This window comes from Neoarius graeffei, chromosome 27, assembly GCF_027579695.1.
Source record: "Neoarius graeffei isolate fNeoGra1 chromosome 27, fNeoGra1.pri, whole genome shotgun sequence".
Lineage (NCBI taxonomy): Eukaryota > Metazoa > Chordata > Actinopteri > Siluriformes > Ariidae > Neoarius > Neoarius graeffei.
The window spans coordinates 20072976-20217154 of record NC_083595.1 but is presented as its reverse complement, the minus strand read 5'-3'; positions in this window follow the sequence as shown (position 1 = coordinate 20217154).

Sequence of the window (144179 nt, the reverse complement as noted above, 5' to 3'; positions counted from 1 at the left end):
CCTGAGGAGCGCTGCTGGGTTCCTGCTCGGGATGTCCTTGATAAAGAACTATGTCGGGACTTCCATTCGGCCCATCCGGATCGCCCTGGGAACGTCAGGAGACGCTCCTAGAGGGGGGGGGTCCTGTTAGGACTAGGACTGTTTTGGCCTCTAGAGGCTGCTGTTATTTCCTTTTCATGTCGTGTTTATTTTGGCCTCTAGAGGCCGCCACTGTTCCTGTGTTTTGTGTTTGTGTTAATTGCCTAATTATCTTCACCTGTGTCCTTAATTAGTTTGTCTATTTATACCCCTGAGTTCAGTCCTCTTGTCACGGAGTCTTTGTGCTGTTATGTTTATCTCCAGTTTCCTTTGTACTGTGTTTTTTGATCTTCTTAGCTTTTGAATTTTTGCACTTTGCTTTTCTTTTGGATTATACTCTTTGGTTTTTTTTTGTCTTTTGTTTCGCCCTGTATATAGTGTATATAGTTTAAATAAACCTTTTGATTCTTTTTCTACTTCCGCCTCACGCCTCTGCATTTCAGTCATCCCCCTGGTGGCCTAGTGGGGGTTTGCTGGATTATCACACCAACGAACCAGGTTCGAATCCCAGCAAAACCCTAACACAAGCAATGTCTCTTAAATACCTTATAGCTCCTTATATCGAAATGTCCGTCTTTGTCATTTGTTGTTCTTATTCATATGTAACTTATTATACGATGCAGCAACAATCTCCATACCATGTGGACCAGCTCAACTGGAGACCGCTGGTGATGTCTCAGGCATGCTTTCCCTTTCACTGTCTGAACCCTGCACTTCGTCTTGTTTCTTGCTTTCTCTCTCCTTCCACCTGGACTACTTCTTTTCTCTCTCCTTCCACCTGGTCTTCTCCATCTACCTTGCTCAGTTGATTTTCTATTTCTCTTGCCTTTCTCTTTGGTGAGAAAAAACTATGTATGTTTCCTTTCCTCTTCATTTCTGTAGGATTCAAAGTAACTTTACAATGTTTTCCTTGACAGACGTTGAATCAATATTAACTTTTGTGGCCGACTTTACACAAAACTAATGTCAGACCTAGCTAACATTTACATGTATAGTTAACTAAATAACGTTCTCCAACCTGATTTTTATCCTCTCAAAATCAGCATCGCAACTATGCTAGCACTGTTCATTCATTATAATTTCATTTCTTGATAGATACAGTGGTGCTTGAAAGTTTGTGAACCCTTTAGAATGTTCCATATTTCTGCATAAATATGACCTAAAACATCATCAGATTTTCACACAAGTCCTAAAAGTAGATAAAGAGAACCCAGTTAAACAAATGAGACAAAAATATTATACTTGGTCATTTATTTATTGAGGAAAATGATCCAATATTACATATCTGTGAGTGGCAAAAGTATGTGAACCTTTGCTTTCAGTATCTGGTGTGACCCCCTTGTGCAGCAATAACTGCAACTAAACGTTTGCGGTAACTGTTGATCAGTCCTGCACACCAGCTTGGAGGAATTTTAGCCCATTCCTCCGTACAGAACAGCTTCAACTCTGGGATGTTGGTGGGTTTCCTCACATGAACTGCTCGCTTCAGGTCCTTCCACAACATTTCGATTGGATTAAGGTCAGGACTTTGAATTGGCCATTCCAAAACATGAACTTTATTCTTCTTTAACCATTCTTTGGTAGAACGACTTGTGTGCTTAGGGTCGTTGTCTTGCTGCATGACCCACCTTCTCTTGAGATTCAGTTCATGGACAGATGTCCTGACCATTTTCCTTTAGAATTCGCTGGTATAATTCAGAATTCATTGTTCCATCAATGATGGCAAGCTGTCCTGGCCCAGATGCAGCAAAACAAGCCCAAACCATGATGCTACCACCACCATGTTTCACAGATGGGATAAGGTTCTTATGCTGGAATGCTGTGTTTTCCTTTCCCCAAACATAACGCTTCTCATTTAAACCAAAAAGTTCTATTTTGGTCTCATCCGTCCACAAAACATTTTTCCAATAGCCTTCTGGCTTGTCCACGTGATCTTTAGCAAACTGCAGATGAGCAGCAATGTTCTTTTTAGAGAGCAGTGGCTTTCTCCTTCCAACCCTGCCATGCACACCATTGTTGTTCAGTGTTCTCCTGATGGTGGACTCATGAACATTAACATTAGCCAATGTGAGAGAGGCCTTCAGTTGCTTAGAAGTTACCCTGGGGTCCTTTGTGACCTCGCCGACTATTACATGCCTTGCTCTCGGAGTGATCTTTGTTGGTCAACCACTCCTGGGAGGGTAACAGTGGTCTTGAATTTCGTCCATTTGTACACAATCTGTCTGACTGTGGATTGGTGGAGTCCAAACTCTTTAGAGATGGTTTTGTAACCTTTTCCAGCCTGATGAGCATCAACAACACTTTTTCTGAGGTCCTCAGAAATCTCCTTTGTTCGTGCCATGATACACTTCCACAAACATGTGTTGTGAAGATCAGACTTTGATAGATCCTTGTTCTTTAAATAAAACAGGGTGCCCACTCACACCTGGTTGTCATCCCATAGATTGAAAACACCTGACTCTAATTTCGCCTTCAAATTAACTGCTAATCCTAGAGGTTCACATACTTTTGCCACTCACAGATAGGTAATATTGGATCATTTTCATCAATAAATAAATGACCAAGTATAATGTTTTTGGCTCATTTGTTTAACTGGGTTCTCTTTATCTACTTTTAGGACTTGTGTGAAAATCTGATGATGTTTTAGGTCATATTTATGCAGAAATATAGAAAATTCTAAAGGGTTCACAAACTTTCAAGCACCACTGTAGTTAATCAGCTTTTACCTCTTTCCTCCCGTGTCTCCTTTCCTCATGACTCCTGGCTTCCTCGCGACTCCTGGCTCCCTCACTTTGTGCCTCTCAATTTTCCAAAACAACCAATCTCTGGTGTTATCTCATGCTGCATTTGCCGCGGTCAGACATTGGAAATTCGTGCACGTAAATGTCAAATTGGCTGTAATTTTTCTTTGAATTCGTCGCTGCCAACTGGGGTGGCAGCAGGGGTGGCAAGGCTTTCTTTTAGGGTGGCATTTTCCACCCTATGCCACCCCGGTAGATCCGCCCATGAGTGGAAACTAATACAATGTTTATGCATAATATCACCCAGAGGTAAGATACATAAAGAAAACAGCAGTGGACCCAAGACAGAACCTTGTGGAACACCAAACTTTACCTCAGTATGTCTAGAAAAATCACCATTTACATTTACTGATCGCGATCAGTTAAAAAAGAGCTGAGCCAGGAGAGAGCCATTCCTTTAACTCCCACAACATTTTCTAGTCGATCCAGAAGAATGTGATGATCAATGGTATCAAATGCTGCACTAAGGTCAAGCAACACAAGCAGCAAGACACAGCCCTGATCAGATGCCAACAGTAGGTCTTTTACTACTTTAACCGAAGCTGTCTCTGTGCTATGATAAGGTCTAAATCCTGACTGATACATTTCATGGATGTTAATCCTATGTAAATATGAGCATAACTGCTGTGTTACACCCTTTATCTTGGAGATAAAGCATAGGTTTGATATTGGCCGATAATTGGACACCTGACAGGGATCAACGTCAGGTTTTTTTAATCAGGGGTTTGATAACTGCTAGTTTAAAGGATTTGGGTACATAGCCAATCCTAAGAGAATAATTTATTAATTTTAGAAGTGGTTCAATTACTTCAGGTATTATTTTTTGAATAGATGTGTGGGTAAGGGATCTAGTACACAAGTTGAGGCTTTTGATGCAGAGATTAATGAAAGTAATTCAATTTCTCTAAGGGGAGTAAAGCATTCTAATTGCTGATCTGATACAGTTATATTGTTAACTACAGGGTCACTTGCATTGTCTGACCTTAAATTCGTAGTTTGAATTTTTGGCGGATATTTTCAATTTTGTCATTTAAAAAATTCATGAAGTCGTTGCTACTACATACTGCAGGTGTGCATGTGTCTATAGTGGACTTATTCCTGGTTAATTTGGCTACAGTATTAAATAGGAATCTAGGATTATTTTTGTTATCTTCTGTTAGGGAGGAGAGATATGTTGATCTAGCAGCACTAAGAGCTTTTCTATACTTCAGGAAGCTCTCCTTCCTAGCTAATTTGAATGCTACCAATTTTGTTTGACGCCATTTATGTTCCAATTTTCAAGTGGTCTGTTTGAAAGTGTGAGTGTCATCATTATACCAGGGTGCTAATTTTTTTCTCTCTGATCATTTTCCTTTTAAGAGGAGCTACATTATCTAAAGTATGGCGGAACGTGGACTCTACACATTCAGTTGCCTGATCAAGTTCTGCAGGGGCTGACAGTGACCCAATCAAAGCTGATAACTCTGGGAAATCATTTATAAAGCTCTGTGCAGTAGTAGACATGAATGTACATTTAATACAGTAGCATGGTGAGGTGCATATAATTGTTGTATTATTAATCAGACATATTTTGAATAAGATGAGATCATGACCTAAGATAACTCCAGACTGTGGAAATGTGACTATATTTTCTACGTTTAACCCGAATGTTAGTATTAGATCAAGGGTGTGTCCATTCTGGGTCAGTCCTATGACATTCTGATTAACCCCTACTGAATCTAAAATGGACACAAACGCTGTTTTCAAAAGGTCTTCTGGGTTATCGAAGTGCATATTAAAATCTTCAACAATTAAAGCTTTGTCTCAGGAAATAACCAGGTTTGAGACAAAAATCTGCAAATTCAGAAAGAAACTCAGTATATGTCACCGGGGGCCTGTAAATAATAAGTAACGGAATTAACTGGGTAGACTTATTTTTTGAGTCAACATACATCATATTAGTATGAAGAACTTCAAATGTATTAAATTTAGAACCAGATTTGTGTGTTACACCTAGATAATCATTATAAATAACCGTGACGCCTCCTCCTCTGCCAGTTAGACAAGGCTGGTGTATGTAACTGTATCCAGGAGGACTAGCTTCATTTAATGCTGTATATTCATTTGGCTTAATCCATGTTTCAGTTAAACAAAGTACATTAAACTCATGATCAGTCATAAGTTCATTAACCATAAGCGCTTTAGATGTAAGAGATCTAATATTTAATAGCCCCACCTTTAGATCAAAGGTGCTGACAGCGGCTGTACAGTTAGTATGACCTAATTTTATATTGATGAGGTTACTAAAACAAACACTCTGAGTATTTCTACTTTTTTGTTTAGCATGGGGAACAGACACAGTCTCGATGTAGTAGACCCTGAGTGGTGACTCTGTGCAGCTAGCAGACTGTCGGTTTAGCTTGTTTGTCTGCTCCCTGACCTTGGCTCTGGATTGTCAGAAGTTAACTAGACCTGTTCTGAGACTATGACCTATGCTGCAAGAAATGAGAACAGCACCTTCCCGAGTGGGATGGACACCGTCCTGCCCAAACAGGCCAGCAATGCCCTCAAAATTAGCCCAATTATCTATAAAGCCCACACTGTTTTCAGAGCACCACCTGGATAACCAGTAGTTCAGCAACCATAACCTGCTGTGAGCTATATCACCACGCTGCATCGGGATGGGGCCAGAGCATACTACAGCATCGGACATCGCCTTCGCTAATTTAAACACCTCTACAAAGTTACTCTTAGTAACCTCAGACTAACGAAGGCGTACGTCATTAGCTCCTGCATGGATAACTATCTTTGAGAACCTGTGCTTGCCTAGGACCCTAAGATTACCTGCTATGTCCGGCGCCCTGGCTCCCACTTATACACCTGACTAAAGCTGCTGGTGCTCCTAAAGGCCTAGCTAATTTCACGTGCCATATGATAGAGTCCCCTATAACCAGAGCTCTTTCAGGTTTCTTGGTGAGTGCATCACTAAAGAGAGCAAACCTGTTTGACATGTGAAGCGGGGAGGAGTGGTACTCCCTTGGGCGAGCCTCAGCGGTAGCTTTGGCTCTATGCTTATGCCGCCGAATCATAACCCATTCGCTCTGCTGTAAGGGCTCTAATGCCGGAGTTGGGGGATTGCTAACTCCACCTAGGGCATCCAAACTTTCCCCTGCAGAAACTACACTGTTCTCATTCTCACTCGCCTTCTCTAAAGCCTGGATATGCACTTCTAAAACTGCAGTCTTCTCTGTCAGAGAGCTAACTAATCTGCATTTATCACAAATAATGCTGTCACTAGTGATGGAGGAAGAATGACTAAACATCCTGCACTCAGCACACTGAACAAGCTGAAGGTGTGCCATGATGAAAAGATTCACGTACCTTAACCGAAGAGCTCTTGATATTCAAGCAGATCCGATGTGGATGGCCTCCGCTTGTGGTCTTTACACAGGAGGAGAAAAAAGAGGATTGTTTGCTACAGCTGGAGACATTGTAACTGCACAGAGAGCTTGTCTCTCAAGTGAGAATATTGAAATGTTTGTGTTCTTAGCAAAAAAACATGAAAATACCTGATGTAGTCTGAGTGGTGATATTCTGCATTTCTTTTGGCCACCCCTGCACTGTAATGTGGCATCTGTACGGTTTTAAAATCTAGACCAAAGCAAGGGAGACTTCTCATGATGCGTTAATGTTGTTACCAAAATTGACTTTTGTCTACTCTTGTAAATGTCTTATTTGACATATTGTTATGTGATGTATTTGTTTGTCTCATCTCATCTCATTATCTCTAGCTGCTTTATCCTGTTCTACAGGGTCGCAGGCAAGCTGGAGCCTATCCCAGCTGACTACGGGCGAAAGGCGGGGCACACCCTGGACAAGTCGCCAGGTCATCACAGGGTTGACACATAGACACAGACAACCATTCACACTCACATTCACACCTATGGTCAATTTAGAGTCACCAGTTAACCTAACCTGCATGTCTTTGGACTGTGGGGGAAACTGGAGCACCCGGAGGAAACCCACGCGGACATGGGGAGAACATGCAAACTCCGCACAGAAAGGCCCTCGCCGGCCACGGGGCTCGAACCCAGACCTTCTTGCTGTGAGGCGACAGTGCTAACCACTACACCACCGTGCCGCTCGTATTTGTTTGTGATTGATTTAATTAATTATTATTAATTATGTTTTAAGTTTGTTATGAATAAAATAAAATGCAAAACCCGGATCTGCTTGTAACGGATCGAAATTAATCGAACTGAGGTGTCAGTATCGTGATACACTTAAACTTCGGTTTGATACGTATCGTTGCAGTCGTGCATAACACACTGCTAGGATTTTGGAAGTCAGCATGCCTCTGCACACTGCTATAGCCGTGTATGCATTGCAATGCAAATGTACTTCAAGAAGGACGTATAAACCAGCCTTTACTTTGCATGTTTGAGTCTCGATCTGTATTTGTGTGTGGATCTCTCTGTGTGTGTGTGTGTGTCTGTGTGTGTCTGGGGGTACGGAACACTGAAGCACAGGACAGGTGGGTTTTGTTAGCTGGGTTTATTATTGTGGCAGTTCGGAGCAGGTGGGTGGAGCACAGAGGATGGCAGGACAGAGATCAGGTTCAAATTTAGCATTTATTGGCACACTTTTCAGTATAACAGTCACTCAGACACACACACACACACACACACACACACACACGACGGGTGTCTGTTCAGGGAAGAGCTACTCTGCTCTCTGCTCTCCCTCCTTATATAGGGCGCGGTCACTGGGAAGACACACAAACACAGGTTAATTGCTCTCAGGTGTAGTGATTCTGCCACTCACCTTCCCTAACTCCGCCCTCCTGTCACAGACCGGCACTTGACCACGCCCCCGCTGCCACATACCCCCACTGCCCGACTCAGGCCGGACGGCTGTCCGGCCTGCAGCCGACTCCCCCCCCCTTGACGGGAGAGGAAGTCCACCACGACCGTCTGCGCCCCCGGCCTGTGGACCACTTTGAAATTAAAGGGTTGGAGTGCCAGATACCAACGGGTGATCCGCGCGTTGGCATCTTTCATGCGGTGGAGCCACTGGAGGGGTGCATGGTCCCAACAGAGGGTGAAAGGGCGCCCCAGCAGGTAGTACCGGAGGGCGAGGACCACCCACTTGATGGCCAGACACTCTTTCTCTATGGTGCTGTAGCGCCTCTCACACACCGACAGCTTCCTGCTGATATGCAGGACGGGGCGGTCCTCCCCCTCCACCTCCTGGGACAAAACCACCCCCAGCCCTTTGTCCGATGCATCAGTCTGCAACATAAAGGGGAGAGAAAACTCAGGGGAGCGTAGAAGTGGCCCCCCACACAGTGCAGCCTTTACCTCCGAAAAAGTCCGCTGGCATTGCTCCGTCCACTGGACCGGATCTGGTGCCCCCTTTTTAGTGAGATCAGTCAGCGGGCTGGTGACATCCGAATAATTAGGTAGAAACCTACGATAATAGCCAGCCAGCCCCAGGAACTGTCTCACCCCCTTTTTGGTCTTGGGCCTCGGGCAGGCCGCAATTGCTGCGGTCTTATTAATTTGGGGATGCACCTGCCCGTTGCCCAAGTGGAAGCCCAGATACTGTACTTCCACCCACTCAGTCGCACACTTCTTTGGGTTGGCTGTGAGACCCGCTCGCCTCAGTGACCTAAGGACGGCCCTTAGGTGTTCCAAGTGCCTCAGCCAGTCATTACTATATATGATGATGTCATCAAGATAGGCGGCCGCATAGGTGGCGTGGGGGCGGAGGACCTGGTCCATCAGCCTCTGAAATGTAGCGGGCACCCCAAACAGCCCAAATGGAAGTGTGACGAATTGGTATAACCCAAACGGTGTGGAAAAGGCCGTTTTTTCTCGGGATAGTGGAGTCAAGGGGATCTGCCAATATCCCTTCGTAAAATCCAGTGTCGAATAAATGCGAGCCGTGCCTAGTCGATCGAGCAGCTCGTCAATACGAGGCATTGGGTACGCATCGAATTTAGACACCGCGTTGACTTTTCTATAGTCCACACAGAACCGGACCGACCCGTCGGCCTTGGGTACCAAGACCACCAGGCTGCTCCAGTCACTGTGGGACTCCTCGACGATGCCCATTTCGAGCATGGTCTGAAGTTCTTCCTGAACCACCTTTTTTTTGTGTTCGGGTAGCCTGTAAGGGCGGCTACGCACTACCACCCCCGGGGGCGTCTCTATGTGGTGCTCTATGAGGTTAGTGCAACCGGGCAGGGGCGAGAACACATCCGAAAACTCGGTCTGCAACTGGGCGACCTCCGTGAGTTGGGGCGGGGAGAGGTGGTCTCCACAGGGGACCGGAGAGGTACGTGATGCCAATGTCCCTTTTTGAACCTCCGGCCCCAGCTCCGCCTTCTCCGGAACCACCGACACCAACGCCACGGGGACCTCCTCGTTCCAGAGTTTAAGCAGATTGAGGTGGTAAATCTGTAGCACCCCACCCCTGTCTGTTCGCCTCACCTCATAGTCGATGTCCCCGACTCGCCATGTGACCTCAAAGGGTCCTTGCCACTTGGTGATCAATTTGGAGCTCGACGTGGGCAACAGTACGAGTACCTTATCTCCCGGAGTGAACTCTCTAAGGCGCGCAACCTTGTTGTACAGGCGGGCTTGCCGTTCCTGGGCCTGCCGCAAATTCTCCTGAGTTAGGTGGGTGAGCGTGTGGAGTTTTGCGTGCAGGTCCATAACGTACTGAATTTCGTTTTTGCTTTGTGAAGGTCCCTCCTCCCAATTTTCCCGCAGCACATCTAGGATGCCACGCGGCTTACGCCCATATAATAATTCGAATGGGGAGAACCCCGTGGAGGCTTGGGGGACTTCTCGCACTGAAAACAGCAAGGGCTCGAGCCACTTATCCCAATTACATGCGTCCTCACTTACGAATTTTTTAATAATATTTTTGAGGGTGCGGTTGAACCATTCTACTAAACTGTCCGTTTGTGGGTGATACACGCTGGTGCGGATCAGCTTAATCCCCAATAACCCATACAGTTCGCACAGTGTCCGTGACATAAATGTAGTGCCTTGATCAGTCAGAATCTCTTTCGGGATTCCAACTCGGGAGATGACGTGGAAGAGCGCCTCTGCAATACTGCATGCTGAGATATTGCGCAGAGGCACTGCTTCCGGGTATCGCGTTGCATAGTCCACCAGAACTAATATAAAGCGGTACCCTCGTGCTGACTGATCGAATGGCCCGACGAGATCCATCCCAATTCTCTCAAATGGGGTCTCGATTAATGGAAGAGGGCGCAAAGGCGCTTTTGGGATGGCCGCTGGATTTACTAACTGGCATTCACGGCATGCCGTACACCACCTACGAACATCGCCGCGAATCCCCGGCCAATAGAATCGGGCCATTATTCGGCCTAGTGTTTTATCCTGCCCTAAGTGTCCAGCCATGGTATTAAAGTGAGCCACCTGGAATACCAATTCCCGGCGGCTCTTCGGAATTAAAAGCTGCATGACTCGCTCTTTAGTTTGAGTGTCCTGCGTCACTCGGTATAATCTATCCTTCATAATTGTGAAGTAGGGGAAGGACGGGGTGGCGTTCGGCTGGAGCGTTTGACCATCGATTACTCTCACTTGGTCAAACGCATGTTGCAGAGTCTCGTCTCGCGATTGTTCTAATGGGACATCCACGAGGGATTCCCCAATAGAGAGAGGAGGAGCCGGCGGCTCCTCACTCTGACGCGGAGATGACGTAGACGGCTCTGTGACAGCTGCTCCCGCCAAAGCGACACCGGGACCTCCCCCTGTTAAATGGCAGGACCCACTCTTTATTAGGCGTGTCATTAAACCCCGAAATCCCGGCCAATCAGTCCCCAAAATTAAAGAGTGGGTAAGGCGGGGATTAACCGCCGCCTTCACTATAAATTTTTCCCCTCTGAAAATAATGTGGACTGACACCAAAGGGTAGCGGTGAACATCCCCGTGCACACACAACACCTTCACCCCCTGTGCTCCCCCCAATGCCTTGTTTTGCACCAGGCTTTGGTGAATTGAGGTCTGGTTACAACCAGAATCCACCAATGCCTGATATGTATCCCCTTGGATACTCACCAGTATGCGGTACACTCCGGCCCGATCGAGGGCGGCCTCTGGCGCATCGGGGATCCGAACCACTGCGCCCACTTCCATTGCCGTGCACTGCTGTTGAAGGTGGCCTGGCTCCCCGCAGTGCCAGCAAACCGTCCCGGGCTTTCCCTCTGCACCGGTGATCTGGGGCTCACTCACCTGAGGTGGGGGAGAGACAGACACAGAAGGGAGAAACGGGAGGGCACCATGGGTGCGGCGGGCCGGCTGGGGTGGTGCCGGCCCCTGCCTCCGCGGTGGGGGAATGGGGCGAGGACGGGACACAGGAGGAGGGAGAGAGAGAGAGAGAGAGAAGGGGAGAGAAGAGAAGATGCCATCTGCTGTCCTGCCGCCGGGACAGCCGCCAAATGGTCCTCCGCCAGCTCGACTGCCTGATCCAGCGACGCCGGGCGGTGGCACCGGACCCACTTCCTGCTGGCAAGCAAGCAACGAACTGTTCCAGCACCACCTGGTCGAGGATTCCTTCGGCGTTGCGGTTGTTGGCCCTCAGCCACCGCCAGCAGGCGTCCCGGAGCTGCTGGCCAAACACGAACGGCTGGCCGACTTCCTCCAAGCGCAGCGCGTGGAAGCGCTGGCGCTGCTGTTCTGGAGTGCGCCCCACGCTCTGGAGGACGGCCCAGCAGAGGTCCGCGTAGGCCAGCCGGCGGTCAGCGGGGAGCTGTAGCACGGCCAGCTGTGCTTCTCCCGTGAGCAGGGGGAGGAGGCGTGCCACACGCTGCTCCATCGGCCACCCCGAGGCTTCGGCGACTTGCTCAAAGACCGTGATGAACACCTCGGGGTCATCCTGTGGGCCCATCTTGGTGATGGTGAGGGGAGACGGGCCCGCGGTAGGAGCGCTGGTGGGCCCTGCCACCACTAGGAGGTGCCGGAACGCCTGGTGATCTTCTTGTTGGGCCAACACCAGGGCCTCGAACCGCTCTTCTTGCTCCTTTCGGAGGGTGAGTAGTGCCTGGTGCTGGCTTTGCTGGGCCGTGGCGAGGGCGTGGACCAGTTCAGTGAACGGGGAGGACTCCATGGAGCTGTGAGGCTGCTGTGTTCCAGATCCCGGGTTTCAGCACCACTGTGGCAGTTCGGAGCAGGTGGGTGGAGCACAGAGAGCAGGACAGAGATCAGGTTCAAATTTAGCATTTATTGTCACACTTTTCAGTATAACAGTCACTCAGACACACACACACACACAACGGGTGTCTGTTCAGGGAAGAGCTCCTCTGCTCTCTGCTCTCCCTCCTTATATAGGGCGTGGTCACTGGGAAGACACACAAATACAGGTTAATTGCTCTCAGGTGTCGTGATTCTGCCACTCACCTTCCCTGACTCCGCCCTCCTGTCACAGACCGGCGCTTGACCATGCCCCTGCTGCCACAATTATCTCATCTCATCTCATTATCTGTAGCCGCTTTATCCTGTTCTACTGGGTCGCAGGCAAGCTGGAGCCTATCCCAGCTGACTACGGGCGAAAGGCGAGGTACACCCTGGACAAGTCGCCAGGTCATCACAGGGCTGACACATAGACACAGACAACCATTCACACTCACATTCACACCTACGGTCAATTTAGAGTCACCAGTTAACCTAACCTGCATGTCTTTGGACTGTGGGGGAAACCGGAGCACCCGGAGGAAACCCACGCGGACATGGGGAGAACATGCCAACTCCACACAGAAAGGCCCTCGCTGGCCACGGGGCTCGAACCCGGATGTTCTTGCTGTGAGGCGACAGCACTAACCACTACACCACCGTGCCACCCTGCCACAATTATATTTATTATTATTATTTTAATTTTAATCACAGCGGCTTTTCAGCTGCTCAGAGGGTTACACACATGTAATATGTGCTCTTTTGCTGGGAGAACTCCCTCCTCTCGGCTCTCTCAGCTGTCGGCCATCACTGCAAGGCCCACTCATGCACACATGCACGCAGACACACGCTGACCTCTTCTGCTCCTCGGGCCTGCCTGATCCATCCTGATGCCCTATGTCTGGATAGAGTCTCATCACGTTGCTCCTGTGGAGGATGGCCCCATATGGACAGTTGAAAGTCACACTTGGAAGATGGCTCTGGACACTTACAGTAATACATTTATGTCTGAGGACTACAGTTGACTTGCTAACTTTCAGACTGCAGTTGTCATGAACAGTTTTGCACTCAAGTTTCCATCAATGAACAGTTTATAACTTCAAGAAAACAGACTTCGTGTTAAAACTATTATGATTTTATTGGTTTCACAGTTATACTTTGTGACTATATAGGACATAGTTATAGAAGCAAGTTATTTATAATTATGTTATCTGTTATCACCCAAATGATGATGGGTTCCTTTTTGAGTCTGGTTCCGCTTGAGGTTTCTTCCTCATGTCATCTGAGGGAGTTCTACCTTGCTACCATTGCCAGAGGCTTGCTTGTTGGGGATAAATTAGGGATAAAATTAGCTCATGTTTAAAACTTTTAGTTTTCTGTGAAGCTGCTTTGCGACAATGTCTATTGTTAAAGTCCATCCATTATCTGTAGCCGCTTATCCTGTCCTACAGGGTTGCATGCAAGCTGGAGCCTATCCCAGCTGACTGTGGGTGAGAGGCAGGGTACACCCTGGACAAGTCTCCAGGTTATCGCAGGGCGGACACATAGACACAGACAACCATTCACACCTATGGTCAATTTAGAGCCAATAATTAGCCAAACCTGCATGCCTTTGGGGGAAACCGGAGCACCTGGAGGAAACCCACATAAACATGGGGAGAACATGCAAACTCCACACAGAAAGGCCCTTGTCAGCTGCTGGGCTTGAACCCAGGACCTTCTTGCTGTGAGGCGACAGTGCTAACCACTACACCCCTGTGCTGCCCCTATTATTAAAGTCCTATACAAATAAACTTGACGGGGTCATTCAGATTATATTCATACACTATTTTCTTATTTGTTTCTTCCATTACACCAATTGAATATAATTTTTGTAGGGTAATGATACATTGCTTTATCAATTTTCAAGGGCATCATGAAAGACAGGCAGTGTGGCGTTAGTATTATTAAACAGATCTGTACAAATTGTGGCTCATTCTTTTCTCATAAAGCATAATTGTTTGGAAAAAATATAATAATAATGTGTGTATGTATATACCGGTGTGTGTGTGTGTATATATATATATATATATATATATATATATATATATATATATATACAGGGTGCGATTTGTCAAAAAACCAGAAGGGGGGATGGTTTTTGTTTTTTTTTAAATCATGAAACGTCACAAAATTAAGGTAACAATAGGCTAACAGCTCAATAACATCCGATGATATCAAATGAATAACACTAAATGAAAACGAACACTAAACCAGAGATCGTAAATTCATCTTCCTATCTCTCTGACTAAATACACGAACACTAACACACAACAAAGTTCGCATTGCTTGTCGCGTTGCTGTGATGTTTCTCTCCCTCCGGATTAAATGGACAGTGACTCGAAAATCACTAAAATACATGAATACTAAATGAACAGTTTGCTCTGATGGCGCAGTTCATATGGCCTTTTCTGCTTTCCCGTCGGTGCGCTATCCACTGCGTTTCGCCCTTCTTTAATCCACATTTCTGCGAATTTCTCAGCAGGGAAGGAATGCACGTCTGGCCCATTGACAGCGAGGAAAAGAAGGCTGTCAGTGTGGATACATTCATTCTGTTGCGCTCATCAATAAGGATGTGATTCATGGCGCTAAATCCATGTTCACACTCTGGATATTGTTATTATCTACAATGTATCTATTTGCTGGGGACGTTCGTGAACATCAAAGCTGCCACTTCGGGTCATTTTGAAAGTGAGTGCAATGTAGACCATAGAAAACTGTGTCACAACATGCCTGTCATGTCAACTTTTTTTTTGGTTTGTTTGTTTTATTGACGGGCTTGTCCCTGAGGATTTTTTTTCAGCAGAGATAAAAACCAGAGGGGGGGATGATCCCCACCATCCCCCCCAGCAAATCGCACCCAGTATATATATATATATATATATATATATATATATATATTAGGGCTGTCAAAGTTAATGCGATAATAACGCATTAACGCGATCTCAATTTATCGCGATTAAAAAAAATAGTGCCGTTAACGCAAATTCTAATTTGGCCCTGCGAGTCACCCATAGTTCATTTTGAGGCTTGTCGCGCGCTGCTTCAATCAGACCCTCCAGGATTTCGCGATGTTGCGATTTGCAAATTCAACCAATCCCCGCGAATTCAGGGCGGTGTTGCAATTATATCCAATCACCGCAACTTTCCCGCAAATTTGACCAATCGTTGGCGTCGTCTTGAGGTGATGTCGACAAACTACCTTCCGCCTTACTTCTGTGTATACGTTCAAGAGAAGCAGCATGTGCGCAGTGTTGCCAGATTGGGTGGTTTCAAGTGCATTTTGGCGGGTTTTGAACATATTTTGGGCTGGAAAATGTCAGCAGTATCTGGCAACACTGCATGTGTGAGTCAGTGTTTATCTAGGCTTAAATTCAGTTACTGAAAGTGTGTTATGTTTACAGTGAAGGACTGTGTGCACTTTACATTATTTTTTTACTTAATACAAGAAATTAATGGATGCCAACATTTTTGCCAAAATGGTATTTTATTTTCCATTGTTTAGGCAGCTTCAGCATCATACTGTGAGATTCTGTTCAAATTGTTTTTTTCTTCTATGAAGCCTGAGCCATTTATTTTATTAGTTTATAATTATTGTTTAATTTAGTCTTCAGGAGAGACTGCCTGCACACAGTATTAGTATTAATAGTTTTTTTTTCTTACATGAAAGCTAAGGCATTTATATTATATTTTAAGGTAACTTCATGTTGTGCTGTGAGGTTCTATGCACTTTAACTTTTGAACCAACAGGTGCATTTGGATAAGTAAAGCCTATTTTTCTGCATTTTTGTAGTCCTGGTAATCTTTTATATTGGTAAAGTTGTTTATAGGACCATTTCTCAGTGTCTTTGTTTTTTTTAATCAATAGTTTTTCAGTAATAACTTAATATTGAACATATCACTCAATTTTAATCACAAAAAGAGAAAATCGCAACAATTTCTCGCAACTTTCACTTCCTCCCGCAATGTAATCGCAGCAGAAACCTAAAAAACACCGCAACTTTCATCGCAATTTTTTGGAAAACCCCCCACAACATCAGACATTTTAGCCCGCAACAATCACAAAAAAGGCCCGCGGAATCCTGGGGGGACTGATCAGTAAGAGTAAGTGTGAGTGATAGAGAAAGGTCTGTTAAACGGGAAGTTTAATTTCAAAAGTAGAGTGTGATTGAGTTGGTTTTGGTATGCACTTTGCAGTTCTAAAATACTTTTGTAAAGTGAGATTTCAGTATGCTGTAGCACTGTGATATGACACTAAATGTCTTTATTGAAGTCCAACTGCAATTTATTTTTGTTTGCACAGCACTGTGAAGTCCTACAGGCTGTGACTGAATACAACTCCAGCACAATTGAAGTTTTATTTCATTTTTATTTTCTTTTGTCACACATGTCTGAACTGAGACACAGTAGTATGTGACTACATGTTTTATATTTGAGACTACAGCTCCCTAATCCATCACAAAATCCAATTTTGTGTTTTGTATGTTCAATACTGCCTAGTACATGAGTGAATAAACTCCCTTACCATTTTCTCTTGTCCCAGCAGTTTTTAACAAGTACTTTTAGCATAAAATGTGTTCACCATTTTAATTGTAACATTTCACTTTAAAAGCCTTATTCATTTACATAGATCTTAAAAAATGTGAGTAATCGCGATTAACTATATGAAATTCTGAGATTAATCGCGATTAAATTTAATCGTTTGACAGCCCTAATATAGATAGATAGATAGATAGATAGATAGATAGATAGATAGATAGATAGATAGATAGATACTATATTGCCAAAAGTATTTGCTCACCCATCCAAATTATTGGAATCAGGTGTTCCAATCACTTCCATGGCCACAGGTTTATAAAATCAAGCACCTAGGCATGCAGACTGTTTTTACAGTTTGGAGCTGGCCCCTTCCTCTTCCAACATGACTGTACACCAGTGCACAAAGCAAGGTCCATAAAGACATGGATGACAGAGTCTGGTGTGGATGAACTTGACTGGCCTGCACAGAGTCCTGACCTCAACCCGATAGAACACCTTTGGGATGAATTAGAGCAGAGACTGAGAGCCAGGCCTTCTCGTCCAACATCAGTGTGTGACCTCACAAATACGCTTCTGGAAGAATGGTCAAAAATTCCCATAAACACACTCCTAAACCTTGTGGACAGCCTTCCCAGAAGAGTTGAAACTGTTCTAGTTGCAAAGGGTGGACTGACGTCATATTGAACCCTATGGATTAGGAATGGGATGTCACTTAAGCTCATATGTGAGTCAAGGCAGGTGAGCAAATACTTTTGGCAATATAGTGTATATATGTGTGTGTATACACACACACATACACACACACATATATGTATGTATATATATATATATATATATATATATATATATATATATATATATACACCTGTATATTTTATATATATATACACACACACACACACACACACACACACACACATATATATATATATGTGTGTGTGTGTGTGTGTGTGTGTGTGTGTGTGTGTGTATGTGTGTGTGTATGTGTATATATATATAATATACAGGTGTGTATATATATATATATATATATATATATATATATATATATATATATATATATAGGTCTCTCTCATTTGGGACATTCTGGTCAAAAATAAATTTTAAAATTTTACTTTTTTTTTCATTTACTTAACACTCAGTGTTTCTTTTGTCATGTTTAATAAGAATAAAGACAGCATCTTGCTTTATCTGGCCTCCACTGTGGAAAATTTTAACGATGTTCTGAAGTTCACTCGCATAACATGGAAACATCCTACAATGTGATTTCCTGGATTCTTTCCCCCCATTCTGTCTCTCATAGTTGAAGTGTACCTATGATGAAAATTACAGGCCTCTCTCATCTTTTTAAGTGGGAGAACTTGCACAATTGGTGACTGACTAAATACTTTTTTGCCCCACTGTATGTGTATACACACACACACACATACACACACACATATATGTGTATGTAGCCCTATGAGAATTTGATATTCATTAATAATAAATAGTTGGTATAATAAATACTTTGAATAAATAGAGTTCATAATTAGAATAAATAAGGTCTAGTTAAAAGGTTAAAAAGGTTAAAAACATTTGAGAGCTTTGATAATGAGAGTTCATTACATTGAGTATGTGGTGACGTCATGTTTGAAACATGTAAGGTAATACAATATGCATGCAGGATTTCTGGACATGTATATTTTTGTTTGCTTAATTATTATTTTCTGGAGGATATGAATAGCGGAAACATTATTCTATTAATGTCAAGAAAGTTTCTGGAGAAGTATATATTTCGTTATGCTTTAATTTCTGTAACCAATCAGAAGCTTGAGAGTTGAGAGGTCGCAGGAAGTGAGTAGCAACTCGGGAGAAGACGAGGGAGAAAAACGCAAGACTGATGTGTGCGTGCAAAGTTGGAAATGGCGAAGATAAGTTAAAATAGAAATGTGTAACCCATGTATTTCTGATCTGTAAACATAGTAGTAACAGAAGTGAATGACTAGTGAACTTATTCCATTGCTACAATGACTTTGGGACTGTTTAAGAAGACCTACTGCTACTCGTGGTAAAAGTTCGGGCAGTCACCATTCATGTGTATGTAAACTTTCATTGTGAGGTAGCTATGTCGAGTGCTTCGGAAAACGGACAGTGTTCGCCGGTCAGGAGAACAGAACTGTCGTGGAGGGAGTCAGAGGACAATGTCTAGCTACAGCTGAAGTTTACTCCGCTGAAAACAACGTTAGCTGACCAAAGGAGCCGAGGTGCTGTGGAACACGCGTTGTTCACGCCTGCAGCTCATGGATGCTGTGCTTGCTGGAGCGGGGAACTTTTCCTCTCTCATACATCATCTCGTCTCGACTCGCTCATCGCCTACTTGGACTGCTACGCACTCAAGCACTTCTACTTCGTCAAAAGCGCTGACTTTTGGGGTATTTGAAAGTAGTTTGACAGCTTATAAGTTTCCTTTTCTATTTTTGAAAGAGTATTACTATGAAGGGATTATTTGAAAGTGAATTGAAAGCTATACCAGGGGTATAGGATATTTTTTGTTGATAACTGAAAGAGTGAACAATTAATAATTCATTTAAATTTATGTGTGTATGTCTTAAGTGTGTGAATTTAAAGTAAACTAACATTTTGTTTTAAAACTGCCCAACCTATTACTTATTACCAGCCCATCTAATAACTAATAGTTATAAAGAACCTAGGGTAGCTAAACCCCTATGTAATTCCCTGAAAGGAGCAAAGGGGCCCTACATAAAATTGGAGGCACTGCGCTGGGATTAGATTAGGTTGGGATTAGGTAAACCTATAGTTATTTTTGTGCATTTTAGTGTAATTTAAGCTGCATTAAAGGTGCACTAAGTAAAATACTTTATCGCTTAAAAAATTGCAGTTTGCCTTATTACTGCTTTCTAATTATTTTATTAATAAGTATTTATTATGGACACTCAGTTCAGTCAGAGCTGATTACAGAGCTCAGAGAGTGGTGTCAAGGTGAGTTTCTCAATGAAGACAATGCCTTGCTTGTGCTGGTGCCAAAAGGCTATGAAGTTGACGAGATAGAGAAGAATCTTGAAACTGTGAAAGCTTTTGGACGTGTACGAGTAAGAGGAAGAAGATTTAACACCAAATTGAACAGATTGAGTGTGCTTTGTGAAACAAAAGAGAAAATTGACCCCACTAAGGTTCCTTCTGAAGTGAAAAGCCTGACAGTGGAAGAATATTGGCCTGTCATCATCACAGGTGAGCGTTCTGTTCCTGATGCAGATAGCCAGACCCCATTGAAAGTTCTGCTTGATGCTTCAGCATCCAATGGCTCTGCAGAGTCCATTATTCGGGCTGTTGGGGAGGTGTTGTCGAAAATGGAGAAGCCTTCAGGTGAGAACAGCAGTTATCGTCGCCTAAGGATGTTTTCGGGCACACTACCCACACCGGTTGGAGAAGAGGCATTGGAACACTGGCTCAAGCAGGCGCGTTTAATGGTTGAAGAAAGTGACTGCTCAAGTAAAGAAAAGCGAAGACGCATTATGGAGTGTCTTAGAGGACCTGCATTTGCAGTAGTGAAAGCAGTGCGAACAGCTGAGGCTGACATCACGCCTGCTGAGTGCCTGGATGCTATTGAAAGCGCATTCGGTGCAGCTGAGTCAGGTGAAGACCTCTACTTTGAGTTTCGATTGTTGCAACAAGGAAAAGATGAGAAGCTGTCTGACTTCTTGAGGCAACTAGAGCAGTCTCTCACCAAAGTCGTTTCTAAAGGTGGTATTCCATCCAGCCATGTGGACATCGCCCGAGTAGAACAGCTGCTCCGGGGGGCCATACATTCGGACTTGATGCTGATCCAGCTTAAGATAAGGGAGAGAAGGCAAAACCCCCCAAAGTTCTTAGAGCTTCTAGCTGAGATCCGGGCTGAAGAGGAGTACGCTGCTGCTAGAGTCAAGCTTAGTACATCCGTCCACAAAGTTCATGCCAACAAGGAAGTGGACAGTCGTCAGACGGAAATACTGACCTTGAAAGCAGAGATGAAGGAGCTTAAGTCATTGTTTGCCACTATGAACACCAAGCTGTGCCAAGAAGTGACTGATGATGACAATGAGCTTGCTCCAGTACCAGTTTCTGTGGCTGAGAGCAGTGGAAATGCTGAGGTTGCAGCGTTGAAGAAGCAGGTGCGCAGGTTGCAGAATAAATTGACCAAAGGCGCTAAAGTCTCTGATTCGCCAGCTAATGCATTGAGGGTACAACCCTCAAAACCTGCTCAGTACAGTCAAAAGCCACAGAAAGTCAAAGTCCCTGATGATAGCATCTGCTATCATTGTGGCGAGCAGGGGCACTTCGCCAATAAGTGCCATAATGCAGAAAATCAGAGCAAAGTCATTTAAAAGCTCATAAAGTCTCTCAAGAAAGCAAAGACAGGGCAATCACCTAGCCAAGAAGGTAAAAGCCCAGAGACTGTCTGTCTCAGTAACAAAAGTGAAGTTACTGAAGTGGGAGGTACACACCTGCCCAAAGGCCTTATAGGTCCCCCCTCTGTTGTACACGTGCATGTAAATGGCCATCCATGTGAAGCTGTCCTAGACAGTGGATCACAAGTGACCATTATTTTCAAGAAATGGTACAAGCAGCACTTGACAGATGTACCAATCAACCCTGTCTCAGGCCTGGCCATATGGGGGTTAAGTGAGAACAGCTATCCCTATCTGGGCTATGTCGTTGTAGACATGGAGTTCCCTGAATGTATCAGTGGTTCCAAAGAATCCATCTCTGTCTTAGCACTGATATGTCCTGGCCCTAGAACACCTGACCAGATTCCAGTCATCCTGGGGACCAACGCCAGTCTCTTCAAGCGTCTGGCCAAGATCTGCAAAGAGACTGTCGGCATGGACATAGCCGAGACCCTGGGGATAAGAACTGAGGAAGCTGTCCAGTCCAGTCCAGTGACCAGTGAGGGAGAAGAAGACGTTGGATGCATCCAATGGATGGGTCCCGGGCCCCTGACCTTACCTACTGGCCGGGCGTGTCAAGCCATTTGCCAGGTGACTACAGAGAAGTCATTCAACCAAGAGGTGCTGATGGTGGACGCTTCACCCACAGTTCCACTTCCAGCTGGTGTGCTGCTGCAGCCAATGGTTGTACCCAGTTCAGAGGTGAACGTGAAACATTTCCGTGTGGTAGTATGCAACGAATCAGTATGCGATATAGTCCTCCTTGTTGGAACAGTGATGGGGAATTTGTGTCCTGCTGATCTGGTGGTGCCTGCTCTGCAGTCAAAGACGACGTCAAGCACTGAGGTGAAAGCAAAGTTTGACCCTAGCCTCATTGACTTTGGCGACTCACCCATCCCAGAGCGCTGGAAATCCAGACTCAGGAAAAAGCTGTCAGAACGAGCAAGCGCCTTCTCTTTGCACAAATGGGATGTGGGGCTGGCAAGAGGAGTAGAGCATCACATCAGGCTGTCTGATGCCCGACCTTTCCGAGAGAGGTCACAGCGTTTAGCGCCCGCAGACATTGAAGATGTACGCAGACATCTACAAGATCTTCTGAAAGCTGGCATGATCAAGGAGTCCCGTAGCCCATATGCTTCTCCGATAGTTGTCACTAGGAAGAAGAATGGTAGTGTCAGAATGTGCATCGACTACAGAACATTGAATACCAGAACTGTACCTGACCAGTACACCACTCCTCGCATTGACGATGCGCTGGACTGCCTCACAGGAAGTAGGTGGTTCTCAGTGTTAGATCTACGGTCAGGGTACTATCAGATTGCAATGGCAGAACTTGATAAAGAGAAAACGGCATTCATCTGTCTGTTAGGGTTCTATGAGTTCGAAAGGATGCCGCAGGGTATCACCGGAGCCCCTGCGACATTCCAACGATTAATGGAACGTGCAGTAGGTGATATGAACCTGCTACAGGTACTAGTGTACCTAGATGATTTAATCATGTTTGGGAAGTCCTTAGAGGAGCACGAAGAGCGGCTTCTCAAAGTGCTCGACCGACTCGAGGAAGTTGGACTTAAGCTTTCTCTTGACAAGTGCCAGTTTTGCCAACCCAAGGTGAAGTACGTTGGGCACATAATATCTGCAGGCGGCATTGCCACAGATCCTGATAAGGTGCAGGCAGTCACCAACTGGCCTCGGCCGACAGACCTGAAATCCTTGAGGTCATTCTTAGGATTCTGCGGATATTATAGGAGGTTTGTGGCCAACTATTCAGCAGTTGTCAGACCCCTCACTGAACTCACCAAAGGGTATGCACCAACTCAGAAAGGCAAGAGGCATGTCAAGGAGAAGGATAAGACCTACCTGAAAGAGTCAGAACCATTTGGAGATCGATGGGACCGAGCATGTAATGATGCGTTCCATCGCATCATCCAATGCCTCACTCATGCGCCAGTCCTTGCGTTTGCAGACGCCAACAAGCCATACATATTACACACCGACGCCAGCTTGAAAGGACTAGGTGCTGTGCTGTACCAAGAACACCCAGAAGGGCTCAGGCCAGTTGCCTTCGCAAGCAGAAGAGTGAGTGCTACTGAACAACGTTATCCCGTGCACCAACTTGAATTCTTAGCACTCAAGTGGGCGATTGTGGATAAATTCCATGATTACCTGTACGGAGCTAAATTCACAGTTTGAACAGATAATAACCCCTTAACCTATGTGCTGACGACAGCTAAGCTAAATGCAACAGGACATCGCTGGCTGGTGGCCTTAGCCACATATGACTTTGACATCAAGTATCGGCCCGGCAAGACCAACATTGATGCCGACCTGCTTTCCTGAAACATGGCTAGTGAGGCAGAGAGAGGAGAGTGGGCGGAGATACCCCAGAGTGGAGTGAAGTCCATCTGCCAAAGGGTTAGTGCGACCGAGGATGCTGGCTCACCACCCAGATATGTGGACCAGTTAGGTGCATCCCCTGAGTGTGTCCCTGAGGTGTTTGCGTTCCCCACTCACCTTAATCTGTGCTCATTGAAGCAGCTGTCCAAATCTGAACTGATGGAAGCTCAGCAGAAGGATGACATCATCCGCCGAGTGATGGAAGCCATGAGAGAAGGAAAATGGCCGAATGACAAGGAGAATGCTCCTGAAATGGCATTGTTCAAGAGAGAGAGAGACCGTCTTGTGCTGAAAGATGGGCTGCTACAGAGAACAAGCAAGCGACCTTCCGGAGAACTGGTGACACAGCTTGTGCTGCCTGTTGAGTTCCGAGGGGCTGTCCTGCGATCCCTACATGATGACATGGGACATCTGGGAGTGGAGCGGACAATTGACTTGTTACGTAGTAGGTTCTATTGGCCCAAGATGGCAGTGGATGCTGAACAGTACGTCAAGGACTGTGGAGAGTGTGTCTTACGAAAAACACCTTGCAAGAAGGCGGCACCCCTACACCAGATCGTGAGCAGTGGGCCGATGGACCTTGTTTGCATAGATTTCCTCTCCATGGAACCAGACTCGAAAGGGATCAGTAATGTGTTGGTCGTGACAGATCATTTCACGTGGTACGCCCAGGCATTTCCGACGAGGAACCAGAAAGCCCTCACTGTTGCCAAAATCCTGGTAGAGAAGTACTTCATGCATTATGGCCTGCCATGCTGAATACATTCTGACCAAGGCAGGGACTTTGAAAGTAGGTTGATACGAGAGCTCCTGATGATCCTTGGGGTGAGGAAATCCAGGACTACACCCTATCATCCTCAAGGGGATCCACAGCCCGAGAGGTTCAACCGAACTTTATTGTCTATGTTAGCGACCTTGGGGCATGAAAAGAAACGATCGTGGAGTCAGCACATTCCATGCGTCGTCCATGCAACAGTACGAAATGTGATTCGACTGGATTTTCACCGTATCTACTGATGTTCGGCCGAGAAGCTAGGTTGCCGGTAGATCTGTGTTTCGGTACTTCAGTTGATGGAGCTGGAGACAGACATCATTCCAGATACGTTGAGAAACTGAAGGAAGATCTACAGAAAGCCTACGAACTCGCGAGCAAGTCAGCTGACAAGACGCATCAAAGAAATAAAAGAGCGTATGATCAGAAAGTTCGTTTCCAGACTATTGACATTGGTGACAGAGTGCTTCTGAGAAACTTAGGGTTAAAAGGAAAACACAAACTCGAAAGCCGCTGGAACTCAGTGCCCTTTGTCGTGGTCGGGAGATTACCCAACTTACCTGTTTACAAAGTGAGGCCTGAAGATGGGAAAGGTGGCGTGAAGACCATGCACCGAGCTCATCTCTTGCCCATAAGTCAGTCTCTGAGGATGCCAGACGTCGGAGGACATGAACCGTTGCCTGCCAGACCCAAGACAAGGCTACAGAGGACAAGAACCAAAGGCAGATCCAAAAGAAACATGGAAAGAACACCGGACATGGATAATGATGACACAGATTCATCTTCAGACATGGAGTATGGACAGACTCGTAGATCCTACTGGAAAGGTCTGCGTGAGCTCTTACCAAGAGAGACCTACAGAGAGCCCAATGTAGCAGATACCGGAGGGGATGAGGAGCCGGAGGTCCAGGAATCCGTTGAAGAGGATGAAAGAGTCTCAAGTCACCATGAAGAGGAGATGTCAGTCAACGAAGAGCCAGAGGAAGTCTCTGAACATGATGAATCTCCTAGACATGATCCAGACCAAGATGAGGAGTCGTCTCAGGCAGAAGATGATGTCAGCGAACACACCTCTGACGCTGATCACTCTGACTCTGAGCCAGCTCAAGAAGTTAAATTACCTGTTAAAACTCCTAGAGGAAAATCTAGTACTCCATTTAAGATTGAGCATAATCTTAGGTCTAGCTCTAGATCTAAAAGACATGTGAAACCTGTAATTCGTTTGACTTACGATGAACCTGGAAAAGCTAGTGATAAGCCAATCACTATTGTCCATAAGGGCATTATTATTAAACTAGGTTGTTGAAGACAAAAGTAGTTAAATAATCTTTCCTTACTTTGTGTGTCTCATGAGGACATGCAGACAGTTAGAAGGGGGAGGATGTAGCCCTATGAGAATTTGATATTCATTAATAATAAATAGTTGGTATAATAAATACTTTGAATAAATAGAGTTCATAATTAGAATAAATAAGGTCTAGTTAAAAGGTTAAAAAGGTTAAAAACATTTGAGAGCTTTGATAATGAGAGTTCATTACATTGAGTATGTGGTGACGTCATGTTTGAAACGTGTAAGGTAATACAATTTGCATGCAGGATTTCTGGACATGTATATTTTTGTTTGCTTAATTATTATTTTCTGGAGGATATGAATAGTGGAAACATTATTCTATTAATGTCAAGAAAGTTTCTGGAGAAGTATATATTTCGTTATGCTTTAATTTCTGTAACCAATCAGAAGCTTGAGAGTTGAGAGGTCGCAGGAAGTGAGTAGCAACTCGGGAGAAGACGAGGGAGAAAAATGCGAGACTGATGTGTGCGTGCAAAGTTGGAAACGGCGAAGATAAGTTAAAATAGAAATGTGTAACCCATGTATTTCTGATCTGTAAACATAGTAGTAACACAAGTGAACGACTAGTGAACTTATTTCGTTGCTACAATGACTTTGGGACTGTTTAAGAAGACCTACTGCTACTCGTGGTAAAAGTTCGGGCAGTCGCCATTCATGTGTATGTAAACTTTCATTGTGAGGTAGCTATGTCGAGTGCTTCGGAAAACGGACAGTGTTCGCCGGTCAGGAGAACAAAAATGTCGCGGAGGGAGTCAGAGGACAATGTCTAGCTATGGCTGAAGTTTACTCCGCTGAAAACAACGTTAGCTGACCAAAGGAGCCGAGGTGCTGTGGAACACGCGTTGTTCACGCCTGCAGCTCGTGGATGCTGTGCTTGCTGGAGCGGGGAACTTTTCCTCTCTCATACATCATCTCGTCTCGACTCGCTCATCGCCTACTTGGACTGCTACGCACTCAAGCACTTCTACTTCGTCAAAAGCGCTGACTTTTGGGGTATTTGAAAGTAGTTTGCCGGCTTATAAGTTTCCTTTTCTATTTTGAAAGAGTATTACTATGAAGGGATTATTTGAATGTGAATTGAAAGCTATACCAGGGGTATAGGATATTTTTTGTTGATAACTGAAAGAGTGAACAATTAATAATTCATTTAAATTTATGTGTGTATGTCTTAAGTGTGTGAATTTAAAGTAAACTAACATTTTGTTTTAAAACTGCCCGACCTATTACTTATTACCAGCACATCTAATAACTAATAGTTATAAAGAACCTAGGGTAGCTAAACCCCTATGTAATTCCCTGAAAGGAGCAAAGGGGACCTACATGTATATAAATAAAATATGGGTCCGTCTCACAAACTGGTCTTTCATTTGGGACATTCTGGTCAAAAATAAATTTTCTAATTTTACTTTTTTTTTTGCATTTACTTAACACTCAGTGTTTCTTTTGTCATGTTTAATAAGAATAAAGACAGCATCTTGCTTTATCTGGCCTCCATTGTGGAAAATTTTAATGATGTTCTGAAGTTCACTCGCATAACATGGAAACATGTATGCATTTAAAAACCCTCTTTAATAACCAAGGAATATCTTTTTCTGTACATGTATTTGTTTCTTTAAATGCAATTATTGGACAGAAAAACAAAAACATATTTGTTATCTTTATTTTTAAATTTTACAGTACTCCTTAGTTTCGAATGTTCATCAGTTATCATACATTTTATTAAACTTTGTGGGTTTTTTATTCATAACAAACATAAAACATAATTAAATTAATCACAAACATAAATACATCACATAATGATATGTCAAATAAGACATTTACAAGAGTAGACAAAAGTCAACTTTGGTAACAACATTAATGCATCATGAGAAGTCTCCCTTGCTTTGGTCTAGATTTTAAAACAGTACAGATGCCACATTACAGTGCAGGGGTGGCCAGAAGAAATGCAGAATATCACTATTCACAAAACTACATCAGGTATTTTTATGTTTTTTGCTAAGAACACAAGCATTTCAACATTCTCACTTGAGAGACAAGCTCTCTGTGCACTTACAATGTCTCCAGCTGTAGAGAACACTCCTCTTTTTTTCTCCTCCTGTGTAAAGCCCACAAGCAGAGGCCATCCACATCGGATCTGCTTTAATATCAACAGATCTTTGGTTAAGGTACGTGAATTTTTTCATCATGGCACACCTTCAGCTTGTTCAGTGTGCTGAGTGCAGGATGTTTAGTCATTCTTCCTCCATCACTAGTGACAGCATTATTTGTGATAAGTTCAGATTAGTTAGCTCTCTGACAGAGAAGACTGCAGTTTTAGAAGAGCATATCCAGGCTTTAGAGAAGGCGAGTGAGAATGAGAACAGTGTAGTTTCTGCAGGGGAAAGTTTGGATGTCCTAGGTGGAGTTAGCAATCCCCCAACTCCGGATTTAGAGCCCTTACAGCAGGGCAAATAGGTTACGACTCGGCGGCATAAGCATAAAATCAAAGCTACCGCTGAGGCTCGCCCAAGGGAGTACCACTCCTCCCCACTTCACGTGTCGAACAGGTTTGCTCTCTTTAGTGATTCACCCACTGAGAAACCTGAAAGGGCTCTGGTTATAGGGGACTCTATCATATGGCACATGAAATTAGCTAGGCCTTTAGGGGCACCAGCAGCTTTAGTCAGGTGTATAAGTGGGAGCCAGGGCGCCGGACATAGCAGGTAATCTTAGGGTCCTAGGCAAGCACAGGTTCTCTTATTTGTTTCTTCCATTACACCAGCTGAATATAATTTTTGTAGGGTTATGATACATTGCTTTATCAATTTTCAAGGGCATCATCGGTGTGGCGTTAGTATTATTAAACAGATCTGTATGAATCGTGGCTCATTCTTTTCTCATAAAGCATAATTGTTTGGAAAAAAATACAACCCCGATTCCAAAAAAGTTGGGACAAAGTACAAGTTGTAAATAAAAACGGAATGCAATGATGTGGAAGTTTCAAAATTCCATATTTTATTCAGAATAGAACATAGATGACGTATATCAAATGTTTTTAACTGAGAAAATGTATCATTTAAAGAGAAAAATTAGGTGATTTTTAAATTTCATGACAACAACACATCTCAAAAAAGTTGGGACAAGGCCATGTTTACCACTGTGAGATATCCCCTTTTCTCTTTATAACAGTCTGTAAACATCTGGGGACTGAGGAGACAAGTTGCTCAAGTTTAGGGATAGGAATGTCTTTGTATTTTTGCTTTCTTTTGGACTTTGTGGATTTTGTTTTTGACTTTTTGGATCTTCTGAGCACTTGGATTTTTATCCCTTCTTTTCTGGTTATTGGCTTTTGTATTGACTTTGAACTTTTGGATTTTTTATTTTTTCCCTTATATCTTCTGAGCATTTTGGATTATACTTTTTGGATTTTTTGCATTGTAAATAAACTGTTTTTTGCTACTCTACTTTCGCCTCACGTCTCTGCACTTGAGTCATTCTTCTGGTGGCCTAGTGGGGGTTTGCTGGATCACTACACCAGCAACCCGGGTTCGATTTTCAGCAAAACCCTAACAGAAAGACTCCGTCATGACCGACTCAGCAGAGGCTTCGTCAACTGTCTACCCAGCCAACCTTCAGGGAATTATGGCTGCTTTAACGCGCTTCGAAGCTACCATGGGCAGTCATGGACGTACACTTGCAAGCCAATGTGAGGCCCTTGCTCGTCACGAGGTACTGCTTCAGCAAATTGGGAAAACCCTGGCACAGCTGACTCCTCTGCCTCCATCTCCTCCTCCTGACCCTGTTCCTGCTCCACCATCTGCTCCCTCTCCAGTGTCTCCTGCCACGCTGTCTCTTCCACCTCGCAAACCTTCCTTCCTGCACCACAGAGGTATGACAGCAAGCACAGTGAGTGCTGAGAGTTCCTTACCCAGTGCCAACTCACCTTTGAGCTCCAGCCTACCACCTACACTATGGATCACTGCAAGATTGCCTTTGTGATAACCTTGTTAGCTGATAAGGCACAAGCTTGGGCAACAGCCATCTGGCAGCGACAGGGACCCGAGTGCTCTGATTTCAAGCTGTTTACAGAGGAGATGGTTCGTGTCTTTGACCAGGCGGACATCAGTAAGGATGCAGCCAGGAAGCTCATGTCCATCCGACAGAGAGGAAGCATGGCAGACTATGCCATCTCATTCCGGACGCTCGCAGCAGTAAGTGGATGGAATGAGACTGCCCTTGTTTCAGCCTTCCACTATGGTCTGTCTGACCCCATCAAGGATGGTCTGGCCTCTATCAGATGCCCAAGTGACCTTGAAACACTGATCTCACATGCCATTCGTCTTGACAACAGGATTAGAGAGCGCCGCCAAGTCCAGAGTTTCCCCGGCCTCACTGCCTCAACCTGGTGCCTCAACCTGGAGCCCGTCTACCTCCTCCAGCAACTGTCCGGAGCCCATGCAAGTGGGCCATACCCGTCTTTCCGTGTCTGAGAGGGAGCGCAGAAGGACGGACAAGTGCTGCATCTACTGTGGCAAGCCTGGCCACTTCCGAGCATCATGTCCCGAACTCTCGGGAAAAGGACCGCCCCGTCCAGCCGAGGGAGGGTTGTGATGGGGCCTGCCCTCTCTCCCGAACTTCCTGGCCAAGGAGTCTACATCCCGGTCTCCATCTCCTGGGGTAAGTCCGTCCACTCTTGCCAGGCCTTGTTAGACTCCGGGGCGGCTGGAATCAATGTCCCGACTGCACCTCTTGAAGTCCCACTGTCTGTGTCTGCCCTGGATGGCCAAGCCTTAGGTGATGGAAGAGCCACCCAAGTTACTTCTCCAGTCTTTCTCCAGTCTCAAGGTCACAAAGAAGAAATATCCCTGCACCTTATTCATTCGCCAGAGTTCCCAGTCATTCTAGGCCTTCCCTGGCTTACCCGCCACAATCCTCGTATAGACTGGGTAACAAGCCAGGTTGTGGAATGGGGTCCTGCATGCTATGCCTCTTGTCTGCTGTACAGCTCTCCTGTGTCTTCTGCCAAGCCTCCTGATCTCACCGAGTGATCTCAAGTTCCCACAGAGTACTGGGATCTTAAAGAAGTTTTCAGCAAGAGCAGGGCTGCCGTTCTTCCTCCGCACCGTGCCTACGACTGTGCCATCAACTTGCTTCCTGGGGCTACCCCTCCTCACGGCAGACTGTTTTCCCTCTCTCAGCCAGAACGCAAGGCCATGGAGGAGTACATCAAGGACGCCCTGGCCTCTGGGTTCATTCGACCCTCCACCTCACCCGCTGGTGCCGGTTTCTTCTTCGTCAGCAAGAAGGATGGGGGGCTCCGGCCATGTATTGATTACAGGGGCCTGAACAAGATCACTGTGCGTAACCGCTATCCCCTTCCGCTGATGTCCATAGCATTCGATCTGCTCCAAGGCGCTATTATCTTCACCAAGCTGGACTTACGGAATGCATACCACCTCATCCGCATCCGACAGGGAGATGAGTGGAAGACTGCCTTTAACACCCCATCAGGGCACTATGAATACCAAGTGATGCCCTTCGGACTCACCAATGCGCCAGCTGTCTTTCAGGCCCTTATCAACGACGTCTTGAGAGACATGATCAACCTATATGTCTTTGTTTACCTCGACGACATTCTGATTTTCTCCAAGACCTTGCAGGAGCATCACCACCACGTCCGCCAGGTTCTCCAAAAGCTGCTACAGAACAATCTGTTTGCCAAAGCCCAGAAATGTGAGTTCCATGTCCCCGAGGTCTCCTTTCTGGGTTTTATTGTATGAACGGGACAACTCCAGATGGATCCAGCCAAGACCCTGGCCGTCCGGGACTGGCCCACTCCCAAGTCCATTAAAGAAGTTTAGTGGTTCTTAGGGTTTGCTAACTTCTACTGCAAGTTTGTCAGGAACTTCAGTTCTGTAGCAGCGCCCATTTCGGATCTCACCAGAAGGACAGGTGGATCCTTTGTCTGGTCTCCTCAGGCGGAAAAGGCATTCAGGGACCTCAAGCAACGCTTCTGCATGGCACCCATTCTGGTCCTCCCGGACACTTCGCAACCATTCGTCGTCGAGGTAGATGCCTTGGACAGTGGCGTCGGCGTGGTCCTCTCTCAACGTTCGGATGGAAGGTTGCACCCCTGCACATACTTCTCCCACCACCTGAGCCCTGCGGAGTCTGGTATGATGTGGGGGATTGGGAACTGCTCACAGTTAAACTGGCCCTTGAGGAGTGGAGGCACTGGCTGGAGGGAGCACAACATCCATTCCTGGTTTGGACGGACCACAAGAACCTGGAGTACCTCCAGCAAGCCAAGAGACTTAATCCACGACAGGCTAGGTGGGCCTTGTTCTTTAGCCGATTTAACTTCACCCTATCATACCGCCCTGGCTCTAAGAACACCAAACCGGACGCGCTTTCCAGGCTATTCTCATCCAACAACAGGGAAAGTGAAGTTGGACCTATCATCCCTGTGTCCCGGATTGTGGCCCCTGTCCGCTGGGGTGTTGAGGAGGCCGTCCGACAAGCTCAACGCCAGGACCCTGGGCCTTGGACGGGGCCACCGGGCCTCTTGTACGTCCCTCGTCAAGCCCGGGCCAAGGTTCTCCAGTGGGGTCACTCGTCCCCTCTCACCGCCTACCCGGGAGCTCGGAGGACCCTGGACTTCTTGAGAAGACACTTCTGGTGGCCAAGCATGGAGAAGGAAGTGAGGTCATTCATCCTGTCCTGTGAGGTGTGCACCAGAAGCAAGAACCCATGACAGCATCCCCAAGGCCTCCTGCATCCTCTGCCCATTCCCCGGCGTCCCTGGTCCACGTGGCAGTCGACTTCATCACGGGTCTTCCTGACTCACAAGGTAACACTGTCATTTTGGTTATCGTCGACAGATTCTCTAAGGCCTGCCACTTCATACCGCTGTGCAAACTCCCTTCTGCTCTTGAAACTGCCAAACTTATATTTACCCATGTCTTCCGAGTCTTTGGTCTCCCACAGGACATCGTCTCAGACTGGGGGCCCCAGTTCTCCTCCCGAGTGTGGCGCGGGTTCTGCAAACTCATCGGGGCCACTGCCAGCCTCTCTTCTGGGTTCCACCCTCAGTCCAATGGCCAGACTGAGAGGCTCAACCAAGACCTGGAAACCACCCTGCAAGGCCTGGTGATGGATAACCCGACATCGTGGAGCACCTGGCTGCCATGGGCAGAGTATGCCCACAACACCCTGCAGTCATCGGCCACCAAGCTGTCGCCGTTCCAGTGCCAATTCGAGTTCCAGCCACCTCTGTTCCCAGACCAGGAGGAGGACGCTGGGGTGCCCTCGGTCAACCAATATGTGAGACGGTGTCACAAGACCTGAAGCAAGGTCAGGAGGACCCTCATCCAGACCTCCAGGGCCAACCAGACTCAGGCCAACTGCCATAGAAGGTCTGCCCATGTTTTCCGCCCTGGGCAGCGGGTTTGGCTGTCCGCCAAGGACCTTCTGCTGCGGGTGGAGAACCGCAAGCTTGCTCCTCGCTACATTGGCCCCTTCAAGGTGGTGCCCAGGGTGAACCCTGTCACCTACCGGCTCCAGTTGCCCCGGACTCTAAGGATCAACCCCACATTCCATGTTTCCCTGTTGCGGCCCGTACTGTCGTCCACGTATGCCCCTGCCCCTAGGAATCCCCCACCCCCCCGCATCTTCCAGGGTCAGACTGTGTTCACTGTGTGCCACCTGCTTGACTCCCGCCGGGTCCGTGGTGGGCTCCAATACCTAGTGAACTGGGAGGGCTATGGCCCTGAGGAGCACTGTTGGGTCCCCGCCCAGGACATTTTAGATAAAGAACTTTGTCGGGACTTCCATTTGGCCCCTCCTGAGCACCCTGGGAACATCAGGAGACGCTCCTTGGGGGGGGGTCCTGTTAGGACTTGGACTTTGTTGGCCTCTAGAGGCCGCTATCATTCCTTTTTTGTTGTCATGTTTGTTTTGACTGCTAGAGGCCGCTTTTGTTTCTGTGTGTTGTGTGTTGTTTTTCCATGTGCCTTGTGCCCCGCCTAGTCCTCATTATTGTCACCTGTGTTCTATTTAGTTTGTGTATTTATACTCCCTCAGTTTGGCCTCTAGTCACGGAGTCTTTTTGCTATGCTGTTTAGTTACCTCTGTCCCGTGTGCCTTGCCTATGTCCTTGTGTTCTTTGTATTTTTGCTTTCTTTTGGACTTTGTGGATTTTGTTTTTGACTTTTTGGATCTTCTGAGAGTTTGGATTTTTACCCCTTTTTTTCTGGTTATTGGCTTTTGTCTTGACTTTGAACTTTTGAATTTTTTATTTTTTCCCTTATATCTTCTGAGCGTTTTGGATTATACTTTTTGGATTTTTTGCATTGTAAATAAACTTGTTTTTTGCTACTCTACTTTCGCCTCATGCCTCTGCACTTGAGTCATTCCCCTGGTGGCCTAGTGGGGGTTTGCTGGATCATTACACCAGCGACCTGGGTTTGATTCCCAGCAAAACCCTAACAATAATATCCAAATGTGGTCTATGTGTAGTCCTCTACGGCTCTGATTGGTCAAATTCATGTGTACTGCTTTATTATGGGAGTTTCTGAGGGAATTCTGTATGATGTCACCAAAGCCGATAGTACCGGCTTTCCGTAGGGAATGGGAAAATTCGCCGAGCCGCTGTCAGCTTGCCGTAGGGAATGAGTTAAAGCACTTAGGAACAATGGTGTTGCTCAGGGAGGTGTTGAAGATGTCAGTGAGAACATCTGCCAGCTGGTCCGTACATCCTCTGAGCACTTTACCAGGGATGTTGTCTGGTCCAGCAGCCTTCCATGGGTTGACTCTGGTCAGACACAGCACCTGATCATTGGGAGGAGGGATGGTCTTCCTCATTGCCACACTATTCTATGCCTCAATCCATGCATAGAAGCTGTTCAGTGCATCTGGAAGGGTGGCATCATTGTCACAGGAAGGTGTTGTCTTGTAGTTCGTGATGGCTTGGATGACCTCCCACATGCAGCGTGTGTTGCCACTGTCCTGGAGGTAACTGTGGATTCTTTGGGCATGTGTGCATTTTGCTGCTCAATGTCATATGAAAATACATCGTGGATCTGAATGAAATATTAATCAAATATACCATGTACGGTACTGAGAGACTCCGGTTGAAATTACGGAGGCAGCCATGTTTGTTGTTTATGTCGGAGTGTCCTTCGATCTGCGCATGTGCAATGTACCATGCTATCACCTGCCTCACTTGGCATGATGAATATATACACACACACACACACACACACACGTGCCTTAACCCAAAAAGCGGGTATAACACAAGTTAATACAAAAATAGTAAGTCATACAGACTATCATAATATATAATGTTTATTAGATTGTCTCTGATGTACAGTATTCTTTTTCCTTATCCTCTTGTCCCTCTGCTTCTCATATACACTGACTCTCTTCTCATTCAGTTTATCACAGATTTGATGAATCAGTTGACTCCATTCTGTTTGGTTCGCTACCTTTGCTTTCCATTGGTTAAGTGTATCACCACATTTCAGAGCATTTTTGCATGTGTCTTTACGGTATATCTTAATTTAGGATGACCAACAGAGCATGTTCCTTCAGTTAATTCACCATACAATAGGAATTTTACTGGTCAATCATTGTTCATTCTGGACACATGACCTAGCCAGCGTAGTCTACTTCTAACTAGTTTTATTTCTATCTCTTCCACACATGCTCTTGCGAGAACTTCATTGCTGATGTAATGGTCCCATTTTATCTTTAGAATTCTCCTTAGATGGCGCTGGTGAATTGTCTGGAGTTGCCTAATTTGATGATGGTATAAAGTCCAAGTTTCACTACCGTACATTAGTAGAGGTATAAGACATTGATTGTAGACTTTTATTTTGGTGGGAATGGTGAGGTCATGTGAGTCAAAGACTTGATGGCATCATTTTCCAAATGCACAGGATATTGCTTGAAAACATGCTTTTAATTATTCCTTCATTGAACAGTCATTAGTTATGTAGCTGCCAAGATACTTGAAGCTACTGACATTCTTTAATTTTGTGCTATCAATGAAAAATTCGGTTTTTAGTCCAGTGCACATAATTTCAGTTTTTGTGGTATTGATGCATACCACTGCCTACAAAGATATGGCCAAAACGATGGGTCTATGGACCCATCGTTTTGGCCAATTCTTTCAAGTTCAAGTTTTATTTGTCACATATAATTACAAGTAATTACAGTGAAATTCTTATGTACCTTAGGTTGTTGCGAGTATAAAAGTATATAGATAAGATAAATTAAAAAAAATAGAAATAAAGGGGAAGGGGGAAGAAAAAAATCCTCAAGCTATTTTAATGAGTGGAAGCATGGCAGAGATGTGATGATTATGTGGTTACAAGTCCTTAAAGTCCAAAGTGCAGTAGTGCATAGTAGTGTACCTTGTTATCATTATGAACAGTTCAACAGTCTGATGGCCTGAGGGAAGAAGCCCCTCCTCATTCTCTCAGTGTTGGCCTTCAGCTGTCGGTAATGTCTCCCTGAAGGCAGCAGGGAGAACAATCTATTATTTGGGTGGCTGGGGTCGCTGGTGATCTTCCTGGCTCTGTCCCTGCAGCGGTTGGAATAAATGACCTGTAGGTTGGGGAGGGTGGTCCTGATGGTTCTCTCAGCAGAGCGAACCACCCTCCTGAGAGCCAGTTGATCTCTCCTGGTGGTGCTTCCCATCCAGTTAGTGATGCTCCCACTCAGGACACTCTCAGTAGTGCAGAAGTAAAAGTTCCTTAGTACCTTGAGCGGGAGTTTGAAGTCCTTCAGTCTCCTTAAGAAGTAGAGGCGCTGGCGGCCTTTCCTAACCAGAGTGTTGGTATGACAGGACCAAGAGAGGTCCTGTAAGATGTGGACACCCAGGTATTTGAAATTGTCCGCTCTCTCTACCTGGGCCCCATTGATGCAGATGGGTTGGAGGTCCCTCTACTGCTTCCTGCTGAAGTCCACTATCAGCTCCTTCGTTTTGCTGGTGTTGAGTGTGAGGTTGTTCTATTCACTCCAGTCCACAAGATATTTAATCTCGGTCTGGTAGGCAGACTCATCATTATTGGAGATGAGGCCCACCACAACTGTATCATCAGCAAACTTAATGATGGTGTTGGAGTCTGAAGTGGCCATACAGTCGTGAGTGTACAGGGAGTACAGCAAAGGCTCAGAACGCATCCTTGGGGGGGAACCAGTTTTGAGGGTGAGGGGAGATGAAGTGTGGCAGCCTACACATACCACCTGTGGTCTGCCTGTAAGGAAGCTGTGGATCCACCAGCACAATGAGGGGTGCAGGCTGAGATCACACAGCTTTTGGACCAGCATGGAGGGGATTATGGTGTTAAACACTGAGCTGTAGTCAATGAACAGCAGTCTAGCGTAGGATCCCCTCTTGGTGTCCAGATGAGCCAAGGTGGTGTGAAGTAGGTGAGAAATGGTGTCATCTGTGGATCTGCCGGAACGATAGGAAAACTGTAGTAGATCCAGGGTAGCAGGCAGGGAGGAGGTGATGAGGGGTTTGACTAGCCTCTCGAAACACTTCATCACCACAGATGTTAGGGCTATGGGGCGATAGTCATTCAGGCAGCTGGGCTGGGGTTTCTTAGGCACAGGAACTATAACAGATTGTTTAAAGCAGGTGGGGACAATGCACTGAGAAAGGGAGAGGTTGAATATTACCGTGAAGACACTTGCTCGCTGGTTAGCACATGCCTTAAGGACATGACCGGTGATCCCATCCGGACCTGCTGCCCTCCTGGGATTCACTCTCCTGAGTGCCATCTTCACATCGTGCTCCATCACGGTGAGCGCCGTCTCCTCTCTGCCGGTGATTATGTCAGCTTGTTTGCAGGTTGTCTCGAAGTGGGCATAAAAGTTGTTCAGTTCATTGGCAAGAGATTTGTCGGCATTCGTCAGAGGAACGCGAGCTGATTTATAGTCCGTGATTATCTGTAGTCCTTGCCATAGCCCCCTGGGATCCTGCTGGTACAAATGATCCTCCAGCTTCCTCCCATACTGCCGTTTAGCCTCCTTCACTGCTTTATGAACATTGTAAGAAGCAGCTTTATATTCCTCCATGTTTCCGGTTAACAGCCTGGTGTTATAGGCAGCGGTGTGTAATCTCAGAGCGTCGCGAACAGTGTTATCCACCCACAGCTTCTGGTTGGGAAATGTCCTGACTATGCTTTTGGGAGTGCAGTCCTCTGCTAGCTTCCCAATGAATCCCACCACCGCTTCCGTAAACACGTTGATGTTATCACCAGAGCTGTGCCGGGACAAATCCCAATTGGTGATGTTGAGTGCATCTTGTAAGATCACCACTGATTGGTCAGACCATCGCGTCACCTCCCTGCATGCCGGGGCTTCCACTTTCAGTTTTTTAATGTACTTAGGCATGAGGAAAATAGCAGAGTGATCTGACTTACCGAAGGGGGGAAAGAGATGTAGCTTTATTGCCCTCTTTGAACGGCGAGTAGCAGTGGTCTAGAGTCTTGCTTCCTCTGGTAGGACAAGTGATATGTTGCCGGAAGTCCGGTCTTATCATCCTTAAGTTGGCTCAATTGTAGGCAGTGAGGAAAATTTGTAAACCAACAGGGGTGTAACTGAAGATTGCTATATCATCTGCGTATTGTGCCGCTCTGATTGTATGTGGTGAGGATTTTAGTCTTACTCTTCAGTCTTCTGAGGTCAAATCACCATCACATTGAAACCTGACTTTGATGCTGTGAGTGTTCTTGATCTTCTTGTATGCAAGCCAGAGCAGAACAGCTACAAATACGCCATAAAGTGTGGGAGCTAGTTTACATCCTTCTTTAACATTGGTGCTGTATTCAAAAGGTTTTGTAAGTTCACTGTCAACGATGAGTCTTGCATGTACATTTGTATATAATTTCTTGATAAGTCTGATGAATTTTGCTGGACAACCAAGTCTGCCTAAGATGGAACAAAGGAGATCCCGGTTCACAGTGTCGAAGGCCTTGGTGAAGTTGACGAAAGCTATGTACGTTTCTTCGCTGCTCTTTTGATTTTTCCATCAATTGTCTAAGTATGAAAATACCATCGATAGTGCTTCTACCACTACGATATCCAGATTGAGATTGTGGATAAAACATTTCTGCCAGTTTTTTGTGTCTTTGCAAAATAATATCAGCAAACACCTTTCCAATAGCGCTTAGTAGGGAGATCCCTCTGTAATTACCGCACTGACTTCTATTTCCTTTTTTGAAAAGTATTATTATGTTGGGGTCAATCAAATCCATTGGGATGTTTTCCATTGTCCAGAAGATAGTTGTGATTGAAAACAGAAAGGCTCTTAATTGGGCACCTCCTTTCACAAGGATTTCAGGTAACACTCCATCTGGACCTGGACTTTTTCCTAGTTTGGTATTTTTGAGAGCTTGATCCAGCCCGCCTTCAGTGACCAGGTCATCTAATGAGTCACTTACTGGATGTTGTTTGATATCCTCCATGATATTCAGATCAACTTCTGAGTGTTCATTTAGAAGTTCACTAAAATGTTCTTCCTATCTAGCTTTGATTTCCTCCAATGATGTGAGTAGGACCCCATCTTTGGATCTTACAGGGTGTGAATTCTTGCTTTTTGGACCGTAAACTTCATTTAATGTGCCATAAAATTCCTGATGATTCTTCTCTTGTGAATATTGCTCTGCTATTTCAGCTTTTTTTCTGAAACCACCTGTTTTTCATTGTTCTAATGCGATCGCTAAGAACCTTCCTGTTTAGTTTCTTGTCCTTAAGCAACTTTTGTATTTCCTCTTCTAGATTATCAAACCATCTTTTTCTTTCCAAATGTATAATCAGCTGCCTCCTGAAAGAGAAGCTTAAAATCTTCCCAATCATCACTGCACTCAGGCAGTCTTTCATTCAGGAAGCATTCAAGCTTTTCTTTTCTTTTGCCGTTCATGTTAGTATTGAGCTTCTTTGGTGGTTTCACAACCTTTTTCTTTGGTTTGATATACAATTGGCATTTGCAAACAAGCAGCTTGTGATCTGTGAAGCAGTCAGCTGTTAAGTTTACCTTAGTCACTGTGATGTATTGTTTTGCTTGTTTGTTGGCTAGCACATGATCGAGTTGATGCCAGCGCTACGAACGTAAATGCTGCCATGTGTTCTTAAGGCTATTTCTCTGTTGAAACATTGTACCCATGCTAGATAATTGAAATCTGGTACAGAATTCCAGTAGCATGAGCCTGTTTGAATTAATTTTTCCCACTCCATGTTTTCCAATCACAGATGGCCATGATTTCCAGTCTCTTCCAACACGAGCGTTGAAATTACCTAAAAGTATGCTGTTATCATCCTTTGCCATGTCTAAGCAATCTCCAAGCTTTTCATTGAACAGTTCTTTTTCTTCCTGTGTACTTTGCCTTGTTGGTGCATAAACACTGTTAAGTGTTAGGTGGGCACCACTTCTAAGTTGGATTCTTAGTGTCATGAGTCTATCATTGACTCAGGTCAGGTTACTTTATTTGTACCCATAGGTAGATTTGTTTTGCAGCAAAATGAGAAACCTCTAATTTGGCACCCGATTAAAGAACAACCGTAACATGACACCAGACAACAATAATAAAAAAAAAAAAACTATTAAAAGCCTACTAAAACTTGATAAAAGTACTCAGGGCTCCACCAATCAAAACATAGAAAGAAAGAAATACATATAAGATGAGAAATATTAAAATGAATAAAAATTACTTAGACAAATACCCCCCCCAGAAAAAAACAAGATAAAAGGCAAGTATAAAACCATAATAAATAGTACCAATAAATACAATAAATAACCATTAAATAATAATAATGCTCCAGCAATCAATGGACCTGTGCCAATGTGCAAGTAACGCTATGTCTTGTTCAGTAATAGCAGCAGAAACAAAACTGTTTTTATACCGCTTTGTTTTGCACCTCGGGACTAAGAACCTCCGTCTGGAGGGAAGAAGCTGAAATTCTGTGTGCAAAAGGTGGGAGTATTTATTTAAGCTAGAGTTAGCTATCTGCTGTACCTGTCTGGTGTACAGGGACGCCAAGTAAGGCTGTGACTCTCCTATCAGCCGACTAGACCATTTAATAATTTGGTTTAAGGAATTCCTTTCCTTCAGGGATGTGTGACCAAACCATGACACCAAAGAAAAGGGCAAAACAGATTCAATAAAAGTACGATAAAACATGGTCATTATGGTTTGATCAATGCTAAAATGTGAATGTTTCCTTAAACAATGCAAGCGCTGATAACCCTTTTTGCACACAGCTTCACAATTAGCTTCAAAGTTTAACTTGTCATCAATAATGGTCCCGATGTATTTATAAGATTGTACATATTCAAAAGGCCTGACCTTTAATTACAGTGACTGCATTTGTGTGAGTTTTCTTCCTAAAGTCAATGTGCATATCTTTTAGTTTTCGATATGTTTATCTGTAGATACAACTCCTCACACCACTGTATGAACTGGTCAACAACCGGGCTGTGGCTGGACTAATTTCCATAGAGCAGACTAGCAATAACAGAATCATCTGCATACTTTATGATGGTTCTGTTTTTACATCTGCTCTGACAAGTTTGTGTAGAGAATGAACAATAAGGGTGATAGCACACAACCTTGTGGGGAGCCAGTAGAAAAACACTTTGTCAGATACCATTGACTCTCACTGTGTACTATTCATTAAAAAGTCAAGGATCCAGCCCACCAAATTATTGCTTAAATCAAAATGTTCTAAAAGTGTTAGGGTTTTGCTGGGAATTGAACCCAGACCACTGGTGTAATGATCCAGCAAACCCCCACTAGGCCACCAGGGAAATGACTCAAATGCAGAGGCGTGAGGCAAAAGTAGAGTATCAAAAAAACAGTTTATTTACAATATATACACTATATACAATCCAGGGCAAAAAACAAAAAGTATAATCCAAAAGGTTCAAAGTCCAAAAAATGAGAAAAGAAGAGGCAAAATGCTCAGAAGATCCAAAAAGGTAGTACAAAGTCCAAAGAAAAGAAAAGGCAAAACGCTCAGAAGATCCAAAAGGGTAGAACAAATCCAAAGAAAACAAAATACCAAAAAATACAAGCGCATAAACAAAGTACACAGGACAGAGGAAACAAACCATAGGTAGCACAAAGACTCCATGACTAGGGAACAAACTGAGGGAGTATATATACACAAAACTAAATGGGAAACAGGTGACACTAATGAGGACAAACAGGCAATCAACACAAACACAAAACACAGGAACAGTGGCGGCCTCTAGAGGCCAAAACAAACATGACAAGATAAGGAAATAACAGCGGCCTCTAGAGGCCAAAACAGTCCCAGTCCTAACAAAAAGTCTTCTGATTAAAATGTGGGATTGAATTGTATTAAAAGCAGAGAAGAACTCCACAAATAAAAGTCTAGCATGAGACCCATTCCCATCCAAGTGTCTAAGAAGCATGTTCAATAAGGTGACTATATCGTCCTCTACTCCTCTGTGAGGTCTGTATGCAAATTGCATAGGCTCCAGTGCTTGTTCAGTTTGTCTCAAAATCTCAGCCATGACCAGTTTCTCAAGAATTTTCATTAAAACTGAGGTCAGAGCAACCGGCCTAAAATCATTAAGGGTTTTTGGACAACTGGATTTAGGGACAGGAACAACCACAGCATCCTTCCAGAGGCTGGGCACATGTTGTAACTGTAACGACTTATTAAATACATAATGAAATACAGGGCTTAGTTCTTTAGCACAAGATTTAAGTAAACAACCACAGATTACCATGGCTCTTATTTACCTTAACAGAACGCTACTTATTTACCTCTTTCAACATCCTGAAGGTAAATGTTAAAGTGTGGATTGTCCTTGAGTTTAAGACCTAATTCCCAGATTTCCTTGCTAAAATCAAAAGTGTCAAAACGACAATAAAAACAGTTAAGAGCATTAGCAAATTCAGTGTCAGAGTTAAAACCATCTAAAATTACATGATTACTGCTCTATGAATTTTGGAGTCCTGCTATAATCCTCACACTTTTTCTTAAACTGAGCCAAGTTTGTTTGCAGCAATCTTACTCTCCAGATCTGATTTATAGTTCTGCTTTGCTTTTAAAATTTCAATCTTTAGCTCTTTAGTAGCTGAGTTCAGATCAGAGGCTGGTCCCTGTTTTAAAAGCAAGTTTCTTCCTTTGTAAGCAAGACTTAACAGATTTGGTAACCCATGGTTTGTTGTTCGGATATATTTTAACCCGCCTACTAGGGATGATCATATCCCTACAAAAAGCAACATATGAGCAGGTTACATCCACCAATTAATCCAAATTATCACCACAAGACTGTGTGAAGATATCCCCATCAGTACAGTTGTAGCATTCCTGCAGACAGAGCATTGATTCCTCTGACCAGACCTTTATGTCCATAGTCTTTGTTTTCTCTCTCTTGAAAACAGTCTTGTAAATGGGCAATAGGTGCATGCAATTATGATCAGCAGATCCCAGAGGAGGAAGTGGGAAAGACTTACAGTAAAAGCATCCTTTACTGACCCATAACAAAGATCTAATATCTTATCCAGTCTAGTTGGACAGGAGACATACTGATAAAAGTTTTTGAGTGACTTTTTAAGAGAGACATGGTTAAAATCACCCAGTATAAAATTTGGTGCATCAGGTGATACTGACTGCAGCTTCTGCACTACATCCAAAACAGTACTGGAGGCAGAGGCAGGATCTGCCTTCAGGTGAATATACACTGTTGTTATAAAGAGTTGAGGAAACTCATGGGGTAGATAAAAAGGGCGCAATAACACAGATAAAAGTTCCACATCTGGCATACAGATGCGCTCTCTAACCGTTACAGAGCTACAGTATTGTTTGTTCACATATATCAAATCAAATCAAATCAAGTTTATTTGTATAGCGCTTTTAACAATAAACATTGTCGCAAAGCAGCTTTACAGAATTTGAACGACTTAAAACATGAGCTAATTTTATCCCTAATCTATCCCCAATGAGCAAGCCTGTGGCGACGGTGGCAAGGAAAAACTCCCTCAGACGACATGAGGAAGAAACCTCGAGAGGAACCAGACTCAAAAGGGAACCCATCCTCATTTGGGCAACAGCAGACAGCCTGACTATAATATTAACAGTTTTAATAGGTATAACCCTCAACTGTCCTCATGGGGCCGTCCTTCACAGGAGCGGTGCGATAAAACTCCGACCAGACACAGGGCACCAGGATGGATCAAGCAGGTCCGAGGGGCAGAAGAGGCCAGCATCTCAATCCCAGGATCAACATGTAACTCAGAGGGACAGATTGGGGGGGGGGGGGGGGGGGGAAGAGAGAGAGAAAGAAAACACAGGTTGTTAGGTATGCCCTAAAAATGACAAGTATTAAATCTGTGTGGTAGGCTCGCAGAGACGAGAGTCTTTACATCAGGCATAACACACAACAATGGCATGTTAATATGGTAAAAAATATCATGACCTGCTCTGGCTGGATGCTTGTTTGGGTGATGGGAGCACACTCCTCAGCAATGATGAGATGCAGATGGGACCCTTAGGGCTGGCCAAGACAATTCAGTTACATTTCACCAGGTCTGGGACATGCGACAGAATGTCTGATGGCCGATTCCCTACAGGCTACGATAGCCAGTCGAGGTCTCCACCCTCTCCACCAAAAGATTTCCTGTTGACTCCATGTAACTCAGAGGGACAGATTTGGGGTGGGGGGGGAGGGAAAGAAAGCACAGGTTGTTAGGTATGCCCAATGTCACCTGAATAAGTAGGAGCAGTATACATATTGCACCGAGTACAAGCAGGGATTCCGGCAACTAACTATGACAGCATAACTAAAAGGAGAGAGCCAGAAGGTAACACAGGCATGAGGGAGCCCCGGGACATAAAGCAGCCAGCCACTACACTGTCAACAAACTCGAGTGAGCAAGCGAGTGGGGACTGACAGCATCCATACATCCCAGTTTACCAAAACACTCTATGTCTGAGGACCCTTTTGATCTACACCTTTACCTCATAAACACCATTAACAAAAGGCTTGACTAAACAGATATGTTTTCAGCCTAGACTTAAATGCTGAGACTGTGTCTGATTCCCAAACATTACTTGGAAGGCTGTTCCATAACTGTGGGGCTTTGTAAGAAAAGGCTATGCCCCCTGATGTAGCCTTCACTATATGAGGTACCAGCAGATAGCCTGCACCTTTTGATCTAAGTAGGCGTGGCGGGTCATAGAGGAGCAGAAGTTCACTCAGGTACTGTGGTGCGAGACCATTTAGTGCTTTAAAGGTCAATAGTAGTATTTTATAATCAATACGAAATTTGATTGGGAGCCAATGCAGTGTGGATAAGACAGGCGTGATGTGGTCATATTTTCTAGTTCTAGTAAGGACTCTTGCTGCTGCATTTTGAACTAACTGGAGCTTGTTTATGCACTTATTGGAACATCCAGACAGTAAGGCATTACAATAATCCAACCTGGAGGTAACGAAAGCATGGACTAGATTTTCTGCATCGTGCAATGACATTAAATTTCTTATCTTTGCAATATTTCTGAGATGAAAGAAGGCTATCCGGGTGATGTTATCAATGTGAGTTTTGAATGAAAGACTGGGGTCAATAATCACTCCGAGGTCTTTTACTGCTGCACGTGAAGAAACAGAAAGGCCATCCAGAGTCACTGTGTAATCAGAAAACTTACTTCTAGCTGTATGTGGTCCTAGCACAAGTACTTCAGTCTTGTCAGAGTTAAGCAGAAGGAAATTAATAAGCATCCAGTGTCTAATGTCCTTAACACATTCCTCAATTCTATTAAGCTGGTGTCTCTCATCAGGTTTTGCAGAGACATACAACTGTGTGTCATCAGCATAACAGTGGAAACTAATACAATGTTTACAAATAATATCACCCAGAGGTAACATATATAGAGAAAAAAGCAGTGGACCCAAGACAGAACCTTGTGGAACACCAAACTTTACCTCGGTACGTCTAGAAATATCACCATTTATATCAACATACTGATAACGATCAGTTAGATAAGACCTGAGCCAGGAGAGGGCCATTCCCTTAACTCCCACAACATTTTCTAGTCTATCCAGAAGAATGGAATGATCAATGGTATCAAATGCTGCATGAAGGTCAAGCAACACAAGTAGCGAGACACAGCCCTGATCAGATGCCAACAGTAGGTCGTTTACTACTTTAACCAGTGCTGTCTCTGTGCTATGATGAGGTATAAATCCTGACTGATACATTTCATGGATGTTATTCCTATGTAAATATGAGCATAACTGCTGTGCCACAGCTTTTTCAAGGATCTTGGAGATAAAGGGGAGGTTTGATATTGGCCGATAATTGGACAGCTGACAGGGATCAAGGTCAGGTTTTTTAATCAGGGGTTTGATAACTGCTAGTTTAAAGGATTTGGGTACATAGCCAATCATAAGGGAAGAATTTATTATTTTTAGAAGCGGTTCAATTACTCCAGGCATTATCTGTTTGAATAGATGTGTCGGTAAGGGATCTAGTACGCAAGTTGAGGCTTTTGATGTAGAGATTAATGAAAGTAATTCAGTTTCTTTTAGGGGAGTAAAGCATTCTAACTGATGATCTGATACAGTTATATTGTTAACTACAAGGTCACTTTCATTGTCTAACCTTAAATTCGTAGTTTGAATTTTTTGTCAGATATTCTCAATTTTGTCATTAAAAAAATTCATGAAGTTGTTGCTATTACATACTGCAGGTGTGCATGTGTTGATAGTGGACTTATTCCTGGTTAATTTTGCTACAGTATTAAATAGGAATCTAGGATTATTTTTGTTATCTTCTATTAGGGAGGAGAAATATGTTGATCTCGCAGCACTAAGAGCTTTTCTATACTTCAGGAAGCTCTCCTTCCAAGCTAATTTGAACACTACCAATTTTGTTTGACGCCATTTACGTTCCAATTTTTGAGTGGTCTGTTTTAATGTGCGAGTGTCATCATTATACCAGGGTGCTAATTTTTTGTCTCTGACCATTTTCCTTTTTAGAGGAGCTACATTATCCAAAGTATGGCGGAATGTTGACTCTAAGCATTCAGTTGCCTGATCAAGTTCTGCAGGGGCTGACAGTGACCAAATCAAAGTTGACAGCTCTGGGAGATCATTTATAAAGCTCTGTGCAGTAGTTGACGTGAAAGTACGTTTAATACAGTAGCGTGGTGAGGTGCATATATTATTACTCAGACATATCTTGAATGAGATGAGACAATGATCTGAGATAACTTCAGACTGTGGAAGTATGACTATATTATCTACGTTTAATCTGAATGTTAGTATTAGGTCAAGGGTGTGACCACCATTATGGGTCGGTCCTATGACATTCTGCTTAATCCCGACTGAGTCTAAGATGGACACAAACGCTGTTTTTAAAGGGTCTTCTGGGTTATCGAAGTGAATATTAAAATCTTCGACAACTAAAGCTTTGTCTAAGGAAATAACCAGATCTGAGATAAAATCTGCAAATTCAGAAAGAAACTCAAAATATGGCCCCGGGGGCCTGTAAATAATAAGCAATGGAATTAACTGGGTAGACTTATTTTTCGAGGCTACATACATTATATGAGTATGAAGAACTTCAAATGTATTAAATTTATAACCAGGTTTTTGTGTTACACCTAGATAATCGTTATAAATAACCGCAACGCCTCCTCCTCTGCCAGTTAGACGAGGCTGGTGTATATAACTGTATCCAGGAGGACTCGCTTCATTTAATGCTATATATTCTAATGCTAATGCTAATCCATGTTTCTGTTAAACACAGTACATTAAACTCCTGATCAGTAATGAGTTCATTAACCATTAGCGTTTTAGATGTAAGAGATCTAATATTTAATAGCCCCACCTTTAGATCAAAGGTGCTGGCAGCAGCTGTACAGTCAGTATGATCTAATTTTATATTGATTAGGTTACTGGAACAAACTCTCTGAAAATTTCTACCTTTTTGTTGAGCTCGGGTAACAGACACAGTCTCGATGTAGTGGGCCCTGAGTGACGACTCTGTGCAGCTAGCAGACATTTGGTTTAGCCTGTTCGTCTGCTCCCTGGCCTTGGCTCTGGATTGTCAGAAATTAACTAGGCCTGTTCTGAGACTATGACCTATGCTGCAGGAAATGAGAGCAGCACCTTCCCGAGTGGGATGGATACCGTCCTGCCCTAACAGGCCAGCAGTGCCCTCAAAATTAGCCCAATTATCTATAAACCCCACACTGTTTTCAGTGCACCACCTGGACAGCCAGCAGTTCAGCGACCATAACCTGCTGTAAGCTACATCGCCACGCCGCATTGGGATGGGGCTAGAGCATACTACAGCATTGGACATCGCCTTCGCTAATTTAAACACCTCTACAAAGTTACTCTTAGTAACCTCAGACTGACGAAGGCGTATATCATTAGCTCCTGCATGGATAACTATCTTTGAGAACCTGTGCTTGCCTAGGACCCTAAGATTGCCTGCTATGTCCGGCGCCCTGGCTCCCGGTATACACCTGACTAAAGCTGCTGGTGCCCCTAAAGGCTGAGCTAATTTCACGTGCCGTATGATAGAGTCCCCTATAACCAGAGCTCTTTCAGGTTTCTCAGTGGGTGCATCACTAAGGAGAGCAAACCTGTTCGACACATGACGCGGAGAGGAGTGGTGCTCCCGTGGGCGAGCCTCAGCGGTAGCTTTGGCTCTATGCTTATGCCGCCGAGCCGTCACCCATTTGCCCCACTGTAAGGGCTCTAATGCCGGAGCTGGGGGATTGCTAACTCCACCTAGGGCATCCAGACTTTCCTTAACAGAAACTACACTGTTCTCACACTCACTAACCTGCTCTAAATCCTGGACACGCGCTTCTAGCACTGTAATCTTCTCCGTCAGAGAGCTAACTAATCTGCACTTCTCACAAGTAAAGCTAATAAAGCTATCGCTAGTGACGGAGGAAGAATGACTAAACATCCTGCACTCAGCACACTGAACAAGCTGAAGGTGTGCCATGATGAAAAGATTCACGTACCTTAAATGAAGATCTGTTGATATTAAAGCAGATCAGATGTGGATGGCCTCCGCTTGTGGTCTTTACACAGGAGGAGAGAAAAAGAAAGCTTCCGGTCTCGGCGTTCTTCCGAAAAAAGAAAGAGAAAAAAATGGGGAAAAAAAACAGAAAAAGGAAAGCGAAAGTGAAAAGTACAAAAATGAAAGCGACAGTACCATAAAAATGAAGAGGATACTGGAAATTTATTTTATATTATATACTATATAATATATTATATACTCCACCTCCCTGAGTTTTGCCCATTATCTCTGCCAGTCAGTCCAGATGGAAAGGAGCTCCAAAACAGGTCGATGTCCCAGTCTCGCTCGGTGAGCCACATCTCAGTGAAGGCCATGTTCTAAAATCCTTCTGTAAATGAACATTTCCTTGGAGTTCGTCCACTTTATTCCTCACGGATTGGATGTTCCCCATGATAACAGAGGGCAGAGGAATCCGGTTGAGCCGCTGTTTCCTCTGATGCCTCTTTGTTTGCCCCGCTTCCTCTTCTTGTCCCTCTTTATGCCACTCGATCCATGAAAGTCTCTCAAAATAAAATCTGGTAGCTGTAGGGTGAGGTCTAGCCTCTGAGCTAAACTGACAAAGTTTAGCTGCAACAGCACGTCTCTGGAATATTGTGTCCTCACTTGGCCTGCAGTGCCACACACATCATGGGCAAACAGCCGGTACAAAAGAAGCCACAGCGCAGTGAAATAAAAAAATATCCATCTAGATTAGTGGAACCAGGAGTACTCAATCATATAACTCAAAAAATAAAACAAAAGGATCCAGAAAACCATTAAAAACACAAACACCAACATGAGGATGCCAAGCTCTCACTCTCTGCTGGTCGCTGCACGCGCCCATTCCCATAAATGAAGAGCTTGAGATTGATTGGAGGGTGGCACGGTAGTGTAGTGGTTAGCGCTATCGCCTCACAGCAAGAAGGTCCGGGTTTGAGCCCCGTGGCCGGCGAGGGCCTTTCTGTGCGGAGTTTGCATGTTTTCCCCGTGTCTGCGTGGGTTTCCTCCGGGTGCTCTGGTTTCCCCCACAGTCCAAAGACATGCAGGTTAGGTTAACTGGTGACTCTAAATTGACCGTAGGTGTGAATGGTTGTCTATTTAGACTTGTCCAGGGTGTACCCCGCCTTTCGCCCGTAGTCAGCTGGGATAGGCTCCAGCTTGCCTGTGACCCTGTAGAACAGGATAAAGTGGCTAGAGATAATGAGATGAGATGAGATTGATTGGTTTGGGATTCATTCCCTGAGCAACTAGTTTATTGCTGAGAGCAAAACCTAGACCAGCTTCTTTACTTTCGCTGCCACTCCAAAATATTGTGTGGTTCCTCTCAATTCCATTACCTGAGCCAGGCTACCTTACTTCACTCAGTGCACAGATGTCCATGTGCGCCTTTTCAAGTTCTCTGCAGATGATGGCTGTTGCACGTTCAGGTCTTATAGAGTCAGCACTATCATTAGTTGTTCGTACATTCCATGCACCAAGGATTAAAGATTGATTGATTTTCTCTGAATTTTTTCTGCTGTTCAGGACGATGCAGTAATGTACCGTCTTCGCATATTTTTCACCTCTGCCATATGTTGTGGTGCATCGGTTGCCCTGTATGCAGTACCCTGATCTACAAAACTATGATTTACTATCTCTATATTCAAAAGTGAGGCTGCACCATTGACTGATGATGACACTAACTGGTGCTCTATAATGTCCCTTGGCAGGAATTCTCTGTAGTTCGGCAGCACAGCATAGCTGAGACGGTTGCAGAAAAAATCCTGTTGCTTTTTGCCAGAACTGCTGCCAAGTTGACAAACAGAGCTGCCCGTTGCCGGAACCACTGCCAATTTGACAAAACGGAACCACCATGGTTTTGTAACCACTATTTAACCCATAGCTGGGACCCTGACAGGTACTACCATCCTGGGCCAGGATGGACTTGAGAGCAATGATGACTAAGGGGTGGCTTGACACTCCCCAAAACTTCAGAACTCCCAAACTGAAGTCCCACCACCTGATGCAGTTTCAAGTCATACCCAGGACTACAGCGGTGCTTGAAAGTTTGTGAACCCTTTAGAATGTTCTATATTTCTGCATAAATATGACCTAAAACATCATCAGATTTTCAATCAAGTCCTAAAAGTAGATAAAGAGAACCCACTTAAACAAATGAGACAAAAATATTATACTTGGTCATTTATTTATTGAGGAAAATGATCCAATATTACATATCTGTGAATGGCAAAAGTATGTGAACCTTTGGTATCAGTATCTGGTGTGACCCCCTTGTGCAGCAATAACTGCAACTAAACATTTCCAGTAACTGTTGATCAGTCCTGCACACCGGATTGGAGGAATTTTAGCCCATTCCTCTGTACAGAACAGCTTCAGCTCTGGGATGTTGGTGGGTTTCCTCACATGAACTGCTTGCTTCAGGTCCTTCCACAACATTTTGATTGGATTAAGGTCAGGACTTTGACTTGGCCATTCCAAAACATTAATTTTATTCTTCTTGAACCATTCTTTGGTAGAACGACTTGTGTGTTTAGGGTCATTGTCTTGCTGCATGACACACCTTCTCTTGAGATTCAGTTCATGGACAGATGTCCTGACATTTTCCTTTAGAATTCACTGGTATAATTCAGAATTCATTGTTCCATCAATGATGGCAAGCCACCCTGGCCCAGATGCAGCAAAACAGGCCCAAACCATGATACCACCACCACCATGTTTCACAGATGGGATAAGGTTCTTATGCTGGAATACAGTGTTTTCCTTTCTCCAAACAAAATGCTTCTCATTTAAACCAAAAAATTCTATTTTGGTCTCATCTGTCCACAAAACATTTTTCCAATAGCCTTCTGACTTGTCCACGTGATCTTTAGCAAACTGCAGACAAGCAGCAATGTTCTTTTTGGAGAGCAGTGGCTTTCTCCTTGCAACCCTACCATGCACACCATTGTTGTTCAGTGTTCTCCTGATGGTGGACTCATGAACATTAACATTAGCCAATGTGAGAGAGGCCTTCAGTTGCTTAGAAGTTACTCTGGGGTCCTTTGTGACCTTGCCGACTATTACACGCCTTGCTCTTGGAGTGATCTTTGTTGGTCGACCACTCCTGGGGAGGGGAACAATGATCTTGAATTTCCTCCATTTGTACACAATCTGTCTGACTGTGGATTGGTGGAGTCCAACCTCTTTAGAGATGGTTTTGTAACCTTTTCCAGCCTGATGAGCATCGACAACTCTTTTTCTGAGGTCCTCAGAAATCTCCTTTGTTCATGCCATGAAACACTTCCACAAACGTGTTGTGAAGATCAGACTTTGATAGATCCCTGTTCTTCAAATAAAACAGGGTGCCCACTCACACCTGATTGTCATCCCATTGATTGAAAACACCTGACTCTAATTTTACCTTCAAACTAACTAATCCAAGAGGTTCACATACTTTTGCCACTCACAGATATGTAATACTGGATCATTTTCCTCAATAAATAAATGAACAAGGATAATATTTTTGTCTCATTTGTTTAACTGGGTTCTCTTTATCTACTTTTAGGATTTGTGTGAAAATCTGGTGATATTTTAGGTCATATTTATGCAGAAATATAGAAAATTCTAATGGGTTCACAAACTTTCAAGCACCACTGTATATCTCAAAGTTTATATCCATATTATATAGACCTTATATAATAACTGATAATCCGTACAGAAACACAGAGCCCTTTGGACCCCTGGTGGACATAAAGGAGCAATATCACTGAGATGAGTGATGACTGCCAACTCCCTGACCACCTTCAAGCAGAGACTAAAAACCTACAGGTACCTCTTCAGGCTGCACCTCTCCCCTGTTTCTCTGTCCATGGGGTAATCGCGTAGCTGTCTTCACAGTCTTGACCAACCTGGGCTGTGTACTGTCTAGCTTGATCATGATGACTTCATGTTAGCTATAGAGTGCTTCGAGATCAGCGCGAACCCGGCGGCGGCCATATTGGAAGTCAAAGCGCGCTGTGTCAGTGCATTGTTGTTGTCCAGCGAAGCAAAAAGGGGTGACAATGCCGAATACGTGCGTCATTGTTGGCTGTAGTAACCGAGGGGAAAAGGGTGGCAAAAGCTTCCACAGACTCCCGAAAGTCGTGACTAACCAGGGAATTGCAGCACAGGAGAAAAGCGAGCGGAGGAGACGACAGTGGCTGGCTGCCATTAACCGATCAAATTTAGGACAACTTGACTGTATCCGGATTTGTTCTGATCACTTTGTGACAGGTAGGTTAATATTGTCTTGAATTTCATAGTTACTAAAATAGTTATTTTAATTTCATAGTTACCGGTAGCATCCAGTATGCCGGCTGTTGTATGACCGTCGTACTTTCCCTCAGTCTCGTGGCCGCTTCAACATAAAACAACAGGGAAGCAACATGGGAGCAACATTCCCCAAGTCCAGCAATGCAGTTGCAATGTGCACACAAAATAGCATGTCTCTTGTCAACTATTATCCAGGGGTATAGACTAGGCTAGGATAGTCTCTGCGAGTGTAACACTTTCCCTCTGATCACTTTTGTCTCTCCGTCTTCAGCAGTAAACACCGACACATCGCGAACCCAACCGGATACAAATCTATCGTATGCTTCCATGCTCTTGTAGTTCTGGAAATCCTTTAGTTCACAAAATGGACTTGGGTGAAACACTAGATAGTTCACAAGATCTATGTTAAATGCGGCAACAAGCTGGGGTCAGCTTTCCATTCCTTCTCACTAACAGTGTATGGATCTACATTCCCAATGAAACGTACCTTCTCAGCATAACGCTCCCGTGCCTGCTACTTTCACAGTAGTGCTCCATCACTTCAGATGTCTAAATTCTTAAAAAATCCAAGCTTTTAAGCCCTCTAACGCGGAAACGAATCGCTAAATGTGTACTCTATGATGTGTACTCTATGCGCGCTCTGGAGCGAGTGACTTCCAAGATGGCTGCGCACGCGCAGTGTTACTATTTTTAGCATCATCTCGGAGCCCTCTATTGGGATTTTATTTTTCTCTATTTATTTGTACTTGGTCAGCTCATTTATATGTTTGACTTGTTTTCATTGGCTGTTTGCTGACTGTTACAGAATTTTACACTAGATCTTGTTCTGTCACTGTTCATTTGGCACTAGAGCTTTCTTGTCTCAAAGTTCTGCACTTCTTGTACCTGACTTTTACACTTGTACATTGCTCTGGATAAGAGTGTCTGCTAAATGCCTGTAATGCAATGTAAAAAGCAACTCTTTATATTGCCAGCTGGTGGCACTAATTACCCGTTTATATATCAGTTGAGTTTATATCCTTGAAAAAACATACTTGCCGCTTTGCAAACAATTAAATTTTTATACACACTTTATGCATGTGTTTGATGTACTTCCTAGTTCCTAGAATTTTTTTTCCCTTTCTCTTTCTTTTTCTCCTTTTTCTTTTTGGCATTTTAATATTTTATTTCTACTATTGTTTAATTCTTATTATTTTCTTTTAATTCTTTTAATTAATTATTTTAGAATAAAGATAAAATTATTTTATGTAATTTTATTTCTCTATTGTTTACTGTTTTTACTTCTGTAAAGCACATTGAACTGCCATTGTGTATGAAATGTGCTATATAAATAAACTTGCCTTGCCTAGTTGAAGCACTGCATTTCCCCTCATGGGGATCAATAAAGGAATATCTTTTTTTTTTTTCTGGATAGGACAGTGTAGAGAGACAGGAAACGAGCGGGAGAGAGAGAAGGTGAGGGATCAGGAAATGCCCTTCGGCCGGAATCAAACCCAGGTCCCCGGATTTATGGTAAGGTGCCTCAGCCATCTGAGCCACGACACCCCAATAAAGGAATATCTTATCTCATGTTCTTTGGTTGAAGCTGCGTCATCTTCGTGTTCAGAATTTAATTGGCTACACGAAGCGCCAGTCTTCAGAATTTCGGTTGCAGGTCTTTACATAAAACGAAAGGGGCATGCACTTCTTTTCAGCGCTCACTCTCATTTGCTATTTTAGACTGTGACATTAAAGTGCCAATCAAAAGGTCAGAGTTCAGCCATCATTTTGATTCTATTTTTTTTTTTTTTTTACACGTGAACTGGAATTCTGACCGAGAATACGTGGAAGATTAGGCGCGTTTGTCCGCATCTCCCATAACTCGGTATGGAACAGAACCGTCACGTATTTTAATGTGGTGTCACGTATTGCCTTCCGGGTTTTTATATGCTGTTCCGTCCCGCAGTACCATTTTTGTGACATTTGTTTACATAATGTATAATCTTACTTTTTTTGTTCCAGGATGTGTCAGATATCCTTCGTCTCATCAAGGTGAACACACACACACACACACGGAACAGTACCGTCACGTATTTTCTTATATTTACCTTCCGGGTTTTTATACGCTTTTCCATCCCGCAATATCATTTTTTGTGACATTTATTTACATAATGTATAATCTTACCTTTTTTGTTCCAGTTTCACAGAGTCATCCGTCACGTCCACCATTTTATTAATCGGTACTTAGTTAATCGCCTTTATAGATCAACCCATCCCGTCACGTATGATCAAGTTAGAAGAAAAATAAAATATTGTTGTTTTATTGTCAAAACATATAACTTAACTACTACTTATTCATCTATTTTACAATTTCTTGCCTCTTCCCCAACCTCTACCTTTTCGTTTCTTCAGCTGACATTGTATACATTTCAAGTTCTTATCTTTTTTGATCTGTGCTTCTGTTTTATGACTCACGTTTTCACAGTGTGAAACCACATTTTACATTCATTGCACATAAAATACAAATATGAATCTTCTGGTAACTTACAACTACAGTAAAGCCTTTCTACATGAATGGTTCTATATCTATCAGTTTTCTCAACAATTTTATGTGGGAACATGGTAAAGAGTTTGTTTTGCATACAAGTATGTAAGTGCTCTCTCATGACCCTAACATCATATTCGACAGTACATGGATCAATGCCATGTAAAATACTGACACAGTTTGCTATGGCAAATACACCACAGGAATTAGTATCAGGTTGGGATTGAACATCTACAAATTTCAAAACTAGTGACACTGATGACACTGGTCTTGCAAACCGAGCCACACTTCTTAAACATGTTAACCTGAGATAGTTGCCTCCTCCACTGTCTAACACATGAACATCTCCATCATGACAGTTAAAAGTGGAGACAACTATCCAGTGAGAACCCATCCCAACAGGATCTCATCTCATTATCTCTAGCCGCTTTATCCTTCTACAGGGTCGCAGGCAAGCTGGAACCTATCCCAGCTGACTATTGGCCCTTTTCCACTACCCTTTTTCAGCTCACTTCAGCTCACTTCAGCCCGACACGGCTCGCGTTTCGACTACCTCAAAACAGCACGACTCGGCTCGCTTCAGCCCTGCTTAGCACCCAAAACTCGCACGGTTTTGGAGTGGGGCTGAAGCGAGCCAAACCGAGCTGAGTGAGGCTGGGGGCATGAGCAGACACTCCCCTGTGCACTGATTGGTGAGGAGGAGTGTCCTCACATGCTCACACACGCCCCGCGAGCACGCCGGGATCTGTAAACACTGTAAACCCGGAAGAAGAAGAATTACGAGAATTTCTGAAGCCTTATGCGCCTCGCCTCATCTATACGCTCTTGCCAGTATCTGTTGGCGTTGTTGGTGACAACAAGCCACAGAACCAAGACCAGCAACACTAACGACTCCATGTCCTCCATGTTTATTGTTTACTATCCGGGTCATGAGACTACCGCTTAAAAGATCACTGATGTCACTGTTTGCGCCGCTTAACGACATCACCTGACGTCCACCCACTTTCGCTAACTCCACCCAATGTGTCCACCCACTTCCAGCCAGCACGCTTCAGCGCGGTTGTAGTCGAAATGCAACTCCAACAGCCCCACTCAGCTCGACTCAGCACGGCACGACTCAGCACGGCACGGCACGGCTCAGCCCGACTCAGCCGCGTTTGTAGTGGAAAAGCGGCATATGGGCGAAAGGTGGGGTACACCCTGGACAAGTCGCCAGGTCATCACAGGGCTGACACATAGACACAGACAATCATTCACACTCCCATTCACACCTACGGTCAATTTAGAGTCACCAGTTAACCTAACCTGCATGTCTTTGGACTGTGGGGGAAACCGGAGCACCCGGAGGAAACCCACGTCGACACGGGGAGAACATGCAAACTCCACACAGAAAGGCCCTCGCCAGCCACAGGGCTCGAACCCGGACCTTCTTGCTGTGAGGCAACAGCGCTAACCACTACACCACCGTGCCGCCCCCCCCCCAACAGGATCTGTATTTAAAATTTGTATATCTGGTTTGGGTGCTGGTGGTTGCCGAAGACTTCCTACATCAAGACAACTATTTTAAGCCATTAGTATTACATCGCTTCTTGAGAACAGCCATGCAGTAATCAATTACAATATCATTCAGCCAACCTGATTCACTATGCCCAAGAACAAGTTCCTCATCCTTTACACTGAGGTCACATTTGTAGGTTTCACTGCCAAGTATCCAGACTGTTTTGGAGTATTTTAGATCTTTATTGATTTATTCAGATCGTCAATTTCTATCACAGGTGATTCTTCTTGTTCCTGATCTGGCTGTCTGAATTCTTCTTGTTCTGGTTCTAATTTTGACTTTTTGGTTTGAATAGAATCAGGTTTTCTCTAAGCTTTTGAACTTGTTTCAAGTTCCTTGGAATGGTTTGATCTGAATTATTCTTTATATTAGTTTGGCACTTCTGCTTGAACTTTATTCTGTTTCTTTGAATAGTGATGGCTTAGATCTAAAGAAAAGTGTAGTTTGTTTTTTGGCATTACCATGTTGAGAAGGCTTAGAAAGGGAACTGTCTCCAATATAGTGCATCAAAAACTCAGGAATGGCGTCTGGTGAGTTTAGGAGTGAAAATACTCTCTAGCACAGAAGTTTTATGTATAATATGGATTTTATGGCATTGTCAGTTCACTGTGACAGTTGACTGTGGGCATTGCCGGCGAACCAAGAAATGCTTCTGTGCATGCGCAGTAGAAAACTTTCTCATTGAATATTCACATCAGCTCTGATGTGTGATGTCATGTCTTCACAACCATGCAATATTGTAAACCATATGCTCATTCTCCATTGGGTCGAGTGACATAATACATGTAGGATAAGTGATATGCTAACAATACTGCATGCTACCAAACCAAATGAATGAAACCTGTTAGAAGGGAGCAGAATACATGTTTTTATTCCATTGAAAAAGTGTCCTGTTTGTATAATAATTATTTATATTGTGTAATGTCTGTTGTACATTACATATAAAATCATATACATATGTACATTACATACTTTTTTTTCCTCTCCCTTTTCTGTACCACTAGAGAGAGACCCAACTGCTGGAATCAAATTCCTTGTGTGTGTCAACATACTTGGCTAATAAACATGATTCTGATTCTGCATGTGGTCTAGTTTGCATAACAAAGCATTCTGTAGCTTTGTAGCCACCTATTTCATCTACGTCACAGAGAGCGTCCATGAATTTACCAGCATCTACGAAGCGGGTCTCGAGTGTAAGGGGGTGTGTTGGACAAAGCCCCCGCTTCAAGGTGTGTATCGTTTAGCAGTAAACCACGTGACCAGTGATAGATGAGGCCTTAGTTTGTTTGGTTCATGTCAGTGTTTCATCCAGAGTGTGTGAGAAAAGGAACCGCCTTAATCCAAACACAGTTGGAAAAAAGTTCAGAAATAAAAATCTACAAAGGTTCCCCTAAATGTTGCTACAACTGCAGGAGCACTTGCAGTCCCATCACACAAACGCTGAACACAAATGTCCTCCTTTTATGTTTATGGACACTTTTTTTTTTGTGGAGACATAATTATACTGAGCATAAATTAATAGAGACTGTATGTGTGTGTAAAAATGAGTAGGGTTTTTTTTTCCATTTTATATATTTAGTGCTTAATAAATAGCTAATCATAGCACTGGCAGTCTAGTGGTGTAATAATAAATAAATCATATAAATTTACAAGCAGAATTTTAACAATGGTACGAAATACTAATGAAACAATTTAAAGTCAGACTATGTCTTCTGATTATATGCATCTAATAAAAGATGTAGCCTGTTCTTTAAATCTTGAAACATGACACAAAATAACAAAGGCACATAAACTTATGTAATAAGTTATTTTAAAATGGAACATTGTACAAAGTACATGCAAAGTGGCAGAACACTAATGTAGAAATTAAAATATGCTGTGTATTTAGCTTAGCAATAGGTGTCGCTAGTGAACTCTGTTGAATGAGACTTCAAGTAATGAACCTTTTGAGTGAATCACAGTTGAGGTCTCGTTTGTTATTGTTCATATGGTTTGCTGCTCAACGATATATGCTTTGCAGTGGGGTTTCATCTGCCATGCCCCCTTATACTCGATAAGTGCTTCGGAGCCTCATTTGGTCATCACTAGTTGCTGGTAGAGCAGCCAGAGTGAATTTTGACACTGGCCACGTTTGGTGAATGATCAAAATGACCGGAAGTTATTCATTTTCTCTGTGAGTCACCGTTTCTCGGTGGTGAGATCATTGGTGGTGTGGGCATCAGAACAAACATCTGTTTGTGTTTATTGGTGTTTCTTGTCAAATCTTTTTTGTTCCATTCATTCTGCCACTTCTTTTTGATTTGTTCCTAAATTACAGTTTTAACTTCCAACTTACTCATGTTTACCTTAAAAGAAAACAAAACCCAAAAATAAACGTTGTTTGCCAGTTATAGCAAGTGCGCTGATGTGCCCCCACATGTTTAAATGAAAAATAAAATTTTGTAACAATTTATCCATTTAGAAAGTTATGATATTGCTAAAAAATAGGCTTACCTGGACATAACCATTTGCACTGAAACCAGATATCCGCACATGATGTAACCGGATCACTAGTACTTAATAACATGGAGCTACTAAGTAACACAATAATCTAGCCTTAGTAACACAGAGCCATCAAATAAAGGCTTCTAATTCTTAAAAAAATAAAAATCCCTGGGCGCCACTGTGTTTTCTCTCTTCCTCGCTCTCTCTTGCGCTCTCCCTCTGTGTTTGTGTTCACTGTTTCAGATGGAAAAGAGAGAATTTCACTGTGCTGTAATGTATATGTGACAAAGGCTTCTAATTCTAAAAGTCTCATCAGAAATGTTCTGTAACCATGTGATTTTTATTGGCAACAAAATAAGCGAATCAACAGAATTTGACTAAATCCCACTCAGCTAGATAATGCATATGCAGTACTGACGCAAATACTAGTAAACACAGTTCTTGCCGTCTAAAAAGATAGCTTTTCTCAGCAAACAAACAAAAGCATGTCACACACGAAAATACAAGCAAAAGGTTAATTTTTGAAAAAACAAAACAGCAATGTAGCGTTTATAGGCAGCGGAAGGCTTCCCAAAGCTGTGTGTGTGTTCACTGTTTCAGTGATCAGGCTTATTTTTACAGCCAAACGCTTGACACTCAGGCATCTTTAGGGTTGTTTACAACAATTTAGAATATATATATATATATATATATATATATATATATATATATATATATATATATATATATATATATATATAAAACCATTAGGTCTTGCAGGGCCTTCCCCAGAAAAAAAAATATCAGATCAGTAGTACTGATGCGGGGGCCATCAGTAGTATTATTAGAGACTTCAAATGGTACATTTTGGTGGCATCTAGGGCTGATTTAGGCACAATTCAACATTATTAAATTTGCTGGTTTTTACCTTATCAAATATGCAAGGGGCAAAATTAGATTTGAAATGAAAGCACTTCATAACTTGCATCTTCATTTTCCAATTTCAGGATGCCAGGAGCAGACTCGAGGTCAAATCACACGGCAGCGCCATTTACCGACTAGCGCTTAGAGCGTGGTTTTATGTATGGTTGTGAATGGCAGTCACTCCACACAGCGAAACCCTTTTTCACTTCTGGGTTAAGTGCCAGGATACTCTAGACCTATATATTACAATATCTTCCTATTTCTATAGTTATTACTCATTTTAAGAGGGGAATAGGAGGTATGTAAGTGCGGAAAGCACTCTGCATTATGGTATTGATTTTTGTTGTGGGGTGGGTTTTTTTTTTGGGGGGGGGATGTGCAAGTGACAGCATGGCGCTGATGTTGCACAGCGTGGTGGAGTGCTGCATATCCACACTTTGGGGAAAGCCCTGTCTTGGCTTTGGTAAGTCATGTGGCAAGTAAGTGATGTCACAATCTGATGTCAGAGTGCAATATTTGAACCTCGATGAGAATAAGATGGCAGCACTCAGGGACATTGTTTTTCTTTTAAAATAAAATCTGTACACAGTATACATGTACAAATATGAACAAGTGAACACTTGAACATGTCTTGTATGGATATTATCTGTCAGTATAAAGGAGTGGGTTTTTTGGGGGGTTTGTTTGAATTTAATGTGACAAGTCCCATGCTTCAGAGCTCTTTTTGCAACTTTATCTGCCTTCTCATTCCCCTCAACTTCAGTATGGCCAAGAACCCATACAAAACTAACCTTCAGTTGCATTTGGTGAATTCTGAATAATGACTGTAGTATTTCGAATAGTAAATCCTCTATGGGCACGGTGGTGTAGTGGTTAGCGCTGTCGCCTCACAGCAAGAAGGTCCAGGTTCAAGCCCCGTGGCCGGCGAGGGCCTTTCTGTGCGGAGTTTGCATGTTCTCCCTGTGTCCGCGTGGGTTTCCTCCGGGTGCTCCGGTTTCCCCCACAGTCCAAAGACATGCAGGTTAGGTTAACTGGTGACTCTAAATTAACCGTAGGTGTGAATGGTTGTCTATGTGTCAACTTGTCTATTTAGACTTGTCCAGGGTGTACCCCGCCTTTCACCTGTAGTCAGCTGGGATAGGCTCCAGCTTGCCTGCGACCCTGTAGAACAGGATAAAGCAGCTAGAGATGATGAGATGAAATCCTCTATGTTCCTGGAGTTGCAATACTTTCAGTTCAACTTTGCCATATGTACTAAAGACAGTGTCACACAATACAATTAAATTCTTATTCTGTGAGTGCTCCAGCAACATTTACCTAAACATATAAAAAAGAAGAGATATAAAGTAATTGAAAAAGATAAAAAGTAATTAAAAAACAAGAATATAAAACAATATAAAATTATGTAGCAAATTGTAACGTGCCAATGCAAATAAGTAGGTAGTTCAGTGTAAACTCAACAGGACTAGGGGAGAGGCAGTGGCTGAGTTTTGTTCACAAGCCTGATGGCATGGGGAGGGGAAAAAACTGTCTTTTAGCCTTGTTGTTCTGGCTGCAATGCTCCTGTAGTGTGTCCCTGATGGCAGCAACATGAACAGTTTGTGTTGTGGGTGGGTCATGTCCTTGATAACATTAAGGGCCCTCCTGAGAACTCTGGTGTTACAAATGTCCTCCAGTGCAGGGAGTGCTGTTCCACAGGGCTTGACATTAAGCACTTCCTGATTGCCCAGGGCGAGTGAAACACGCATTCGGGCAAGTGGGATATGTCCCCGACATGCCCAACCGGGCAAGTTGGAATGAGCATATATTACGAACTAGCACCACAAAAATTAGGCTTTTTGATCTTTTATTTCAGTTCCTAAAAGCGTCCCTCACTACATATCCGCCATTATGTCTTGGCTCTTTTCTTAGTCTTGATTTCATTTACTGCTTTGCAAGTTATTTTATGTACTCCTGCTGTTGGTACGCGTACTGTTTACAGACCCCTTGTGCATGACGTCATGCATCACATGATAATTACAGCTGGGGTCAGACAGACACCGTCTTTCATGCAAGCAAGGCTTAATCTGTCTTCAATATGGTTAATTTTTGCTTGTTCAAATAGAGAAAAGGCATTACCATTTCCCCGCTAGAAACGGTAATGCCTTAGAAAAATGTTAACGAATTGAAGCAAATGCTTCAAGAACAACAAGGAAATGAGTGGTTAAAGAATATGAAGAGAGGGGCCAAGCCTGAAAACTCCAGAGAAATTCACGATTGTATTTAAAATGTATTTTACAGAAACAAAGTCGGAAGTGAGTATGGAAGAGTTTGCTTAAGAAACTCATTTTATTTTTTTCTGCTTGCATTCGAGTTCGCACCTTCATGAAAGTGTTTGATTTTCTTAAAAGTGAAGCAGCTTCCTTATTCGACACAGAAAACCCAGATTGTTTTCAAATAACTTGGGCATAAAAAAACTCAACAAGGAGTGACTTATTATTATTATTAAGTTCAATTTATATTGTACCTTTCTCAAAACCTTTCCCTTTACAATTATAGGAAAAAAATAAAATAAAGTCCGCCAAATAAAGGTCAGGATGCCATTCCAATAGTGTAGCAGCCATAGTCCCACCAAAAGGCACACGAAAACAAGTCCCAAACCGCCTGCACAGCCACCGCGACACCACCGAGCAACATCGCTCGGAACATCATGCCAAGCACTAAAGCACTGCTGCACTGAGCGCTGGACAATCACGATGTTAAAATGAGCAATAAGCTCACTGCAGTCCATAGCTAGGAGTACAGGCATCACCCACGGTGAACCAAGGCCTGGAGGGAACCAACGCCCAAAACTGGGTCCAGAGCTACAGCCAGTGGACAAAGAACTCAAACAAACATCAAACTACTCAAACACCAAAAAAATAAAAGCTCCGGTGAGAAGCGGCAGCCAGAATGTGCACGGTGTACTCTCAACCGGAAATGGAAAAATCATGACAGAACAGAGCAGAGAGAGCTGGAGCTTTGTTTCTGTTATCAGAGGAACACAGTCCTTTGCAAAAGATTTATATATCTGTTTTTTTTTTAAAGATCATCCATCTCTAGGTTTATTTAAAAAAAACACAACCCGCGCTGCGTCATGACAGAGCAGCTGCACTGATTCAGTTACAGGTTGCCAGGTATATATAAAACACCCATAACATACACACTAAACAATTTAAAACTCAAACATCATCCTGTCATGACGCAGCGCAGGTTTTTTTTTTTTAAACCCAGAGGTGGATGATATATAACAAAAAAAATATTCTCAAAGACAGTACTGTTCAAAAATCTTGGCACCCTATTGTTTTCTTGATACAGACTTTGTTATAGATTTCTATTTTATTATTTCTACATTATTGAGTAATGAACCTACAGTCTGAGAAAGAGTTCTATACAAACACACTGAACTTTACAATAGCTGCATGCATGTGAAATGGAAATAAATCGACTAAGGCAGGAAAAACTATTTTGGATAAAATTGTTATTGTCCATTTACAAGTAAAAAGTAACTAATAACCAAACTTAATAATAAACTTAATAACTAAGCTTCAACTTAATGTGTGAGTGTCATTTTATGTTGCAATTTATAACACTTCGATGGTTTTCCTAAAAAAAAAAAGTAGTACTTGCAAAATAGGGGGCAAGTGATAATATTCGGAGGCAAGTGGAAATTTACCCCCACTTGCCTCCCAGGGCAAGTGGGTTTAAAAGTTAATGTCGAGCCCTGTTCCAGTAATGCTTTGTGCTGATTATACCACCCACTGTAGAGCCTTGCGGTCCTGTGCTATACTGCTCCCATACCCGACTGTGATGGAGTGGGTGAGGATGTTCTTGTTTGTACATCTGCAGAAGTTGCTAAGAATAGTGCTTGACATGCCAAACTTCCTCAGCCTTCTCAGGAAGCACAGACGCTGTCTGGCTTTCCCCACCAGGTCTGTGATGTTATGGGTCCAAGTAAGCTCCTCAGCGATGTTAATGCCTTGGAATTTAAATGTAGCAAGTCTCTCCAATATGCAGTGGTGGGTGCTGTTGGTAACTCGCCAGCGCCCCCTATAACGATCCCACAATTCCTTGCGCGCTCCACCCGGATGTGATGTAAAGTGGAACTGCTTTAACTGTATCGAGAGCGCCTCGATTCGTCCTCTCGTGTTCTGACTACTGGAGTGGTCGGACGGACTGTAGGCACGCTCGCCTACAGTGTTGAGACTAACCGCTATTGTCTGAGAACAGCCTGTTCAAATTAGTTTCGGCTGAACTTTTGAACGACCCGCTAAGTTTCAGCGATATAGTGGTTTTGATTCTAAACCTTTGCAAAGTTTAACTACAGTTAAGTAGTTTTCCACGCTAAGAGGCATTTGCGGACAGCTTCGCTCCTCTCAGCTTTTTCTCGTCGACGCATCACCGGAGGTTTCTCCTGAAGCACCGTGGGCCAGCTAGGCCTCCATCTCCCTGCTTCGTTAGCCGCGGTTGGACGCAACGCGCCGCTAACCTCCTCTCCTCGGACCGCGACCCTCAGCGCGGACATCGGAGAAAGAACTTCCATCGCACTGAGTAGGCACTTGGGCAAATTTTTAATTTGTAGCTTATTCAGATGGTTGTTAGGGTCATGTTTAAGCTTTGAGCTATTTAGCATACCCGCTCAGACACGGAAGGTGTTTGTTTGTTTTTATTGTTTGTTTTGGTTCTGTTTTTTTCTTTGAACTTGTTAGACAGGGTATCTTGCATGATATCTTTCCTTAACTCCATTGCTAGCTTCCCTATCTGATTAGCAGCGCAGCGACAAGTTTGTTATTTTAAGCTCCGAGGCTAGACCGCTACAAGGCCTAGTTCTCTCCATCCAACACCTATTATACACACACATACTCTCTCTCTCTCTCTCTCTCTCTCTCTCGCGTTGAGTTCTTTGCCTAGATAGTCTGTTGGAAATTGTTGTTAAGTGCAGTGTTTGGATCCAGCTGTAGCGTGGTCAGATTCTCCTTAGCAACTTATTGCTAGCTACCTCAGGGTGATACGCTAGCTGGTAGGCTTGTGTTCTCGACTAGGCCTGCCGGCGCCATATTTCCCGACGCCATTTTGTTACCTCCCTCATTGAGTTACCTGTGATACGACACCTAGGCACTGACCGCCATTTTGTTTAAGCATTGCCAGAGTGGCTAGTCATTAGCATCTGCCCACAGATACCTACACAAAGCACACATTAGCCACAGAGCTAATCCTTTGTTCTATTTAGCTAACATTCCTTTGTTTTAGCTAACATTCCTTTGTTTTAGCTAACGACAAGCTAGGTCACACACACACACACACACCTCCACACACACGCACACACAAGGGATTCTCTTCTTCTATCTCTTTCTCTCTCTCTTTCCCTCAACTTTATAGTCCAGGTGTAATTGTTCCATTGTTTTGTCTTGTTATTACCTTTGCCGACATTGAATGTATTTTGAGATTATTATTATTAGTGAGTAGTAGACAAATAAAAGCTAATAAAATTGAATTGCATTTTACTTGTTCCTGTTGTTTATTCACAAGGTCAACTATTTAGAACTCCTTTTTCCTTCAGAATTTAGCTTTTGTATACAACTGGGTTTCCCATCTAATACAGAGCTACCATTAATCTTGAATGTAACCATTCACGGTGAGTATTAAGATTAATAATTTAAGATTTTATGAGACTGATCTTTATTTATAAATTGATTAATTTAATTATCAATTACATAATTTATAATTTAATTAATCCCAATTCAACCTACATTAAAGTGGTGCCCCGTGTGAGGAATAGTTTAATGACCTTGTGAATTTCTCAATAATAACTTGTAAACTGCTGTAAACCCAAAATCAACTGCCAAGGTATAACACAGATGACTTTAATGGTGAATCATTAACAGTGTGTTAATCACAGAACTGAAATTCAGCTGCCAACCACAGTTAGCTGATAAACTGGTTTATTTGATTAGTACATTAGAGTAATATCTAATCCAAGTACTTAATTAATATTATTAATAATAATCATTATTATTAACTAATTATTAATTGAGCTAATTAATACAAGTGAAACATTAGTGAAAACAAAGTAGCTAAGAAACCACATCAATTATTTAGCAACTTGGATTGAATTAAATTCTAACCTAATCAACACCTAGTATTAATTTCCTTTAAGTTAATTAATACATTTCGAACAAAATGTCGCGTTCCCCATCAAGGGAGTCAGAAGGGCCCCTCCTCTCTCTCTTCGACGTTGTAGGCGATTTAGGCCAAGTCCCGGAGGATAGGAGAAATTACTTCTGTGATCTGGACCAAAAGGCTCGCTTTGATGAAATACACATAGCCGTTAGGGAACTTAAGGAGCGTACTATGACTCTCCCAGAAGGGCTACCCAAATTGTTCATGATCTACTATAAGGAAATGGAACATGTGTGTATGACCCTCGAACAAGAGAAAAGAACACTAAAACGACAACTGGCCGAAGCTCAAAGGAGAGCAGAAAGCGCGGAGAGTAGCCTCGTGGGCCTGAGAGCCACACAAGATGAACTAAAGCGCGAAATAGAATACCTCAGAGAAGAAGTGACGCAAGCACGTCGCTCAGATGAGGGATCGGCCAAACCCTCCCAAGAACAGAGTTCCGCTCTGGAGGAGGAAGAACCTGAGCTTAGAATGGTAGATCAGACACCGCACTCAAGCTCAACTCGCGTGAAAGTCGCGCGATCGCCACCTTGTGGCGCTGGGAGTTTTTACTTTACTCCCCACTACACCCCCTCGCGCTTCAATATCGCTGCAGCCTCTAGCCCGCAGAAAACGCCGCGCTACGTACCCTCAGACTCCTCTGACGGAGAGGCCGCCTACAAGCCGAAACGCAGACATAGGCGATATGAGAGCAGCTCAAATAGCGAAGACAGCGAGGACCCCTACGGGTCAAAATCAAAACGCCTCGTCGCAGAACGCAAAACTAGGATCCGCCAAATCGACGTCCTTGCGAAAGACATAGAGCGTTTTGAGCCGGAAAATCATAGACACCGAAGCGTTAATGATTATTTCCGGGAAATCGAGCGTAGCCTCCTGGACCTGCCAGAGGCTACGTCGCATGAAAAGGCCAGACTAGTCTGGAAAACTTTAGGTAGTGGCGTACGAGCATTCGTTGAGACCCTACCGCAGTCAGTCCTCGACGACTACAAGAAAATACGTAAGTACTTGAAAGAGGAATACTCGTTGTACGAGGATGAGACTGCTGCGATGATGGGTGCCATTCTAATCAGACAGAAACGAAGCGAACACCCTCGCGAGTACTACCGTCGGCTCCGTGCAGCGTACTTTCAGGGCAGAAGCGAGCCCGGGCTAGAGGAAGATCGCAACTTCAAGTCCCTCTTCCTCCATAACCTTCACCCGTGCATCCGTAACCAAGTAACACTCGCGTGTCGCCAGCACCCCCATACTATGAGAGAAATGCGTCGCACCGCACAACTAACGTGGGAGACGTTCGTCCGACCCACAGACCGCCACGAGGACGATCCCAGAGTCCTCAGTCTATATGAGCAGGAAGGTCAGTCCTTAGGCCTAGAAGGGGGTGAAGCCCCAAACCGCGGGCCCCCTTGGGCGAACCCAAACCCCGGCCACCAGACGTCGAGTCAACCCAAAGGTAACTGGAAAGTTCGACGAGCTGGAGCCAAGGGGGAACAGGGCCCCAACGCCAAAGGGCAAGGTAACCGCAAACCTGGCAGTCACGGCCCTAAATCTCAGAATAGCGGACAGTCAAGGCCCCATCGCAACTCCTCTCGAAGGGAGCGGAGCCCTAAGCTAGCTACCGCTAAACAAGCCAACCAAGAGCCGCTTGGGATGGCAGAACTGAGGGCTGAATTAGCACGGATTAAACAAGCCAACCAAGAGCCGCTTGGGATGGCAGAACTGAGGACCGAATTAGCACGAGTTAAACAACTGCTGAGCAATAAGAACAGGAAGGGTAAGCCGAGCAAGGACAGGGACGAACCGTCAGCATGACTAGGCCGGGACCCATCCCCACCACCACCGCGTGTCTACCTCGTGGGGTGGGGAAAGGACCCCTGCCCAATAGGCAGCGATGAGTTGAAACCACCCCCCCCGGTAGTGAAGCCTGACCCGCAGGATGCACCCCTGACGCAGTTTCTTGGAGATTTGGTTAGGAAAGGCAACGCCAAGCGTATCTATACCCCAGTGGTGGTAGAAGGCAACGTTTCCCTCCAAGCTCTCTTGGATACCGGGTCAGAAATCACCCTGATGTGTTCCAAAGTCTTCGCAGAGGTTTCTGATGCGCGGCGCGCGCAAGGTAGACCCATCAGAACCGAACGTTGTGACGTCAACTTGGTTAGCTTCACCCAGAATCAAGCCCCAGTAACAACCATTGCATGGTTAGAACTCACCTTCCAGGGCATGTCCATCACTCACCCCACTTACATCTGCTCTGTTGGGGTAGAACCGTTCCTCATTGGCCAAGACCTACTAGATAGGCTAGCGCCCCTCATTGACTGTCGTCGTGGGCAACTGTGGGCCCAGGTCGCGTCCCCACAGACCCCAGATCCTCGTCGTCACGATCGAGCCTGTTGCGATGAAGTTAGCGTGGAGGCTACTCCACCGATAGCTGAGTCAGGGCAGGTCCCCGAGAACCTCGAGACCACTCCGCTCCACCCTGAGCCGAGTCAAGACGCACCAAACTCAACCGACACTCTTCTCAACCGCAACGCGCTTGATGGCCACCCGTCTTTCCTTTGCTTTCTTGGCGAATCTGCCCCAACCAGGTACTACCCCTGGATATCTGGCAACATTATTGTCAACGGCGTCACGGCACCTGGCGTCAGGTTAGCGCTTTGGTCAGAGAAGTCAGCCATCAGCCAAACGTGGTTTGACATAGTGCGTCAGAGCACTCCTTCCCCTGTCTTTGTGCAGAAGAGCCACCGGCTACTGTCAGCCGAACAACCCCAGAGCCCCATCAAAGCCACGGGCGTCTGCGCCGTGTCGCTCGCTATCGGTCAGAGAGAATTCCTTCATTTCTTGAGTGTCGTCCCCGGACTTCCTGACCCACTGGTCATTGGGGCAGACATCTTGGTCAGACTGGGAGCCCAACTGGACCTAGTCAACCGGGTCATCTGGTCCCAAGCCGACGCTGCTAAGCACCCGTTCCAAGCTGACCCGGAACAAATGCGGTCAGGACAAACGATTCCCCAAGCCTGCCATGTCGCTAGCGAATTTGACATCGTCATTCCCGCTAGGACTGCTGGTTCCCCTCTTAAGCTGGTCATCATGAAAGACCAACAGTTTCGTAGCTCCCAGGCGTTCTTCCAGCCTCTCAGATTCTTCATGGAGCTCGATTTAGCCGTGTGTGGGACTCCGCTGCTTGAAGTGAGTCATCGTTCCGCTTACCTCCTGGTTCAAAACTCCACGCGGGACGCCATCACGATCCCCGCCCGTCGGCCTTTAGGCCTTCTGATAGACCAGGCATTCCATGACTTTGAACTCACCATTCCAGTCATCGGTGAGCTGCCAACGCCGGACACTCATTCCGATCCAGTGGAACCTCCCTGGATCACTCTTCCTTTCCACATGATCCGCATCGAACCTCACGACATGCTTCGCGACGAGCGCATAGTCATGACCAAAACTGACACCCCGAAACACATGCTGGTGTACGCTCTTGCCACGCAATCGAGCAACGACACCCCTGCAACTGAGGTCGTCGATTCAGCTCTAGGTGAACCGTACCCAGGCTTCGAACGAGAAGTTCAACAACAGCTGGTGAAAGCTGACAGCCTGACCACGGACGCCCAGAGACGACAGCTCCGTGAACTGTTCTACAACTTCAAGGCGATCTGGGCGCGAGATTCTAATGACTGCGGAGTCACAAACATCCACACCGTCCGAATCCCAACAGATCCGAACGCTCCACCGACGTTCGTGCGGCAATACAAAATCCCGTTAGCCACATACGACTCAATACAAGAAACACTGGACACTCTGCTGGAAAAGCAGATCATTCGCGAGTGTAACTCGACTTACAACTCCCCCTTGTGGCCGGTGCTGAAACCGAACGGCAAGTGGCGTCTCACCATTGACTATAGGCAGCTGAACAAGCAAGTGCCCTTGTCAAGATGGCCCATGATCCATCTGGATCAAGAACTTGCCAAGGTGAAGGGTGCAAAGTTCTTCTCCACCGCCGACGTGGCGAGTGGATTCTGGACCATGCGTGTGGATCCAGCTGACCAACACAAGCTGGCCTTTTCCTTTGGGAACCGCCAGCTAACTTTCAACCGATGTCCGTTTGGCTACGCGAACTCCCCCGCTGAATTCAACATCTTCTTGCATAAGGCAATGAGCGATGCCGCAGCTCGTGGCAACTAGATCTATGTTGATGACATCCTCATTAGGTCACAGACTTTTGATGCACACCTCGAAGAGATACGCCATGTTCTGTCTCAGCTGTCCAGAGCAGGAGCGAAGCTCTCTGTCACCAAAGGGCAGTGGTGTCGCACCAAAGTCGAATACGTTGGGCTGTGCGTTGGGCCAGATGGCATTGAACCCCAGTCGGGGAGGGTGCGGGCTATCCAAGACATCAAAGCCCCATCTAACGTACCCGAACTCAGGAGCTTCTTAGGGGTCTGCAACTACTCCTGACAGTTCATCGAGGACTACGCGGAGATAGCACGACCGCTCACCGAGCTCCTCCAAAAGGATGAACCCTTCCAGTGGAGTGAGTCTCAAGAACTCGCGTTCAAGAGCATGAAGCAGAAGCTCTGCTCTGCTCCCTGCCTCGCGTATCCCGACAAAGACAAACCGTTCTTCTTGGAGGCTAGTTTCTCCACCCACTGCCTGAGCGCTGCACTGTCACAGCAGCATGACAAAGATCGCCGTGTCGTAGCATACGCCAGTCGGCCTCTCAGTGCTGTGGAGTTTAAATTTTCAGACTGCGAAAAAGCCCTGCTGGCCACGGTCTGGGCCGTTGAACACTTTCGCAGTTACATTGGTGGCCAGAAGGTGGTGATAGAGACCAATCATCAACCGGTCTCGTTCTTGAACAGCCAGAGGCTGAGAGAGGGAAGAGTTTCGAATAGTCGCATCGCAGCTTGGATGATGGCACTACAGGGCTACAACGTCGAGGTGAAGTACGCCCAGAACCACAAGATGGCGCTTGGCCGAGGCCTGGCGGAATGCCAGCATTGCGACTGCGAGAATAGTCCAGATCAAACCGAACTAACAACCGTACCTGCTCTCCCCTCCGACCACCACTACTATGACGAGAACGTCTGCAAAGACCTCCCCACCGCTTACATAGATGGATGCTCATTCCATCATGAACGCAAAGTCCAAGCCGGTGTCGGTATCGTATGGGCGAACGGCCCTATACAAGGGAAATACCAACATCGACTAAGACTAGCCAATATGCGGAGGTAGCAGCCGTGCTCATCGTCCTGCAACAAGCTGCCCGTGAGAACATCAAGCGGTTAGTCCTCTGCTCTGATTCAAATTATGCCAGGCATAGCTTCGTCTCACACTTTCCCTCGTGGAAGGTGCAGGACATGAAAAACGCAAGGGGCAAGGAAGTGAAACACTCCGAACTCTTCCTAGCATGCGATCGGCTCGTAACCGAACAGGGAATGTGCGTCTATTGGAAGAAGGTGAAGGGACATTCTCAAGTCCCAGGACCTGACAAAGTCGGTAATGATGAGGCAGATGGCCTCGCCAAAGCGGGAGCCGTAGACGGCCCCCTTTGGGAATTCCAGCCGTCATGGCTTCCCGAGACGCCACACCATAACGTAACCGCGATTATTCGCCGACAGGCTAGAGCAGGTCAAACTGACGCAGTACCCCAAGCAGGAACAGTGCAACTCGGCCGACTGCCCCAGGATGCCGACCTGGTGTCTATGCAGGAAAGGGATTCCGTGATCCACCAAATCCGTAAGTTCCTTGCGGACCCCGTGGCGTCCCCAATTTCCCCACAAGAGTTGCAACAGTCCCGAGACTTAAATCACCTTCACAATCTCAAAAACGGCTTAAAACTCGAGAAAGGACTCCTGGTGTACACACCACGCAACCAGGGACCTCCCCGGTGGGTCGTGCCCACAGATCATAGGGGGGTCATGTTGCAGTACGCTCACGACAGCCCGTGCGGGGGCCATAGGAACGCTCAGGCGACCTACCAGACACTCCAACAGATTGTCTATTGGCCCTTCATGATTCAGGACGTTACAGAGTATGTCAAAGGGTGCTTGATTTGCTGCCAATTCCGACCAGCCCAACCGTTGAACCGCGCCCCACTGCAAAGCAAAGGCATCTCATTCCCCTGGTCTAATCTCCAGATAGACTGGGTCGGACTGGTGCCGAAATCGGCTCGAGGTAATAAGTACCTCCTGACCGTCACTTGCGCGTTCACGAAGTGGGTGGAATGCTTGCCCGCCCCAAACGAAACCGCAGAGACCACCGCTCTCCTTCTTATGAACCATGTGTTCAGCCGTTGGGGCTTGCCCCTATCCATTGATTCCGACCGAGGTACTCATTTCACCGCAGAGGTCATGAGAGTGTTGTGGGAGATGCTCGGAGTCGAGGCAAAATTCCACATCGCGTATCATCCTCAGTCTTCCGGTCAGGTCGAACGCGCCAACCAAACCATCGTGAGCATGCTTCGCAAGTATGTGAGTCACCATGGCAAAGATTGGGACATCAAACTCCCTCTGGTGCTGATGGCCATTCGGTCCACTCCTCACCGCACCACCGGAGTCACCCCGTTCGAAATGATGACTGGCCGTGAAATGGTTCTTCCCTTACACCTCCTCTACCGACCAGAGGACCTAAGCGTTGCCACTGCGTACACCGCACACCAGTACGTCACCGACTTGCAACGCCACTTGCAGGCCACATTTGCGTGGGCCCAGGAACACCTCGAAAAGAGTGCGAAAGGACAGAAAGCTTACTACGACAGAAAGGCGACACACCGTGAGTACGAAGTAGGCGACAGAGTCCTATACTTCAATTTCACCAAACCGGTAGGAGTAGCCAGAAAATTCTTACCCCGTTGGTCCGGTCCTTTCGAAATCGTCGGCAAACTGTCCCCCGTCGCCTACCGCATCAAAACTTCGAAGCCCAGCCAGGCGCCTTCGTATAGATGGGTCCATAGCAACCAAATAAAGCTTTTTGAGCAGTCCACACTCCATAGGGGGGTGGACAAACAATAAGTTATAGCCTGCCCAACTTAGTTGCATGCCTCTCAATCCATAAGCGTGCATCTATAAGTAACCACCCTCGTTACCACTCAAATCGGAATAACAAACTCCTGTATGTTGCAGAATGGCCCCTCTCTGGATCCTCGGCATCTTCCTAGTCCTGCAGACCACATTGGCCGGTAACATAGTGGAACCAGGTCCGCCAAGTGGCATTGTTCTCCAAGATGCCCCAGGACTGCTCCTCACCAATTGCCGCGTCCATACCCAGCGCGTGTACACCCGCCTCGATCCTTGGGACGTGTACCGTAAGCATTTTAGATCGCCCACACAAACAAACCTCGAAACCGGGCCTGACTCCGAGATTGGGTCCAACATCGAACACGCCAAGCGTACCACAGTTCACATGCTCGAACAGTTACAGAAGTTCATAGTCACTGAGGAGGAACTCAGCGGCAAAACACGCCCTAAACGGTTCCTCGGAGGACTACTTACTGCTGCATCCGCCATTGGCTCTCTGTTCTCAATGGGCCTCTCTGCCGTTAACACCGTTAGCCTAACCGCGGTCAAACGAGAAATGAACATTCTTAAGGAAGAAATGCCAGAAATCCAGGGTAGACTACTAACTCAACAGGAGGAGCTGCAGGGCCTAGGCAAAACCCTGCAGGGAACCATACTAACCGTTAACATGCATTCTACATTAATCAAGAACACAGTACATGCCGTAGACAGGCTAGCGACAATCATGAGAAGCGAAGTCAAGTACGTCCGAGTAATCCGAGACCTAATGCAGGACCTGATGAGAGAAGTAAGTAGCTCTCTCAGCACCCTGAGTGGAGGTAAAATCCCACCATATTTGATACCCCTCAGCATGGTTGACAGCATACTCCGATCTACTACCACGACTAATGTTTACTCATCACAGATTCATCTGGCTTATAGTCTTGGCAGTGCTATCCCCATTTTTGTGAACCCTCAAAACCTAGAAATAGGCTTCATCCTCAATCTCCCCGTTATTGAACGGCAAAACATATACAGAATCAAATCTGTCCTTAATGTAGGTTTCTGGAACAACGACGTACACGTACGTTTGCAGACACCTTCCACCATAGCCTATCACGATGACAACCCCTCTATCTACCTCGTCCCTAATTTAGACAGGTGCACCTCTACCAAAGATATCCACTGGGTCTGCCCCAGCAATCCCTTTATCCGAGACACCACAGACCGTCTCTGTGGATTGACAAAAGTCCCCGATCAGAAGTGTGCAGGCAAATTGTCTATTAAAGATGAAGGAATAGGAACTAGAGTAGAAAGAGCTGGTAATCGGTGGCTAATCAACACTCCCCAAACTGAGATTCTGGTATCATATGATCAACATAACACTGCCACTAGAATGAAGATCCCTAACGAAACCTCTCTCCTAAGTGTCCCACTAGGAGCCACTGTTCACGTGGGTGACATCACCCTCCATCACCTTAGCGCTGACCAGTATGAGACCGAGATAGAAATGCCCGATGCCTTCCCAGGTCACGAACTTGAGATAAACTCCACCCTCCAAGCACAACTACTGCTGGAAGGGACCAAAACCGTGCAATTCAATCTTAAGCCCACTGGCATCGCTACCACTTTCTTGAATAACCGCGCAAACCCTTCGTCCGATCAAGGATCTTTAATAAGCCGAATTGCGCTGGGATTTCTAGCTAGCGGTTGGGTTATCACAGTCTTCATAGCCATCACTCTACATAGGTACATACTAACACTACACCGCAAACTGGACAAAACGATCTACGCACCTGAGAAATTAGATCGTGGCATTGTCCGATTCTCCATCAGGCCTAAGGCCTCCACTAACTTTCTTGAAGAGTAGGCTTGCTAACATGCTAACTAACCTCTCTTTTCCATTTTCCTTTATGGAGTTTTGATTATTTTTGTTTGCTGTGTGAAATATTGTATGAAGAAGGTAGTTAAGTAGCCATAGTGTAATTGTTTTCATGTCCAAGTGCCTATGCTTTCATGCCCAAGTGCCTATGCATCTTATGGACTGTATGAAATGAATTGAACTGTGTCTGAAAGACTTTTCACAGAAAGGACCCTTGGAACTACCTCATTGTGGAACTACCTCATTGTGGATTACTAGGGACCGTGGGTCGCAGACTAAACACCATGTGCCCATAGGGTATCACTCCTTTCAGCGCCTATGGCCAAGGGGGGAATGTTGGTAACTCGCCAGCGCCCCCTATAACGATCCCACAATTCCTTGCGTGCTCCACCCGGATGTGATGTAAAGTGGAACTGCTTTAACTGTATCGAGAGCGCCTCGATTCGTCCTCTCGTGTTCTGACTACTGGAGTGGTCGGACGGACTGTAGGCACGCTCGCCTACAGTGTTGAGACTAACCGCTATTGTCTGAGAACAGCCTGTTCAAATTAGTTTCGGCCGAACTTTTGAACGACCCGCTAAGTTTCAGCGATATAGTGGTTTTGATTCTAAACCTTTGCAAAGTTTAACTACAGTTAAGTAGTTTTCCACGCTAAGAGGCATTTGCGGACAGCTTCGCTCCTCTCAGCTTTTTCTCGTCGACGCATCACCGGAGGTTTCTCCTGAAGCACCGTGGGCCAGCTAGGCCTCCATCTCCCTGCTTCGTTAGCCGCGGTTGGACGCAACGCGCCGCTAACCTCCTCTCCTCGGACCGCGACCCTCAGCGCGGACATCGGAGAAAGAACTTCCATCGCATTGAGTAGGCACTTGGGCAAATTTTTAATTTGTAGCTTATTCAGATGGTTGTTAGGGTCATGTTTAAGCTTTGAGCTATTTAGCATACCCGCTCAGACACGGAAGGTGTTTGTTTGTTTTTATTGTTTGTTTTGGTTCTGTTTTTTTCTTTGAACTTGTTAGACAGGGTATCTTGCATGATATCTTTCCTTAACTCCATTGCTAGCTTCCCTATCTGATTAGCAGCGCAGCGACAAGTTTGTTATTTTAAGCTCCGAGGCTAGACCGCTACAAGGCCTAGTTCTCTCCATCCAACACCTATTATACACACACATACTCTCTCTCTCTCTCTCTCTCTCTCTCTCTCTCTCGCGTTGAGTTCTTTGCCTAGATAGTCTGTTGGAAATTGTTGTTAAGTGCAGTGTTTGGATCCAGCTGTAGCGTGGTCAGATTCTCCTTAGCAACTTATTGCTAGCTACCTCAGGGTGATACGCTAGCTGGTAGGCTTGTGTTCTCGACTAGGCCTGCCGGCGCCATATTTCCCGACGCCATTTTGTTACCTCCCTCATTGAGTTACCTGTGATACGACACCTAGGCACTGACCGCCATTTTGTTTAAGCATTGCCAGAGTGGCTAGTCATTAGCATCTGCCCACAGATACCTACACAAAGCACACATTAGCCACAGAGCTAATCCTTTGTTCTATTTAGCTAACATTCCTTTGTTTTAGCTAACATTCCTTTGTTTTAGCTAACGACAAGCTAGGTCACACACACCTCCACACACACGCACACACAAGGGATTCTCTTCTTCTATCTCTTTCTCTCTCTCTTTCCCTCAACTTTATAGTCCAGGTGTAATTGTTCCATTGTTTTGTCTTATTACCTTTGCCGACATTGAATGTATTTTGAGATTATTATTATTAGTGAGTAGTAGACAAATAAAAGCTAATAAAATTGAATTGCATTTTACTTGTTCCTGTTGTTTATTCACAAGGTCAACTATTTAGAACTCCTTTTTCCTTCAGAATTTAGCTTTTGTATACAACTGGGTTTCCCATCTAATACAGAGCTACCATTAATCTTGAATGTAACCATTCACGGTGAGTATTAAGATTAATAATTTAAGATTTTATGAGACTGATCTTTATTTATAAATTGATTAATTTAATTATCAATTACATAATTTATAATTTAATTAATCCCAATTCAACCTACAGTGCTGTACTCTCTTCGTCCATGTGTCAATGAATATTTCCTTCATTTTGGTGATGTTAAGAGAGATTACTGTCCTGAAACCTCTTCACAAGGCTTGCCACCTCCCTCCTGTACACTGATTCATCTTCCCCAGAAATCGGTCCAATGACTGTCGTGTCGTCCACAAATTTAATAATGCTGGCATTACGCTGGGTAGCGACACAGTCATGGGTGAAGTGTGTACAGCATGGGACTCGGAACACAGCCTTGTGGGGTTCCTGTATTCATGGATATTGTTTTGGAAATGTTGTTCCCCAGCCTGACTGACTGGGGTCTGCCTGTTAAGAAATCCAGGATCCAGTTGCAGAGAGTTGGTGGCACACCTAGAGTGCAGAGCTTGTTGGTGAGCCTAGCTGGTATCACAGTGTTGAAAGCTGAGCTATAGTCAATAAACAGTAGTCGGGCATAGCAGTCCTTATTCTCTAGGTGTGTGAAAACTTTATGCAGCATGTAGTTTAACCACTCGCCAAATGCAAGTTGTGAAATCTAATGGCGGGTAAAGATCGCCCCAGAGATGCCTTTCTTGGTGAGTGTGGTCAAAGCAATGGGTTCCTACCTAGTATTCATGTAAATTCCAAGAAATATTCAACAAAATCTTCTCTCTCACGCATGTTGGGGGCTGCCATTACAAAATGAAAACGAAACCTGAAATGACTGGAATCAGCAAGTGTCAACTTCAGGCACGTTCGGCTAGGGCCAGTTGTGGGGAGAGGTCATTGTTATTAGACCAAATTACATAGAAAATCTATACTCGCACAACTCGCACTTGCCAGATATCCTTTTTTTGGGGCACCAACTATTATGTGGGAGGTACTTATAGTTTATTAGATATATAAATCTTGATTTAAGCATGAGTTTAGCATGGTAGACCCCCGTTATTTTTATTTATTTTTTTACATCAACCCATCTGGGATCCCTGTCGTGAAGATTTTCAGCATCCAAGGTCAGTGTGACAGTCCTGTCAAAACAAAAGGGCAAGTCAACACAGAAAATGATGAGAGAAATAACAAAATTATGAATGGAAATGTATTCTTATTGGATGAAAAAGTCAAGATGTGTAAAATAAGTATTGGAGACAATACCTGAGCAGTTTTTATCAGTTTATTTGAGGAAAAAATGACTAAGAATGAACATAGTGCTATCAAATGACATTGAAATATACAGAATCCATGCATCAGAGAGCTTTTTAAATTGACTCACTGGCAGATCCAGAACTTTTCTAGTTTGTATATAGCGCAGGGGTGATTTATCTACAAAAATGTCCAAAAAAAACCCGCCAGGGATCTCATGGAGCTTTTCATTTGTTCTAATACTCATTTAGTTAATACATAAAGGAGTTAAATTATATGGAACTTAAGAATACTTTATGAACAATTGTCAAAATGATACCCTCCACTGCAAAAACCCAGCTTACAAAAACAAGAAAAAAAAAGTAATAAAATTAGGAATATTTTACTTAAAATAAGCAAAATTATCTGCCAACAGAACAAGAAAATTTGACTTGGCAAGATTTTTAAAAACAAGTAAATATATCTAGCTTTAGAAACCCCACAGATGTCTTAAAACTAGTGTATTTATACTAAAAACAAGTAAAGTTGTACTACTCATTTTAACATGCTAGATACTTTGTCCCCCAACCAACAGTTTGACTATTTCATCTGAGCATATTGGTGTGCTCCGTTTAAGTAAGTGTTTATACCAACTGAGACCGCCAAATAAATCAAAATCAAAACAACAAACCAATCCATTTTGTAGCCTATTTTTGTTGCCAGATTGACAATACAACAATTCATTTAATTTAGTTATCTGTTTTGTGTTAAGAGATTAAAAGAAAGGATAAGATGCTTGAAATAAGAAATTCTGACTTTGACAAACTTGTCATGGCTAATATAACACCGATGAAATTATGGTAATTCTCATTTTAAGACAGAACTGGCTCATAACCAGTAATAAAATCTCAATAACAAGTTATAATACCTTATTAAGATAATTGAGGGAAAAAATGCTTAAAGTAAGTGAAATACTCTTACACAAAACCTGCCTGGAAAGGAGAATTATCTTGGCAGACAAATAACAAGCATATTTTGTCTTGATTTAAGATATTTAATCTTGGTTAGATTTTACTTTTTGCAGTGTCCCTATTAAGTCATGTACAGACCTGATACATGTGGTGAGTGCTTCCTGAGAGGGACTCGCTAAGCTTGGAGAGTGCTCAGAAAGAGTTAGCCAATATGCTGTTTATGCAATGCTGTGCTGACTGCATCCTCTGTTGACCTGTTTGGTCTGTATGCAAACTGTAGGGGGCCTATTCTGTCAGGTATGAATGTCTGAATGTGGCTCATGATTCTCTCGAAGCATTTAATCACTATGGGAATCGATGCAACAGGTCAGTAATCATTTGGACCGTTAGCTTTGCCTTTTTTCGGCAAGCTGTCTTCTGGGGGTTTATCCCCAGAACAGCTTGGTCTAGACTAAAGACCAAGCTGTTCTCAGATGCTTTCTGCTAACTGATTAATATTGTCATGTTTACATGTTTTAAACTTTCTTAACTTTTACAGTCTCTGCGTGTTTTAAACTTTACTTAACTTTTATTCTATTTTATTCTGCTGTTTTTTTAACTGAATTTTTACTTCATTTTATTATTTTATTTCTACTATTGTTTAATTCTTATTATTTTTCTTCCCCATTTATGTTATGTAATTTTATTTTCTATTGTTTACTGTTTTGCTTTTACTTCTGTAAAGCGCATTGAACTGCCACTGTGTATGAAATGTGCTATATAAATAAACTTGCCTTGCCTTGCCTTATCCTCCTCAGAGACTTTTTCCACATCAGCAATATTGTGAACAGTGGTGATGACACTCCCTAGACCCCCTGGGGCTACTTTGTTTGTTGTGGTCTAGTATGTTTGTTGTGGGCCTCGGAGTGGGCATAGAATTCATTGAACTCATCTGGTGTTAGGACTAGGACTGTTTTGGCCTCTAGAGGCCGCTGTTATTTCCTTTTCATGTCGTGTTTATTTTGGCCTCTAGAGGCCGCCACTGTTCCTGTGTTTTGTGTTTGTGTTAATTGCCTAATTATCTTCACCTGTGTCCTTAATTAGTTTGTCTATTTATACCCCTGAGTTCAGTCCTCTTGTCACGGAGTCTTTGTGCTGTTATGTTTATCTCCAGTTTCCTTTGTACTGTGTTTTTTGATCTTCTTAGCTTTTGAATTTTTGCACTTTGCTTTTCTTTTGGATTATACTCTTTGGTTTTTTTTGTCTTTTGTTTTGCCCTGTATATAGTGTATATAGTTTAAATAAACCTTTTGATTCTTTTTCTACTTCCGCCTCACGCCTCTGCATTTGAGTCATCCCCCTGGTGGCCTAGTGGGGGTTTGCTGGATTATCACACCAACGAACCAGGTTCGAATCCCAGCAAAACCCTAACAGAAAGACTCCGTCATGACCGACTCAGCAGAGGCTGCTTCAACTGTCTACCCGGCCAACCTTCAGGGAATTATGGCAGCTTTGACACGCTTCGGAGCAACCATGGACGCTCATGGACGTACGCTCACCAGCCAACGTGAGGCCCTCGCTCGCCACGAGGAACTGCTTCAGCAAATTGGGAAAACCCTGGCACAGCTGACATCTCTGCCTGCATCTCCTGCTCCTGATCCAGTTCCTGCTCCTGATCCAGTTCCTGCTCCTGATCCAGTTCCTGCTCCTGATCCAGTTCCTGCTCCTGATCCAGCTCCCACTCCTGCTCCAGTGCCTCCTGCAATGCTGCCTTCTTCACCTCGCGAACCCAGCCTTCCTGCACCACAGAGGTATGACGGCAAGCACAGTGAGTGCCGAGAGTTCCTCACCCAGTGTCAACTCACCTTTGAGCTTCAGCCTACCACCTACACTACGGATCGCCGCAAGATTGCCTTTGTGATCACCTTATTAGCTGGTAAGGCGCGAGCCTGGGCTACTGCTATCTGGCAAAGACAGGGACCTGAGTGCTTTGATTTCCAGCTGTTTTCTGAAGAGATGCTTCGGGTCTTCGATCAGGTAGACATCAGTACCGACGCAGCCCGAAAGCTCATGTCCATCCGGCAAGGAGGAAGCGTCGCAGATTACGCCATCTCGTTCCGAACACTCGCAGCAGTAAGTGGATGGAATGAGACTGCCCTGGTGTCAGCCTTCCACCATGGTCTGTCTGACCCCATCAAGGACGGTCTGGCCTCTATTGGATGCCCAAGTGACCTCGAAACCCTCATCTCACATGCTATTCGTCTGGACAACAGGATGAGAGAACGCCACCAAGCCTTGAGCCCCTCCAGCCTCCCTACCTCTACCTGGAGACCGTCTACCTCCTTCAGTGACTGTCCAGAACCCATGCAAGTGGGTCGTACTCGCCTCTCCGCATCTGAGAGGGAGCGCAGAAGGAGGGACAAGTGCTGCATCTACTGTGGCAAGCCTGGTCACTTCCGAGCATCATGTCCCGAACTCTTGGGAAAAGGACCGCCCCGTCCAGCCGAGGGAGGGTTGTGACGGGGCCTACCCTCTCTCCCGGACTCCCTGGCCAAGGAATCTACATCCCGGTCTCCATCTCCTGGGGTGAGTCTGTCCACTCTTGTCAAGCTTTGATAGACTCAGGGGCGGCTGGGAACTTTATGGATATTCACTTCGCCCAAAGCATCAATATACCTACTGCACCTCTTGAAGTCCCTCTGTCTGTGTCTGCCCTCGATGGCCAAGCGTTAGGTGATGGAAGAGTCACTCAAGTTACTTCTCCAGTCTTCCTCCAGTCTCAAGGTCACAAGGAAGAAATATCCCTGCACCTGATTCCTTCACCTGAGTTCCCAGTTATTCTAGGCCTTCCTTGGCTTACTCGCCACAACCCTCGCATAGACTGGGTAACTAGCCAGGTTGTGGAATGGGGCCCTGCATGCCATGCCTCTTGTCTGCTCTCTAGCTCTCCTGTGTCTCCTGCCGAGCCCCCTGATCTCACCGAGTTATCTCAAGTTCCCACAGAGTACTGGGATCTCAAGGAGGTATTCAGCAAGAGCAGGGCCGCCGTTCTTCCTCCGCACCGGGCCTACGACTGTGCCATCGACTTGCTCCCTGGGTCTACCCCTCCTCGTGGCAGACTGTTTTCCCTCTCTCAGCCAGAACGCAAGGCTATGGAGGAATACCTCAAAGATGCCCTGGTCTCTGGGTTTATTCGACCCTCCACTTCACCTGCTGGAGCCGGCTTCTTCTTTGTCGGCAAGAAGGATGGGGGGCTCCGACCATGTATTGATTACAGGGGCCTGAATAAAATCACTGTGCGCAACCGATATCCCCTTCCGCTGATGTCCACAGCTTTCGACCTGCTCCAAGGCGCCACCGTCTTCACCAAGTTGGACCTACGGAACGCATACCACCTCATCCGTATCCGACAGGGAGATGAGTGGAAGACTGCCTTTAACACCCCGTCTGGGCACTACGAATACCAGGTGATGCCCTTCGGACTCACCAACGCACCAGCTGTTTTTCAGGCCCTAATCAACGACGTCTTAAGGGACATGATTAACCTATACGTTTTTGTCTACCTCGACGACATCCTTATCTTTTCCAAGACCGTGCAGGAGCACCGCCACCATGTCCGCCAGGTTCTCCAGAGGCTGCTACAGAACAATCTGTTCGCCAAGGCCCAGAAATGCGAATTTCATGTTCCCGAGGTCTCCTTTCTGGGATTTATTGTACGGACAGGCCAACTCCAAATGGACCCTGCCAAGACCCTGGCCGTCCGGGATTGGCCTACTCCCAAGTCCGTTAAGGAGGTTCAGCGGTTCTTAGGATTCGCTAACTTCTACCGCAAGTTCATCAGGAACTTCAGTTCTGTGGCAGCACCCATGTCTGACCTCACCAAAGGGACAGGTGGATCTTATGGCTGGTCTCCTCAGGCAGAAAAGGCGTTCAAAGACCTCAAGGACCGCTTCTGCACGGCACCCATTCTGGTTCTCCCGGACACCTCCCAACCATTCATCGTGGAGGTGGACGCCTCGGACAGTGGTGTCGGCGCGGTGCTCTCTCAACGTTCGGAAGGAAAGCTGCACCCCTGCGCTTACTTCTCCCACCTCCTGAGTCCTGCTGAGTCCCGGTACGATGTGGGGGATCGAGAACTGCTAGCGGTCAAACTGGCCCTTGAGGAGTGGAGGCACTGGCTGGAGGGAGCACAACATCCATTCCTGGTTTGGACTGACCACAAGAACCTGGAGTACCTCCAGCAAGCCAAGAGACTGAACCCTCGACAGGCTAGGTGGGCCCTGTTTTTCAGTCGGTTTGACTTCACCCTCTCATACAGACCTCCAGAACCAACCAGACTCAGGCCAACCGCCATAGAAGACCTGCACACGCTTTCCGCCCTGGGCAGCGTGTTTGGCTGTCCACTAAGGACCTTCCACTGCGGGTGGAGAACCGCAAGCTTGCTCCTCGCTACATTGGCCCCTTCAAGGTGGTGCGCAGGGTGAACCCTGTCTCCTACCGGCTCCAGTTGCCCCGGACTCTGAGGATCAACCCCACTTTCCATGTTTCCCTGTTACGGCCCGTACTGACGTCTACGTATGCCCCTGCCCCTAGGAACCCCCCACCCCCCCGCATCTTCCAGGGGCAGACTGTGTTCACTGTGAATCGCCTGCTTGACTCCCGCCGGGTCCGCGGCGGGTTGCAATATCTGGTGGACTGGGAGGGCTATGGTCCTGAGGAGCGCTGCTGGGTTCCTGCTCGGGATGTCCTTGATAAAGAACTATGTCGGGACTTCCATTCGGCCCATCCGGATCGCCCTGGGAACGTCAGGAGACGCTCCTAGAGGGGGGGGTCCTGTTAGGACTAGGACTGTTTTGGCCTCTAGAGGCCGCTGTTATTTCCTTTTCATGTCGTGTTTATTTTGGCCTCTAGAGGCCGCCACTGTTCCTGTGTTTTGTGTTTGTGTTAATTGCCTAATTATCTTCACCTGTGTCCTTAATTAGTTTGTCTATTTATACCCCTGAGTTCAGTCCTCTTGTCACGGAGTCTTTGTGCTGTTATGTTTATCTCCAGTTTCCTTTGTACTGTGTTTTTTGATCTTCTTAGCTTTTGAATTTTTGCACTTTGCTTTTCTTTTGGATTATACTCTTTGGTTTTTTTTGTCTTTTGTTTTGCCCTGTATATAGTGTATATAGTTTAAATAAACCTTTTGATTCTTTTTCTACTTCCGCCTCACGCCTCTGCATTTGAGTCATCCCCCTGGTGGCCTAGTGGGGGTTTGCTGGATTATCACACCAACGAACCAGGTTCGAATCCCAGCAAAACCCTAACATCTGGTGAGAAGTGGCTGTCAGTGGTCATCCCTCTACTTCTGTCTCTGTAGCCTGTGATGTTTTCCACTCCCTGCCACATGTACCAGGTATCAGCCGTAGTGTAGTGACCCTCTAGTTTCAGTCTGTACTTATTCTTGGCTTCCTTAATGGCTCTATGGAGGTCATAACTGGATATTTTGTAATCATTGGCATCATTTGAGGCATATGCCTTGGAACAAGTATATAGCAAACTTCTGAGTTAATCCAAGGTTTAGTATTTGGATATGACCAGATGTGTTTTGTGGAGAACAATGAAGTCAGTGCATGTGCTTATGTAGCTGGAGACTACTGAACTGTATTCCTTCAGGTTGACCGTGCTGTCCTCAGTCATAGCAACAGTCTTAAAAATATCCCACTGCACTGAAAGCAGTCCTGACGCTCCTGTTCAGGTTCTTTTGTCCATACTTTAGCAGTTTTTCTTCCAGTGGGTGCTTGCTTGAGGAGCTGTCTGTATGCTGGGTAAAAGAACACAGAGATGTGGCCTGACTGTCTGAAGTGAGGGTGAGGTACAGCCTTGTACGCCCCCTTCATGTTGCTGTATATATGATCCAGTGTGTTTTTCTCCCATGTAGGAAACATGACATGTTGATATGTTGGCATCACAGTCTGTAGGTTACAGTGGTTAAAGTCACCAGCCACTATAAACACTGCCTCAGGGTGTTTGTTTTCTTGTGTGTTTATAGCCTCATGCAATGTCCCCAGTGCTGCTGGTAAACTCCCTTGGTAAGAAGAAGGGTCTGCATTTCAGCATTAGGTACTCAGCATCACTCAAACAGTGTTAAGGGTTGTTTTACAATCAGGCTACAAAGTTTGTGTCACAGGGGTCCAAAATTCAAATTGATTCAAACTGGTTCTTGTACCAGTTTTTAAGTGAAGGACAAGTTAAAGAACAGATTTCAGGTAATTTTTTGACATATGTGTATGGTAGTTTTGTGTAATCTGCTATAAGATAAAGAAGATTAAGTGTAGCTTTAAGCAGGGCTGGGAGAAACAAATGAAGTGATTCTCGGAGAGGACAATTTTTTTGACAATTCAGAATCCACTACTTCCATAGTGCTTTTAAATATAAGGCTGTAAGCTTTGTGTTAGTTATCTCTAATGTTTATGTCCCAATATCTTGACCACATTTTAGGATGAAAATAATCATTTTAGATATGTTATTTTATATTGAAAAATTAGCTGTCTCGGAGAGGACATTTTTTTGACACAATTACATACTAATTTGATCAAAATAGTCTGAAAACTTACTGGCATTCAACATTAAAACTTAACTATGTTTCCAATGATATGGAACCAAATATTTGTTTGATGGTATAAAGAATGATTTAAGTGCATCCCTTTTGGAGCTACCTGTGGTCAAAAAAGCACTTTTTCTAAATGACACGAGTAATTTTGCTAAATATGACATATATTGCCATACATTCACCAAAAATAACGTTATCACTAATTTTTTTTTTTTGCATGGTAAATAGAGCTATCACAGGGCTACAATAAACAACCAAGTTTATTTAGTCAAGCCTTTTGATATTGAAGATAATAAGTGTTAAATGTGATTTTTAGCTTGCGTACCCTGATTGTAAAACAACCCTTTACTGACAGTCTGCACGTCTGAGCACCATCAGTTGTTAATGGAAATGCAAGTTCCCCACTTTTGACTTTGCCCGATGCCGCTGTGTGGTCCCCCTGATGAATGGAGTGAGTGTGTAGCCGGACAGCTGATTTTGGGATATTGTCTGCCCACCCAGGAAGCAAACAACAAAGTTTGGGAAACATTTGCGAGACATGAGTTTGCAAACCCAAAACAAACCAAAACCTGTAAGCAAAACCAGCTTGCACACCAACATATTACAAACGTTCAACAAACTGTTTGCATATTAACATTTGTTAAATATTTGCACAAGAAAGTTTTACAAACTGTTTAAGAGTTTGCATGAAAACATTTGTTAAACGTTTTTGTAAGAACAAGTTGCTAACTGATTGCCAACAGTTTGAATAGAAACGTTTGTTCAACATTTGTGGGAGAACAGTTTGAAAATGGACTGTCAACAGTTTGCATAGAAACGTTTGCTGCAGAACAGTTTGCAAACTGGCTGTAAAGAGTTTGTAGGGAACAGTTACCAATCTGTTTGCACAGAAACATTTGTTCAGCATTTCTAGGGAAGAGTTTGCAAACTGATTGTGAAGAGTTTGCATGGAACGTTTCCTGGGGAATAGTTTGCAATTGGTTTTATAGAAATGTTTGTTCAGCATTTGTCGGAGAACTGTTTGCATAAAAACATTTGTTTAGTGTTTTGAGGGAGAACAGTTTACATGTGAATGCTACAACAAAACCTGCCCAAAGCAGGCAGCAGCTGTACTAGTGAGTGGCTCACTGTTCTCTGCTGTTATTGCCTTTTTATATGTAGTATACAACCGTCCTTGAACTGTAATCAAACAGGAGTTGGAGAGAATCCATATTGTAGTGATTAAAACAGGTTAAGTTTTCCATTTTCCTTTGTTCCCATAGATCTTTAAACTTTTCCCATTTTGTTCACTTCCTTGGTTGTAAAGGGTGCAGGAGTCTGACGCGTGAAAGGATGAGGATACGTTTTTCCTTTACGATGAGTTGTTTATTAAACAAAAGAGGGGTAACATAAACTTGTAAAAATATAAAACAAGAAAAGTTTTCTGTTTGTTTCAATGAGCTGGCTTGATGCAACAGGCCGACGTTCAGGCACAGTCGCGCGCACGCGCTCGGTCACAATCACCCTCACGGTCACGGTCAATGACTGTTGCGCGTTGCACCCCTACAGCCTCTAGGCCGTGTCACCACACCAGCTTAAATAGAAAGTATTGCTGCCACCTACAGGGGGACAATCATGACAGCACACTAACACAATACATTTATGTGTATTAATGTCAGTTTGAAACACAAAGTCTAATCCAAATCTAAAGTAACAAAGATTTTCAGGAGCTCTTATAATAACACTAAAATGAAAAGAATGGCTCTTACACATATTATACCAATAATAGAAAAGACAACACATCATATTTCAAAAATGACAAAATTTAATGTAAAATATTATACAAATGCAATAAGAATCATGCACAATCTACATGTGTTTAAGCACAATAACATAAGCACCGACTCTCAACGGCAGCTAAATATATATGGTTACATATTTGTGCTGGTCAGTCATTTTCCAATAAGCAGTTTTTGCAGCAAAACAAAATACAAAACTTGATGTAGACATCCTGTGAACCAGTGTAACAGAGTCTTGCACAATCTATATACATTTGAGTGCCATATGAAGGCCTCACTATCAGCACTGAATCTCATTACTATATATATGGTTACATAATTATACAATCTCTGCTGGTCACAGTCATTAACCACACATTCCTTGAGTGGATTGAGAACAAATGTGCAAAGTTTCATCCAAATCTGTTGATTATTTGTCAAGTTAGAGCCCAGAAATGAAAATTGTATTGAAGTCCGCTGTGACCTTGACCTTTGGACCCCAAAATCAATAAGGGTTCTTTGGGGTGGGGTAGGGAACATGTGTGTAATGTTTCAAGAAGATCCAATAAATCCTTTCGAAGTTACCATCCGGAAACCAAGTGAGTGGGACAGACGTGACGGACGGAAAACCCAAAAACATAATGCTCCTCGACTTTGTCGGCGGAGCATAATGACCCCTCCAAAAACTAAAAATACTAAACTGGGATATTTTATAGGTTTCTGAGGGTTAAAAACCATTTGCATAAGATTAAAAGTCACTAATTTTCACAATCATGGTCAGATGAAGATGGTTCTTCATCTGATTCAGAGTCACTGTTTTCATCATGCTCATCAATATTTTCATTCACTGGCTGCCTGTTGCCGCCGGGTATCTCAATGTCCTCTTCAGCAGCAATGACGGCAGCAGCTGCTGCGTCCTCACTGGACTGGCCAGTACTTACAGCAGTGTGGTACCTCTTGGATGAGGCCCTGTGAGGGCATGACTTCATGACCTCACCCAATTCGCGTTCTATGAACTGTGCTGATTGATGTGATTTTTTTTAATCACAACAATACACACAATGTTGTATGTTGTGGGAAGGTCGGACCGAAAAGAATTTTTTTTCTTGGACCCCTTCCCGCCCTTGGCTGCAAAATACTGCCATATATAATCATGGGCAAGGATTCTAAGACATTGTCTCAGACTGCCCCTCAATGAAATCTGTCCTTCACCTGTCCCCACATCAGGTATTGCGGCAGCTAAGGCATTGTGGAATGCTCTGCGCTTGTTATTGGCTGTAGCAGTGTCACCTGTGATGGTGTTGTTGAATGCACGGAGCTGAAACATACAAGCAGGGAATATATATTGATATATACAAACTTGTTTTTAAATTAACATAGTCTTATTAGAGAAGTAAATATTAAAACTTATAAATTGTCAACAAAAAGAATATTATTTATTTATACTGTTGCCATGACATGCATTTCTTAAATCTCCTCAGATGACAATGATACAAGCTGCATATAAAATTGCAACAATAAATTAAACCAGTATAACACTGTATGATTGCCACCTGAGGAGATTTCGGAACTACATGTCATGAAAACAGTATAAACGAGGCCCCAGTGATTTGTCGTTGACAATCACGATGGAGGTCCCACATCTTATTACTGTCCATAAAGAATGGCAAAGAGTGTTAATAATTCTTCCACATGGCATAAAGTGTATGCTATGTTTCTGAAAAAATGGCCAAAATGTGTTAGAGTTCAAGTTTCCCAATTTTTCCCAGTTTCTAGCCAGTGAGGGTCAACTTTCTGTGTATAACATTGTCTCATAATATCGCTGCTACATTTGATTTGAATCCCAGCAATACAGTTTCAATAATTTTAAAGTCCAAAAACATGAAATTTTAAAATTAAATATCCTGCCATTTCACGATGAGTATTTTTGCTGATGCGCATTTATTAGGGCATGTGCGTTTATTAGGCCCAGTACAGTATAAAATAATGGTTACCACAGAAACATGGCATTATCTTCAAAATTTCACAAAAATAAGTTAGTAATTTATTATTTATGTCTTCTAGTTTCATAAAAAGGGAAAATTGGGGGGGTATGGGGCTGAAACAATCTGTAGCTTTGTTTTGTAAACATGTAACCAGACATACAATAGTCATAAAAATTTGAGGCAGAGTAAAATAATAAGTAAAATCAATAATTTTGACTTATATATATTAGAGAGAGAGTGTATGTGCAAATATGCTTTGCCTGTAGCCAGGGCGTGGCCAAGGACGCCATGCCACCCCACCCCAACTGCCATGAAATTGCATTGGGGGTATGTGCTGACATGCTACAGCCGCTCCATATCAGCTGGAATAATGCCAAACTCATGGTCATGTGAACCTTTTTACTACAAATTTTGAGTAATTACACCAGTATAATTGAATGCCAATCCTTTCTATCCTTCCTAGACAAGCCATATTCAAACACCACCAGTTCTGGAAGCATTTTGACTATTTGAAAAAGTAAACTACATTAAAACTTTTTAAACAATGTATTTCAGTTCTAAGGACAAAACTCAGATTCCACAATTTCTTCAAAAATGTACTTTTTGCATGATGGGTCACAAATTTTGCTGCAAGTAACAAACTCTGGCAAGTTACTTGAGTGACAAGCCTTCACAACAAAAAGTGTCATACTGAAATTATCAATTTCCTGTAAAAATAAAAAAAAATATATATATGAGTGATTCCACACTTATGGATACTGAAATGGGGACATGAACTTATTTTTAAAAATTCACCTAAAACCATTTCTTTTTTTACCATCAGGTCACAAAACATGTAATCTTTAATGAATGATATGTTAAAAGATAACTTTAATTTTCTTAGATGTAATAAAAACATATTTATATGCCAAAGTCAGAACGTAACAGAAGTGTTGTGGACATATATATTCTCAATTTTAACAATGTAGAATTACTTTTTGAAACATAGGAAGGTGATGTTTTAGCAAATATAATTAATAAACATGTGTAGTAGAATAAACATACACATTCTTTCAATAAGATTAACATGGTATATAGCTAGATTGTAATTAATTTGTAACAGACGCGAGATGGACAATCGTAACAGAAGTAATGTAACAGACATCATTTTGGAACTCATAGGCTTGACTTTGGCATATAAATATGTTTTTATTACATCTCAGAAAATTAAAGTTATCTTTTAACATATCATTCATTAAAGATTACATGTTTTGTGACCTGATGGTAAAAAAAGAAATGGTTTTAGGTGAATTTTTAAAAATAAGTTCATGTCCCCATTTCAGTACCCATAAGCGTGGAATCACTCATATATATATAAATCTCCTTCTCACCCCCGGCAGGGGGGGTGGTATCCATGTCATCCTCAAGCTCGGGTCCTCTACCAGAGGCCTGGGAGTTTGAGGGTTCTGCGTAGTATCTTCGATGTTCCTAGGACTGCGCTCTTCTGGACTGAGGCTTCAGATGTTGTTCCTAGGATTTGCTGGAGCCACTCTCCCAGTTTGGGGGTTACTGCCCCAAGTGCCCCCACTACCACGGGGACCACGCAACCCTTGACCTTCCACATCCGTTCCAGCTGCTCTTTCAACCCTTGATACTTCTCAAGTTTCTCATGTTCCTTCTTCCTGATGTTGGCGTCAGCTGGGATCGCCACATCTATCACCACCACCCTCTTCTGCTCTTTGTCCACCACCACTATGTCCGGTTGGTTAGCCAGGATCTGTTTGTCAGTCTGGAAGCTGAAGTCCCACAGAACCTTGGCCCTGTTGTTCTCAGCCACCTTCTGTGGTATGGCCCATTGAGACTTGGGTACTTCTATTCCATACTGGTTGCAGATGTTCCTGTATACTATCCCAGCCACTTGGTTGTGCCTCTCCATATACGCTGATCCAGCTAGCATCTTACACCCTGCTACTATGTGCTGGACTGTTTCAGGGGCTTCTTTGCACAGTCTGCATCTTGGGTCTGATCTACTCTGGTAGATCCTGGCCTCTATGGCTCTTGTGCTTATGGCCTGTTCTTGTGCTGCCATGATTAGTGCCTCTGTGCTGTCTGTCAGTCCTGCATTATCCAGCCACTGGTAGGATTTCTTGATATCAGCCACTTCCTCTATCTGACGGTGGTACATGCCATGTAGGGGTTTGTCCCTCCAAGTTGTCTGTTCCTCCTCCTCCTCTGCACTCTCATCAGGGTTCTGCTGCCTGAGACATTCACTTAGCAGTTCATCCTTTGGGGCCATCTTTCTGATGTATTCTCGGATTTTTGATGTTTCATCCTGGACCGTGGTCTTGACGCTCACTAGCCCTCGGCCTCCCTCTTTCCACTTAGTGTATAGTCTCAGGGTGCTGGACTTGGGGTGGAACCCTCCATGCATGGTGAGGAGCTTTCTAGTCTTGATATCTGTGGCTTCTATCTCCTCCTTTGGCCAGTTTATGATACCAGCGGGGTATCTGATGACTGGTAGTGCATACATGTTGATGGCTCAAACCTTGTTCTTACCATTCAGCTGACTTTTCAGGACCTGCCTTACTCTCTGGAGGTATTTGGCTGTGGTTGGCTTCCTTGTGGCCTCTTCTTGGTTTCCATTAGCCTGTGGGATGCCAAGGTACTTGTAGCTGTCTTGGATATCACCTATGTTGCCCTCTGGTAGGTCAGTCCCCTCAGTCCAGATCATCTTGCCTCTCTTTGAGACCATCCGGCCACACTTGTCCAATCCGAATGACATCCCTATGTCATCGACGTAGATCCGGGTGGTGTGGATCAGCGAGTCTATTCCTCGCTTGATCCTGGCATACAGCTTGATGTCATCCATGTAGAGCAGGTGGCTGATTGTTGCCCCACTACGGAATCGGTACCCGTAGCCACTCTTCGTGATGATCCGACTGAGGGGGTTCAGGCCTATGCAGAACAGCAGTGGTGATAGCGCATCTCCTTGGTATATGCCGCACTTGATGTTGACTTGGGCAATGGGTTTTGAGTTGGCCTCTAGGGTTGTCTTCCACATTTCCATTGAGTTCTGGATGAAGGTCCTTAGGTTCCTGTTGATCTTATACAGTTCCAGACTTTCCAGTATCCATGTGTGTGGCATTGAGTCGTAGGCTTTCTTGTAGTCAATCCAGGCAGTGCACAGGTTGGTCTGTCTCTTCTTACAGTCTTGGGCAAGATGGGATGGGTCCCTTCTGGGGGTCTTTCATGATTAGGACTGTCCTGCCTTGGGTTAGCCATTCTGGGTGGGTCCCATCCCTCAGCAGCTGGTTCATCTGTGCTGCTAGGCATTCATGGAGTGCAGTTAGCTTCTTCAGCCAGTACGTATGGGTCATATCGGGACCTTGTGCTGTCCAGCTCTTCATCTTTGACACTCTTTCTTTCCCATATGTCTTTCCAGTATTTTTCCACCTCAGCTCTTGGTGGGTCTGACCGGTTGTTGAGTACACCTTGGCTGGTTCAGTGGAGAACAGCTTGTTTATTCTCCTGGCCTCTCCCTCCTTGGTGTATCTCTTCAACCGGGTGGCCAGAGCTGTTAGTCGCTGTTTGGCAGTTTCGAGTGCCTCTGGTATGGAGAGTGAGTTGTACTTCCTGGGTGCCCCTTTATTCACCATGTTCCCTTTCTGTAGTTCAGCTAGCTGGCTAACTTCATGCTGCCTTTATCTTGGCCTCTAATCGTCTCTTCCATGGTGGATACTGTTTGTTATGTCCTGAGCCCACCTTGTGTCCAAGCATCTCCATGATTACTGTTGCTGTACTGTGTATCAGCTTGTTGGTCTCAGTGATGGTTCTTGTGGAGATTGTCTTCAGAGCAGCATTTACATCTACTAGTAGATCTTCTGAAGGTACTTGGCAACTCAGCTTCGGTATTCGTCGGGGGCTCCAGGTTTCCAGTTGGGTCACGATCTTCCTTCTCAGGTCAGCAGCTCTTGTGTTGAGGCTGTTAGCTGTTGGGGCGTGGTACCCAATCTCTGGTTGTGGGGATGATGATCTCCCCACTGATCTCCCCCCTTGCCGTAGCATCGTTGTTGTATTTCATTAATCTCTAGTTGTGATTTCGATTACGGATGTTGGAACACTGGGCTAATAGCTGTTTCTTTGTTAGCCTTGATTGTGGGTTTTGAAGTATCCAATGGTCCCACATTCGCTGCATGTATCCCCTCTCTCTGGGATTGCTTGTATAGTAGCATGCCAGCAAATCCGTATTTTCTGTCCTCATCCATCGATGTCTTGTTCCAGTAGCCCATTTCTCATCAGTTTGCCCTGGTTCCCTAGCAACTGACGCAGACCTTGTTGACCCAGGCGATGTCTGAGCCGGTATGACTCTATCAGTTATGTCTTCACTCATTCCTGAGATATATCATGAGGGGTCTTGCCTAAGGACCCTTACTGTTTTGCCCCGACCAGGATTCGAACCCCGATCTCCCACGTCGTAGTCAGTGAGCATTACCACTGTACTATCCAGCTGATTGATATATATATATATATATATATATATATATATGTACATCACAAAACACATTTATGCTAACGTTTCTAGACTAATTTCTTCAAAAATGTGTTTGGACGCCATTCTTGCAAGGTAGACCCAGATAATCTAAGCACAGCCTGTAGTTTGACAGGTCCCTCCGCTGCCTGCTGCTGTTGGCCAGGAGGGAGAGGGCAGCAAAATGACCTATGACCGTCTCCCCTTACTTGGAATTTCCAGGATTTGGAATCAACTGTGGTGCTCATCCAGCTCTATCATGTATCTGTACATCCCTTCCAATCCTTTCATTCATCTGAATGATGCCATCCCCCAAGTCATTCCTGACTTTCTGTTAATAAGACATGAATTCAAAACCATTAGAATATGAAGTAATTTTAAACAAGAAACAAGCAGGAGCTCACATAATTATAAATGAACTGTGTGGTTTTCAACTCCGTATTTGAAAAATTTGCAAAACTATATGTCCTAATTTTTGATGGAATTTTTACAATATAAATATAACAGAAAATAGAATTTATGCATTCTAAAAATGAAAAGAAAAAACATTTTTTTTTAAATTTCAAAATGGAACTTATGTTCAAGGAATACTCCAGAGTGAAATGCTTTCTCGGTCTATTTTCGCATTATTGGGAGTGCATACGTTGGGTTCCTACCACAATCACATCAATTGGATGTGTTTTGAGAAAATTATTATTATTATTATTATTATTATTTTTTGCGATTTCAACCGGAAAGCGCCAACACGGCAGTGCGCGGGGCATGTCTTTTTGCCGATACAAAACGCTAGTTTTAAAACCATTGCAAAGCTCAAAACAACATGACAGTTCTGTGGAAGTGAGTAGAGGGTTCCTCCAAACAAAATGAAGTGTCCCTGGCTCTGCAAGTGCATGGACAGTGTGTGTAGAAGAGTAAATACAAAGCCAGTGACCTTACCTGAAGTTGGTCTTGTCCAGACACCATCTTCAGTGGACTGTCCATAAAAGTCGAGTGCCGAGTGCAGAGCCCATCCCGCTGGAAATGAACAACATACCACAATTGCACTTTATATTTTGATATTTCCTTCACTGTAATAGTACATTTACTGCACCATTGTTATTTAATGTGGACTACAAAATATAGTCCATAAGAGACCTGTTATGTGTGTTAATTATGTTTATTATTATAATAGCCTATTTTTTACTTTTGAAAGGAGAGAATTCCATAACATTTAAATGTACGACTATACAGGTTGCAATATTTATACATACAGTTGTGCTCATAAGTTTACATACCCTGGCAGAATTTTTGCTTTCTTGGCCTTTTTTCAGAGAATATGAATGATAACACAAAAACTTTTTTCCCCACTCATGGTTAGTGGTTGGGTGAAGCCATTTATTGATAAACAACTGTGTTTTCTATTTTTAAATCATAATGACAACAAAAAACATCCAAATGACCCTGATCAAAAGTTTACATACCCCAGTTTTTAATACCGTGTATTGCCCCCTCTAACATCAATGACAGCCTGAAGTCTTTTGTGGTAGTTGTGGATGAGGCTCTTTATTTTCTCAGATGGTTAAGCTGCCCATTCTTCTTGGCAAAAAGCCTCCAGTTCCTGTAAATTCCTGGGCTGTCTTGCATGAACTGCGTGCTTGAGATCTCCCCAGAGTGGCTCAATGATATTGAGGTCAGGAGACTGAGATGGCTACTCCAGAACCTTCACTTTGTTCTGCTGTAGCCAATGACAGGTCGACTTGGCCTTGTGTTTTGGATCGTTGTCATGTTGGAACGTCCAAGTACGTCCCATGCGCAGCTTCTGGGCTGATGAGTGCAAATTTGCCTCCAGTATTTGCTGATAACGTGCTGCATTCATGTTTCCTTCAACTTTGACCAAGTTTCCTGTGCCTTTGTAGCTCACACATCTCCAAAACATCAGCGATCCACCTCCATGCTTTACAGTAGGAATGGTGTTCCTTTCATCATAGGCCTTGTTGACACCTCTCCAAATGTAACGTTTATGGTTGTGGCCAAAAAGTTCAATTTTGGTCTCATCACTCCAAATTACCTTGTTCCAGAAGTTTTGAGGCTTGTCTCTGTGCTGTTTGGTGTAAATTTTTGTTGGTCTACCTGACTGTGGTTTGGTTTTAACAGAGCCCCTGATTTTCCATTTGTTAATCACAGTTTGAACACTGCTGACTGGCATTATCAATTCCGTGGATATCTTTTTGTATCCCTTTCCTGTTTTATACAGTTCAACTACCTTTTCCCGTAGATCCGTTGACAATTCTTTTGCTTTCCCCATGACTCAGAATCCAGAAACGTCAGTGGCTGGATGAAAGATGCAAGAGTCTGTCTGGATCCTAGAAACTCACTCAGCTTTTATACACACACACACTGATTACAAGCAAACAGATCACAGGTGAGGATGTTACCTTTAGTAGCCATTCAAACCCATTTGTGTCAACTTCTGTGCATGTTATCAGGTCAAAATCACCAGGGTATGTGAACTTTTGATCAGGGTCATTTGGGTAGTTTCTGTTGTCATTATGATTTAAAAAGAAAAAACACAGTCGTTTGACCATAAATGGTTTCACCCAACCACTAAGCATGAGGGGAAAAGATGTTTTTGTGTTATCATTCATATTCTCTGAAAAATTGTCAAAGAATCATAGATTCTGCCAGGGTATGTAAACTTATGAGCACAACTGTACCTATGTTTCTAAAACAGCAGATCCATCTGACTGTGCAGGAATCCCATAAAGACAGAAATATCAGCAGTATCAGGGCCAGCCATGCCGGGCATTTCACTCAAGTCGATGTGCATTCCTGGACGTAGTCGAATGAAATCCTCTTCTTTGAAGTGAATGAAATTCCAGCGAGTTGTTTGAACTCTATAGCAGCCAATGCGGAATGAAGAAATGGGTTGAGTGAAATAGGGTGTAACTTGTGTGTACTCGCAGCACTTGGCTATACCTTCATGATAGCCTAGGGCCTCAAAGCATCTATGCTCCCTGTGATCAACATATACATTGTCCGGGCAAATAAATTTTATCCATGGGAGTGGTGTTCTCAATGTTGTTCCCTTCAGGACAGTGTGCCTCCTCTGAATACCCTTTAGCATTGATACAAGGGGGTCATGACTGGATGTTATGCTCTTTTTGAGGTGACCCGAGTGATTCTCAAAAGGGTAAGCGGATACAGACTCCAGGCTGCCATGGACGGCAGCAACATCTGGAAAGTGGATATTAGCATGTGCATTGTAAGTCATAAAAGCAGTGCCATACAGCTCAGTGAAGCCATCAACCACAATCTTCATCAAAAGTTTTTCCAGGTCTGTGTAGATGGCTGCAGTTTCACTGTCCACCATGAGTGCACACACAGTATTGTATGTTATACAACCCCGATTCCAAAAAAAGTTGGGAAAAGTACAAATTGTAAATAAAAACGGAATGCAATAATTTACAAATCTCAAAAACTGATATTGTATTCACAATAGAACATAGACAACATATCAAATGTCGAAAGTGAGACATTTTGAAATTTCATGCCAAATATTGGCTCATTTGAAATTTCATGACAGCAACACATCTCAAAAAAGTTGGGACGGGGCAATAAGAGGCTGGAAAAGTTAAAGGTACAAAAAAGGAACAGCTGGAGGACCAAATTGCAACTCATTAAGTCAATTGGCAATAGATCATTAACATGACTGGGTATAAAAAGAGCATCTTGGAGTGGCAGCGGCTCTCAGAAGTAAAGATGGGAAGAGGATCACCAATCCCCCTAATTCTGCGCTGACAAATAGTGGAGCAATATCAGAAAGGAGTTCGACAGTGTAAAATTGCATCTACAGTGCATAATTGCATCTACAGTGCATAATATCATCAAAAGATTCAGAGAATCTGGAAGAATCTCTGTGCGTAAGGGTCAAGGCCAGAAAACCATACTGGGTGCCCGTGATCTTTGGGCCCTTAGATGCCAATGCATCACATACAGGCATGCTTTTGTATTGGAAATCACAAAATGGGCTCAGGAATATTTCCAGAGAACATTATCTGTGAACACAATTCACCGTGCCATCCACCGTTGCCAGCTAAAACTCTATAGTTCAAAGAAGAAGCCGTATCTAAACATGATCCAGAAGTGCAGACGTCTTCTCTGGGCCAAGGCTCATTTAAAATGGACTGTGGCAATGTGGGAAACTGTTCTGTGGTCAGACGAATCAAAATTTGAAGTTCTTTATGGAAATCAGGGACGCCGTGTCATTCGGACTAAAGAGGAGAAGGACGACCCGAGTTGTTATCAGCGCTCAGTTCAGAAGCCTGCATCTCTGATGGTATGGGGTTGCATTAGTGCGTGTGGCATGGGCAGCTTACACATCTGGAAAGACACCATCAATGCTGAAAGGTATATCCAGGTTCTAGAGCAACATATGCTCCCATCCAGACGACGTCTCTTTCAGGGAAGACCTTGCATTTTCCAACATGACAATGCCAAACCACATACTACATCAATTACAGCATCATGGCTGCGTAGAAGAAGGGTCCGGGTACTGAACAGGCCAGCCTGCAGTCCAGATCTTTCACCCACAGAAAACATTTGGCGCATCATAAAACAGAAGATACGACAAAAAAGACCTAAGACAGTTGAGCAACTAGAATCCTACATTACACAAGAATGGGTTAACATTCCTATCCCTAAACTTGAGCAACTTGTCTTCTCAGTCCCCAGACGTTTACAGACTGTTGTAAAGAGAAAAGGGGATGTCTTGCAGTGGTAAACATGGCCTTGTCCCAACTTTTTTGAGATGTGTTGTTGTCATGAAATTTAAAATCACTTAATTTTTCTCTTTAAATGATGCTTTTTCCCAGTTTAAACATTTGATATGTCATCTATGTTCTATTCTGAATAAAATACGGAATTTTGAAACTTCCACATCGTTGCATTCCATTTTTATTTACAATTTGTACTTTGTCCCAACTTTTTTGGAATCGGGGTTTTAAAATGCTTGTAGTGATCATCGGTGGCCATTAGATCCTGCAGGAGGATTTTGCCTGTATACAAAAGGAATTGGCGGAGTTCTGTCAACTTGTAATCTGCCAACTCAATTGTTTTCCTTAGCTTGCGCGCAAATGTGCTGGGCAGGAACTGCTTGATATGTTGAATGCGTTTATCAAGGATGCTTATATTTCTTGCACTCATTTTGCAATGCCTCTTGCCATTGCCAGCCTTCTTGGGCCCCTTGATAATACACAACAACATTTTCTTGACTGTTCCGCCTGCTTGATGCATGAAGTCTGGTGGGAAAGCAGAAACCATATCTACATCAAGTTTAAGGAGGGGAGTTTCACCTGGTTTGTGATACTCAGGCTGTCGCTTAGACCTGAAGCTCTCATCACTGCGCGAAATGTAATGGCTGCTGCCAACCCAGATCATTCTCTTGCCATCATGCAATCCTTCCATCTCACACTGACAGCAGCCTACCTTGGCAGAGAATGATTTGCTGTGTTTTATCATGGCTTTTGCCATGATAAAGCAGTCTTCATTAACACTCTGTATGTCTTTCCCTGGTATATAAAGCCATTCTGTGTCAAATCAGGCAGCTCTTCGATGAATTCCTCCAGGAAGTTAAGATTACAAGGTTTGCCCTCACCAGCAGTAAGCAGAACTTCAAATATGTGTCTAGGCTTAATGTTCGAAATGTAAGCTAGTACAGGCCAAGAGCTAATCCGCCTAGAATTGTAAAGGGGGAGGCCATCATTATTCCAGGTAATCATGAGCACATCTAGATCTGCGATGACATGAACAGGATATAATCCTAACACAAACTGTAGTTGATTTGCAAGACCAAAGTAATAGTAACTGTGCCCACTTACATGTTTTATCTTCTCATGCATGGCCTGGTGAGTTGTCCTCATTAGCGTAGCATGGGTTTTAGAATAGAATAGAAAGCCTTTATTGTCATTATACAAGTACTATGAGATTTAAAGCTTCACCATAAAGTGCACACATAAATACTAAAATAAACATAGGAAAATATGTACAATAAAACTACTACTAGAAAACTACTGACAACTATACATAAACTTGTGCAAGTCCCTGAAGGAACACAGGTGCATAGCAGTAACAGGGTTGAGAATAAAGTGACTAGCTGCATCGAGTGATAGAGGTAGCATTGGCATGTACAGACGCCTATTTTCAGTATGTAGGCAACTAAAAAACAGATGATCTGACTTGGTATAATAGTGCAATAAGACAGTTTACAGATAGCTATGATATTAACAGTGCAAATATGACAGTTTGCAGTACCTAAAATGACAAAGGAAGAGGATGTCTAAGAACAGATGAACTGACTTGATATGATAGTGCAATATGACCGTCTTGTGACATTTACAGTGCAAATATGACAGTTTACAGACTGACAAGGAGAGACTAGGTTTGAGATCAAGTGGTTATCAGCATTGTGGTGATGGTGACCTTGTCAGTGGTGTTCAAGCATGACAGTTCCTCAGTGCAAACTTGAGTTGAGTATTGTGACAGCTCTTGGAAAGAAACTGTCCCTGAGTCTGTTTGTTTTGGCTGGTATGGCCCTGTAGCGCCTGCCAGAGGGCAACAGGTCGAAGAGGTGGAAGCCAGGGTGTGTATCGTCTTTTATGATGCTCTTTGCCCTGCCTAGGCACTGGGAGTTGTAGATGGTGGACAAGGGAGGTAGAGGGCAGCCGATGATCTTTTGTGCTGTGTTAGTCACCCTCTGCAGTCTTTTTCTGTCTGCTTCTGTGCGGTTTGAGTGCCACACTGACACAGCATAGGTCAGCAGGCTCTCAATGGCTGACCGGTAGAAGGTCACCAACAGGTTCGTGTCAAGTTGCTCCTTCCTGAGCACTCTCAGGAAGTGTAGTCTCTGCTGCACCTTTTTAACCAGTGCGGTGGGGTTGGCTGCCCAGGAGAGGTCAGCAGAGATGTGGACCCCAAGGAATTTGAAGGACTCCACTCGCTCCACGCTTTCGCCATTGATGTACAGGGGGGCAGGGGCGGCTTTGTTCCATCGGAAGTCCAGGATGAGTTCCTTAGTTTTGGAGATGTTCAGCGCCAAGTTGTTGAAGGCACACCACTCGCTGAGTCTAAGGAGGCAATGTGGCAGAGACACTGTCCTTATGCTTAAAGAGAACAGAAAGAACAGCATCTGTTTGGACTGTATTCATCCTTGTTTGATAAACTGCCTCACGAAGATCAGACCAGAGTGTGCCAGGGGCATCTGGAGCAGTGGATGCACAAACCATTGCATCCAATTCATCTTCACATTCTGACAATGCAGATTCTTCTTCATCATCACTACAGTCAATTTCTTGCAGTGCTTCAATTTCTTCGATACTTTCCACAGCCAGTTCATCATCACTATCAAAATGGTCATACACAAGACTTCCGGTGTAGCGACTAATGGATTAGGACGCGTTTCTCCTAGCTCCTGCAGCAACCTTTAAAAAAAACTATTTTAGGTACATCTTTTGTATCTTTTTTCGGTGTGTGTGTTCTCCACCATCATAATTTGAATTTAACGCTGTCTTTTTGCCGATCTAAATGCCTCCAAAGCCTAAAGTACCTGTGCAGCCACCGTGGCCTGCTTCGCACGTTGCATCCCCGCCTCGTAGTGACTCCCCTTCTGGCCTGGCCGAAGCCGCAAGCGGCGCTGCTTTCCACGACTTTAAGGCCGAGCTGCTCTCGTCACTCCGTGTTGAGATGTCGGCTATTTTTAAAACTGAGCTTCAGGCTGCCTTGACCGAAAATTTGTCAAATATCAAGGCTGAGCTACAGGTAGTGAAGACTGAATTATCCAGTAGCATTACAAACATCCAGTCCGATGTGTGCACTCTGAAGACTACCATAGGTGAAATGGAGACATCGTTGTCCTCCTGGGCCGATGACATTACTACCTTACAGGCTAAATTGGAGCATCTGTCAACTGAACTGAGGAGATTGAACAATAAATGCGAGGATTTGGAGGCGAGATCGCGGCACAACAACATACAGCTAGTGGGCATTCCCGAAGATTTTTCCACCTCCTTTACTGCTACAGCTGTTTCCTCTCTTCTCAAGGAGGCCTTTAACCTCGCGAAGGAGCCTCTCGTGGACCGCGCTCATCGTACTCTCCAGCCGAAGCCCGGAGAGCGCCCGCACCCCATAATCGCTCGTCTGCACTACCATACAGACTGTGTGGACATACTGCGCCGAGCCAGGGCTCAGCAACGGATCAAGATTGGAGACATGAGTTTTTCTGTCTTCCCCGACCACACTCCGAGGACGGCCCGTGCCCGAGCCTCCTTTAATGATGTCCGACGCCAGCTCCGCGAAATACCGGGGATTCGCTTTGGTTTGCTGTATCCGGCGCGCCTCCGAGTCACTCATAATGGTGCAGAGAAGGAGTTTAAATCACCAGAAGAGGCCAGCGCATTCATCAGATCGCTCAATAGTGAGAGAACCGAGAAATGATACACAACCTTGAGGAAGCAGTGTCAGTTAATATTGACAGTTATTACTTTATTTCATTTGTTTCCTCTTTGCTATTCTCATATACGCACACTGTGTGGTTTTCAGTTTTCACTTTAACTTGGACTTGATTGGTTGTACCGATCTGTCAGATGTTGTTAGGACTGCAGGAGCTCAATCCGAAGCTCGATAGTCATGCCCAAAGCCGTAAGTTTTCGTTTTGGGGATCTGACTCCTTGTGGAGTTAGCACTGGGTTCTCCATCGTTTGGGGATGGGGTCGTTGTAAGTGCAATGGGGTGGGGTGGGGGGTTCAATTTGTAAGTGTGGTGTTTTTTTTTATTATTATTAGTTTTTTGTGTGTAATTATTATTATTTTTTTTTTTTTTTGCGTTTTCCCCCCCTCTTTTCCTTCCTTCCCTGGGGGTCCGCTTTCAGTCTATTTCTATCTCTAGGAACTTAACATATGTCCACCAACGCTCGTACTTCTGATATTCCACATATTGGGTCCTCTGTGAGATTTTTGAGCTGGAATATTAAAGGCATGGGGAGTCCAATTAAGAGATCAAGGATATTTGCTCATTTGAAACGTCTTAAAGCTGACCTAGTGTTTCTGCAGGAAACCCACATGTGCGTCAAAGATCAGGTCAGACTTAAATGTTCTTGGGTTTCTGAGGTGTTTCACTCTAATTTCAACTCTAAAGCCAGGGGGGTTGCTATTTTAATTGGTAAGTCAATCCAGTTTTCAGCTTCTAAGGTGATATCAGACAAAAATGGCAGATACTTAATTGTTACAGGCACGCTATTCCATACTCCCGTTTTATTAGTTAACATGTATGCCCCCAATTTTGATGATCCACACTTTATGAATAAACTTTTTGAATGTCTTCCCTCATTGAACAACAGCCTTCTTATAATTGGAGGGGACATGAACTGTGTAATTGATCCCAACCTAGACCGCTCTAACCCACGAACTCTGACCCCTTCTTTAATGTCAAGGTCACTTTCAGATTTTATGTCTAAGAACAGTTGCATTGATCCTTGGAGATTTTATAACCCTTGTACCAAGGAATATTCATTTTTTTTCTCAGATGCATCAGTCTTTCTCTCGGATTGATTATTATTTTATTGATGCTAAACTAATTCCCAAAGTACTGTCTGTTAATTATCACCCGATTGTTATTTCTGACCATGCTCCTCTTTCTTTAGATATTCAGTTTTCTTCACAACCCCGTTACTCAACACCTTGGAGGTTCAATACATTACTTCTCTCAGATGATAAGTTCACAGAATTTATTGCACCTAAAATTGATGATTATATCTCTTTAAATAAAAATGATATGGAACCTGTTTCTTGTTCACTGCTGTGGGAATCATTAAAAGCATACTTGCGGGGACAAATTATTTCCTACTCTGCCCACTTGAATAAGTCCCGTAAAACCAAATTGCAAGAACTCTCTATTAATATCACCAAATTGGACCAACAACTCGCTATTTGCCCCTCTCCCAGTTTACTTAAACAACGTGTTGATTTACAGACTGAATTTGATCTCATCACCACTAGTGATGCAGAGCGACTTCTCTTACGATCACGCTCCACATATTATGAACATGGCGACAAGGCAAGTCGGCTCCTGGCTCATCAACTACGTCGCCAGGCAGCCTCACGTATGATCCCTCAGATAAAAGATTCATCTGGCTCATTGCATAAGGATCCCATTACCATTAATTCTGTTTTTCACTCATTTTACTCCTCTTTATATACATCTGAATCTTCACCTGACACCACTGAAGTGAATTCATTCCTAGATAGCCTCAATTTTCCTGTGTTAAGCTTAGATGCTGCTAAAAAACTTGACTCCCCATTAACGGTAGAAGAAATCACTCTCGCTGTGAGTAGCATGCAAAATAACAAAGCTCCTGGCCCTGATGGATTCCCAGTTGAATTTTTTAAGAGATTTCAGGAAAAACTGCTCCCTTTACTGCATGCTGTTTATAAAGAATCACTGGAACATGGCACTCTCCCTCCCACTTTAAGGCAAGCCTCCATAAGTCTCCTCTTAAAAAAAGATAAGGATCCAAATCTCTGCAGCTCATACAGACCTCTCTCATTAATAAATGTAGATGCTAAGATCCTTGCTAAAGCTTTGGCCTGTCGCCTGGAAAACATTGTACCAACTATTGTCTCACATGAGCAAACTGGATTTGTTAAGGGGCGGCAGTTATTTTTTAATGTCCGCACACTCCTAAATATTATTTATTCTAAAACTACCACAACAACACCCGAAGTAGTAATCTCAGTTGATGCAGAAAAAGCTTTCGACAGGGTTGAATGGGACTATTTATTTACTGTACTAAAGAAATTTGGACTGGGAAATGGGTTCATTTCATGGATACGTCTCCTTTATACATCTCCACAAGCAAGCATCTCCACTAATGGCATCCAATCCAGTTTTTTTTTACTCTAACCCATGATACCAGACAGGGGTGTCCCCCATCTCCTCTATTGTTCGCACTAGCTATAGAGCCCTTGTCAATCTTTCTGAGGTCCTCCTCAACTTTTAGAGGGATCTCATGATTGGGCACAGAATTTAAGTTGTCACTTTATGCTGATGATTTATTGTTATATGTCTCGGATCCTGTCCTTTCCATTCCCACAATTTTATCTGCTTTCCAGAGATTTGGATCATTCTCAGGCTATAAAGTGAATATCTCTAAAAGTGAATGCTATCCTATTAATGCTTCAGCATCACAGCTTACACAGTCAGATGTCCCTTTTAAGATGAATTTGTCTGGCTTTAGGTATCTTTGGATCAGCGTTACCAGAATGTTAAAGTCACTTTTTTTCTGCTAATTTTTTACCTTTAATGTCTAAAATTAAATCTGACTTCCAAAGATGGAGAAGCTTGCCTCTCTCGTTAATTGGAAGAATTCACGCAGTTAAAATGAACATCTTGCCCAAATTTCTATTTTTGTTCCATTGTCTCCCACTTTTCCTGCCAAAGCAGTTTTTTAAAACAATTGATCAAACTATTTCTGATTTCTTATGGTGTGGAAAGGCTCCCAGGATCTGTAAATCCATACTTCAGAGATGTAAATTCAATGGTGGATTGACACTTCTGAATTTCCAACTGTATTATTGGGCGGCACGTATTCATAAAATTTCATTTTGGTTCAAATCTACCAATCTGCCATGGTGCTACTTGGAGGCACAGTCATGTGTTTCATCCTCCTTACCTGCTTTACTTACCTCTTCTATTCCATCTAACCCCTCTGGCTTTACAAATAATCAAGTGGTTCTCTCCACACTTAAAATTTGGTATCAGTTTAGGAAGCACTTCAATTTTAAGTCAGCATCTACATTAGCTCCTTTACTGAAGAATCATTTATTTCAACCTCCGCTTACAGATTCAACCTTTCTCGCATGGCATAATAAAGGCCTGAAATGTTTTAAAGACCTTTACAAGGATGGTATTTTTTGCAGCTTTATAGATCTCTCAAAAGAATTTCATCTCCCACCTTCTCATCTCTTTTGATACTTTCAAATTAGACACTGCGCTAAAGCTTTGTTTCCAGTTTTTCCTTCCTTACCGCCTACTCTACACTGGGAGGTGTTTTTAAACCGCGATTCACTTCAAAAATCATTTATTTCTAAAGTTTATAACGAACTTCTTTCTTTTGATTGCTTACCAGTTACTAAAGTTAAGACTGCCTGGGAAGATGAACTGGATCTAAACTTGGAGGATGACTGGTGGGACACTGCTCTTAAAAAAATTCACACAAGCTCATCCTGTGCTCGTCTCACACTTATACAGTTTAAAGTACTGTTTAGAGTCCATTTTTCCAAAGCTCGATTGTCTCAAATCTATCCCAGTATTGCTGACAAATGCGACAAATGTCATGCCTCATCCTGCAATTTAACCCATATGTTCTACTCTTGTCCGCTACTCTCTTGCTTCTGGTTGAATTATTTTGATACCATGTCTAAAATACTATCAGTGACCATAAAAGTCTCCCCCCATGTTGCCATATTCGGGCTCCCAGAGGACCATAACCGGTTTACCTCTCATCAATTGGATATTTTAGCTTTTACTTCCTTACTGGCAAGACGCCACCTTCTACTTCACTGGAAGTCGACTAAAGCTCCCTCGAGTCGTCAGTGGCTCAATGACGTCATGTCTTTTCTAAAGTTTGAAAAGATCAGATATTCAGTGAACGGTAACTCTGCTAAATTTTATAACAAGTGGCTTCCCTTTCTTACATTCTTCCACTCTCTCCAGTCTCTGCCCCCTAACTGACGGACCCTCTCTCTCTCTCCCTTTTTTTATTTATTTTAGGATTTTTTTTGTTTGTTTGTTTTTTTCCTTTTGGTTTTATTTGTACTGTGCAGCTTTAATATTTAATTATTACATAATAGAACTTCGTTATTTATTTATCAATTATTTTTATTTTTATTTTTTGAATTGTGTAATGTCTTGTTCTTGTTTGTATGAAAAAAAAATCCTAATAAAAATATTAATTAAAAAAAAATGGTCATACACATTATCCAGTAGGCTTGGGACAGGCAGGTTGTGCTCATTATTTTCTGTGGGCCTAGCTGTCATGTTTCCATTTTCCTCCTACAATGGCCATGATTCAGCTCCAGTGTCAAATTCTTCATGACCCTCTGAGCAATCAATATTGTCATCATTCATGTCAGTCCTCAAGGAAGTTTCAATCTCATCCTCAATGTCACTTATTTCCCCTAAATTTGTAACCGTAGCTCTTCTTGCATCTGCTCGATGTTTGGCCATATAATTCTTCATATATGTCCTCCGCTTTGCTTTCTTTTCATCATTAGTTAAAGGACGGGAAATTTGATTCTCCAAATCACTATTATATCCCATGTCAAATGGGGCAGCCATAGTACCACAGGAACTGTAGCTACACAATAAAAAAATATTGTTCATAAAGTTATAGTTAACAGCTTGACAGATAAAGAGTCATTTTCAAATGAAAGTAACTACATGAATATTCATATTTTTGTCGACTGGTTCCATTTACCCTCTTCAATATACTTTATTCTTCTATTCAGATTTCTCCACTCTAAGTAGCCAAGATATAGTGGATCATTCTGTAGTGGAAAATTTCTCAAGGTCATTTGACTGCCTCTCTTTGAATCTGTCTCTTTCTGGTGTTTGTCATTTTGCAATACCTTTTGCTGTTCCACTTTTTCCTCTGATTTATCCATGCTGCATAACTCATTTGTAATGTGTTCAACATCTACTGTAGATGTAGGCCTACTAACTGACTCAGCAGATTTAGTAACTTCCTTTAGAGTGTAATCTATATGGCTAAAATTTGTACCATTGGAAACCTTGTCAGGATCTACATTACAAATATAGGTTTTTTTGTGACTGTTTTTTTTTTTTTTCCTTGCTCCTGACAAGCTCTAACCTTTGCCAGTTTATTTTTAATTTTTTGTTTCTAAGCTTTTCAATCAATAGGGTTGTGGCGACCCATTTACCCATTTATTCTGCAAGTATACACACATATACACATATACACACACACACACACACACACACACACATATATATATATATGTGTGTGTGTGTGTGTGTGTGTGTGTGTGTGTGTGTGTGTGTATATGTATGATGCATATATACAAAATTAATTAAAAAGGATATTTAAGTAAACTTAAAATGTACGTACATGTCTAAGAACTGTGGCCCTCATACACACAGTTTTCTACTACTTTAATTTTTAAACACCACCCCCCCCCAAAATCAGGCCTGTTCCTACAGTAGTAACTCCCACTGGAATAGTCTAACAGTAACTTTCTATCTCTGATCTCTTTCCACAAAGGGTTTCATATTTCTCTATCCTAACTAGAGCCAATACAGGCCTGTATCACAGGCACTTGATATTGGCTATGGGAGAGGGTCTGTGAGCCATAAATAATGAAAACTACATATAGAGTGGCTTCGCCCCCATATGTATCAAGTAATTATGTGAAAACTTTGTTATAACAATATCTTATCACTTTTTTACAATATAATTATCATGTAATAACATGATATCACGTAATTTCATGATACGAAATTATCACGTTATTTCAAGATATTTTCATGTAATAACGTGAAAACACATCAATAAATAACGTGAAAGCATGGTTTAATGTCATAGGCTAGGCTACTTCCATTAAAAGCAGACAGCCTAGCCTAGCCTAACACCGAGCAATACTGAGGAGGAAGGGAAAACTGAGCCGAGGCACCATTTTGAATGAGGATTCAAAATGGCGCCTCAGCTCAGTTTCATTCACGGCTGGAATGCAAATTGCTTCCTCCTCAGTACATAAGTGCACTTCCATGGCAGGAAAAACACTACATTTTGCCCCCTATTTATACACTGTAAAAAAAATATTTGTTGTTTTAACTTAAAAAAGTTAGTGCAAGGGCTGCCTTAAAATTTTGAGTTCACTGGAATTCACATAGTAAGTTAAATTGTTGTGAACTTACTATATTAATTTCAGTGAACTCAAAATTTTAAAGCAGCCCTTAAGGCAACCCTTGCACTAACTTTTTTAAGTTAAAACAACAAATCATTTTTTACAGTGTACAAAACTGAGTCTTTCAGGATTCAGCCATGTTTTTGCTTGGTGTTTTTGCTTGACCAAAGTTATACAGTAGGCTAGGCTAGGCCAGGCCGTCTAATGGAAGTAGCCTAGCCTATGATGTTAAACCATACTTTAACATTATTTCTTGATAAGGTGTTTTCACGTTATTACATGAAAATATCATGAAATAATGTGATAATTTCGTATCATGAAATAACGTGATGATTTCGTATCATGAAATTACGTGATATGTTATTACATGATAAATATATTGTAAAAACGTGATAAGATATTGTTATAACAAAGTTTTCACGTAATTACTTTATGCTAAGCCAATTTTTTTTTTGAGTGTGGCAGCAATACGCTTCCGTATCACTGAACACTCTAAAGCCTCAGACAGACTAATAACGTAGCCTTACAGTAACTGATTTGATAAAATGTGTTTAAAACAATTTTAACTTACCTCCAAGTTGTTTAGGCCTGATGTGTTTTGAAGCCGATGTTTTTGGAAAACTTAAACTTCTGAGTTCACTTCAGTAAATCCACAAAAAATAACTTCAGTGATTTAATAGTGATAATATATTTGTATCATGGGAGATCTAAACTGTTTTTCGCTTTTTAATGCTTCTCCGATGCCTTGCTCTGATGCAAACTTGCTGTCCAGAGTGAAAAAAAATCCGTTGGTGCAGGTCTTTAGAACTACGTACGCGTGCATGCTTGGGATGACACGTGATGACCTGTATTATTTTACCGCCAATTTGATGGAAAATACCCAGGGGGAAAATACCACTGAAACCAAGCATGCCTGTGGATCTTAGGGGTGGACTATTTAATAGTTGGAGGGGGGAACATATTAGGAAATAAAATCCACCAGGCAACAGAGAAGTAGAAAAGAATCGGCTTAGCAACCCCCCCCCCCCAAAAAAAAATTAATTAATTAATTAATAATAATAATAATAATAATAATAGGCCTAATGTTAATAAAATAAAATTAGCCTAATAAATGTTTTTTTTTTAATCATTGCTCAGCAAGAGGGAAAAGAATAGATCTACAGACTTATAGACTTGGCCTAATTCAGGAGCAGCAAGTAAAAAAAAAACTTTTAAAACCCCAAGGGGTCCAATAAGCCTACAAAGAATTCAAAACATTTTTTTTACTCGTTAGGCTTGCGCAATATAGGCCTAGGCCCTACACATGCATTCACGCTGGATTTGGGTATGAAAAACATAAATCTATATGACACAAATTCTTCCATGCCCCCCTAACTATGGACCCCGTGGTCCACAGGCCTAATTGCTTTGTCTGCAAAATTAATGGGAAATACCACAAAATCCACGCTAACGTTAGACCTGCTGACAAACAGGACGCTGAATAAATTAACTTTAAACTCTTGGGAAAGATTATATATATATATATATATATATATATATATATATATATATATATATATATATATATATATATATATATACACACACACACACAAATCCCCGATTCCAAAAAAGTTGGGACAAAGTACAAATTGTAAATAAAAACGGAATGCAATGATGTGGAAGTTTCACAATTCTATATTTTATTCAGAATAGAACATAGATGACATATCAAATGTTTAAACTGAGAAAATGTATCATTTAAAGAGAAAAATTAGGTGATTTTTAAATTTCATGACAACAACACATCTCAAAAAAGTTGGGACAAGGCCATGTTTACCACTGTGAGACATCCCCTTTTCTCTTTACAACAGTCTGTAAATGTCTGGGGACTGAGGAGACAAGTTGCTCAAGTTTAGGGATAGGAATGTTAACCCATTCTTGTTTAACGTAGGATTCTAGTTGCTCAACTGTCTTAGGTCTTTTTTTGTCATATCTTCCATTTTATGATGCGCCAAATGTTTTCTATGGGTGAAAGATCTGGACTGCAGTACCCGGACCCTTCTTCTACGCAGCCATGATGCTGTAATTGATGCAGTATGTGGTTTGGCATTGTCATCAGTCCAGGTAGCAATTTGTCGTGCTCCACTGTGCCGATGAGGGAATCGTGCGCGGTGGTGTCGTGGTGGTCGGTGGAGTTGGTCATTGGGGTGTATGCAAAGTGTTTACAGCGGGCGGTGTTCAAACACACAGTATTTTTCTTCAGAGTCACCTGCTGGGACTATTTTAAAGCTACAAGAAGCATTTGAGATTATTCAGTTCAATCTAATTTCTTTTAAGTTCTTTAAGAGAAGACAGCTAAAACAATTTTTACCAGAACCCTGCCTGGTTTCATTGCTTGACCCAACTTTACATTACAGGGCAGGCCATTAGCTTGCTGGGCTTGATGTTGGTGGAAAACCTGTCTTTTAAATTTATGAAAATTACTCACCAAAATTGAAGTTAAAGTTTAGTTTTTACTAGAGCTGCACCGATTGCAATTTTTTGGTCCGATTCCGATTTTCCATGGAGTGTGACCTGCCGATACCGATTTTGGCCGATTCCGATTTCATTTTTTCAAACCACTTCACAGCACACACAAAGACTATTTTATTTTTATTTTTTCTTTAATAGAACATTCTGCCAGATTTTCAGTAATAAATTTTCAACACCTCAAAGGTTGAAAACAAACAAAAAGACATTGCTCTTTGTAAAATCTTTCTTCATGTTTGGTATTAACATTAATTCCTGAAACAGGAAATTCACACAAACATTTTTTCTTTTCCCATCCAATATCTGGCACAAAAACAACTTCCCCCTCATATATTATTTGCCTACTGCTATGGAACACACTTTCATAAGCCTATTTAGATCTGAAAACTTATGCCTTATAGAACAACCCATTTCTTCATTCAGTATCAAAATACAAAAATAATTTCCAGTCATACTTACCATAGCCATTCTATCATCTTTGTCAAATGTGTATTTGTAGAGTAATTTCCAATGGAATCAAGTGCAACCAAGGTTGTAAAACAAACAAAAAGACATTTCTCTCTCTCTCTCTTTGTACAAATCTAACTAGATGTTTGGTAATAGGCTAACGTATTATGGGAAATTCACACAAACGCAAACATTTTCTTCTTTTCACATCCAATATCTGGCACAAAAAAAATTCACTACATTTGGATATATAATATATCCAAATATAGTGATTTTTTTTTTTTTTTAATGGCGCGCGCGCCGGAGCTCGTTATGCGCGCAGGACTGGCACTGTTCTGCGCAAGCGCAACACAATCGCACTAGAAAGCATGTTCAAGCTGCCAGTGTAGCTGCGGTCTTTTTAGTTGCGAATTACGAGTATTTCCACTTTCATCTCTATGTGATACACAAGTTTTGATCGGCAGAAAATCGGCGTATTTTAATTTTGACCGGTCGGTCGCTGGTCATGGCCGATCACGTGAAAATCAGCCGATTCCGATCGGCAGCTGGTCAATCGGTGCATCTCTGGTTTTTACCTTAGTTTTTTTGCCTTTTTGGTGGCAATCTTTCAATCATTCTTTAGTTGACATTCAAGGAATAAATTGCAAAAAACAAGCTGGAGGTTTTTATTTTAAATATTGAACTCAACACTTACGGTACCTCAACCAAGACTAAAATGAAATAAATAGTATAATGTAACAAAATAATAATAAAATAAAATAATTAGATGTAAGAAACCACTTAAGGTAACACCAAGGCAACTAACAATAATGAAAAAGCATTACCCTAATTGGTGCAAAGCCTGCATGCCCTATCAGAACATTTAATTCTGTGTGGCTTCCTGAAAAAAAACTCAAGTGCCCTATCGTAAGGGAAGTCATTGCTGAAGCGGGATAAACGGGATAATGCAATAAGGCCGGTTCCTCGCGTCAAGCTGCTACTGTATGCATCAAAATTGGTTTATAGCCTGACTCAGGGATGTCCGTTTCCTGTAAGCCAAGAAGGCTATGATAAAGCTCATCACGAGCACGATGTAGGCTACCTTTTAAAATAAGGGGTCGGAAGGCGAATCGGGAAGGCTGCGTTATTTTTAATTAGCCTAACAGGCCTACTTGCAGTCCGGGTATATGCGCACCGGCAAGCCTGTGACATGCCTCTCTCTCTCTCTCTGTCGGTGTGCGCGCGTGCGTGAACGAGAAGAAAGAGCACTATGAATGAACGGAACGATACGCAACAGAATTTTTTTTTTTTTCAAAATCGCGAGTCTGATTGTGTGGCGATAGGAATCCATTGTGTGGCGCTGCGCCACACAAAGGTCTATGTATGGGAAACCCTGGTCATGTTGGAAAATGCAAGGCCTTCCCTGAAAGAGACGTCGTCTGGATGGGAGCATATGTTGCTCTAGAACCTGGATATACCTTTCAGCATTGACGGTGTCTTTCCAGATGTGTAAGCTGCCCATGCCACACACACTAATGCAACCCCATACCATCAGAGATGCAGGCTTCTGAACTGAGCGCTGATAACAACTTGGGTCGTCCTTCTCCTCTTTAGTCCGAATGACACGGCGTCCCTGATTTCCATAAAGAACTTCAAATTTTGATTCGTCTGACCACAGAACAGTTTTCCACTTTGCCACAGTCCATTTTAAATGAGCCTTGGCCCAGAGAAGACATCTGCGCTTCTGGATCATGTTTAGATACGGCTTCTTCTTCGAACTATAGAGTTTTAGCTGGCAACAGCGGATGGCACGGTGAATTGTGTTCACAGATAATGTTCTCTGGAAATATTCCTGAGCCCATTTTGTGATTTCCAATACAGAAGCATGCCTGTATGTGATGCAGTGCCGTCTAAGGGCCCAAAGATCACGGGCACCCAGTATGGTTTTCCGGCCTTGACCCTTACGCACAGAGATTCTTCCTGATTCTCTGAATCTTTTGATGATAATATGCACTGTAGATGATATGTTCAAACTCTTTGCAATTTTACACTGTCAAACTCCTTTCTGATATTGCTCCACTATTTGTCGGCGCAGAATTGGGGGATTGGTGATCCTCTTCCCATCTTTACTTCTGAGAGCCACTGCCACTCCAAGATGCTCTTTTTATACCCAGTAATGTTAATGATCTATTGCCAATTGACCTAATGAGTTGCAATTTGGTCCTCCAGCTGTTCCTTTTTTTGTACCTTTAACTTTTCCAGCCTCTTATTGCCCCGTCCCAACTTTTTTGAGATGTGTTGCTGTCATGAAATTTCAAATGAGCCAATATTTGGCATGAAATTTCAAAATGTCTCACTTTCGACATTTGATATGTTGTCTATGTTCTATTGTGAATACAATATCAGTTTTTGAGATTTGTAAATTATTGCATTCCGTTTTTATTTATAATTTGTACTTTGTCCCAACTTTTTTGGAATCGGGGTTGTATATAGGGGGCCTCTAACACAGGGAGAAATGCAAGTTGTACCCACAAACTATGTCTATATAGATTGATGCTTGTACCCGATGCCCCTAGCAGAAGTGATAGCCTACATGGATTGTATAGGGCTTAGGCGTAGTCTACAACTAATCTATACAATGGCCCTAGATAAATCTATCTAGGCCTACCTCTATTGACTGATCAAGGTCTATAAATAGTCTTATGTTTATTATAATTAGTCCTATGTTTATTATAAATCTTGTAACATGAAAAGTTGACTTGAACTTGTTGAAAAGGAGCCAATATAGATCTAGGCCTCTATAAACACAATTCAGAATAGGTTACAGCTTTATTAATTTGAATACCGGTTTCTGTAAATAGCCGTAAGGGTCTATGGGGACCCGTGCAAGGGGGGGGACACCAGCCCTGTGCTGTGCCTTAGGCCCTATATATAGGCCATATCCGTGTAGGCCTATGTAGGCTGAAAATTATAAGGTGGGTGGGTGGTGGATGGGGCGAGGTTAAACCCTCATGTATCGAGAGCCAGTGTACCCAGGACGGGAACATTAAATCTACTAATAATAGGAAACACAGGCCTACAGAAGTTGATCCTCACTGGAGGAATATTCATGAAATGGCAAATAATTAAAATTTCTTGTATTATTACTTGGGCGTATCTGAAAGTCACTGGGATTCAAACCAAGCTTAGCTAGAAACTTTTGACACCTTCAACGTGATTATCAATGACAAATCACCAAGCCTCATTATATAATCTGTCAGTATTCAAGTTTTATATAATTAAATTTTCGAATTTTACTTTATGAGCTTCTAAATGTGTTTTAAGCATTTTTTGTATAGCTGACATATACCTATAGGGCCTACTTTGAAGCAGACAACATATATATATATATATATATATATATATATATACACACATATATATATATGTGTGTGTGTGTGTGTGTATATATATATATAATGTCCATCGCTCCGCAATGATGACTTCAATGGCATCTAAGATGGGATCGCAGCCCAAATGCTGAGGCACACGTGCGTCTGCACACTTGGCATACGACGGTGGTGCTGGGGTCGGGTCTCCTCTCCTTCCTATCTTGTCGTTTCCGATCCAGCTCGTCAAGTCTGTTCTCCTCGAAGGTTTTTACTCCTTGGCAGACAGCATGGCGCCAGGCACATCTGTCTGTAGCAATGGTCTCCCATTCTCGATGTGGAATGCTGCATGCAGCAAGGGATGATTTCAACGAGTCCTTGAAGTGCTTGTAGGGGCGTCCGACCATTCTCGTGCCAGAAGCAAGCTCGCAGTAGAACACCGTCTTCGGGAGTCGTGAATTGTCTGTTCGTACCACATGGCCAGCCCATCTCAGTTGAGCTTTCATGATGAATGCTTCAATGCCAGGCATGTTTGCTCGACGGAGCACTTCTGTATTGGGAACCTTGTCTGTCCAGGAGATACCGATGATCTTGCGCAGGCAGCGGAGGTGAAATCTGTCCAGTGCTTTTAGCTGCTTTTTGTACAGTGTCCATGTTTCACAACTGTAAAGAAGGGCCGTAATGACGACTGCCTTGTAGATTGCCAGTTTTGTCTGGAGTCTGATGCCACGTTCACCCCACAGTCGTGTCCAGAGCCTGCCAAAAGAGGAGCCTGCCTTCGCAATCCTGTTTGACACTTCTTTGTCCATGCTACAGGATGAGGTCAGTGTACTTCCCATAGGGCTGCACAATTAGTCAAATTTAATCGAAAATCGCGATTTTGGCTGCCACGATTAAATTAAATGAAAATCGCGATTTATTTCCATTTAAAATGCGAGCTCTGCTGCATATCTGATCAAGCACTTTTTGACCAGTACTCCGCCAAACCATTAGGGGGCGAATCGACGCATGTAAGGTTTCATTACTCCACCTAAATAAGCAAGCAAGCCAAGTGCGCAGAGCTTCAGTGCAGCGGTATCTTCTTCAAGGGGTGATAGCGTGAGAGTAGGTAACAGATTGAGGTGAGAGAGAAAAGCTAACTATGTCGGAACAACAGAGTCAGTCTGTGTCTGAAGAAGCAGGGGGAGGTGAGGAGGAGTTTGTCCCTCGAAAGGGCTCAAGTTCTGTTATTTGGACGTATTTTGGATTCAGGGCGAGTGATGTCCAACAAAAGCAGGCGATGTGCAGAGAGTGTCAGAGAGTTGTCTGCCCCGCAGGGTAACACAACAAATCTGTTTAATCACTTAAAAAAGCACCACGTAGAAAAATATAATGAGTGCATGAAGGCCAAAGCCAGCGTTGTTGGCACTGTACAAAATCCCCGTCCCACAGCCCCAACCCAGACAACCATCCAAGCAACACTACACCGTGCAACACGATATTTACCCACATCACACAGACACCAGGAAATAACAGACACAATCGCGTTTTATTTAGCCAAAGCCATGGCCCCAATAAACACCGTGAATAATGACGCCTTCAAAAAAATGGTGAAAACGCTGGACAAAAGATACAAGATGCCGTCAAGAAATTATTTCTCGAAAGTGGCATTACCTGCGCTGTACAATCAATGTCGGGGAAAAATTGAGAAAGAGTTATCAGCGGTCCCGTTTTATGCTACCACGACCGACCTGTGGTCAAGCAGGACCATGGAACCGTACTTGTCCCTGACAGTGCATTACATTGATGAGGATTTCCAAATTAAAAACCGGTGCTTGCAGACGTCATTTTTCCCGCAAGACCACACGGGAGAAGCCATAGCCCAGGGATTGGAAGAGGCACTGGCTTCTTGGAGTTTGCAAGAGGAGAGACTTGTCTGCATCACAACAGACAGTGGGGCCAACATCGTCAAGGCAGCATCTCTGAATCAGTGGACAAGGCTTCAGTGTTTTGGCCACAGGCTCCATCTGGCCATTGGTGAGTAGTTAAAAAATGCATACATAATTGAGATGTAATCTGAAAATATTAATATTCAATATATCTATATAATTTTATCTCGAAATTATTATTATTGCTGTGTTATCTTCAAATACCTGCATGCTGTTATGTAGTGTGTAAGTAACTAAATGGTAGAATTAACTATCTGGAAACACGCAAACACGCACACCTTCTTTTCAAGTTCATTTGTCCTCATCTCACAGTGTATCAGCAGAGATCAGCCATGTAATGTAATGTCTCAGGTCTAGTTTGTAATTTGTGGAGCGCCATCTACAGACGCATTGAACTTGGGAACACAACATCCACACCAGAGGGAAACTTATTGAACATTTACATGCGTTCTCTCAGTGTGCCTTAAAAGAAGCATACAAGCAAACACAGGTGTTCATCCCCCTTAAAAGCATATGTATTCCATCTCTTTTTGTTTATGTATGTTTTTGTTGCCCTCTTTTGTAGCAGTAAAAACTGACAGAACAGTGAAAAAACAGAAGTAACTTGTATTTTAGCTCACTACATGTTCCTAGTGCACAACGGGCAATGATATTAATATTGACAAGTTAAAAAAATAATAATAATAAGGGACTTGAATACAACATCTTAAAATAACACGCGAATATGCATATACTTTTGTTGTGGTTTGATTCAACATGAGTTTCATGTTCTTTTACAGAGAATGCTATGAGAGATCCACAAATTGACCGTGCAGTGGGGATCTGCAAGAAACTCGTCAGCAGTTTCTCTTACAGCTGGAGGCGCAAAAGGGAGCTAGCACAGGCTCAAAAAGAGCTGAAGCTTCCAGAGCATGGGCTGAAGACAGAATGCCCCACAAGGTGGGGATCAAGACAGGCAATGATTTCAAGAGTCCTGGAGCAGCATAGGGCCATTTCTCAAGTCTTAGTGTCTGACCGAAAAGCAAGACACCTCATCCCAACGTGGCAGGACACTGACATCCTGGAAGCCATCAACAAAGCCCTCCAACCTCTGACTGAATTCACAGATGCACTGTCCAGTGAGAAGTATGTTAGTATTTCCTTTGTGAAGCCAGTCCTCCACCTGTTCAGCTCCTCCATCCTCAAGGCAAGTGATGATGCTCCAGACCTGACCAACACCATCAAAACCAAAATCCTCACCTACTTGGAGGAAAAATACCAGGATCCTGAGACACAAGAACTGCTCGATATGGCATTTGCTCTCGACCCACGCTTTAAGATGAGATATGTAAATGAGGACAGGATTGCACCAATCCAGGCCAGACTCATATCTGAGATGGTTGCATCTGCACGAATGGTTAGTAATAATTGTGAATATACGTACAGAGTTTACAATACATTACATATGTTAACTTGGCTCATTAAAATTTGCTAAAAGATTATTGACATGCTGTAATCTGAAGATGAATGTTAAATTGAATTTGAAAACTAAAATTGAATTTGAAAACTAACTGCAACAGTTAAGCTGAATTAGATTTTTCTTATTTTATGTATCATGCTCTTTTCAAGGAGAGGGACCGAACTGATCCGTGTAGAGAGACTACAGACAACACAGAGGATGCACCAAGTACATCTAAGAAAAAGAAGACTTTGGGGAGCTTCTTCAAAGACACTGGGGCAAACTCAACAAGATCCTCTCTTCTCCAGGAGCAGCAGACTGTGGCCTCTGAGCTTCATTCATACCTTCAGTGTGCCAGCCTGGACAGTGAAGGGGACCCACTGGACTGGTGGAAAGGGCATCAGCAACTGTACCCACGGATTTCCCAGCTTGCGAAGAAATACTTATGTATTCCAGCAACAAGTTCTCCATCTGAGAGGGTATTTAGCACTGGAGGCAATGTTGTGACCTGCCTTCACTCGTGTTTAAAGCCAGAGCATGTTGATAGGCTGGTCTTTCTAGCTAAAAACTTGTAGGCCTCAGTATAATGCTATGTAATTGTTGCAATTGAGTTGTCAGTTCCTTCATCCTTTGGTAATTTCTTGGATAAATTTCATTTATTTGTCATTTGGAAATCAGAATTTCTCTTTTAAATTTCATTGTGCACTGAAAGCTGTTCATATTGTTTGTTTGAATATAGTGAAATAAAATTTAAGTGATTTCCCTAACATCAAGAATAATCGTGATTAATAACCGTGATTACAATTTTGATCAAGATAATCGTGATTATCATTTTTTCCATAATCGTGCAGCCCTAACTTCCCAGGTAGATAAAGCTCTCTACATTGTTCATCTCTGTTCCTTCAAACACAATGTGAGGGGCTGGTAGTGACAGCCCTGGTGCAGGCTGAAGCATCACTTCTGTTTTCTTCAGGCTAATTGTCAAACCAAAGGCTTTGCTGGCTGTTGACAGGCAACTAGCAAGTTCTTGCAGCTCTGCTTCGCTGAGAGCAGCAAGGGCGCAATCATCTGCAAAGAGGAAGTCTCTCACTAGGGCCTACAATACTTTGGTTTTAGCTTTAAGACGCCGTAGGTCAAAGACCCGCCCGTCGCATCTGTAGCGGATGGTTACCCCTGCATCTGTCGCAGAGAGTGCTTTGAACAGCATGGTAGCAAACATGAGGCTGCAAAGGGTGGGTTCCATAACACATCCTTGTTTTACACCATTCGTGATCGGAAGAGTCAGACACCATGGTTTATATATATATAAATATATATATATATATATATATATATATAGATATATAGATATATATATATATATATATATATATATATATAAAATGTAGAATATAATAATTTATTATATTCTTTATATATATATACATGTATAGGGCCTATATTATATACTTATTAGTAGGCCCATATACTGAACACAATGTTTTATACTTATTAGGCCTATATCTGGCACGTAGCCAGGATTTGCTATTGGTGGGTGGGCGAGGGCACCCTCTTGGCTATGTGCCTGGACCATATGCCTATATACAGGGTGACCCAAAAAAAACAGAACCCATAACAATGTTATTAAATGCTACTGGGCTCTGGGTTTTTTTGGGTCACCCTGTACATATACGCACACCTCTGCCACTACATTAGAAGGTGGCTGGGTTTGGTCAGAAATTAATAATTTTCTGAATTCTATGGTTTGATCCACATATGAGAGAATATAGGTCTAAATGCAGTAGCAAATATACAGGTATATAGGCAGGCTGCTAGGCCTATATATTATCTCTACAGTACAGCAGGTAATATTAGGGAGTTTATAGCGATAGAGGGGAATTGAACCCGACTGACTGACTGACTTATAGCGATAGGCTTAATAACATTAGGAGGTTTATAGCCTTAGGCTACAGGTAGGCTATATGTGATACAGGCCTAGTTGAGGAATGTTTTAGCTGGGTGTTACAGGCCTAAATATTAACAGGATTAACGCCCGGGATTAACAGTGCACGGACATAATTATATAACTTAATTGTGTATCGGGTACAGGCAGCACCCTGTACAGATATAGCAAAATTGACAAATATAGTGTTTACTATAGACATACTGCACCTGTAGTGTTCAAGACAAGTGGTAGCAAAGGGGCAACTACAGTCTACAAATGCAAAATACAAAAGGGCAAGTAGGCCTAATTGTATCACTTCATCAGCCTATTAAGATTCCATGCCCATTCCGATTTGTTGATTTTAGATATGACCATATAGGCTAGTTATGGTGATTTGTTAATAAGAAATACTTATTTCCATTTATCAAATTTATAGAAGCATCAGGAACCCTCTGGATCTATACATGTAAACATACACTTTCAAAACCTTTAAATTATATAGCCTAAAATGAGCATTTATTTTAAAACGTTTGATTCTTCTAAATTCAGTAGTAAAATGGGCATGCATGATACAGTGAAAATTTCTGTATAAATGTTTAAGAGTTTGCATGATTGTGTTTCAAGCCAAACCTCATGAAAGCATTAAATAAATGTTTGTTCATTTGGGTTTGCAAACCAAGCCTAACAGATACGTTTGCTAACAGTTTGTATTTTTGTGTTTGCAAACCAAACCAAATGAAAATGTTTGCTGAACGTTTGTATTTTAGGGGTTTGCTAACCAAACCGAATGCAACCGTTTGCTAACAGTTTGAATATTTGGGTTTGCAAACCAAACCTAGTAGAAACATTTGCTAAAGGTTTGCATATTTTAGGGTTACAAACCAAGCCTGAAACAAAAGTTTGGTAAACGTTTGCATATTTAGGTTTGCAAACCAAACCTAATACAAACGTTTGTTTACTATTTATATATTTTAGGGTTGCAAACCTAACAGAAACGTTTACTAAATGTTTGTATATTTCAGGTTTGCAAACCAAACCTAAAACAAATGTTTAATAAATGTTTGTGTACAATGGTTTGCAAACCAAACCTAAGAGAAACGTTTGCTAAATGTTTATTTGCTTGGGTTTGCAAACCAAACCTAATTCTAACGTTTAGTAAATGTTTGTTTAGGGTTTGCAAACAGTTCTTCCTGGGTGGGGTGATGGCCAAGTTTCAGTGAAAAATCAGTGTGCAGCAGTCTCTCACTTTGTGATGACATGTAGTTCTGCCTCTGAGTTCATCCATCTTAGTTTCGAGAGAATGGATGTTAACAAGCAGAAGGCTGGGGAGAAGTGGTCTGCTAGCCCAATCCTTTAGCCAAGCTTGTTCCAAACTGAACAGGATGCGAGTGGACCCCTGCCTGGTCACCTGGATCTCCAGCTACCTCACTGACAGGCCGCAGTACATCAGGCTGAAGGACATCATGTCTGACACTCTGATTAGCAGCACCAGAGCACCCCAGGGCACGGTGCTGGCCCCTCTTCTCTTCACCCTGTACACCATGGACTTCTGCTACAACTCAGAGCTGTGTCACATTCAGAAGTTTGCCGATGACTCAGCCATCCTTGGGTGTATCAGTGACGACAGAGAGGAGGAGTATAAGAGCCTGGTGAGGGACTTTGCTGTGTGGTGCAACAGGAACCATCTGCAGCTCAACACCTCGAAGACCAAGGAGCTGTTCATTGACTTTGGGAGGTCCAGACCAAGGTCACGACCAGTTCTGATCGAGGGACTCGAGGTGGAGGCTGTGGATTCCTACAAGTACCTCGGGCTGTGGCTGGACAGCAAGCTGGACTGGACTTGCAACACTAATCACTTATACAGGAAGGGACAGAGCAGGCTATACTTCCTGAGTAGGCTGCGGTCCTTTAACATCTGCAGGAAACTCCTGTGGATGTTCTATCAGTCTGTGGTCGCCAGTGTCCTGTTTTACACCGTGGTGTGCTGGGGGGGCAGCACATCCAAGAAGGACACATCCAGGCTGGACAAACTGATCAGGCGGGCCGGCTCTGTGGTCGGCATGAAACTGGACTCTCTGGTGACGGTGGCAGAGAAGAGGTCTATGGACAAACTATTGAACATAATGGACGATGCCAGTCACCCTCTGCACACCGTCATCAGCAACCAGAGGAGCCTGTTCAGTGACAGAATGCTCCTTCCCAAGTGCAGGATGAACAGACTCAAAAACTCCTTTGTCCCTCATACCATCAGACTGTACAACTCCTCTCTGGGGGGGAGGAGGGGTAATAGGAGGACAGAGGATGGGAAGGAGCAGTAGCCTAGCCTAACAATAAGCAATACCGGACAATGTGCAATATCTCTCCTGCTGCCCCCCCCCCCCATTTTTCCCCCTCCTCTCTCTCCCCCCCTTCCTCTCTTCCCCATATCTTATTCTTTTTATATTTGTATATGTAAATACAGAATTTATTTTAAGTTATCTAGAAGTTTTCCTCTATTTCTTTTCTCTGTTTATCTGTAATGATGCTGCTGGAATCTTAATTTCCCTGAGAAAACCCTTCCAAAGGGATCAATAAAGTTTTATCTAATCTAATGTACAGTAGCCCACCTCTCTTGCCTCACCACCGCTTGAGTCGCTCCTTCCTCTGGCTGCATCATTCACTCAACTCCGCTGCAAGCGGGTCTGGCCTGCAGGAGTCCCGGCAGATAGAATAGTCCAGATCTGGCAAGTTAAAAATATCCTCAGGTTGTTTACTGAGCTTCAGCAATGATTCTCTGTTGTATGTAATCAGTGCAGATGAAATTCACATGCATGTACACTTTATAAACAATGAGGAAAATAAACAAAAATGGTGGCAGGAGGGGTACATGGAGACATCAGCCGCAGTGGGTGCCATCTTGAATTTTATGGACACTTTAAATTCCTTAGTGCTGAAGTGTGGGATTAAAGGTGAAGTCGAGCAATGCCAATGGTAACCATGTTTTGTATGAGAAAATGTTTAGCATATGAAGGGTCAATTTGCACAGATTTTTAAAACCAATTAAAATGAAAACTGTTATTACCTTACAAGCCTCAACACCAGGCATTGCTCAAATGCCCAATTTGCCCAACCAGGACGTTCGGGCAGAAACATTTTAGCAAGTTAGGCCCGTTCACACCACATGACACACATTAGAGACACACACACAGACACACACACCACATGACACACGGCACAAACATACCACATGACACATACGACAAATATATATACACACACCACATGACACACATGGCACACACGTACCACATGACACGCACCACAAGACACAGACCACATGACTGACAAGCGCACACCACATGGCACACACACGAGACACACCACATAGCACACACGTACCACATGACACACACAAATTACATAAACACATAGCACATGACACATACACCACACGAGACACACCACATGAGAGACACCACGTGATACACATACACACACACCACATGAGAGACACCACGTGATACACATACACACACACACACACACACACACACCACATGAGAGAGTCACCACATAGGATACATGAGACACACACACACACACACACACCACATGAGAGAGACACCACAGAGGATACATGAGACACACACACCACATGAGAGAGACACCACAGAGGATACATGAGACACACACATGACACACCACATACCACATGAGAGACACACACGACACACCACATGAGACACAGACGCACACCACATGAGACACACATGACACACCATGAGACAGACACAACAGACCACATGAGACACACACAAGACACCACATGAGACACACACGAGACATACCACATGAGACACACACACACACGAGACACACCACATAAATCACACACACGAGACACACCACGAGACACGCATGCACACAGGAGACACACCACATGAGACACACACACGCACACACCCCCGAGAGACACAGACACACCACACGAGACACACCACATAGGACACACATGACACACCACATGAGAAACTCGACACACCATTTGAGAGACACAATACATGAGACACACACACACGACAGGCCACATGAGACACACACCACACGAGACACACACACACACAACACACCACACGAGACACACACACACATGACACGCCACAAGAGACACACACACGACACACCACACGAGACACACACACGACACACAACACGAGACACACACACGACACAAAACACGAGAAACAAACACGACACACCACATGAGAGAGACACACCACATGAGAGACACACACATGACACACCACATGAGACACACAAACTAGACACACCACATGAGACACACACAAATGACAGACCACATGACAGACGGACGACACACCACATGAGACACCAACACGACACACCACATGAGACACACACACACGACACACCACATGAGACAAACACACGACACACAACACGAGACACACACACACGACACACCACACGAGACACACACACACGACACACCACACGAGACACCCACACACGACACACCACACAAGACACACACACACGACACACCACATGACACACAGATGACACACCACATGAGACACACACACGACACACCACACGAGACACACACATGACACACCACACGAGACACACACACACATGACACACCACATGAGACACACACACGACACACCACACGAGACACAAACACACGACACACCACACGAGACACACACACACGACACACCACATGACACATAGACGACACACCACATGAGAAACACACACGACACACCACATGATACACACACACGACACACCACACGAGACACACACCACACGAGACACACACACACGACACACCACACGAGACACACACACACGACACACCACATGACACACAGACGACACACCACATGACACACAGATGACACACCACATGAGACACACACACGACACACCACACGAGACACACACATGACACACCACATGAAACACACACACACGACACACCAAATGAGACACACACACGACACACCAAATGAGACACACACACGACACACCACATGAGACACACACACGACACACCACACGAGACACACACCACACGAGACACACACACACGACACACCACACGAGACACACACACACGACACACCACACGAGACACATACACACGACACACCACACGGGACACACACACACGACACACCACACGAGACACACACAAACGACACACCACATGACACACAGACGACACCCCCCCGAGAGACACAGACACACCACACTCGACACACCACATAGGACACACACGACACACCACATGAGACACTCGACACACCATTTGAGAGACACAATACATGAGACACACACACACAACAGGCCACATGAGACACACACCACACGAGACACACACACACACGACACACCACACGAGACACACACACGAAACACAACACGAGACACACACACGACACACAACACGAGAAACAAACACGATACACCACATGAGAGAGACACACCACATGAGAGACACACACATGACACACCACATGAGACACACACACTAGACACACCACATGAGACACACACGACACACCACATGAGACACACACAAATGACAGACCACATGACACACGGACGACACACCACATGAGACACCAACACGACACACCACATGAGACACACACACACGACACACCACATGAGACACACACACGACACACAACACGAGACACACACACGACACACAACACGAGAAACAAACACGACACACCACATGAGAGAGACACACCACATGAGAGACACACACATGACACACCACATGAGACACACACACTAGACACACCACATGAGACACACACAACACACCACATGAGACACACACAAATGACAGACCATATGACACACGGATGACACACCACATGAGACACCAACACGACACACCACATGAGACACACACACACGACACACCACATGAGACACACACACGACACACCACACGAGACACACACACACGACACACCACTCGAGACACACACACATGACACACCAAACAAGACACACAAACAACACACCACACGAGACACACACACACGACACACCACACGAGACACCCACACACGACACACCACACAAGACACACACACACAACACACCACATGACACACAGATGACACACCACATGAGACACACACACGAGACACACACATGACACACCACACGAGACACATACACACACATGACACACCACATGAGACACACACACGACACACCACACGAGACACAAACACACGACACACCACACGAGACACACACACACGACACACCACATGACACACAGACGACACACCACATGAGACACACACACGACACACCACATGATACACACACACGACACACCACACGAGACACACACCACACGAGACACACACACACGACACACCACACGAGACACACACACACGACACACCACATGACACACAGACGACACACCACATGACACACAGATGACACACCACATGAGACACACACACGACACACCACACGAGACACACACATGACACACCACGTGAAACACACACACACACGACACACCAAATGAGACACACACACGACACACCAAATGAGACACACACACGACACAACACACGAGACACACACCACACGAGACACACACACACGACACACCACACGAGACACACACACACGACACACCACACGAGACACACACACACGACACACCACACGAGACACACACACACGACACACCACACGAGACACACACAAACGACACACCACATGACACACAGACGACACACCACATGGCACACAGATGACACACCACACGAGACGCACACACGACACACAACACGAGACGCACACACGACACACCACACGAGACGCACACACGACACACCACACGAGACACACACACGACACAACACACGAGACACACACACGACACACCACACGAGACACACACATGACACACCATTTGAGAGACACACGACACACCACACGAAACACACACACGACACAACACACGAGACAAACACACGACACACCACATGAGACAAACACACAACACACCACACGAGACACACACACACACACGACACACCACACGAGACACACACACACGACACACCACACGAGACACACACACGACACACCACACGAGACACACACACGACAGGCCACATGAGACACACACACACGACACACCACACGAGACACACACACACACACGACACACCACACGAGACACACACACACGACACACCACACGAGACACACACACGACACACCACACGAGACACACACACGACACACCACACGAGACACACACACGACACACCACAAGAGACACACACACCACACGAGACAGACACACACGACACACCACACGAGACAGACACACGACACACCACACGAGACACACACGACACACCACACGAGACACACACACACACACGACACACCACATGAGACACACACGACACACCACACGAGACACAGACAGGACACACCACATGAGACACAGACACGACACATCACATGAGACACAGACACGACACATCACATGAGACACAGACACGACACACCACATGAGACACAGACACGACACACCACATGAGACACACGCACACGACACACCACATGAGACACACACGACACACCACAGGAGACACACAAACGACACACCCCACGAGACACAATCGACACACCACATGAGACACACACCAGACAAGACACACATGACACACCATATGAGAGAGACACACCCGACACGCCATATGAGAGAAACACACACGACACACCATATGAGAGAGACACACACGACACACCACATGAGACACACACGACACACCACATGAGAGACACACGACACACCACATGAGACACACACACACACCACATGAGACACACAGACACGACACACCACATGAGAGACGCACACAACACATGAGAGACACACCCATGAGAGAGACACACACACCACACGAGACACACCACATATGACACACACGACACGCCACATGAGACACACACACAACACGCCATTTGAGACACAAACACCACACGAGACACACACACGACACACCACACGAGACGCACACACGACACACCACACGAGACGCACACACGACACACCACACGAGACGCACACACGACACACCAGACGAGACGCACACACGACACACAACACGAGACGCACACACGACACACGACACACCACACGAGACGCACACACGACACACCACACGAGACACACAGACGACACAACACACGAGACACACACACACAACACACCACACGAGACAAACACACGACACACCACACGAGACACACACATGACACACCATTTGAGAGAGACACGACACACCACATGAAACACACACACGACACACCACACGAAAAACACACACAACACACCACACGAGACACACACACGAGACACACACGACACACCATTTGAGAGACACACGACACACCACATGAGACACACACACACGACACACCACATGAGACACACATACACGACACACCACATGAGAGAGACACACACTACACACCACACGACACACACACACGACACACCACACGAGACACACACACGACACACACACGACACACCATTGAAGAGACACACGACACACCACATGAGATACACACACACAACACACCACATGAGAGAGACACACACTACACACCACACGAGACACACACACGACACACCACACGAGACACACACACTACACACCACACAAGACACACACACGACACACCATTTGAGAGACACACGACACACCATATGAGACACACACACATGACACACCACATGAGACACACACACACGACACAGCACACAAGACACACACTACACACCACACGAGACCCACACACGACACACCACATGAGACACACACAGACGACACACCACATGAGACACACACACACGACACACCACAGGAGACACACACACACACACGACACATCACAAGAGACACACACGACACACCACAGGAGACACACACACACACGACACATCACATGAGACACAAGCACAACACACCACACGAGACACACGCACATGACACACCACACGAGACACACACACACGACACAACACACGAGACACACACACACACGACACACTACATGAGACACACACACGACACACCACATGAGAAACACACACACGACACACCACATGAGACACAAACACGACACACCACACGAGACACACACACACGACACACCACTCGAGACACACACACATGACACACCAAACGAGACACACACACAACACACCACACGAGACACACACACACGACACATCACACGAGACACACACACACGACACACCACACAAGACATACACACACGACACACCACATGACACACACACGACACACCACATGACACACACACGACACACCACATGAGACACACACACGACACACCACATGAGACACACACACGACACACCACATGAGACACACACACGACACACCACATGAGACACACACACACGCACACCACATGAGACACACACACGACACACCACATGAGACACACACACACGACACACCACACGAGACACACACACAGCACACCACATGACACACAGATGAGACACCACACGAGACACACACAGGACACACCACAAACCACATGAGAGACACACACGACACACCACGAGACACAGACGCACACCACATGAGACACACACGACACACCACGAGACAGACACAACGGACCACATGAGACACACACAAGACACCACATAAGACACACACGAGACATACCACATGAGACACACACACACACGAGACACACCACATAAATCACACACACGAGACACACCACAAGACACACATGTACACATGAGACACACCACATGAGACACACACACGCACACACCCACGAGAGACACAGACACACCACACGAGACACACCACATAGGACACACACGACACACCACATGAGACACTCGACACACCATTTGAGAGACACAATACATGAGACACACACACACACGACAGGCCACATGAGACACACACACACGACACACCATATGAGACACACACACATGACACACCACACGAGACACACACGACACACCACACGAGACACACACACGACACACCACACGAGACACACACACGACACACCACACGAGACACACACACGACACACAACATGAGAAACAAACACGACACACCACATGAGGGAGACACACCACATGAGAGACACACACATGACACACCACATGAGACACACACACATGACATACCACATGAGACACACACACACATGACACACCACATGAGACACACACACACGACACACCACATGAGACACACACACACGACACACCACATGACACACGGACGACACACCACATGAGACACACACACGACACACCATATGAGACACACACACACACGACACACCACATGAGACACACACACACGACACACCACATGACACACACACGACACACCACATGACACACAGATGACACACCACATGAGACACACACACGACACACCACACGAGACACACACACACGACACACCACACGAGACACACACACACGACACGAGACACACACACACACGACACACCTCACGAGACGCACACACACGACACACCACATGAGACACACACACGACACACCACATGAAAGACACACACGACACACCACACGAGACACACACACACACACGACACACTACATAAGACACACACACACACACGACACACCACATGAGAAAAACACATGACACACCACATGAGAAACACACACGACACACCACATGAGACACACACACGACACAAAACACGAGACACACATACGACACACCACACGAGACACACACATACACGACACACCACAAGAGACACACACACACAAGACACACCACACGAGACAGACACACGACACACACACGACACACCACACGAGGCACACACACGACACACCACACGAGGCACACACATGACACACCACACGAGGCACACAAGACACACCACACGAGACACTCACACACGACACACCACACGAGACACACAAACACGACACACGACACGAGACACACACACACGACACACCACACTAGACACACACACACGACACACCACACGAGACACACACACACGACACACCACATGAGACACACACACGAAACACGACATGAGAGACACACACGACACACCACACGAGACACACACACACACGACACGCCACACGAGAGACACACACACAACACACTACATGAGACACACACACACGACACACCACATGAGACACACACACGACACACCACATGAGACACACACACGACACACCACATGAGACACACACACGACACACAACACGAGACACACACACGACACACCACACCACTCGAGACACACACACACACACGACACACCACAAGAGACACACACACACGACACACCACAAGAGACACACACACACACGACACACCACACGAGACAGACACACACGACACACCACACGAGACACACACGACACACCACACGAGACACACACACAACACACCACAAGAGACACACACACAAACACATGAAACACCACACGAGACACACACACACACACACACGACAAACCACATGACACACAGGCGACACACCACATGAGTCACACACACGACACACCACATGAGACACACACACGACACACCACACGAGAGACACACACTCACGACACACCACACGAGACAGACACACACGACACACCACACGAGACACACACACAACACACCACACGAGACACACACACACACGACACACCACACGAGACACACACACGACACACCACACGAGACACACACACGACACACTACACGAGACACACACACGACACAACACACGAGACACACACACACACACGACACACTACATGAGACACACACACGACACACCACATGAGAAACACACACACGACACACCACATGAGACACACACACGACACACCACACGAGACACACACACACGACACACCACTCGAGACACACACACATGACACACCAAACGAGACACACACACAACACACCACACGAGACACACACACACGACACATCACACGAGACACACACACACGACACACCACACAAGACACACACACACGACACAAAACATGACACACACACGACACACCACATGACACACAGATGACACACCACATGACACACAGATGACACACCACATGAGACACACACACGACACACCACACGAGACACACACATGTCACAGCACATGAAACACATGACACACCACATGAGAGACACACACGACACACCACATGAGACACACACACGACACACCACAGGAGACACACAGACACGACACACAACTCGAGACACACACACATGACACACCAAACGAGACACACACACAACACACCACACGAGACACACACACACGACACATCACACGAGACACACACACACGACACACCACACAAGACACACACACACGACACAAAACATGACACACACACGACACACCACATGACACACAGATGACACACCACATGACACACAGATGACACACCACATGAGACACACACACGACACACCACACGAGACACACACATGTCACAGCACATGAAACACATGACACACCACATAAGAGACACACGACACACCACATGAGAGACACACACGACACACCACATGAGAGACACACACGACACACCACATGAGACACACAGACACGACACACAACTCGAGACACACACACATGACACACCAAACGAGACACACACACACACAACACACCACACGAGACACACACACACGACACACCACACGAGACACACACACACGACACACCACACAAGACACACACACATGACACACACACGAAACACCACATGACACACAGATGACACACCACATGAGACACACACACGACACACCACACGAGACACACAAACACAACACACCACACGAGACACACACACGACACACCACACGAGACACACACACGACACACTACACGAGAAACACACACGACACAACACACGAGACACACACACACACGACACACTACATGAGACACACACACGACACACCACATGAGAAACACACACACGACACACCACATGAGACACACACACGACACACCACACGAGACACACACACACGACACACCACTCGAGACACACACACATGACACACCAAACGAGACACACACACAACACACCACACGAGACACATACACACGACACATCACACGAGACACACACACACGACACACCACACAAGACACACACACACGACACACCACATGACACACACACGACACACCACATGACACACAGATGACACACCACATGAGACACACACACGACACACCACACGAGACACACACATGTCACACCACATGAAACACATGACACACCACATAAGGGACACAAGACACACCACATGAGAGACACACACGACACACCACATGAGAGACACACACGACACACCACATGAGACACACACACGACACACCACACGAGACACAAACACACACGACACACCACTCGAGACACACACACATGACACACCAAACGAGACACACAGACTACACACCACATGAGACACACACGACACACCAAATGACACACAGACGACACACCACATGAGACACACACACGACACACCACACGAGACACACACACACACGACACACCACACGAGACACACACACGGCACACAACATGAGAGAGACACACCACATGAGAGACACACACATGACACACCACATGAGACACACACACACGACACACCACATGACACACGGACGACACACCACATGAGACACACACACGACACACCACATGAGACACACACACACGACACACCACAGGAGACACACACACACGACACACCACTCGAGACACACACACATGACACACCAAACGAGACACACACACAATACACCACACGAGACACACACACACGACACACCACACGAGACACACACGCACGACACACCACACAAGACACAAAAACACGACACACCACATGACACACACACGACAGACCACATGACAGACAGATGACACACCACATGAGACACACACACGACACACCACACGAGACACACACATGACACACCACATGAAACACACACGACACACCAAATGAGACACACACACGACACACCACATGAGACACACACACTACACACCACACGAGACACAAACACACCACATGAGACACACACACACGACACACCACAGGAGACACACACACACGACACACCACTCGAGACACACACACATGACACACCAAACGAGACACACACACAATACATCACACGAGACACACACACACGACACACCACACGAGACACACACGCACGACACACCACACAAGACACAAACACACGACACACCACATGACACACACACGACAGACCACACGAGACACACACATGACACACCACATGAAACACACTCACACACGACACACCAAATGAGACACACACACGACACACCACATGAGACACACACACTACACACCACACGAGACACAAACACACGACACACCACACGAGACACACACACACGACACACCACATGACATACAGACGACACACCACATGAGACACACACACGACACACCACACGAGACACACACCACACGAGACACACACACACACGACACACCACACGAGACACACACACACGACACACCACACGAGACACAGACGACACACCACATGAGACACACACACGACACACCACATGAGACAGACAAACACGACACACACACACACACACAACACACCACACGAGGCACACACACGACACACCACACGAGACACACACACACTACACACCACACAAGAGACATACACACGACACACTACATGAGACACACACACACGACACACCGCATGAGACACACACACGACACACCACACGAGACACACACATGACACACCACACCACACGAGACACACACACGACACACCACAAGAGACACACACACCACACACCACACGAGACAGACACACACGACACACCACACGAGACAGACACACGACACACCACACGAGACACACACGACACACCACACGAGACACACACGACACACCACACGAGACACACACACACACACGACACACCACACGAGACACACACGACACACCACACGAGACACAGACAGGACACACCACATGAGACACAGACACGACACATCACATGAGACACAGACACGACACATCACATGAGACACAGACATGACACACCACATGAGACACAGACACGACACACCACATGAGACACACGCACACGACACACCACATGAGACACACACGACACACCACAGGAGACACACACCAGACAAGACACACATGACACACCATATGAGAGAGACACACCCGACACGCCATATGAGAGGAACACACACGACACACCATATGAGAGAGACACACATGACACACCACATGAGACACACACGACACACCACATGAGAGACACACGACACACCACATGAGACACACACACACACCACATGAGACACACAGACACGACACACCACATGAGAGACGCACACAACACATGAGAGACACGCCCATGAGAGAGACACACACACCACACGAGACACACCACATATGACACACACGACACGCCACATGAGACACACACACAACACGCCATTTGAGACACACACACCACACGAGACACACACACGACACACCACACGAGACGCACACACGACACACCACACGAGACGCACACACGACACACCACACGAGACGCACACACGACACACCACACGAGACGCACACACGACACACCACACGAGACGCACACACGACACACAACACGAGACGCACACACGACACACCACACGAGACGCACACACGACACACCACACGAGACACACACACGACACAACACACGAGACACACACACCACACGAGACAAACACACGACACACCACACGAGACACACACATGACACACCATTTGAGAGACACACGACACACCACATGAAACACACACACGACACACCACACGAAAAACACACACGACACACCACACGAGACACACACACGACACACCATTTGAGAGACACACGACACACCACATGAGACACACACACACGACACACCACATGAGACACACACACGACACACCACATGAGAGAGACACACACTACACACCACACGACACACACACACGACACACCACACGAGACACACACACGACACACCACACGAGACACACACACGACACACACACGACACACCATTGAAGAGACACACGACACACCACATGAGATACACACACACAACACACCACATGAGAGAGACACACACTACACACCACACGAGACACACACACGACACACCACACGAGACACACACACTACACACCACACGAGACACACACACGACACACCATTTGAGAGACACACGACACACCATATGAGACACACACACATGACACACCACATGAGACACACACACACGACACAGCACACGAGACACACACTACACACCACACGAGACCCACACACGACACACCACATGAGACACACACAGACGACACACAACATGAGACACACACACACGACACACCACAGGAGACACACACAAACACACGACACATCACAAGAGACACACACGACACACCACAGGAGACACACACACACACGACACATCACATGAGACACAAGCACAACACACCACACGAGACACACGCACATTACACACCACACGAGACACACACACACGACACAACACACGAGACACACACACACACGACACACTACATGAGACACACACACGACACACCACATGAGAAACACACACACGACACACCACATGAGACACACACACGACACACCACACGAGACACACACACACGACACACCACTCGAGACACACACACATGACACACCAAACGAGACACACACACACAACACACCACACGAGACACACACACACGACACATCACACGAGACACACACACACGACACACCACTCAAGACACACACACACGACACACCACATGACACACACACGACACACCACATGACACATAGACGACACACCACATGAGACACACACACGACACACCACATGAGCCACACACACACGAAACACCACATGAGACACACACACGACACACCACACGAGACACACACACGACACACCACACCACTCGAGACACACACACACACGACACACCACAAGAGACACACACACACGACACACCACAAGAGACACACACACACGACACACCACAAGAGACACACACGAGACACCACACGAGACACACACGACACACCACACGAGACACACACACGACACACCACAAGAGACACACACACAAACACATGAAACACCACACGAGACACACACACACACACGACACACCACATGACACACAGGCGACACACCACATGAGTCACACACACGACACACCACACGAGACACAAACACACCACATGAGACACACACACACGACACACCACAGGAGACACACACACACGACACACCACTCGAGACACACACACATGACACACCAAACGAGACACACACACAATACACCACACGAGACACACACACACGACACACCACACGAGACACACACGCACGACACACCACACAAGACACAAACACACGACACACCACATGACACACACACGACAGACCACATGAAACACACACACACACGACAGACCACATGACACACAGATGACACACCACATGAGACACACACATGACACACCACACGAGACACACACATGACACACCACATGAAACACACACACACACGACACACCAAATGAGACACACACACGACACACCACATGAGACACACACACTACACACCACACGAGACACAAACACACGACACACCACACGAGAGACACACACACGACACACCACATGACACACAGACGACACACCACATGAGACACACACACGACACACCACACGAGACACACACCACACGAGACACACACACACACGACACACCACACGAGACACACACACACGACACACCACACGAGACACACACAACACACCACACGAGGCACACACACGACACACCACACGAGACACACACACACTACACACCACACAAGAGACATACACACGACACACTGCATGAGACACACACACACGACACACCGCATGAGACACACACACGACACACCACACGAGACACACACATGACACACCACACCACACGAGACACACACACGACACACCACAAGAGACACACACACACACGACACACCACACGAGACAGACACACGACACACCACACGAGACACACATGACACACCACACGAGACACACACACGACACACCACAAGAGACACACACACGACACACCACACGAGACAGACACACACGACACACCACACGAGACAGACACACGACACACCACACGAGACACACATGACACACCACACGAGACACACACGACACACCACACGAGACACACACACACACATGACACACCACACGAGACACACACGACACACCACACGAGACACACATGACACACCACACGAGACACACACGACACACCACACGAGACACACACACACACACGACACACCACACGAGACACACACGACACACCACACGAGACACAGACAGGACACACCACATGAGACACAGACACGACACATCACATGAGACACAGACACGACACATCACATGAGACACAGACACGACACACCACATGAGACACAGACACGACACACCACATGAGACACACGCACACGACACACCACATGAGACACACACGACACACCACAGGAGACACACACCAGACAAGAGACACATGACACACCATATGAGAGAGACACACCCGACACGCCATATGAGAGAAACACACACGACACACCATATGAGAGAGACACACATGACACACCACATGAGACACACACGACACACCACATGAGAGACACACACACACCACATGAGACACACAGACATGACACACCACATGAGAGACGCACACAACACATGAGAGACACACCCATGAGAGAGACACACACACCACACGAGACACACCACATATGACACACACGACACGCCACATGAGACACACACACAACATGCCATTTGAGACACACACACCACACGAGACACACACACGACACACCACACGAGACGCACACACGACACACCACACGAGACGCACACACGACACACCACACGAGACGCACACACGACACACCACACGAGACGCACACACGACACACCACACGAGACGCACACACGACACACAACACGAGACGCACACACGACACACCACACGAGACGCACACACGACACACCACACGAGACACACACACGACACAACACACGAGACACACACACCACACGAGACAAACACACGACACACCACACGAGACACACACATGACACACCATTTGAGAGACACACGACACACCACATGAAACACACACACGACACACCACACGAAAAACACACACGACACACCACACGAGACACACACACGACACACACACGACACACCATTTGAGAGACACACGACACACCACATGAGACACACACACACGACACACCACATGAGACACACACACACGACACACCACATGAGAGAGACACACACTACACACCACACGACACACCACACGAGACACACACACGACACACCACACGAGACACACACACGACACACACACGACACACCATTGAAGAGACACATGACACACCACATGAGATACACACACACAACACACCACATGAGAGAGACACACACTACACACCACACGAGACACACACACGACACACCACACGAGACACACACACTACAAACCACACGAGACACACACACGACACACCATTTGAGAGACACACGACACACCATATGAGACACACACACATGACACACCACATGAGACACACACACACGACACAGCACACGAGACACACACTACACACCACACGAGACCCACACACGACACACCACATGAGACACACACAGACGACACACCACATGAGACACACACACACGACACACCACAGGAGACACACACACACACACGACACATCACAAGAGACACACACGACACACCACAGGAGACACACACACACACGACACATCACATGAGACACAAGCACAACACACCACACGAGACACACGCACATTACACACCACACGAGACACACACACACTACACAACACACGAGACACACACACACACGACACACTACATGAGACACACACACGACACACCACATGAGAAACACACACACGACACACCACATGAGACACACACACGACACACCACACGAGACACACACACACGACACACCACTCGAGACACACACACATGACACACCAAACGAGACACACACAACACACCACACGAGACACACACACACGACACATCACACGAGACACACACACACGACACACCACACAAGACACACACACACGACACACCACATGACACACACACGACACACCACATGAAACACAGACGACACAACACATGAGACAAACACACGACACACCACATGAGCCACACACACACGAAACACCACATGAGACACACACACGACACACCACATGAGACACACACACGACACACCACACGAGACACACACACGACACACCACACCACACGAGACACACACACGACACACACACGACACACCATTGAAGAGACACACGACACACCACATGAGATACACACACACAACACACCACATGAGAGAGACACACACTACACACCACACGAGACACACACACGACACACCACACGAGACACACACACTACACACCACACGAGACACACACACGACACACCACACGAGACGCACACACACGACAGATCACACGAGACACACACACACGACACACCCCTCAAGACACACACACGACACACCACATGACACACACACGACACACCACATGACACACAGATGACACACCACATGAGACGCACACACGACACACCACATGAGACGCACACACACTACACACCACACGAGACACACACACGACACACCACACGAGACACACACACTACACACCACACGAGACACACACACGACACACCACACGAGACACACACACACGACACATCACACGAGACACACACACACGACACACCACTCAAGACACACACACACGACACACCACATGACACACACACGACACACCACATGACACATAGACGACACACCACATGAGACACACACACGACACACCACATGAGCCACACACACACGAAACACCACATGAGACACACACATGACACACCACACGAGACACACACACGACACACCACACCACTCGAGACACACACACACACGACACACCACAAGAGACACACACACACGACACACCACAAGAGACACACACACACGACACAGCACACGAGACACACACGACACACCACACGAGACACACACACGACACACCACAAGAGACACACACACAAACACATGAAACACCACATGAGACACACACACACACACGACACACCACATGACACACAGGCGACACACCACATGAGTCACACACACGACACACCACACGAGACACAAACACACCACATGAGACACACACACACGACACACCACAGGAGACACACACACACGACACACCACTCGAGACACACACACATGACACACCAAACGAGACACACACACAATACACCACACGAGACACACACACACGACACACCACACGAGACACACACGCACGACACACCACACAAGACACAAACACACGACACACCACATGACACACACACGACAGACCACATGAAACACACACACACACGACAGACCACATGACACACAGATGACACACCACATGAGACACACACATGACACACCACACGAGACACACACATGACACACCACATGAAACACACACACACACGACACACCAAATGAGACACACACACGACACACCACATGAGACACACACACTACACACCACACGAGACACAAACACACGACACACCACACGAGACACACACACACGACACACCACATGACACACAGACGACACACCACATGAGACACACACACACGACACACCACACGAGACACACACCACACGAGACACACACACACACGACACACCACACGAGACACACACACACGACACACCACACGAGACACACACAACACACCACACGAGGCACACACACGACACACCACACGAGACACACACACACTACACACCACACAAGAGACATACACACGACACACTGCATGAGACACACACACACGACACACCGCATGAGACACACACACGACACACCACACGAGACACACACATGACACACCACACCACACGAGACACACACACGACACACCACAAGAGACACACACACACACGACACACCACACGAGACAGACACACGACACACGACACGAGACACACACGACACACCACACGAGACACACACACGACACACCACAAGAGACACACACACCACACACCACACGAGACAGACACACACGACACACCACACGAGACAGATACACGACACACCACACGAGACACACACGACACACCACACGAGACACACACGACACACCACACGAGACACACACACACACACGACACACCACACGAGACACACACGACACACCACACGAGACACAGACAGGACACACCACATGAGACACAGACACGACACATCACATGAGACACAGACACGACACATCACATGAGACACAGACACGACACACCACATGAGACACAGACACGACACACCACATGAGACACACGCACACGACACACCACATGAGACACACACGACACACCACAGGAGACACACACCAGACAAGACACACATGACACACCATATGAGAGAGACACACCCGACACGCCATATGAGAGAAACACACACGACACACCATATGAGAGAGACACACATGACACACCACATGAGACACACACGACACACCACATGAGAGACACACGACACACCACATGAGACACACACACACACCACATGAGACACACAGACACGACACACCACATGAGAGACGCACACAACACATGAGAGACACACCCATGAGAGAGACACACACACCACACGAGACACACCACATATGACACACACGACACGCCACATGAGACACACACACAACACGCCATTTGAGACACACACACCACACGAGACACACACACGACACACCACACGAGACGCACATACGACACACCACACGAGACGCACACACGACAC